At 47.2% G+C, this 133,485-nt stretch overlaps 1 protein-coding gene across 2 annotated transcripts; it reads right to left on the bottom strand.

Annotated features, from left to right (window-relative positions):
• Nucleotides 1-18,101: 18,101 nt before the first annotated feature.
• On the bottom strand, nt 18,102-129,603 carry GALNT16 (polypeptide N-acetylgalactosaminyltransferase 16). Of its 2 annotated transcripts, XM_007184357.3 has the most exons (15): nt 129,405-129,603; nt 49,311-49,468; nt 46,382-46,480; nt 45,352-45,419; nt 44,732-44,797; nt 42,529-42,650; nt 39,599-39,686; nt 37,960-38,044; nt 37,558-37,661; nt 32,884-33,010; nt 31,311-31,403; nt 29,831-29,914; nt 24,494-24,635; nt 23,684-23,806; nt 18,102-20,309 (listed from the first exon to the last, which is right to left on the bottom strand). In XM_007184357.3, the coding sequence occupies exons 1-15, from the start codon at nt 129,579-129,581 to the stop codon at nt 20,172-20,174; spliced, it is 1,674 nt and encodes a 557-aa protein (XP_007184419.1). In that variant the 5' UTR covers nt 129,582-129,603; the 3' UTR covers nt 18,102-20,171. The 2 variants fall into 2 exon arrangements, with proteins under 2 accessions (XP_007184419.1, XP_007184421.2); XM_007184359.2 differs by lacking the exons at nt 18,102-20,309; nt 23,684-23,806; nt 24,494-24,635 and adding an exon at nt 25,263-28,816.
• Nucleotides 129,604-133,485: the final 3,882 nt, after the last annotated feature.

Genomic DNA, 133,485 nt, shown 5'->3' with positions numbered 1-133,485 from the left:
TTTGTACCTACTGTTGATGCAAACATTATGAAGCTCTTTCTGGGGACATAGCTTATCTACAACAGCAGCCAGGTTAATTCCTTAGCTTTGGTGATGTACTTCTTCTGGAAGGTCCTTGTGCCTTCTCATAGCCTTCAGCACTTGAATGCTGAGTACCACCCCTGTATAGAAGCTATGAGGATGAGGGAAAGACCACAGAAAAGTACAAGATAATCTTGGTTTTAGTGTAAAGATTGTGGTCACATTGTGACTTGAACATACACTACATTGTACCTCCAGTCATATATGAGAACATTCCCTGATTCTACTATTATCACACTTCACCAATAGCTAGTAATATCCGAAACTATACAAGCCAAAAGAATGGAATGACATTTTTTTGATGCTAAGAGAAAAAACTGTCAACCTAAAATTGTATATTCATTGGACATATTATTCAAAAATAAAGGCAAAATAAAAGATTCTTCAGACAAACAGAATCTGAGATAATTGGTTGCTAGCATACTTGTACTACAAGAAATGTTAAAGGAAGTTCCTCAGGCAGAAGGAAAATAAAAACAGAAACTTGGATCTACACAACAACATGAGAAGCACCAGAAATGCTAAATATGTGGGCAAATACAATAGACTTTTTTCTCGTTTTTAAATTTTCTAGTAGATAATTTACTGTTTAAAGATGTACTGTGTGTTTATAACATCTAGAATTAAATAACAATTGTGTAAAGGACAGTAGGGTGAAATGGAAATACATGCTTGAGAGATTTTTAACACCGACATGAAGTGGTATAATTGAAGATGTACTGTGAAAAGTGAAAGATACTGTAAACCTGAGTGCAATCACTTAAAAAAAAACCACCCTCAATTCAAAAGAAGGCAGGATAAGGTGGAAGCCTGGAGTTGGAGGGGTTGCCATGGTAAAGCTAACTCCCTCTCACCCACATGCATTTGTTGTGGAGTACCTACTCTGTTCCAGGACCCCCAGAACAAACAACAGGTGGTCAAATAGATAACAAACAGCAAAATGGTAGATTTAGATCCCATCATACTGGTAATTACATTAAATGTAAATGGTTTTAACCCTTAAATTAAAAGATTGGGAATGTCAGACTAGATGAATAAAGCAAGACACAACTATATGCTAAACCCACTTTAAATATAAAAACAGGTTAAAAGTAAAAAGATGGGGAAAAAATATGCCATGCAAACACTAAGCTTAAGAAACTGACAGATATAGTCAGTATCAGACAAAAGCAGACTTCATAATGAGGAATGTTACCAGGGATAAAGAGGGATGTTGTATAATCATAAAAGGGTAAATTTACTAAGAGACATAATCTTAAATATGCCACTCAGTAATGGAACTCAAAATATATGGAGTGAAAAACTTTTCGGGAGATTCTGATGTGCTAGCACTACCTCTCATTCTGAATGTTGCATACCTCTTGCACCTAAATCTGCACCTAAAATGCAGATTTAGGTCAGTGGACTTTGACATTCTGCATTTTTAACAAACTTCCAGGTGCCTACACGTTGAGAGGCAAGATATCCTACACCACACTGCTTTCCAGGAGATAACATAGGAAAGTGCCTGGTGTGTATTAGATGTACAGTAAATAATGAATCTGACCAAACATTGGGAAGTACATAGTTGACTACAAAAATGAACAAAGAATGATCTTAGGCAGTATAAATCTCACCATCTAGTAGAAGGTAGATAAGAGCATAACTTTAGTACAAGAAACAATATAAAATTGTTATGGGAGGGAATTCTAGGGTGGGGGCGGGGAGAGTTAAGGTGACAAGGGATCACAGGTAACAAGCATACTATCAGAAGGCTAACTGGGGATTTCCCTGGTGGTGGGGTGGTTGGGAGTCTGCCTGCCAGTGCAGGGGACACAGGTTCGAGCCCTGGTCCAGGAAGATCCCACATGCCGCGGAGCAGCTAAGCCTGTGCGCCACAACTACTGAGTCTGCACTCTAGAGCCCGTGAGCCACAACTACTGAAGCCCACGTGCCACAACTGCTGAAGCCTGCACGCCTAGAGCCTGTGCGCCACAACAAGAGAAACCACCGCAATGAGAAGCCTGTGCACCGCAACGAAGAGTGTAGCCCCTGCTCACCGCAACTAGAGAAAGCCCGCGTGCAGTAACGAAGACCCAACGCAGCCAAAAATAAATTTAAAAATAAAATAAATTTAAAAAAAAAAGGCTAACTGAGCTCTGGACTAGACACCAAGGCAAGTGGAAGATGGGCTAAGAGATAAGGAGGGGCTGAGAGACTGAAATCAAAAGGACAATTGGGAGATGGAGAAGTTGGAAGAAGCTAGTTGATGGTCTGAGGGGAATTTCAGTGAAAGAAAACATAGAGGATGATAATTTCTTAGTGATTCACTTTCCTGTCTCCTCCACTACATAGTTTGACTTGTAAGCCTGAGCTAAGAAAGATATTTTACCTTTGGAGAAAATAGTAATCCCTTCAGCTACATTAAGAGGTCTTGTGTCAGTTTACCTAGCACACTCCTTTCTGTTTTGTAATTCAGTGCTTCAACAGGATGTTCAATTTAAGGCATATTGTGAAGAGCTTGGTTTTAAAAGCCTCTTCTGTGCCAGAGGTAACTATGCTTTTCAAGAGAGTAGGGAGAAGGCTAATGAGAACTGATTACATCACGTAACTGAGATGGGCCCTGTGTCCTTGTCAACAGATGTTTGAATTTAAGGTCTCTGGACTGTAATTTAAGAGATATGGGGTAGATCATGGTGTCTTCCTCGGAAGCCTGAGGTTGGAGGGGTTGCCCTGGTGATGCTAACTCCTACCTTCACTTACTAGCATTTGTGGTGGAGTATCTACTCTTCCAAGACCCACCCAGGCTTGGTCAACTATATTGCCCCCTAGTCTTTGAGGGAAAGAGTATGTTTGAGTCTTTTAGTACTGCTTCAGGACGAACAGTTTGAAGAGCACCAGACAATGCTGGGCCCCTTCTCTCCAAAGTCCTGGCCATTGATTGCAGAGATTGCTTTGTCCTTGACACTGTCAGTGAACACAGAAGCCTGTTAGAAGCATGGTCACCCGCTTGCTTTCACCTACAAAGCAGTTCCAGAAAGGATTACCATAATGATCTTCCCAATGATTAAGCAAATCCCAGTGGGAGGGACTTGCCTGGTGGTCCAGTGGGTAAGACTCTACACTCCCGATGCAGGGGGCCCAGGTTCAATCCCAGGTTGGGAAGCTAGATCCCACATGCATGCCTCAACTAAGAATTTGCATGCCGCAACAAAAGATCGCGTGTGCCACAACTAAGACCTGGCGCAGCCTAAATTAAATAAATAAATAAATAAATAAAAATTTTAAAAATCCCAATGGGAAGTGGCAGTTGTACTGACAGAAGGGGAGTTAGCCTCATTCTCCCTTCAGAGGAGTGTTACAAAAGGATTTGAAGGTACAGGTACTAATGAGGGGAAATGCTCTTTAGCATGAGGTCTTGATACAACACTAAGGGATTTAAGACAGAAAGCCTTGATACCCCAGTATTTGGTAGCTTCTCTGAGCCAGGCCCTCTGGGTCTATTCAAGTACTTGGATTGAGAAATTACATCTTTCCTTCATGTAAAAGGCTGATGATCACTACTTACACAGCAGAGCATTTGAGGCCTATGTGACCTGTATATGAACAGTGACCATCTCTGTAATATTGCCCAGTAATTCCTGCAACTGACCATCCTAGATAGGGGGATTCTGCAGTTTGTATAAAAGATTCTGTAGCAGTGCTTCAAGGGACCACCCAACATGGAGTCGGTGTTGGTATCAGCATGCAGCATGCTGTCCTGAGAGCCCATGGCTAGGACGGTCACTCAGGCTCCCCACGTGGACAGAGTCTTCGCCCCACTGGGCTCTGACAGCCGCCACCTGGCTACCCTCTGCACAGACATCTCCCCACTTAGCTCTGATTCCCACCTAGGCCACTCATGGAGAGGCCCCTCTCACGCTGCTCTTCCACAAAGATGATTTCTCATGGTAAACACATGACCAGATGCCCTAATAGCTGTCATGCTGTTTACGTCCCATTTTTAGTGCCATTTTTAGTGTTTAACTTAATCCTCAAGATAAATGTAGAGCTCAGTAAGTAATAACTGTTACTACAAAACAAACTCCTAGAGTTTTGTGCACTTTTCTCTATATATGTTATTTCTGGGGAATACATTTTATTGAACTATATTTAATACTGTTATTAAAACAATACTTCCAGAAAGAAGTCTAAAAAATTCACGTTACCATGAAGTTATCCCTGTACCTTAGTAGAGGCCTGGGACCCTATGGCAGCCGATCAGACAAAGAATCTGGTTCACCTCCCAACACTTCTTGGTTCTCTAATGGGCTGTCCTTGCAGCACTGGGAGATGCCAAAAGGTCTGATAAAAATGTGAGGGCTGCGGTTTAACTACTCTTTTAGCGTATTTCAAGAAATGTTTTAAACATACTAGAGTTGCTAAGACGTTGGTGCTGATCCTAGTGTGGGCACAATCTTGCTTTGCTTTGATCTTTTTCCTTTTTTGTTCCTTTGCATTTGACACATTATTCCTTGAGGGATGAAGGGTAAAGGAGATGGGAGTGCAGGAGCCTCCTTTGCTCACTAGTATATGATTCCATCAGTGTTAAGGAGTTGTTGTGAAGTTCCTTAGGTTTGTTAATGGTATTGTGCTTATTTTTTTTTTAATTGTTATCTTTCGGAGCATGTACTGAAATATTTACAGATAAAATGATGTAATATCTATGATTTTTTTCAAAATAATCCAGTGGAATGATGTAGAAGAAATAAGGTTAGTCATAATTTAATAATTGTTGAAACTGGGAGATGGGCATTAATCTCTTTGCTTTTTTATATGCCTGAAATTTCCCATAATGAAAAGCTTAAAAGAAAATCGATAACACAGTCACAATCTTGCCACTGCTGTGCTGGCGGGCTATAGGTAGCTGTAATGCTGATCGTTTGTGAGACAGGCAGTGAGCACTCGTCCCTTAGCCCTGTGTAGTGCTTGGCCATTTACAGCACCTCATGTTCACTACTCCATTCCACCTGCCCAGCTCCCTCCTCGAAACCTGAGCTCAGAAGAGGGCATGCTGAATTCTTAAAGCAGGACATATTTGGGTCACAAAAGAAGGCTTTGCTCTGTACATTTTGGCCACTGTGGCAGGAGGAGCTTACAAGGAAGCCTAGCCAGCTATGCTGTGTCAGGCTGGCGTTCCCGCAAGCCCAGGAGCAGCTTGGGATGTTGGGAGCCACTGAAGCTGCATTTCTGACACGTGTTAATGAGCTTTGCTCAGGGATGTAAACAGAGTCAGCCCTTCAGACTAAATTCTGGTGGAATTTAACAACCTTTGCTTAACCATCTCCCTAGACTGCTTCTGGGTGGACACAGAGTGTCAATCTAAAAGGGGGCATTTCCCACCTCTGACAGCTTTCCAACACCAGTTTTTAAAAAGCTGCCAACTACACCCAGCCTGAGTGTGGGTATTTGCATTTGACACATTGTTCCTGTTAGAGGAAAGCAAATATGTTTTCTGAATACCCAATTTCAAGCTTCTCGACTGCCTCCATAATCTTCCCCAGTCTGGCTGGGAGTAAGCTGTCATACAGGGGACGCTGGAGAATCATGCTGGGAGTCAGAAGGACTCATTAGGCTGACACTTGACAGCTGATTTTTGTCATGCTAATTTTAGACCATTCCTAACCAAGGACCACCAGGTCCCAAGGCAGTTGTGGTCACTGCCTATTTGCCAAATTAGGTCTTTCTCTAGCCGAGTAAATAGACTTTGAGTACGTGTAGCTGCGTCCCTCAGTTACATGGTCAGAGCCAAGGAGGCCAACGACAGAGATGAACTCATGTAGACAGGTTAACATCTCTGTTCCCTAAGACTAGCCGCTCCTCTTGAAAACACATGCCAGTAATTCAAAACCAAACTCATCACCCTTCCCCTTGACCCCATCCAAAGCAGCATTTCCTGTCTTGAATAGGACTGCCAGCCAGCCAGTCATTCAAGCCTGAGACCTGAGTACGATTTATTTCTCCCTCTTTCTCATTTTCTATATCCTATCAGTCAGCAAGTCTTGCTTTTCCTTTGTCTCCCTGCCTTCATTCATCATTTCCACTACTATGTGCCAGACACAGTGTTAACGTCTGGGGATACAATGATGAATAAGGTAGTCCTATGTGATCCCTGCTTTCAGTTCTTAAATGTTCTCCTATTTGGGCCCTAATCACCATTCCCAGTGCCCTAGGTCTGCCCTAAGTCAGCTCTCAGCTGACTCACTCCAAGTTTCCTAACTTGCCGGCCTCAGTGTGACTCTGCATCTGTTAGTCAGTTGTCTTCTTTCTTGTTACAAATGACAAAAACCCACCTGAATTACCTTAGGCAAAACTAGAGGAGGTGTCGTTTACTGACTTGTATAACCTAACTACGGGGATGGCCGGAGCACAAGTGAATCTCAGGGTCAGATTCAACCAGAAACATGGACAATCAGGAAAGCCTACTATTTCCAGTCTCTGCTTCCCTTTCAGTGTCAGCTTCATTCTTCCCACAGACCAGCTTCTACTTGGTGGGGACCATGGCTGTCCACGGTCTTCAAGCTTCACCACTTTAGAAAGATTTCTTCTTTCTGGTTGAGCGCACAAATCCCAAGGAAATGTTCAGGTTGCCCCAGTTTGGGTCACCTAGCCTAAGGAAGAGGCGGGGTCTGTGTGGTAGACAGCCCCTGAGATGGTCCCCCATGATCCCACCTCCTGGTAGTCGTGCCCTTGAGTAAACCCCTACTCTTAAGTGAGGGCTGGACTAATTAATGATGCTCTTCTAATAAAAAGGATACAGCTGAAGTGATGGACTCTCACTTATATTAAGTTATGAAAAGGCTGTGGCTGCCATCTTAGGCACTCTCGCGCTCTCTCTTGGGCTGTTCACTTGGGGAACAGCCAGCTGCCATGTTGTGAGACAGCCCTGTGGAGAAGCCCTCATGAGTGGGCTTGGAAGCAGATCATCAGAGGCCTGCCAGCAGCCATGTGAGTGAGCTTGGAAGTGAATTCTCTAGGCCTGGTTGAGCTTTGAGATGCTTGCAGCCCTGGCTGACACCCTGACTGCAACCTCATGATGTCCCTGAGCCAGAACCGTCAGCTAATCCGTTCCTGGATCCCAGATCTACAGAAACTGTGAGATAATAAATATGAGTTGTTTTCAGTAACTAAATTGTGAGGTAATTTGTTACACAGCGATAGATAACTAGTGCAGTCTCTAACAAAATGGAAGCCTCTATTCAAGCCACAAGAGAAGGCTCATTTCCCAGGAAAAGGAGGGGGCTGTTCTGCTGATAAAAGAGCAGCTTCTACCACTACTCTCTCCTAGTCTATCCTCTTTCTTGCTGTGGAAGAGAGATTTTTCTATAATGAAAATCACTTTCCTGCTTAAGATTCTTAAAGCTGTCTATGACTCTTAAAATAAAATCCAAGTTTTTAGCCTGATGCCCAAGGCTTTTTATGATGAGCACTTTACCACCTGTCAAACTTAGCTCCCACCACCCTCCTCCTGCTCCCACCACACTTCTTACGGTCCCTTGAGTACACCACGTGACCTCTGGCTTGCCTTTGCACAAGCCCTTCCTCTTATGGTCATGTCCACAAGGCCCACACACTCTAACCCCTAATCACAGGTTAAGGCTTGACTCAGTATCACCACCTCCAGGAAGCCTTCCCTGATCACCTGATCCCTCCAGTCCTCTATCTTCTGAGCTCTAGTAGCATCCTCTGTCATGGTTCTTAATCCCACTGTGTGGAATTGTTGGTGTGATTGTCCACCTCCCTCGATATTCTCTGCTCTTTGAAGGAGGAACCAAATCTTTTGTATTGGAATCCCTAGTTCCTTCTAAATAATATCAATAGGTTCTCAAGATGTTTGTTGATTAATTAATCAATTAGCTAATTAATTGAGTTATGGTATCAAGGAGTTACTCTCACCTGCACTTGCCTATTAATCTGGTTCCATTATAAAAGAGTGTGGGCCTCGGGGGTCAACTTCATTTTATTGCCTCAACTAGGGTTCATAAATGAATGAAATAGACATGATCCCAATCCATGATACCTTCATGATGCTTACAGTCAAAAGTAAAAACTAGTGTGGTTACGGCGATTTCCCTGGAGGTCCAGTGGTTAAGATTCCACACTTCCCCTTCAGGGCACAGGCTCGATCCCTGGTCGGGGAACTAACATCCTGTGTGCCGCTTGGCACGGCAAAAAAAAAAAGCAAAACACACACACACACAAACTAACGTGGTTACTATCATGAAGGAAACCATTAGGGTTTTTTTGAGAGAGAATAATCTTTTGAGTTATTTGAGCTTGCAGAGGCAGAAGCCCCAATAAGCCTTGACATTAAGCTGAGATTTGAAAAATGAGAAGGAGCCAGCCAGCCAGAGTGGGGGAGAAGCATGTTACAGGCAGAGGATGTGCTGTGCAAAGGCCCTAAGAGGGGAAGAGGTTGGTACATTTGAGGAATTCAAAGAAGACTGGCTCAGTGACGGCAACGGGGAGCAGAACAAAATGAGGAGGGACAGGTAGGCAGGGGGCGGAGCTCAGGGCTCCAGCTCACCACACGGGAAAGCCCAGTACTACGGAGGCACCCGCCCGGCTACGCGATTCTTTCATTCTGGCCAAGGGCGTGTCCCGCGAGGCCTTGCACTCACTACTGCCTCTGCCCGAATGCTCTTCCCCAGGCAATCCTCTCCTAGCACTCAGGTCTTGCATCAGTGCCAATTCCTGCCCCATCTGAAGTTAGCCCTTACCTTCCTAGTAACTCAGTCACATAGGCACCATTTACTTTCTGCATAATACCTATTAGTATCTCAGAATAATCTGGTACATCTTGTGGGTTACTGTTTTTTCTCTCCCTCTAGAATATATGCTCCATATCAGGACCTTGTAGGTATTGCTCACTGCTATATCCCCTGTGCCTAGAGCACTGCTTGGTATGTAGTAGTAGGTGAGTATTTATTGTTCATTCAGTTAGCCAACAGTTTTTTAATGTCTGTCATGTGCCAGACTTAATGCCTTGTTCCAAGACAAAACAGACATGTTTCCACCAGGAACCCTGACTCAGGGCCGGCTTCTCAGGTGTGCAATGTGTGCAGTTTGTTCAGGGTGTTGTGCTTAGAAGGGCCCCATGCTGCTGTGATTGTTTTGAAATTCTTAATAGTTTATGCATTAGGTGACCCATATTTTCATTTTGCACCAAATCCTGCAAATTATCTAGCCAGCCGTACCCTAAAGATAACTCCAGAAATCTCCTCAGCACATTCAGATTTGAAAACAGCTTAGGGACAAATCAGTAGATTCTGCACATCACTGTTAATAATTTTGACAAGACTGCCTTGTATATTTAAAGCTCTGTAAAGGGTAAGTGATTTACAGAGATAGTGTGGTTCAAGAATATAATTCTGGGAGCCAGACATCCTTGGAGTCCCGGTCCTGCCATTTCCTAGCTGTGTGACTTTGAGCGACTCACGTAACATCTGCTAACCTTGATTTCCTCATTACAGATGGAGATAATGATAATGTCTACCCCCACAGAGCTGGCTTGAGCATTAAATGAAATAATACTTAAAACCCTTAGGTCCGGTTCTGCATGTCCTGAAAAGCAAGTTCAGTGGCCCAGCTGCCCACTCCCTTCTTTGCTTCCCCTCCCTTTGGCTCCTCCCACTCTCCTATATAGTCCCAGGTGGAAAATCTGGGTCAATGTGAGTGACTGCTAAGTGAGAAGAATACTGAGGAGAAAAACCAAGGAATTATAGCCTTCAGGGAAGCAATAATATTTTACTTAAAAATTGCTTGCACGAAGACTTTGTAGATGTTTGCAATTTGTATGCAAATACTAAAGACTCCAACACCCTGAGCCGGGACATGGCCCTGGGCAGAAACTTCAAGAAGACCACGGCTTGGACCACAGAGAAATCTTCATCAGTTTCTCTCTGCTGCCAGTTTAAACTAAAACCTTAGATAATCCCAAAGCTGCCATTTTCACTGCCTTAGAGCCTTTAATATATTCCGTAGTATATAAGGCAATTTTCTAACAAGGTAGGTGCATCCCCGTCTGTATTTACTGCATCATCTCTGCTGTATTATCCTTGTTCTCACATTCATTGTCTGTTTAATCAGGCACTGATTTGGCATTAACTTGCAAATGCTGGGTCTCCTGCGCCCGGTGAAAAAGTATTTTCACTGGTCAAACCTCACCTGATTCCTTGAAAACCCAAATCAATAGCCAGTTTAGAAGAGAAAGCTGAGAAAAACTTGACATGCACCCCAAACCCTGCTTTCTAAGGCTAAAGACTCTCAGAACTGAGAGAACAGAAGCTTTATTGCACTCATTCAGTCATTCAACAAACATTTATTGAACACCTACCATGTGCTAGGTGTTTACCAGGTGCTGTGGATATGTCTTTATCTTCCTGCAGTTTGCATTCTAGTGGGAATGTAGAATACAGCCCTGATTCAAGGTAAAAGGGGGAAATATGGATGCTCAGGGAACCTTTAGGAAGACCCCCTCCCCCAGTGGCTAGGGATGGAGGTGGAGAATCTCAGGGAAGCTCCCAGCATTCTTGCCCACGAATTACATCCATGTGTCCATCTCTCAGATCCAGGCCTGCCAGGACTCCTCTGTCTGCAAAGTCAACAAGCCTGACATGTACCGATCTTGAATTCATGCCCCCTTTTGGAGTCCTGGGGACCCTGGACCAGGGCTGGGGCTAAGGTTGGAGTCAAGGCCTTCCCAAGGAGACTCGTTTGCTTCCCACCGAGCTACACTCATTCATTCGTTCATTCATCCACACTTATTGAGCACATCCTCTGCATCAAGCTCTGGGGGTCCAGCTGCAAACGAGACAGATACTTCCCCCTCACAGAGTTTGGGCACCCCTCTAGGCACCATGCCCCCTTTTCTTTGTTTATTCCTGTCCATTCACAAATGCCACCTCATTCAGCTCTTACTACATCGCTAAGAAGCAGGTAGTGTTTTCCCTGTTTTACCAGGGAGGGGACTGAGGTTCAGTCAGTGAGGTGAGGTGACTTGCTGTAGGTTGTCCAGCTAGTCAGAGAGACAGCCGGGCCACAGCTTTCAGTGTGGCTCGCCAGCCTCTCTGCTTTTTCTGCCCCACCAGGCAGAGCGAACCCTGGGTTGGGAAGGGGCCTCCCAACAATGACACAGGGGCTTTCTCTGTGTCATTGATTAATATCTGTGGGGCCTTCTCAAAGTGTGGCTTTGTCATCCCCCCTCAGGCCTGCTGAGAGTGGCAAGGTCGTGCCTGTGTAGCCTCCAAAGACAGAGGCCGCTGGCCTAGACAGTCATCACAGCCCCCATCTCCTCTGCTCCAGGGGGCGGGCCCAGTGAGCCCTGATCCATGTCAGGCCGGGGATGCAAATGAGGGAGGACCCCAGATGGAACCACGCTTCTGCCTCGTAACCCTCCCTCCTGGCTCCCATCCTGGCCCTCCCCACCAGGCTGAAGCTTTTCAAAGCCTTGTTGGAACATCAAGTCCCCTGCTGAATCAACTTTCTCTGCTTCTCAAAGGTAAAAGCAAGTGCCACCAACAAAGTTTCAGAGCCAGATCAGCAGTCTCTAGCTCAGGAACAAAGTGGACGCCAGGACTCCCCAACTCTTCTTTCCTGGTCGGCTTCCCTCTCCCTCGGGCCCCTATGTCTGAGCTGCGAGGCCTTGTCCTGATGGCTGGAGAATGTCCTTAGCAGCTGGGAAACCCACAGCCTCAGGGTCTGGCAGCTCTGGCCTGCCCCAGGGTCAGAGAAACCCTCCCTGATAGTTTCCGGAAGGCTGCACATGCTTTCCAGTTTCTGACCACAGACGTTTTCTCATTTGACCTTGGCCCACATCACCCTTGTTTTTTAGGACCCTGAGGCTCAGGAAGCCTAAGTGGCTTGCTGGAGATTACCTGGCTCATAAAGGGCTGGGCTAGAGCTGGAGCAATTGTTCTCTTACTGCCAGGCCAGAACTCTCCTCGCCACCCCTGTTGTCACATGATAAAGCAGCCAAGAAATAACTGGGATGGACACATTTGGTTATAAATTTAAAATAAACCCAGGTGCTTGATGAACATACAAAGACCACCTAGGTGCCTGGTGAAAACTGGGTGAATCTCCCAGGCTCCACAAAGAACCCTCAAGTCCCCACCCGAGCTGGACAAAGCCACAGGGGCTAGTGTGCAAAAGGAGATTCCACCTGAACAAGCACAAAACTAGGGTCTGAGGAGAAATAATGCAGAGCAAAGAAACTTATTGCCAGGAAGGTGTGTGGAAAACAATAGCCCTGGCCAGGCTGCAGGACGAAAGCAGACAATGTAGCAAAGAACCTTGGCCTGCGGGGCCGCATCACTGGGGAGGGGGGGAGTGTCTCACCTTCCCACACCTGGCACCAGGTAGAGCCATCAGCAATTGCCTCTGTTACTGCGTCACGGAAGGTTACGTTCTCGGGTCTCCTGGGGCTCCCAATTTCCTGCTCTGTGACTTTGGGCGTCTTGGCCTCCCAGCCTGTTTCTACATCTGTAGAAGATGATAGTAGAGCCAATCCTGGCCCACCCTCCCTCTCAGGCTTCTAAGAATCAGCCATGGAAGAAACTGGGGTGTAGGGGGACAAACCTTGGGCCCTGGAATAAGATGGAGAGCTTTGCACAGGGCCTCAGTTTCCTTAAGTGCAAGATGGGAAATAACAATACGGAAGTGTCAGAGTTAGTATGAGGATATGAACTAACATATGAAAGGCAATGAAGGGCAGTAAGGAGCTTGGACCCTGGGTCAGACTTCATGAATTCAAATTCTGGCTCTACCTCCAGCTTAGCTGGGTGATCTTGGGCAGGTGTGTTAACCTCTCTGGGCTTCAATTTCCTAGTTTGTAAACGGGGTGATAATAAAACACCTACCTGATAGAGTTGTTGTTAGGATTAAAGAAGTTGAAATGTGTGACCGTCAGTGACTGGTGGATAAGTGATAGTACTGGCTATGAATGTCATCAGTTGGATGACCCATAAAAAGGACTTTTAGTCATATAACTCATGGCAAAATGTATGCCCATCCTGTGGGCTTGGGAGGTGCAGCACTGATTCCTCGATTCATGAATCTTCTGGGGTGGAAACTCTTCTATAACCAAGTCAGCCATCTGTGGCTGGTATTGGGGAAGAAACTCATAAATCACACAAAGCAAAGTTGGCATGTGACATCTGGCTCAGCAGCAAACCTTGGCCAAGCCCCCTGCCCGCCCACCCTCTGCCCCGGAGATATCTGGCAGCCTACTGAGCAGAGGCCAGGTCTGCCACACGCAGCGTCAGCTCTCTGAGCCCTCTGTGCCAGGTGGTGACCCACGCCCTCCAGTAGGAGACCAGGACCCATCTCAGTCACCAAACCAGTGAGTGACTCTCAAACTTGAGTGTGCATCAGAATCCCCTGGGGGCTTGTTAAACTCAGGTGGCTGAACGCCACCCCCAGTGTTTCTGATTCAATAGGTCTGGGTGGAGTTCAAGAGTCTGCATTTCTAGTAAGTGCCCACATGATGCTGAGGCTGCCGGTCTGTGGGACCACACTTTGAGAACCACTCACCTGCACCTCTGTGGGACTGAGTTTACACCTTGCTGTTTGTCCTTGGGCAAGTTTCTTCTCCTCACTGAGTCCCCACTCCCTCATGCCTAAGATGGGCACACCAGAACCTGCCTCATGGGGTTGTGGACACCAAATGAGATAAGGCACATGGTAGCCCTCTTCAGTTCTGGGATCCCAGGAAATGCTCAATCCATTAAGCCCTCAACATCACCAGTGCATTGTTGTTGAGGGCTCAGAGACAACTAATAAGTAGGAAGGATGGAGTTTTGAAGATCCTAAGCTTTTAAAGACAAGTGAGAGGGAAAAATGAACAAATAGAGATTGGGTGCTTTCTGAATGCAGTGTACTGATTCCTAAATGCAAAAATGCCTTATCACTCAAAACAAAAACAAACCAATGAAATGCAGCTAGAATCTTTCATTTCATTCATTCGACAAGCCAACACTTATGGTGAGTCTGAGAACTGGGCTGTGTGCTGCAGCTGTGTTGTACGGTGCTGGGAAGTGCTGTACGAAGCTGGAGCAGACATAGGTCCTGTAATCAAGGAGCTGCAGTCCAGCAGAAAAGAGAAAAGTCCACCTCCCAGCATAAGGAGGAAGGTGCTCACTTCAGCTGGAGAGGAACATTCAAGATGAGGAAGAAACAGGCCAGAGAGATGCTTTCAGGCAGGTGGGAGATAGGGCAGGTTTCCTTATGGAAGCAGCATTTGCCTAGAGAATGGGTAGCATTCAACCCTTGGAGATGACAAGTAGAGGGTGGAAGAAACACAAAAGTACCGACAAGAGAAGGCAGACCGCAACTTCCAGAAACAGGACGCAGAGCAGTTTGGCTGGATTGCAGGATGAGGAACAGAGGGTGGGAGCTGAGGTTGGCCTGGCTGCCTGGTGTCCAGGGATGGATGGCCTTGACCGTCGGTGGTTGACACGGCTCCTCCGAGCCTGTTCCATGCCCTCTGCGGGGTCGGCGTTCAGCACATTACGGGCTTGGTGACATTCACGGTGAGGATACCACAGGTGTGAGAGTCTGCATGACCCAGGAGGGGTATCCACAAGGAGCCCAAACCGCTGCCCAGAGCCTGCTTGCCTTCCCAGCATCCGTCAGTCCCCTGCCCTCCCCCTGACAGCCGCAGGACATGAGCCCAGGGCTGAGGTCACGCACACACCCAGGAGAGGGCCCCCAGCACCATTCTGCTGCCCCACCTGCTGTCCCCCACTGCTTACTGTGACCTGACTTAACCTCAGCAATCCCCCACTCTCCCACCCCTGTGGAGAAGAGGCTCTGGAGAGCAGAGTCAAACAGGCAAGGTCTGCCCTTGCCCGTAAGCAGAGGAGCCCGGAGCTAGGCAGCTACCCCAGAGCGCTGGGGCCACGGGCCACCCGGGCTGCAGCCAGCCTCCTGCTGCGCTGCCAGCCGCCTCTCACCTGGACGGTGGCAGAGGTCCCGACGAGGCCCTGGAGACTCTTCCCTCCTGGTTCTGGACCCAGAACCCCAGACTCTCCTGCCAGCCCTGGTTTCCCCTCCCAAAGAGGGTTTCCCAGCTGGGGGCATTTCTCCTTATGGGGGTGCCGTTTCTGGCTCTGCTGTCCGGCTCCCAGATCTGGTCCCCACATTCATCCAGCTCCCCCCTTGGCTTCTCCTTCTCGCAGTGGGGTCGAGGGCCAGTGTACTCAGTGTACACAATCCGGAGCCGGCCTGTGTGCACTGTGTCCTTACTCTACCCTGCGCGGCTTTCTCTCCCTCCTGCTTCAGAGCGCTGTGGACTCAACATGCGTCGTATCAGCTGGGCCACCTGTCATCACGCAGATGAACTGGGAATCAGCAGGTCTGGGTGGGAGCCCGGGCACAAACGCGCTTACAAGCACCTCAAGCGATGCCAGCGGGTTATCTGGACGCACCTTGAGAGACAACTTATTTGAAAGAAGAATTGTTGAAAGACAGGCCTGCTTTTCAGATGGCTTGAGCGGTCAGAGATAACCCAAACCAGGGAGCAAGAAGAAATCGAGTCTTTCTGAACACCTGCTGGTCATTTGTATTCATTCTCTCCAGATAAGAATCACTGAATTTTCCAGGCCATCTCATCCCACCCTTTCTTTTGCCCTCCCCACACTAAGAAAACAGCCCTGGAGGAGTGGTCACTGGCTCAAGGAGCAGAAGACCCATCTGTCTGGGTTTAAATGGCTCCTATATTTTCCATCTATAATTATTCTATGATTACAGCCTGGTCCACATCACCACCATGCTGCAATGCACTGGGGTAGAAAGTCAAGGCCACTCGGCAGTTGCCCACTGAGACTCCAGCTGGGCTAGTATGGCCAGCTGGCCTCACCAGGCCTCATCCAACCCGCCCTTTACCCGGCCCGAGACTGGCATTGCCCAGAATGTCATTTCCAGCTGCCCTGGAAACATCATGACTCCCTGGCCCCCAGGCCACAGTGAGAGGCCCCTCCGTGTTGCTCCCATAGCTCCCGCCTTCCCTGTAGCTTTTCTCTTCTGGTATTACGGTTGCCTATTTATCTGTCCATCTCGCCTGCTGGAACATTAGTTCTAGAACATTTGTCTTGTTTACATTTGTGTCCTCACCCCTAGGAAAGTGCCTGACATGCAGCAGGCACTCAGAAAATGCTTGTTAATAACAGCAATAACACACACTAAGCATTTAGAAAGGGCTGGGCGCTTCGCAGTAGTTAAGTAACCCAGTCCTCACAAAAACTCTCGAGAGCTATGAGTACCCCCATTTCACAGGTGAGGAAACCAAGGCTGAGAGATGAAATGACTTTCCAGCTAGTAAGTGGCAGAGCGGGATGGACCTGGCTGATGGGGTCTCCGGATCCCCACTCCTGCTACACCCTTCCCCACACTCCGTGGGGCTGAGTTCCACAGCAGAGGGCTGTCCTCAGATGGCTCTGGAGCCTCAATCCAGCTTGGTTGCCCACAGCCTGGCTGCCAGGTCAGGAGAGAGTGGCCCACCCTGCTGCATCTCAAGGTCTTTGCTAAGGGCCTGGCAGTGAAGACTTTTAAGATGAAAGAAGCTGCCCTCGTCCCCCTCCCTCGTTCTGGAGGAAACTGACTCAGACTATCAAGGGGGACACACAGAAATACCACAGACATTGAGAACATTGTCGGGAATGAAGTTGTGGACATTGTGAAATCCAGCCCTTCCTCTCCAGGTTTCCTTTCCTGTCCCATGGTGGGAGAGGACCACACCCCTTCAGCGCTGGAAGACATCTTCCCCAGGCCTGGGGGTGCCAGGCCCCCGGGGGGACAGAGATGTTGCCTGGATTATGTTGTCCCAACTGTGAGTGGGGAGACCCATACCGAGGGGCTGGGAGGAGCCTTTGTGAAGGCAAGTCACAGATGCCCAGGGACGGGGGGCCCCCTCCCTGCTGGACACATGGGAGGTTGGCCCCATTCAGACACCCCTTCCGCCCTCCCCTTCCCGTGTGCTCTGGAAGACTCTCTTCTGCCGCATTAGGGTTACGTAAGGCCCAAGGCCATGGTTAATTGCCAGCCCCAGGGCTTTTGCTGATTCCTCCAGGGGCTGGCTAAGGGCAAAGAGTCTTCGTTCCCAGGAAAAAACTGGGGGTGAGAGAGAGAATGGGCCTCTGGAGAGGTAGGCTTGGAGGAGGGCAAGAGAGAGCACGACTCAGGAGAAGCCAGCACCAGAGCCCCTCAGGCTGGGAGTGAAAATAGACGCCAAGTGGAAAGCTGGCTCAGCCTGGCCGGGAAGGAGGCCCGAGAAGGCGGCAGGCAGTGCGCTGTGCTCCTTGAGAGGACGGACGGACAGACCGACTGCAGCCACGTTGTGTGCTCGGAACTGTCACCAGCCAGGGCTTTGCTCCGGGCCCCTCAGGCCTGGTGGTCAGTTCTGGAGAATCCCGTATGAGCAGCCCTGAGGCCAGGCGGGTGCGGGGGTGGGAACGGCCGTGTTCAGGGAGGCTTAGTGGCGCGCTGGCCTGCCCACTGCAGTTCATGTGCGCACCGAGGCAGTGCTTATTTTTACCTGGGTAGGTTCAGCTTCTGATCACAGAAATGGTGGGGGCTTTCCATTGGTTTCCATGGAAACAATAGACAGAGCATCTGCTACCCCATCAAACAAGGCTAGGCCGGTAGGACTCTTTCTGGAATTACTTTGCAGTTTCTACCTAGGAAAATCATCCCACCTGCGTTTTTACCACTGCCGTCTTGTGTGGCAGAGGAAAGGAAGGGCAGTTCAGAGGGACCAGGCTGGTACCTGGGAGCCTGGGCTCTGGTCCCAGCCTGCCCCACCTGATGGCTCCCCCCCAGAGCAGCCAGCCTGTCGTCCAGGAGTGCCTGGGGTTGTATGGGGGGCACATGGGCTGGGGAGCAAGCTACCAGGTGCAGGAGGGGGTGAGAGCTGAGCGTGCTCAGTTCCACTTTTCCAGAATAGAGGGAGGGTGGCACTGAAGGCCTTGGCTCTGGAGTCAGAAAGGAAGGCGCTGGTGCACGTGTGCATGTGAGAAGTAGCTTTATTCCAGGAGTTTTTCATAAAGACGAGGTCCTCAGGGACAGCGAGTGGCACATGCTTTGGTCAGGAAGAGGAAAAGCAAAACAGAATAGGGCTGAGTCCCAAAGGACAGCTGACAAGTGCTGAGCCTGATTTGATCACAGGGAAGGAGGGGGCCCTCTCAAAGGCTCTCTGAGCAGCAGTCCTCTTACATTCATTGAGAGATGCCCATGTTCCCTGTCCCCAAAGGTCCACGCTACCTGCTGGGGTGGACACGCACAAGGGAGATGGCGGTGGATGAAGCATCACACAGAGGATGGGAGAAGTGTTGCCCTGGGGGCCAAGGGCTCCATGCTGGGGAGTGCAGGGGTTCAGGCTAGGGCACAGGAGCACTGCTGAGAGCACGCCAGCAAGAGCCAGGAGGTAAGAGGAAACCACTGAGAGCCCTCCAGGGTGGGTGTGGGGACCACGGCCCCAAGGGCTGAATGGAGGGAGCAGGACCACAGCAGTTGAGGCACAGCAGGGAGGGGGAGGGGCATGGCAGCTCCAGTGACCGGTAGCTCCAATCCAGAGCAGAAGTTCAGACCTTTTGGCGATCAGGGACCTCTGTAAGAAGCTGGGGAAATCCATGGACCCTCTCCCCAGGAAAATGCATATATGCACACAATGCAATATTTGGGGGACCATTTCAGGACATTCCTAGGCCTTCTGGAATCCATGAACTCCCTAGGGGTTCCAGGCTGATTTGCTTTGGGTGAGAGACCCACCAGGGTTCCTGGTACCACCAGTCTTTTCCCTAAGATCACATTGCCTGAGCCAGTGGGGCGGGGGGAAGAGAAATGTGGGAAACAGCAGAGGCAGTTCCAAGACCAGGCCCTGGGGGAGGGGAGAGACTCCCAGTGGTTGTGAGAAGGAACTGGGAGCTCTGCACAAACTGGGGCCTCCAGCCAGCCTCCAGGCCACTGCAGCAGCCGAGCCCCAAGGGCCTCCCTCCTGCACTGGGGAGGGGTGAGGATAAGTACCAGCCTGGATGGCTTAGCCCCCATGACCTAGGGATGCTCCAGAATGGAGGTCCCGTTCTTACCGCCCTGCCCCCGACCCTGTAACGCTGTGTTTACAGAGGCAAGGGCTCTTGAGAAGGCAGGAGTCAAAAACTAGGAGGGAGGATGGGGCTGTTCGGTGGTGTCTGTCCTTATGGGGTCCACGCGGTGCGACCGGGCAGGGCGCCAGGGCACCCGCTGGTCTTTAAGGCCCAAGGGAGAGGTCTTGTCCTGACACGTGTCCACACAGAAGTGGGATCTGTTTAATAAACTGTGTCCTGAGGCTGCCCCTGGAGATCCCCCTTCAGCCCCGTGCTGAGCCGTGGGAGGGAACCAGAGCGCAGGACCGCAGGCACCGGCCCTGGGGCTGGTACGTGTGGGAGGAATTAGGTCCCCGGGGAGAGACCCACTCTTTTCAGTGCTTTGCTGCTCTTCCGTCCTCGTCTTTCTGCAGATCACTCATCCTTTGCCCTGGATCCCCTCCCTCCCGCCCCCAACCCAGCAACCTGCCTGGGACAGGCCACTGAGCTGCTCACCTCTTGCTGTTCTCCACCTGCCCCGCAGGCTGTCCCTTCCTCCGCCTTCAGCCTGCCGCCCGTCCACACTGCCCACAGTCTCCTCTCGTGCCCGATCCCACAGGCAGACCCCCGGCGCAGCGGGACCCGTGTGGGCTGCTGCCCTCGTTCTCCCCAGCCAACAAGGGGAGGCCCCCAACCACTGTCCAGACCTCGGGAGGGTGGAGGGAGGTAACAAAGGGCCAGGGCTCCTGCCCAGTCTCTGCCCAGTAGCAGTCCAGCATCCTGACCTGCTCCTCTCCCCAGGCAAGGCCGGGGTGGCGGCCAGGGCAGCAGGGCATCACCCCTGCGTCCTCCCCGTACAAGCTTTGGAGAATCGTGTGTCGTGGCAGTGGTGTTTGCTGATGATTCCGGCAGAAATGTGAGGAGATGGAAACGGCCCGCTTTACACTCCCCCACCCTAACCCCCTTCCGGTCCCAAAGTCTCATGCAAAAGGTACAGGAGGCCCCAGGCTACGGTCATGTGTGCGGCAACAGCTGCCACTGCTGGGCTGGGACGTCGGCCTGGCACTTGCTGGTCACCAGCTGGGTGGTCTTGGCCTCCAGGCAGAGGCCGCTGACTGAATGCTGGATGAAAGAGGCTTTTCTCCTCCATCTCTGTGGGGAGAGGCAGGAAAGGAGGGGAAAGAGAAAACAATGATTAATAATAATCATAATGTTCATCCCTTCATTACACGTGTATGTAAGTGGCCCTAGGACACACCCCCATTTAAATGGTCTGTGTGTCCCTTACAGAAGAGGTGCCCACACCCCACATGCAAACCTGAAGCCTGTTCCTCCTGAACGCTCTGGCTTCTGTAGGCTGGCATGAAGAAGTCACTGTCTAGGTCAGAGGCCCATGGGCTGAGTCTAGCCCAGAGATGTATGCTGTCTGGCCTGCACGTGCTTATTTAAAATTTGGCTTAGTTGTTGCATAAAAACCTGCATTTCCAACTTCCCTTTAGACATGGGCCTGGTTTCTTTGGTGGCATCAGTTGGTTGTGGCTGGAGACCTGCTCTCTGCTAGTCAGCCTAGTTCCTGTTCGCCATAGTCCCACCTGGGCCCGACTTTTCTCCTCTAGGGCTTCCCCACTTGCACTCTGTAAGCCCTTAAGTTTGAGTCCTGGACTAGGTGAATCTTTTACTCCTTCAAACAAGATTTCTTCTTCCTGCAGCTCTAAGCTTCTGCCCTGGCCTGTAGCTGTGCAGCCGGTTACCTACACCCTTTAATGGGAACTGGTCGCCATCCCTGCAGAGATGAAGAGTGATGGGATGGTGAGGGCGCTTGAGTCCCCCTATCAGAGTCATGAAGGGGCTCCTGAGGCAGTGCCTTCACCTCCTGGTGCCTCCCCTGCCCCAAGCTTGACAAGGGGGACAAGAGTTGTTCCTGTAGACCATTTTGGAAGTGGCTGGATGGAGGATGGAGTGTGGTCTGGAGAAGGGATGAGAGGCTGAGACCCAGGTTTCGAGGCTCAGGGAAGAGTAAACAGGGAGACAGGTCTATTTTTGGTTTCTCTCCTATTTCCCTCCCTTGCATCCATAGCCCCTCTTCCTATATCTACCTCGTCCTCTGTCCTCCGAAGAAGTGGGGAATGCTGGAGCTGCAGGGCTCTGAGGGGGAGGGGCCCTGTTCTCACTGGAGCAAGTGGGAGAAGGGAGATGAGCAGCACCAGCTTGCAGGGCCAGGGCTGGGGCGGCAGGGGAACGTGGGGTGGCCAGAGAAGGGAACCAACTGGGAGGTGCGAACAGGGTGGAAGGCAGTGAGGGGGCATGCTGCAGAGCCCAGATTTCCCTTAGGAATGCGGGGCTGAGAACCAGTCTCTCTGGCCCATGTGGTCCCAGCAGAGAGGGCTTCCTGCCTTAAAGGTCCCCGGCAGTGGGTAGGATAGGGCCTTTGGTCCCTCTGGAGCTCACAGCATCCTACTGCCTTGTGCTCTTCCAGTCTCCGACCTCCCGGGAAGGGTTGGCCACACACTCCCCAGCTGGGCATTGCTGGGCCACACCCTTCTTTCATCCTTATGGCCAATGTGATCTGCACCTTCCTTGACACAAGGTAGGCACCCAATGCAGTTCTGTTTTATGAAGAATGAATGCATGGGTGAATGAATGAATCCCCCAGTCATGAGGAAGTGCTCTGCAAATCACGGGATTCTCACTTCCTACCGGTGCCAGCAGGCACAGTCTCGGGGTCTCCCCGACTCTCCTGGCCATTATGTTCTGGCCTGGCCAGGGAAACAATATCGCCTCACAGCGCGCTCCCATCGCCACAGTCTCGGTTCTTGCAGATTCCTTATAAGGCAGACAGGGAGGGAGGGAGCCCCTCATTTTATAAGTGAGGAGACTGAGGCCCAGAGAGGTGAGGGGGGGTGACGGAGCTAGGACCTGCTGACATCTTCCCAGCAGCTCTATGCACAGGTATCTCTCCCATAACTGATACCCAGGTGGCCTCAGAAACGAGGCCAAAGGGGGACCAGGAAGGGAGGCCTAGATTTGAGAAGGCACCGGCAGTGGGAGAGCTGCTCACCCTTCCTCCTGGAAGAGAGGGCTCAGCTGTTGGGGCCCCTGCAGGATTTGCAGGGGCAGAAGGAATGGGGCCAAAGGAGATTCCTAGGAGCCCTGGGTCAGTGTGAAGGGGAAAATGGATGCTTCAGCTCCAGAGAAGTATTTGAGTGGTGGCTACCCCGGGAGCTACTTCCCTGACTTTGGCCTCCGCAAGGATGGGGCTGGGAGTGGGCTCAAGGCCTGACCCTCAGAGAGGCCGGTACTCCAGGTCAAGGGGAGCCTGGGGACCCACCTAACTGCAGGGCAGGGGCAGAGGGCAGGCAAGGGGGCAGGCAGGACAAGCTGCAGCGTCCCAACCAGGAAGTGCTTCAGATGTGTCCCGCAGGCCCAGCGAGCAGGCCTTGGCACACAAATCTCTCTCTCTCCCTCACTCACACACACACACACACACATACACACACACACGGAGGCTGAAGGGAGAGGAAGGATCCGGCTGCTTTTCCAGAATAAAATAGCAAACTGCCAGTCATCCCTAAAGAAAGAGCCGACCCAGGCAACAGAAAAGGGGTGGGAGGAAAAGCCGGTGGCCGAATCAAAAAGCTAGGCACTCCTCTGCCCCTTGCACTGCCCTGCAGGCTGGCCAGGGTCAGGCACAGTGGGAGCTACCAAGAAGGTGTGGGCAGAGGAAGGACTGGACCAGAACTCTGGCCTTTGTGTCCATTCCCGGGCAGAGGGGCAGCCCTCCCAACCAGGAATGGAGTGGGGCTGACTGTCACTGGCTGCTGTGTGCCCTGAGCGTCCGTTTCTTCCTCAACAGGCAGGCCTGACCTGTCTCCCAGGATTAATGAAAATAGGGCAGGTGAGAGTGTTTGACAAATGGAAAAGGCAGTGCTCACGTGAGGCCGGCGTGACAGCTTGGAAAACACTGTGGCTGGATCTCAGTTTCCCCAATCAGCCAGCAGTCAAGAAATACTTACTGAGCACCTACTATGTGCTGGGGCAAGACTGTGGGCTTAGGAGTCATGCTGACCTGGGTTTGAACCTCAGTTCCACCCCTTCCCAACTATGTGATCTGGTATGTTTCTTAAATTCAGTAAGCCTCAGTTTTCTCACCTCTAAAATGGGGTTAGTACTAGGGCCCACATTGCTGGGTTGCTGGGAGAATTAGATGAGATGACCTATGTAAAACCCCTAGCACAGGTTCTCAGTAAAAGCTCACATTTATTTTGGCTGTGCTGGTTGTCAGGGGCTAGGGATACAGTGTTGACAAGATAAATAGTCCCTGCCCGCACAGAGCCACAGGATGCAGGATGGACACCTAACAACTATTTACCGTACTTCGTCATGAGGAAAACAATAGACTTGACCTGGATACTGGCTTAGGTCCCCCAAAACCTCACTCTGGAGGGCTTATTTGGGTCTGTATGTCAAACCCGCACTGTGTTCCCCGGGGCTGCCGCCATCCCATGCCCATGGGCGAGAAGGCTTACCTGCCTGCCTTCTCTCGGGTTGCACGCCTGCAGTACGACCAGGGACCCGGGGGAGATGGAGGTGGAAGCGGCAGCTAGGCATTTCCCCTGCTGCTGGATGAGATGGTCACTGAACAGCCACGCCTGCAAGACAGGGAGTAGAAAGGCCAAGTCCAAAAGTACAGCAATGGATGGATGGATAGATGGGTAGATAGATGATAAAGCAAATACACTGTGTATTTTGGTAAAATTTTCTACAAATACTAGGGATGGGTGTATGGGTAATCACTGTACAATTCTTTCAACTTTTCTCTGTTTGAAATTTTTCATAATAGAATATTGGGGTGGGGGAGCTTAGCTGGAGCTGGCCAGAGGATGTACGAAGGGATGCTCAGGGGATGGGGGGAGAGACAGGACACGGGAGCAGGGCAGCCAGGGAGCCAGTCCACGCCGGGGTCTCCACGACCTGCTCTACTGCGACATGGTGCATCAACACTCATGTTGCGCACGTGTGTACACAGGAGTCCTGGATGCCCTGTATATACAGGCGGGCCACAGCTGCATCCCAGGAGAGAACCGGGCTCTATTCGGGCAGCATTTCTCCCTCTGCAAGGAGAAAGCAGGTGGTGCCCATAGGGCGACTGTGTGACAGGCTACAAAGGCGACCGAGTATGGCGGGAGCAGACCCAAGGAGCAGAGTGTGAGGGGACAGCTTGCAGGGTCCTTGGGAAAGTGGGTTTGTGGAAGGTGTAGGCAGAGGGAAGATGAGAACGGGCAGAGGGAGGTCCCCACCCGCGCCCGGTCCTGACCCGGGGGCCCTAAGCCACTTACCTGGGCCGCCGGCGGGCTCTTGGCAGACCCTCTGCAGGTCCCCATGCTGAGCAGGAAGTTACCAGCCGTGTCCTGGCCCTGGGATTCTAAGCAATTAGCCCCCTGCTTAACGATGCCAGGGAGCACTTCCTTCACGGGGACGCTGAGAGGAAAGGCAGCGGTCAGGCTTGTCCTCTGCCCTCCCCGGGCGTACCCACCCTTACCCAGAGGGCAGCACCCTGCCAGCTCTCGGGGCACCCACGTGTCCGTGGGGAGGGGAGCCGGGCAGCAGGCCTGGCAGCAGGGGGAGGTGAGCAGGGGATGGGGAGGGAGCAGGGGTGCCTCTGGGAAGACTGGGCCTCGCCCCACTGGGTTCTGGGCAGCTCCGGGAGCCCCAGGGACGGCCCTGGAGGCCAGGCCTGAGAGGGTTCAAACCAGAAACCAGGGTTCCCCAGTCCAGAAAGAGGACAGGCTGGGGAGAGGCTGAGGCCCAAATGTGGGCTCAATAAACAATCTCGAAATGACAGGGAAGGAGTCACTTTGAAGCGGCAAATGTAAAATACACAAATATGAAAATGTGTTCCATCTCACCAATGATTAAAGAAATACATATTAGAGAGGTACCACTGTTTGTTTACCATATGTTTATATATATGTGTGTGTGTGTGTGTTTATATAATTTATTTACATACATAAAATATTTATATATTTAAGTGTATGTATGTATATCTATGTATATATACACACATATACATATATATATATATTTTGTTTTTAAAATATCATTACCTAGTGTTGGCAATAGCTGTGGGATTGGGTGAGAGCATAAAGTGGCCCACCTTTTCTGGAGGGCAGTGTGGTATTATGCATCAAAGGCCTTAAAAATGTGCACACCTTTGTCCCACTTCCAGGAACTTAGTATCCTAGGGCAATAATTAAAGATGTGTGCAGAGATTTAGTTTAAAAGATTTTCATTCAGAGTGACTGCTTATACTGAAAACATTGGAAATTCCTAGATATCCAACAATAGGGGATGGGCTAAGTAAATTCTGATTCATCTGTAGGATGGAAAAAACCTTTAGCCATTAAAACTGACTCTGGTAATGTGGGTAAGTGTTCAAAACATACAGTTAAGTAAAACAGGCATGTTTCAAAATAGTGTATTATTAGAACATTTTATATGCACAGGAAAAATATGCTTAAACACACACACAGATATAAAACACACTGTCTTACCCTGTGGGTAATAAACCTAAGGGGGATGCTGGCCCCAGCTGACGTGGGCTCATATTCCTGGGTTTAGAAGGTTATACACGCACTTGGCTTACGGACCCACAGGGCGTGACGGGGAACCAGGAAGGCTTAGAGTCTGACCACATGCTAATCCTATCTGCCTCTGTTACCTCTGTCAGGAAGAGAACCTGGGTGGGGGGCATGGATCAGAACATTTCCAGCACTCTCTTGTCTCATGTGGACACCCTGCAGGACCTCGACCAAACCAGGTCTTCCTTCCTCAGGGCTGGTTGGAAGCCCCCGGATTCCCAGAACCTACCCGCTCTCACAGAGCCTCAAGGAGAGCCCTTCACTTTCCCTCCACACTACTGGTAGCAGTGCCCCTTCAGAACCCCACACCCCCTTGTAAGAGGTCGTGCAGTTCTAGAACAGAGGCTGCAAACTGTTGGCCCCTAAGCTGAATCTGGCCCTGGACAGGTTTTTTCTGACCTGCACAGTGTGATTATTGGTGCTTTTAATTAGTTGGCAGTATTTTAAGATTTCAAGTTTACACAGAAAAATCCAGCTTTTTTTTTTTTTAACTTTAGAATTTTTTGTTTTGAATTTTATTTATTTTTTTATACAGCAGGTTCTTATTAGTTATCCATTTTATACGTATTAGTGTATATATGTCAATCTCAATCTCCCAATTCATCACACCAAAAATCCAGCTTCTTTGGAAAACATAGGAAGGTCAGGCCACACCGAACTTGCATTCCAGCACGGCACTAACACACTGTCATGAGCAGCAGCTGCCCCTTTATGGGTGGAGCTTGTGCATTTCAGTTTGCCACAGTCCCCTCCACTCCTTATTGTCATCCCCACCCACTAGACTTATTGACATTGCCTGTCTGATCACTGTAGGATCTAAGTTTGCAACCTGCTAGGTGCAAGGCTGTTGGGAGGCAAAAGCTCCACCCCCTCTGCTTCATCCAGGGGCAACGTGTTATACTTCCCCTCTATACAGAGACAAGGTCCTGCGGGAGCCTCTTTGAGAAGCCAAGGTTGTTCCAGACCCTCCTCTTCTCTTCCCCTCCCTACCCGCTGTTGCTTAGGAAGATGTGCAAGATGATCAGTTTTCAGAGGTGAGGCGGATACTGTCCAAGTGTGGCAATGTCACTGACAACAAAGGCCTGCCCACTGATGCTTATGGAGGAAACCCGGGGCTTGGGCAGCAATCTCAAGACCAGATGCAGCTCCTGAGGTGTCTGAGTGGTAGCAGCCCTGCAGCAGCTGGGATGGCCATCACCACCCTTCCTCTGCTCTCTGGCAGAGCCAGGTTAAGCTGTCCTATTTGTTGGTAGCCCTCTTAAATCTGCATCTGCTTTCCTCTCTGTGGACCACCTCGAAGCTGGGCTGCCATTAGCCCTTATGATGCCTTTGTAGAAACAGCAATAGGCATCCCTTTCTTGAGACACTTTACTTCCATCTGTTAGAAAATCATCATAATATAGATGATTTTCTACATTATGAAAAATAAAGACAAAAAAGTCTTTTGTTAGAAGACTTCTACTGTCATTTGCCAGGAATTGTAGTAATAAATGTACAATACTGTGTGACCAGCACCCTTCAAATATGGTGTGCTTGTGCAATGCACAGCCTGCACAACTGTTCCTGAACATCCTAATAAAGGTAATACATTAGCAGTTGCTGAGGCTAGCCACAGAACTCTGATCTGGAAAAGCGGGAGCACTGTAGCAGTACTGCAGGCAGGCCTAGGAAAGCAAAGGCCTCTCCGTTCAGCCTCCTAAGTTTCTCCGCTGACCATCTGCAAGTGTGGCCCAACTATAAGGATCCTATTTGGAGGAACATGGTATCATTTGGGCCTACAGATCTCCTTTCTTTTTTTTTTAAAATTAATTAATTAATTTATTTATTTTTGGTTGTGTTGGGTCTTTGTTTCTGTGCGAGGGCTTTCTCTAGTTGCGGCAAGCAGGGGCCACTCTTCATCGCGGTGCGCGGGCCTCTCACTATCGCGGCCTCTCTTGTTGCGGAGCACAGGCTCCAGACACGTACGCTCAGTAGTTGTGGCTCACAGGCCTAGTTGCTCCGTGGCATGTGGGATCTTCCCAGACCAGCGCTCGAACCCGTGTCCCCTGCATTGGCAGGCAGATTCTCAACCACTGCGCCACCAGGGAAGCCCAGATCTCCTTTCTAATTAATAACCTGATCCACTCCGGGCCCCTCGCCCTGAGAACTGAGGCAGAACATGAAGGAACAGACCAAGGATGAGTAAACTGGATAGGAATGAGCTGCAATTTCTACTTTAACAACAAAAAATCATTTTTAAACGTCCACACAGTGACAAAACAAACGGAAGGTGACTTATGCTCCTCATATCACACGGCTGGTTTCATCCACTCTCCTGCCTTTGTGATAGATCCAGACTTCTGGTAGTTTTAAACTACTTCTTCCTCTTGGTCCTCAGGGGATGACATGGGACACTGCGTGGGGACTGGGGTGTGGGGGGGAGAGGCACATCCCCGATCCTCCCAACTCTTCCCCCAGCTCCCCAGCTCCTGTCTGAGGCCTGGAGTCCATGACTCCAACCAGATAGCATGAACTCTGACAGAACATAAAGAAAGACTATGCTTTTTACCCTCAGAAATGACATGTCTGAATGAAACTGTCCCCTTAAAAGTGGCCACTTGAGGAAGCTGTTCATTTATTACAAGTTTGTAAATTAATGTTCTTCCATGCACAGCCATCATCTGGGGAGCTGGGGTCCTCCAGGTTGCCAACTTCTTCCAAGGATGCTGCCGCCGCTCAGACTCTTCTGGAATTCCTCGAACATTGCTTGCAGAGTCCGTTTATCCTTGTTACTTGTTTCAGTCTTGCCACCCTGTACTTGGGACCCAGGATTGTATTATCTGGGTTAATCAACCAGCTTATTCACTGGACTTGGCTACAACTTAACTACGGCTGTTTTCAAAAAATCAAATCTGCCCTTGAAGAACAAAGATTTGCCTGCTTGAAGGATCTGCAGGCTCTGAGAGATGGAGTGTTCTGGAAAGCCATGATGGCATCCTTGGGAGACAGCAGCGGAAAAACCCGTTCCCCGAGGTGACATTTCTAGAAGAGAGAATGCTAATTTCAAAGTTATTACTGACGCTTATTGACTATGCAATTTATTCAGTTAAAAATATTTATCGAGTGCCCATTTTGTGACAGGCACTGTTCTAAGGGCTGGAGATAAGGCAGTGAGCAAAACAGATAACACCTCTACCCTCACGAAGCTTCCTGTCAAGTGTGGGGAGATGACAATAAAATTAATTGGCCACATATATGCTGAATGACAATAAGGGTGACAGAGGAAAATAAGCAGGGAATGCTGGGGAAGGTGCAGTCGACCAATGCAGAGTTCGGGGGAGCCTCACGCAGTGGGGACAGCTGAGTCAAGACCTGGAGGAGGTGAGGAATGATGTAGCCAGGATGCTGAGAAGCATTTTGAAATGAGGAAAAAAAGAATCAGCTCTGCCCTCCCACCCCTGTCATTACAGCTACTGCCCACCGTCCTGTAGCCCACACACATACACCATTTGCACGCTGCTTCCTCATTTGCTGGAGCAAACATTTCCCCATGTTTTTTCACGGTTTATGATTATAACATTAATTGACACATATTTGTTTAGGTCGACGCATCATGATTCACTAAACCCAGCCCCTATTGTTAGTTATTTCTCGATTTTTTCACAGCAGAGAAGCCTACAGTGGACATTTATTTGTCAACAGGTTTTTTGCTTTGGTTGCTTTATTTCCTTAGGATAAACTCCCAGAAGGGAGAGAAGAGAGTCAAAGGAAATGAGTGTTTCTGCAGCCTTTGCTACATAGTGCACTGTTGCTGTCCTAAGGGGACAATGGCCATTTCTAGCTCTAAGGCCCAGTCTGTTAAACTTTGGTTCCTACCACACCTCACTCTTAACTCCTGGTAACCTCCTCCCGGTTCCTCCAGACCCTTCACATGACAACAAACACCGACAGCTAGAAAGAGCCAGATTGCCTGGGCTGGGGAGAGATCAGGGTGAAGGGTCCCCAAGCTGCCGGCCCCCACCCAGGCCAGATGCACGAGCTGAGGGCTGCACTCACGTGAGCTCTGGGTAGACGTTATCCAGGTACCAGCGGAAGGACTTGCAGTTCATCTTCTTCCTTTGCTCAATCCGCGTGGCCACGCTGGAGGAGAAGGCAATGCTCAGCGGGCGTGAGAAGGCCCGGGAGGCCGGCCCCCTCTTTCCACCTACCCCAGGGAGATAGGGCCAGGAGCTGTCCAAGGCTGCCTTCCAGCCTTGGTCCCTGCCTTAAGTCATTCTCTGACCTGCAAGCTCGTCCCAGGTTTCCTGGCCACGCCTTATTTCTCTCCTCAAATTCCTGCTCACCTTTCAGGATCTGCCCAGCCCACGGGGGCCAGGCTTTAATCTCAGCTTCTTACTCCTTGAGACCTCAAGTGAGGATACCACTATCTGGTCCTTATTTTCACAGACTTAGCAGAGCCTTAGTGAACTAGTTTTCCTTTCCTGCATTCCAGTTGAGCAGCAAGTGTCTACCAACAAGAAAACCACGCTTTAAACATCTTTCCAAAAAGTTGGCAAATAAAAACCATCTGATGTGTCCATGGACACCTTCCTCAGCGCCACTGACCATAATGGCCACTGACAGATGACCCTCACCGCCTCTCTGAGCCTGTTTGTTCTCAGTAAAGTGGGGACACAACCATCTATTTCCAAAGGTTTTTGTGAGAATCAAATGAATAAAGGGGACATAAGTGCCGAGCACAGGGTAGGTCCTCAGCAGATGTTACTTCCCCACTAAAAGAAATAGACATAACTTCTTTTTTTTTAAAACTTTTTTTTTTAAGGGATAAATACAAACAAATAGAGGGAGATTCATTGATGATCGCTAATAATGTTTTCAAACATATCTGACCACAACATTAAGTAAGAAATAAATACATCTTACACTGTGACCAAGTATACCCATGGGCATATATGGCTACAAACATACAACCAAAATAAGAGTTTTCACGAAACAATATCTATCCATAACTGCAATCAACTGTTATTTTCTGTTCTGTTCTGTACTAATCTGTAATATTCTAGTTCTCTATCATTTTAAAAAAAATACTGGTCATGACTCTCTAAATTGATTTTGCAACTAAACCACATTTTGAAAATGCTTAACTAGACTGTAGTCATAACAGTCCAGGGCAGAAAAATAAGCTAACAGATCACCGTCAGATTTTGAACAGCAAGGGGTGGAGCCAAAACCCCGTGTTTTCTACAGAGAGCCATCCTTAAGCACTTCCCCAGATGTCCGTCCTACAGGCAGCTTGTGGACCGGCAGAGCTCTCATAAGCGAGCCCTCCCTGGTTATTTCTCCCTATGAGGCTGCATCCTCCTCAAGGACCCGAACCTCGTCTCTGCGTCGTATACCCTACAGGCCCGGAAGAGCCCAGCGGCCTGGGGCAGCTCAGTTGCTAAGGAGACCCTGAGTGCTTCCCTGGCGTACACACAATTTTTTATTTTACTAAGGTTGTGGAGGGAAGCCAAGGGGGGCTGGGAGAGGGGCCCACCTGCCGAAGGCCTTCCCAATGGCCGAGGGCCGGGCCTCGTAGTAATACTGCTTGTATTCATCCATCCATACCTCTGCAGTGCGCTTGGTATTCCTAAAAGGGTAGGAAGGAGCAAAATAAGGTCACCAGGGCGGTGACAGAGTTAGGGTTGGGATCAAGATCAGCTCTGTGCAGTACAGGGTGCGGAGGCTCTCAGGAGTGCACGTGAAAGAATACTGATTGGGGTGGTGTCAATGAGAACAGTCTTTTTGGAGGACAGTCTGTCAGCATCCATCAACTCTGTGGGTATAGATACTCTTTGACACTCCACTTTGAGGAATCTATTCTACCAAAATACCAGCATGTGGGCAAAGGGACATGTACAAGAATACTTGTGTCATAAAACACTGGTGACAACCTAAATGCCCATCAGTAGGAGAATAATGAACTACGTCCACATGATGGAGTACTAGGCAGCCTCGAAAAAGAACACCAAGGTTAGTACATACTGACGCTGAAGGATGTCTACAATTTAGTGTGGGGTGGCAGAAAAGCATGCTGCAGAAAAATCATGCAGTGCGACCCCATTTATATAAAAAACACAAAAAGAATAGATACATGTATATGTATAACCGAATCACTTTGCTGTACACCTGAAACTAACCCAACATTGTTAATCAACTATACTCCAATATAAAATAAAAAGTTGAAAAATGTAAAAAAAAACACCCCACTAACGCATGCATCTCTATACAGAAACTATATATATATATGAAAATAAATTAAAAGACCTGAAATGATAGGCTAGAAATCTATTAGCAGTAGTTACTTTTGGAGAGACAAGTGGATAGGAGTAAGACTGGGTGAAAGGGACTTTCACTTTTTTCTCTCTATGTGATATGAAGAGTAAAAATTATAATGTATAATATACTATATGTGCAGATATATATATAATATATATGATATAGTTTGAATTTTTACAATAAGCATGTATCACTTTTACAAGTATAAAAACAATTAAAATGGGATAAGGGGAAGCAAAACAAAAAGACAGGCCATTTGCTGAGCTAGACCTGGGGAGCCACCGCTGGCAACAAGGGAGCCTGAGAAGATGAAGACTCATCCCTGGGAGGGGGGCGCTCATGACGCTCCTCCCACCCTCCCCTTGCCACCAGCATCAGGGGGGCGGGTGATGGGGGTGGTCTTCTATGACCCTGCCCACTGCCCCTCAAGATGAAGTGCACGCTGTGACTGGGGACACGGATGGGCAGACGCTGACCAAGTCAGCGTCAGGACGTGGTGTCTATGACCAGTACTTGGGACCCAGTGAGTGGAGGGCAGCTTCCAGTTGGTCATTTGGCTGGTTTTCCAAGACCCTCATGGACAAAGACAGTCAAAACAAGAGAGGGCTGGTGGAGACACTCCCAGCTTCATCCTTTCAGCCTGACAGTACCAGGATCCCAGAATGGGGGGCAAATGGGGAAACCGAGGCCCAGAAAGGTGGGGTAGGTACCCACAGTCCCTTGGGTAACTGACAGGGCTGGGGTCTAGGTGTCCTAGCTCTTGGCGCGGTGCTCTTTGCACTGTGACCTACCTGATGTAGGTGAGGGCGTTGCCCTCAGGAAAGTTGTAGGGGTGCCGTTTCCTGAAGACGTGGCCCACCCGGCTGCAGGGCACGATCTCCAAGCTCCCACCGCACATCCACACCCGGAAGGAGAGCTCTGCAGAGATGGCAGCCATCAGGAGGGGGAGGAGCCACTTGGCAAGTTCCCACGGAGTGAAAGTGGGAAGGAGCTGGCTTCCCTTGCCTTTGGTGTCTCCTTGGAGGCATATGCTGGTGTCAGAGCTCCTGGGCCTGTTTACACGGGGTGCACCCACTCCTTGCACGTGTTCCTGACTGCTCTCTCCATGCGTGTGCACACACACATCCCACACACACACCCCCTCCTCACACACACTCCACACACACACACTCCACACAGACACTACACACCCATTCCACACACGCATACCCTCCACACACATATACCCGCTGGCATCTTTCTGGCTGGCCCAGACCTCCCTCATGGCCCTGGTGGTCTCCATTTACAGCTACCACTGGCCCTACTGAGACACACTTCCTTTGGTGGTGGTGGTGACGCTGAACGAGCTTTCACAGATGACTGTGGTCCCTAGTAGTGCTGGGAGAGGCGAGCAGTGGCCATCCTGCCTCCCAGAAGGGGACGTTACAAGTTGCCCACTCTGTTTTCCACTCAACAATCCTCACTTCCGACAAGGACCCACCTCGGCAGCTGGCTGAACCTCACATAATCTCTTCTGATTTTCTACTTTCTTTCATTTTAACCCTGAAGTTGGACACCCTTTGACATTAAAACACCTCCCTCCTGTCCCAGAAAATCCGTAGCCCTTGTTTTTTTGTTTTTAATTAAAAAAAAACCAAAAAACAAACGGAAAGACCATTTATTTTCATGAGTTCCAGCCTAGGTTCCTCTTCCCACTCCTCAGTTGGCTGTAAGGACACTTGTGGTCCCTGGCCAGGTCTGGGGGCTCTCATCTGGAGCGACTGCTCAGGGCCCTCCCAGGGACGAGCAGAGTGGGCAGCAGAGGTGGCAGGACTAAGGCCCCCCTCCTGGCCAGCCTATGTGCACCAAGTGACTTCCCACTGTGGTCCATGACTGGACGTTAGGCATATCTGGTCCCGCACCTAGGGTTGGCTACATTAATGGGCTTCCCTAGGTCTGCCTGCAAACTGCCAGGCCTCTGTCCCTTCTCCTGGTCAGAGCTCTGCAGCTGGTTCGGCAACTGAGATTTAGAACTGGGGACGGAAGATCTGCATTCTGGTACCATTTCTTCCAGATTAACTTTGTTATGCTAGTTAGGTCATTTCATCCCACATAGTCCATATTGCCCACATTACTATTACTTATTGTCATTTTTATCAACAATGGCAACGACAGGGAATTCCCTGATGGTCCGGTGGTTAGGACGCTGCGCTTTCACTGCCAAGGGCACGGGCAGGTTCGATCCCTGGTCAGGGAACTAAGATCCCACAAGCTGCACGGCTCAGCCAAAAAAAACAACAACAATGGCAACAACAAAAGCGGTAACTATCATCCATTTACTGAGCACTCTGTGCTCTTTATGGCTGATGTCTAATTCTCACAGCTACCATGTGGCATTGGTGTTATGATCCCCACGTTTTTAATAAGGACTGTGAAGCTCAAAGATGTTAAATAACCTCTCCAAGGTCACCTCCACGCTCAGGTGCAGAACTGCAGTGTAAAGTTCACACTTTGTCCAGAAAGTCCCACTGTTTGAAACAGATCATGATCTGTCAGATGCCGCTGTAGAATCCCTTACACTCTAGTGGGGGGAGACAGGAACTCAGTAAAAGAAGAAACCAAAAAAAAAAAAAAAAAAAAGAAGAAACCAAAATACAAGTAGACAAGAAAATGAGGAGTAGGATACTTCATCTGCGAAGCAGGTAGGAGACTGAAGCAGGTGAATAGAGTTGGGGGTGAGGCTGCAGTTTTTTTTTGTTTTGTTTTGTTTTTTTAAACTTTGGATTTATTGATTTATTGATTTATTGATTTTTAGTTATGGCTGTGTTGGGTCTTCGTTTCTGTGCGAGGGCTTTCTCTAGTTGCGGCAAGCAGGGGCCACTCTTCATCGCGGTGTGCGGGCCTCTCTTGTTGCGGAGCACAGGCTCCAGACACGCAGGCTCAGTAATTGTGGCTCATGGGCCTAGTTGCTCCGCGGTATGTGGGATCTTCCCAGACCAGGGCTCGAACCCGTGTCCCCTGCATTAGCAGGCAGACTCTCAACCACTGTGCCACCAGGGAAGCCCGAGGCTGCAGTTTTAATGAGGCTGATTAGGGATGTTCTCGATGAACGGGGATGGGACATTTGAGCTGAGGCCTGAAGGAGGTGAGGAAGAGGCACGTGACTCTCAAGGATGAGCGTTCCGGCCAGAGGGACAAGCAAGGGCACAGAGCTAGAGGTAAGAGCACCATAGGCAGGAGTGGAGCGAGGTGCGGGGAGGGCAGAGGAGCTGAGGGCGGAGCTGGCGGTGTGTGTTTGTGGGGGAAGGGCAGATGGTGTAAGGACTTCAGGTTTTGCTCTGAGTGATGCGGGAGCCCTTGCAGGGTCTTGAGCAGCTGAGTAACATAATCTGACTACCTTTTAAAAGGATCCCTAATGAGAATCCCAAGGTTTTCATGTTGGCCACCCTCAATCAAGGCAGCCTCTGGGTTCCGGCGTTTGGCTCTCTCAGGGGAAACAGGAACGAGTCTCGGTTTGGGCACCTCCCTTCCTTCCACAAATGAACAGTTCTGAAAGGCCCAAACCCATCAGTGACGAGAGTCTCCTGGCTCAAAACTGGTCCCAGCAGCTGAACGTCTGAGCACCACGGCTAGCCTAGGAATTTCTGAGCACCTAATTCCTAGCCTAGGAATTTCTTTGAATTTTTTCGAAGAAACAAAACCCTCCCTAGAACCACTGTGTGGTTCACCTTTCAATTCCGCAATCACTGAGCCCTGGCCTCAGGCAGAGTTTGAAGTTAGCTATTTGACCATTCACTTGTATCTCCATCAGGCCCCAGCCTTAAAAAAAAAGAAGGAAGGAAAAAAGAAAAATGCCTCTGGATGCAGCAGAGACCGTTACTTTCCCAGTCCTCTGAATCTTTACAGGAAACTGGATTTGCCAAAGCTCCCTTCAGGCTGAGATGGAGAACACAAAAGAGGTCACTTAGGCCCAAAATACATAAAAGGAGGTCAGAATGGAAGGGTCACTGCACCCCAGTTCCCAGAATTTACTCCTCTGAATGCCTGCCTGGAAACGGTTTCCAAGAGTAAGTTACAAAGGGGAGAAAATCCCACGCCTGTTTCCACTGCGGCTGGTCCTGAGTCGGAGCCCCACTGCCCATCTGTCCCACTGTCCCAGTCAGAGAGGGAAAAAAGACCTGGTCCTTGCCTCCCAGAAACACAGACTCTGACTTGGATCACACCCCACAACACTTAAGTGGCTCCTGTAAAGGCACTACCTACACCTGTCAGACGTGGAGTTTCCCGGCTGAGATCTGGAAGGCGGCGTCTACCTCAGTTTGCCCATCTGTCCGATGGGTGAGATACCACCAGCCCTATTTACTTTGCAAAAAACCTGGTCAGGTTGAAAAAGGAAGCAGTGGGAAAGGGCTCTGCAAAGGACTGACTGGGTCCACTGCCAGAGTAAGGACAGGCCTTTGTGTTTCACAAGCCTCAAGGTACCTGCCCCCAAAACCCTGCCCCACTCCTGGATCCCTGGGTTCGATCGCCACCCTCCTCCACCACGCTCCTCATCTGGGAGGCTGCCTGTGTGGGCTGCACCCCTGGGCTTCCTTCCTGTGTGAGGAAGTTCAGCCAGCAGGTCGGGGGAGAGTGAGGGCGGGTGTTTATCCCCTGACACCTTCCACCTGGCACAGTGGACTGGCTGCAGGCGCCCCAAGACCACAGCTACTGTCGGGGAGCACTCCCTCCCTGTCTTTCGGACCTGGGGGTGGCTACACCTCCCAGCAGTCACCAGCCCAGCCCTATCCTGGCCCTTGTGGTTCCCTGTAACTTGCCCATGCCGTGTAAATAGGCCCTTTTATAAACCCCCCTTAAATTACCCACATCAGATGTTCCATCTGTACCCAGCCTTTATCTCACCTGAACCTCACCAGCGACCCTGTGGGTTCACTGGCTCTTCCCTTTCCTTGTGGGGCTAAAGGGTTCCTATGACCTCATAATAATAATAATGGCTACCAGCATCTTCACCCCCCTCATCTCACTGAGTGCTTATAGCAGCCTCTTGGGGAAACTGAGGCTCGAGGAGGCTTTCACTTGCCCAGGGCCAAACAACTTATAGGTGGTAGGGCCAGGATTTGCACCCAGGCCATCTGACCCCATTGCTTACGTTTAACCGCCACCCCCTACTGTACACACCACCCCAGCCTTTCTTGTAGGGAAGCAGCCATGTGCTTCCTCCATACACGTGTCTAGCCATGTGGCTACAGGTTCTCCCTGACCACTTAATCTCTTTGTTGACTAGCTGTGTGGCTCTGGACAAATTACTTAACCTCTCTGTGCCTCAGTCTCTTTACCAGTAGAATGGAGATATAATAGTACTTACTTCAGAGATTCATGGTGAGGATTTAAGGAGTCCATATCTGTAACATTCTTAGGGCCTTACATATAGAAAACACTCAATCCGGGTTACCTATTATTATTATTGTGGTTATTTCCCAACTTACCAAAATTCTCTCCTCCCCAGATGTCCATCTGGGCGTCATACTTTCCCAAGTGGTTAAACCAAGACTTGTCAATCACGAAGATTCCTCCAGCTATGACAGGTGTCCTGGGAGCAAGGAGAGGAAAGAGGTAACACATGAGCTGGAAAATCTGAGCCCCTCTAGATGGCCCCAGGGCCCAGGCCATTTACCCTAGCATCCCCCACTTGCAGAGTCACTGGGGTCGGATATCTGTCCCGCTTGTTGGCCTCTGGCCTCTCTCTCTCCCCAGGGCCCAGAACAGAGTTAGCCCTTGGATCGTGCACCCCTAGGAGCCCTGGCGACTGAAATGGCCCTCCCAGGAGCCTCCAAAGCCCCTGACTCAGGGAAGGAAGGGGTCTCTCCAGAGCCCACAGCAGTCCTGACCTTATGGGCTTGGTGGGGTCTGTCCGGGCAATCTTCTGCTCCAGAGGGATCTGCTCCCACTTGAAATGCAGGCTCCAGTCAAATCCTAAGGGACAGACTGGGGTGAGGATGGGGCTCGGGGGCTCTTGTCCCCTCACTCCACCACCCCTGAGAGTGTCCCTTGATCAGAACCCAGCTTGTAGAGGGCCCTGAGCAATTCATGTAGTCATTCCTTCATTCAGAACAAGACAGGCCCCTGTCCTCATGGAGTTTCAATCTACTGGGTAAGACAAAGACTTACAAAGATAAATCAGTAAATGGATAATATGTCAGCTGGGGTTGAAAAGTGCTAAAAAAAAGAAAAAAAAGAAAGAAAAGAAAGGAGGGGTACCCATGCCATTCTAATAAGGGTAGCCAGGAAAGGCTCTCTGAGGAGGTAACATTTGAGTAGAGACCTGAATGAAGAACTGATCCACGCAGACATGTAGGGAAAGGGAATTCCACGTAGGGGAACAGCAAGTGCAAAGGCCCTGAGGTGATTTCTCTAAGGAGAAATGCCTGGCTCCCTTCAGAATCCCACTCAGCCTCAACGTCTAACGACTCTGTCCATTTATTGGAAAACTGAGCCCCAAATAGGAAATCCACTCTGCGCATTAGCTCCTGGCAAAAGATTCTCTGGAGCAGCCTGCCCAATAGAACTTGCTGCAATGACGGAAATGTCCTATATCTGCACTGTCCAACATGGTAGACACTAGTCACATGTGGTTATTGAGCACTTGAAATGCTGCTAGGGCAATTTAGGAACTGAGTATTGAATTTTACTTAATTTTAATTAATTTAAATTTACATAGCCAAAAGTGGCTATTATCTACTGTATTGGACAGCACAGTTCTAAAGCCTAGACCAGAGCTGCCCAAGAGAAATACAATGCAAGCCAGAGACGCAAGCCACACGTGCAATTTAAATTTTTCTAGTAGCCATATCAAAAAGTAAGGAGAACATATGAGATTAATTTGAATAATGTATTTTTAATGCAATATATCCAAAATACTATCATTTCAATCATTATCATTGATGAACATATTCATAATCAATACAAAAAATTATTAATGAGATACTTTATATTCTTTCATACTAAGTCTTCAAAACCTGGTGTGTAGTTTTTCTTACAGCACATCTCAGTTCAGACTGGTCACATTTCAAGAGCTCAATAGCCAAATGTGGCTAATAGCTACCATATTTGGCCAGGTCTAGACCATTTCCAGGCGTACAGGTCAGGAAACCGTGCAAAGTTGAGGGCTCCCCCTTCTTCACCCCCAAGACAGTAGTCATATCATGTTCTTCTGCCAGGACTTGTGGCCATGGTCCCTGGGCTGGCAGTATTTGAGAAGGATGTGTCAAAGTTTGGGGGGAGGGAAAGATCAGAGACTAGCTTGGCTCTGTCCCTGATTGTGCCAGGAGCCTGCAACTGCCAGCTCTGGCCCTTCGTCCCCAACCCCACGGCTCTACACAATCCCCTTTCGTTTTCTAGAGGTAAAGGGGGTGGGGGTGTGAGACGCTCTGGCACAGTTGGGAAGAAGAACACCAAGCCAGGGCTTTTGCCTGCCCTCACCTGCCTCCTTTCAGGTCTAGAGCCCCGCCCCCTGGGAGCCGGACCCACCTCCCCGAAGGTCAGCAGATGCAGCAAGGTAGGCGAAATTATCCAGACTGATGACATCAATGATGGGGCTCACCACACGGGTGTGATCCTAGGAGAGGACACAGGAGATGGCGTGAGGCCAGGGACTCTGTGAATAAAGGCCCAACTGCCTGCTCTGTGAAGAAGTTCTCTTCGAGGCATTGGGCACTCAGCACCTCCTGCAGGACACGTCAGGCTCCCAGGAGCTGTCCTGCATCACCACATCTAGGCTCCCGGAAGGTCCCTCTTGGGTCTCATGGGCATGATGCTCTCCCAGCCTCTTCCTCTCACATCATGTTGAGCCCTGCCAGGATCTCACCTCCTCAGTAAAGCCCTCCCTGATTGCTGCAGGCTGAGGACTTCTTCCTCTTTTAAACTGCTCTCACAATTATAGACCAGACAATTCCTGGGACAGTGAATCAGATGCTGCCTGATGTGGATCTTCTGTTGCTGGTTTGAACTGTTGTTTTACTAATTGTCGTCCATCTTTGTACATGTTGAGGTTGAGTCTTCCCAACTGGACAACCGGCAGCTTAAGGGCAGGGACCCTGCAGTCTCTGTGTAACCTGGGTGGCACTCCTCTCATGCCACATCCACTTCAAAGTCAGACTCACACTCCCTTCATCATCTCCCAGACACAAATCCACCTCCAAAACATTGGTGGGTAATATGCCAACTTTACTAAAGGTTTTTTTCTGGGGGTGAGGGGTGGGGGGATAGTGGCGGTGGTGGTGGATTTTATCATATACCACGTGCAAAACTTAATTGCCCTCCATCAGCAGGATGTCTGTTCTCTTCTTTTCTGCCTCCATGGAGGGACATGGAACAGAATTTCTTCTCCCTCCTCTCTCTGCATTCTGTGCTGACCCTCAAAATCCTCTTGTCTGCAACTTGGAATCCAGCTCTGCCCCTCAGTTCACACTCCGTCTCAGGACGACAAAACTGTGGGACGTGGCAGATCAGGGGAGACCATCCATGGTCTCCCACAGTGTTCTATGGGGGCCTCACCTTATCCTTTTTATAGACTTTTTGTATTGAGATATAATTCACATTTTTATAACACTTTTATTAAATATAATTGATATACCATAAAATTCGCCATTTTAAAGTGTACAATTCAGTGGTTTGTAGTATATTCACAAGGTTGTGTCACCGTCACCACTCTCTAATTCCAAAACATTTTCATCACCCCAATAAGAAACCCTGGACCATTAGCAGTCACTCCCCACACCCGCCTCCCTCCAGCCCCTGACAACTACTAATCCACTTTGTATTTCTACAGATTTATTTATTCTGGACATTTCATATAAATGGAATCATATAATATGCAGTTTTTTGTTACTGGCTTCTTTCACTGAGCATAAGGTTTTCAAAGTTCATCCGTATCGTAACATGTATCATTACTTCATTCTTTTTATGGCTGAACAGTATTCCACTGTATGAATATATCACATTCTGTTTACCCATTCACGGTTGATAGACATTTTGCTGTTTCCATGTTTCAGCTATTCTGAATAACACTGCTCTGAACACTCAGGCACAAGTTTTTGTGTGGGGTATGTTTTCATTTCTCTTGAGTATATACCTAGCAGTGGAATTGCTGGGTCAAATGGTAACTCTACGTTTAAACTTTTGAGGAAGTGCCAGACTGTTTTCCAAAGTGGGAAACAGCACCATTTGACATGCTCCCCAGCAATGTATAAAGACTCCTATTTATCTACATCCTCACCAGCAATTGTACTGTCCATCCTTTTGATTATAACCATCCTGTAGGTATCAAGTGGTACCTCATTGTGGTTTTGACTTGCATTTCCCTAATGACTTAACGTTGAGCATCTTTTCATGTGCTTGTTGACCACTTGTCCATTTTCCATTGCGGTGCGTGGGCTTCTCAATGCGGTGGCTTCTCTTGTTGCGGAGCACGGGCTCTAGGCTTGCGGGCTTCAGTAGTTGTGGCACGCAGGCTCAGTAGTTGTGGCTCGCGAGCTCTAGAGCGCAGGCTCAGAAGTTGTGGCACACGGGCTTAGTTGTTCTGTGGCCTGTGGGATCTTCCCGGACAAGGGCTCAAATCCGTGTCCTCTGCATTGGCAGGCAGATTCTTAACCACTGTGCCACCAGGGAAGCCCCTTTGCTCATTTTTATTTTTAAAAAAAATTATTTATTTATTTATTTATGGCTGTGTTGGGTCTTCGTTTCTGTGCGAGGGCTTTCTCCAGTTGCGGCAAGCGGGAGCCACTCCTCATCGCGGTGCGTGGGCCTCTCACCATCGCGGCCTCTCTTGTTGCGGAGCACAGGCTCCAGACACGCAGGCTCAGTAGTTGTGGCTCACGGGCCTAGTTGCTCCGCGGCATGTGGGATCTTCCCAGACCAGGGCTCGAACCCGTGTCCCCTGCGTTAGCAGGCAGATTCTCAACCACTGTGCCACCAGGGAAGCCTCCTTTGCTCATTTTTAAATTGGGCTATTTGTCTGTTATGGTTGAGTTGAAATCGCCTCATCCTGTGCTCCATATGTCCAAATCCTCCCCATTCTAGAGAACAGCAGACACATGGGAGGGCCCCCTGCTTGAGAATACCATCCTCTCCTCCCTCCTTCTCAGGCTTCCCAGCCTGACTCACCCTCACTCCTCATCACTCTCTCAGGAGGAAAACAACACCACCCATTTGTAGTAGGAGCTTTGTGGCTCACCCAGGCTTTCAGCCAATTTAATTCTCACCACAACCCAGTGGGACAAATATTACAATTATCCCTGTTTTCAGATGAGAAAGCTCAATGAGGTGAAGTTACTCAGGAGAGAGCAGACCATTTAGGCTTCCAACTCTGCCTGCCCAACTCCAGAGACCGTTCATCATCCCCCCTCATGCCAAGGACATGTGGGCATGTCCAGGGCTCCCCCAGGGACAGACAGACTTACCTCCTTCACCCGCTGCAGCATGGGCTGCAGCCACTCGGTGTTCACTTCGCAGTGGCTGTCCAGAAAGGTGAGGACAGCAGCTATGGCCACATCTGCCCCGCGAACTCGGGACCGGATCAGCCCTGCAATGGGAAGGGACAAAGGATGGTGCTGGGACTGAGCCAATTTGCTCAGCCGTCCCCCCAAAGTCTCAGGGCTCTCCGCCCCTTAGGGCTGAGGTTTCCTCTGAGTTATTGTGATTTAACTTTACTTCGTATTTCTTGATTTCTTCCCTCCCTCTTTTTCTTTCTCTCACCCATCCATCAACCATCATTACTCCAAGGTTATTCTCTGAGTGCCCGCTGCATGCCACACACTGGACTCTGGGGACACACTGATGAACAGTCAGAGTTTAGTGAACAGAAGTTGCAATAAGGTGTGGTTTGGTACCAAAGGAGAGCCAGAAACCACCACTTAGGTACCTCAGGGTGGTCCCCTCCAGCTGCACTATCCTCTATGACATGCAGAGAGTCTTCTAGACTAAGACAAGCTGGAGTTAGTATGCCAGCCCCTTCACTAACTGTAGCATATTATTTAACCTCTCTGAGCCTTAGTTTTCTTATCCAGAGGATTCAGAGAGAATAATCCCTGCCTCCTGGGGACAGTGTGTGGTGCCCAGGAAGCCGACATGTGCAGAGATTCTACTCTGCTTCCACCTCATTCCCCAGTCTCGCCGAAGGCTCGTCGACTGTCAAAAAATGGCCTCGCTTTTGGCAGCACCCTGGTCGGAGCTGGGGACTTGCCTCATCAGGAGAGAGGAGACCCAGATGGTCCTGCCCCTGACAGAGCAGCCACTGGTGTGGGGAGATTTCCATGGCCACACACAACTCTGCCCGGCACTCTACTGCCCCATCCTTCTACTCCACAGGGAGCTGTAAAGCACCTAATCATAAATTTACATCTATGTTGGGTAAAACCCCGGGGAACAGCATACTCCCAGGCCTAACGGCACCTGCAACCCAGTGCTTAGGAGAGATTGCTCTCTGGCCTCTTCCATTCCAGTTTGAAGGTCCCCTCGGCCTGACTGGACTTTCTTAAATACACTCATCACATCTCTTTCTTTCCTTCCTTCCTTCCTTCCTTCCTTTCTTTCTTCCCTTCCTCCCTCCCTCCTTCCTTCCTTCCCTTCTTCCTTCCTCTCTCTCTCCCCCTCTTTTTCTCTCTCTCTCCCTCTCTCACCTTCAGTGGCTCCCTATTCTCTGCTTTATCAAGTCTAAATGCCCCCCGTCATCTGTCCTCACCCCACTCATTCCTCATGCTGACCAGGCCCAATTCTCCCAGGAAGGGAGACCAAGTAGAGGGAGGTTAAGAGGCTGGGCTCTGGGTGGGCCCCCTGCCCCGGGGTGCAATCCTGGTTCCTTTATTCATCACTCTAGGCAAATTACTGAACCTTCTTAAACCCCAGTTTCCTTATTTGCAAAACAGAATGATGGTCTGTTATGAGGACTGAACATGAGAATGTGGGCAGAGTGAATGCTACAGGGTGAGAATGCACGAAACGCAGGAAGAGGCTGTTAGTACCTCCTGTACCCAGGCCGGACTGATGCCTTTGCTCGCGGAGTCCCTGGGCCTGGAACGCCCTCCCTTGTGCCCTATTCATCTGTCTCACAGCCCCTTCGCCCAATCCAGGCCCCCTCTCCGGTCATTCCCCTCTCCTTCGGCTCCCTCTCCTCCATCTCCTTTCTACCCCCATATAATTATAACCAGCCTCAGCTCCATAATAAGCTCTCCAAGGGCAGGGACCATATTTATACTTCTTTTGTGTCCCCTAGAGCGCCGTGTACAATCCTATGCTGTAGTCGGTGCTCCAAAACACCTCTTGATTGGAAGTGCGGTCACATCTGCTTTATACCGCCCTGTGGTTGTCTCAAAGCATTTAAGCCTTACAATAACTGTGCAGGACAGAAAGGGTACTATTATTATTCCCATTTCTCAGGAGAGACAACGAAGGCAGCCGGAAGTAGAGCTACTTACTTACAGTCACACTGTGATAGGGGCTGACCCAAGATAGCAAGAGGGTCTTTCCCCAGACCTTGGTCCTGGCCACCAGGAGTGCAGCAGGACCACACTGGCTTGGTATGACATGGCACCAAAAGGGAGTGGGGAGGTGCAGAAGTCTAGATCAAAAGAGGTCTGTGGTGGCACGTAGGGTCCAAGAACTTACCTTCCCGCCGGTCATTGCGCAGGCATTTGACCTTGGGGATCCTGGTCAGGAGAAGGCAGTCTTCAGCTGAGGGTGGAGAGAAGGAAGCAAACTCATTCAGATATTGACATCAGACCACGTGTGGTTCGACCACTACTGGAACTTCCCAGGAGCTTCTCCAGACCAGGCCCAGGGGAAGGCAAGGCATGGAGGATAGCGGTCATCTCCACTGGCCAAAGGATCACCCTGTCCTCCACTCCCAGGCCAGACTGAGGACTGCCTGTACTTGTGGCATTACCCCCCCAGGGGGCACCAGAGAGCACCAGCGCTGTCACCAGTCCAACAGCCTCGGAGCTAGACTGTGGGGACAATACTCTGCACACGGCAGTTGTGATAATGAAGGACGCTGCTGAGGCAGTTTAATTTTTTCTTTAATGTCATCTCACTGGTGTCCCATCAAAGCAACACCACTCCTTTTGCACCAGGGAGCAGAGCCAGGGAGGGCACCTAGAAAAGACTGAAGATCCCCGTGGGGAGCAGAGGTCAGCCTGTGATGGCCAGAACAACCTCAAGAGTGCTTCCCTTGGCATTCTGGGGAAATGGGGTGTGAAGGGGTGCAAAAAAAGAAGGTGCGTACTTACGATCTGAACTGAAGTCATCCACTAGAATGATCTCCTGGATCAGGCTGGCAGGAGTTCTGTTCAGGACGCTGGAGCAGTGACGGGGACAGAGGAGCCCAGATTTAGACGTCACCTTCTACTTCCTTCTTCCTGCCATGGGTTCCCCCACCGCCCACCTCGGAAGCCCGCACACTGGCCACGGGCAGCTGCTAGCAAACCTTCCGGGGCCTGGTCAATGGCTGAGGGGCAGTGTGATCCTCAGGGTCCTCCAAGACCCTGCTGACCCTGCTGCCTGGACCCTCAGGTACTTGGGACCCACCCCAGATGGGGGGTAGGGACTGCCCTAGTTTAGCTGTTGAGGCAGGACCTTAGCTGCTCTGGCTACCTGGGCTTAACAAGCCCACCTGAGGACAACCCCCGCTGGCCCCGAAGCTGTCTGCTTGGAAAGCTAGCGAGGCTCCTTCTGGCCTGATGGGTCCGGAGGGGTGTTCTCAGAAAGCTCCCCCGCCAACTCTTTCCCTCCCACCATCCCTCCTCATCCTTCACTCCCTGGTGAAGGAAACCTAAACTTCTTTAATCCCTGCAATATCACTGGGTACTCCATTCCGAATCCTATTCTTATCTAAGTTCATTAAGAAATGAGGTGAGTAGAAGTCAAACTTGACCACGGGGCCAAGCTTAGGAGAACAGGAGGGGCACCGCTCTCTGAATCGCTGACAGGTGCCTACTGGGCTGGCATCCATCCCCCTGAGGCCTCACGTCCGTCCGCACCGCCCTGGGCTCCTGACCCCTGCATTTCTGCCCGAGCCCTGGGGACCTGACCTTGTGTTTGTGCATCTCGCTAACAGTTGGACTTCTTGGGTCTCCCTGACCCTGATGCACCCGTCTCAGCCTCTCAGAAGGGCAGAACCACCCCTGCCAGTGCCCGCTGGTCTTCACGCCGTCTGGCCACAGCACCCAGTCTCAGTGTCCTCCCTTGCCAGGGCCCAGCAGATCCCTGAGGCCTGGGGGAGCTGCACCACTGAGATGAAAGATCCAAGGCGGGGCTCACCTTTTCACCGTGCGCAGGAGGGTGGAGCGGGCTTCGTTGTGGAAGGTGATGATGACGCTGGTGGCCGGCAAGTCCGAGGAATAGGACACGGAGGGGCAACTGAGAAGAGAGCAGAGAGGTCAGAGGGCAGCTGTGAAAGTGTTCTCAGGGCAGGCTTAAGCTTCTCTTTGTTCTGCCTGCTGCCCCCCTGAAGCCGGGCGTGGGCCCTGGGCCTCCACACCCATGCCCAGCCCACTCAGGCCGCCCAGCCTGGAGTCCTTGGAGGGAAGCACAGGTTGGGGGCCCTTCCCAGGCCTGGGTGCTCTTTACAAAAGACCTAGAGCACTCGGAGCCCCACGGTCACTGAAGTGTTGAGGAGGGATCGACGTGTGTAGGCATCGCACAGGCCCCAGGATCAAGCCCCGGACCAACAGACAGAACTCCCTGCCCGAGGGGGCAGCCAAGAGAGACAAAAGGGCAGAGGGGAGAAGAGGGAAAATGGCCTCTCTTTGTCTCTGACACCCTGTAGCTTCTTCCTTCTCATCTCCTGGCGGCTCCTGACATCTGGTGGGATCTGGAGAGGAACCGTGCCCACCCTGCCCTCCCGTGAACTCCTCCCTCTCGCTGCCACCACTAACAGCCGCCTGGTGATACCGGGCAGGGGCGCAGCCTCACTCTTCCATGGGCCCTGGGACACCTGGGGGAAACCAAGTCTCTGAGGAGACACCAAAGGCAGGTCCCCCTACCTCACTCCCTCCCCCAGCAGCTCTGCGCTCCGCCTTCTCCAGACACCACATTTTGGGCCCATTGGCTTCCCCATGCTCAGAAAAGGGAATCAAAACGATCCATCCCTGCCAGGCTTCATCCTTGTCGGTTCTGCGAATGCTTCTGTGAATGCATTTATTGGTGCTCCTGGGGCCGTGGCGGGAAGGCAGCTGCAGTGCTAGTTTTCATGGCCATCTTCTTTATTACAACTGCTCTCTGACTATTCCAGCGGTGACTGTTTTTTCATTATGGCATTCATTCCACTGACAGCAGCTTACAGCCGAATTCCCAGGCCCATTGCCTGCCCTGCAGAGCAGCCCAGGTCAGACAGGCAGGTTCCACTAGCCTGGGACCCCCACCAGAGAAATCCTGAGAGGCCTTAAAATAATCCTCCTTGAGAGAGGATGTCGGGGAGTGGGAGGGGTAGAGAAATTCACCTCTGCCCTGGGAAGCCAGGCGTCCCAAGTGCCTCTCCTCCCAGAGGCGTGTGGGTTTGGGGGTAGGAGGGGGCTTGGTCTGCTGAGATGGGGAGCCCTGGGGGAAGCAGTCACTTCCTGGGCACCCAGACCCCCTGCACTGACCGCTATGGCCCCAGGTCTCTATCTTTGAAGCTCAACGATCTAGTGCCCAGGAAGGATGCCAAGCCCACTGGACTTCTGGTCTCCGTGAGTGACAAGGAAGGTGCTAGAAGCAGGCCCCCTTCTGCACCTTTATCTCACATACATCCGTTGTGCTGCAGAGTAGCTGCTTCAGAAGGAAAAGCAATCTTTTTTTTTTTAATTTTATTTATTTATTTATTTATTTATTTTTGGCTGTGTTGGGTCTTCGTTTCTGTGCGAGGGCTTTCTCTAGTTGCGGCAAGTGGGGGCCACTCTTCATCGCGGTGCGCGGGCCTCTCACTATCGTGGCCTCTCTTGTTGCGGAGCACAGGCTCCAGACGCGCAGGCTCAGCAATTGTGGCGCATGGGCTTAGTTGCTCCGCAGCATGTGGGATCTTCCCAGACCAGGGCTCGAACCTGTGTCCCCTGCATTGGCAGGCAGATTCTCAACCACTGCGCCACCAGGGAAGCCCAGAAAAAGCAATCTTGACGCAAGTCACCCTCGCCTACCCTCAAACCGAGACCTGCCTGGCGCTGGGCACACAGCCGGCTCCAACGCAGCCCATGTTGGCCATTCAAAGCTGCAGGCGCACGAGTGGGTCAGCTCCAACCCCACCTCGCTGCCTTGATCGATGTCTGCAGAGAGCACAGAGGAGGCCCCCATACCAGCCTGGGTTGGCAAGGAACCTTCCCTGGAGGAGAGGACGCTGAGGAGAGTCGTAAGGGTGTGGCGGGGAGGCGTTCAGGCAGAGGAAACGGCCTGTGTGTGGAAACAAGGAGGGAGGCCAGAGGAGTCCGGGACTGAGGGAGCACCAAGGGCTAGGTGCAAAGGAGCAGAGGCTCGGAGGGGACCAGGTGGCTTGTACTTCAGGGAAAGGAGCTTAGACTGTTCCCATAGGTGAGGGCAGGGAGAGGAGAGGTTGAAGGTGGAGACTCGTATCACCCAGACGGGACACGACAAGGGCCTGAACCAGGGAGGGGGCTGATGACTTGCCCACTCACACTGAGCAGGGCCCAAGCTGGGATCCGCGTGGAAGGTGTCCTAGATCCTGGTCTAGGGCCTCTCCCACCTACCACTGTGGGAGAACAAGGCGCAAGACTGCCAAGCATTCCTGGGAGCTGCTGAGGAAGTGGCGGCAGCGGGGCAGGAGGAGAGGAAGGAGAGGGAGGCCAGTGGGGCGGTGCACAGCACTCTACTGTTGGCACAGTGCAGGCAGGGCTGGCGGCCCCTCTTCCCCTCAGACATCACCAGACGGGCCCCAAGAACGCCAGGCTAGCCCACCCCCTTCAGACCTCCCCGTGGTCCCCTGGCAGGTCACTCTTGCTGGGATTCCAGCCTGAGGTACTTAGGGGCCTCTCTGGCCTCGCTGGGAAGTCTCCTGGGACCTCTCGGTCTCTCAGGAGGTCAGTGAAATAAAGATGAGTCAGGAAAACGACAGATGGTAAGAGTTTCAATGTCTCAATAGCTGGACCGAGTCTGAGGAAATCTTCCTCATTTCTTAAATCCACATGACTGAAAGAAAAGCCAACTGGTGCTGGCCCTTCCCTCCACCTTTCTTTCTCCACCAGCACAACGGAGGCCGCACCTGTAATGGCGGGTGTCCCGGATGGGCCGGTCAGGGCTCAGCTTGTCGCTCTCCAGCTGGTTGAAGGCATGCTGTCTGTAGGGGTCCTCTCCAGGCTTCAGCTGCTTGGCTGCCAGGTACGCCTTCTCATCAAAGCCTTTCGAGGGTGTTCCTGTCACCTGAGACAAAGGTCAGCATCAGAGGGGCCACAGGCAAGAGGATAAAGTAGCCACTGTGTGGTAAGCACTTACGACACGGTAGGACCCAACTGCATTACCTCATTTGTATCTGTGAGCAGGAGATCGTTATTTCCCCCATTGTACAGATGAGGAAACTGAGGCTCGTGACAGTACCCCCATGTGTGGGGGCAGGGAGTACATGGGAACTCTCCGTACTTTCCGCTCAATTTTGTGCAACTAAAACTGCTCTTAAAAAATAAAGCGTATTAATAAAAAAGCTCAAGGTCAGAGCTAGTAAGTCACAGGTTTCTGGAGTCAAAATGGTTGTTCTGACTCTGAAGCCCACACTCTTGACCAGTGCTCTTTGCTGGATATGGAGATGGTGACACCTGGAGGGCACCTGACCCCCAAAATGAGGTGTCCTGAGAGGTCACCAAGCAACCTGCAGATTGACAGTCTCCTAGGGATAAACTTGGGCCTGACACTGGGCTAGGCACGCAGGAGGTGCCTCATCAGTAAAACATCCAGCGCTGGGACAAGCTGCTGCCCAGAGAACCACCTGTGAGGTCCAGCAGACCCTCACAGGCTAATGCCAGAGCTGCTAGGACGCAAATGCACAGGCAGTGATGCATCTTCTCTGGGACTTGTGTTTGCTGCTGAAATAGCTCACGTCAGGCCTCCCGGGCACCCCGGTGCTAAGTGCTGGGGAGTGATGGATGACAGATGCCATGGCCCAGCCTCCCTCCTCTTAGCCACACCCTGCTTTGTGCTCCCAAAGTCCCCCCATGAAAGACACTGGGGAAAGATACATCTGAGATGAATGGATGAGTGGATGGATCCTGACATCTCATTATCTGAACCACACTGCCAGCCGGATGTTGCCTGGAAATATCATCAACGGTGAGCTCATCTTGACTCCGCCCCTTCCACCTGACCAGCAGCCCGGGCAGGAGCTGTGGGCCCACAGGGGCAGCAGGACAGCGGGTGAAAGTTGTCCAGGCACAGAACCCCTGCGTGAGAACTCCATCACAGGCCTAGTCTCTAGAGGGACAGTCCCAAGAAGACAGCTCGACCTGTGGAGAGGAGATGGATGTGCTGGGTGATCCACCAGCAGCCCAGGGCCTCCACATTCCCCTGAGAGCCTAGCTCCCAGCCTCATGGGACAGGAATGCAAAGGTTCCGGGGAGTGCCTGTCTCCTAAGGTCTGCCTCTCTGTAGTGTTCCTGCCTCCTAGGAGCCAGTCCCTGAGCTCCCTGAGGTCAGAGCCAGTGAGGGAGGTTTCCTCATGCGTACTGGGCCCAGCCCTGTGCCACACACATTCTCAGGATGGTGACAACAGCTGCACTGCCGCGCTGTGATATTCTTATTTGGTGCCATGCCAGGGACTGGACAGATGGGTCAGAGTCCCCATAGACTTGCAATCCACTGCAGGAAAGAGAGAACGAGTGGAAGGAGGGGATTGGTTCAAGATGGTGGAGTAGAAGGACGTGCTCTCACTCCCTCTGGCGAGAGCACCAGAATCACAACTAACTGCTGAACAATCACTGACAGGAAGACACTGGAACTCACCAAAACAGATACCCCACATCCAAAGACAAAGGAGAAGCCACAGTGAGATGGTAGAAGGGGCGCAATCACAATAAAATCAAATCCCATAACTGCTGGGTGGGTGACTCACAAACTGGAGAACACTTATACCACAGAAGTCCACCCACTGGAGTGAAGGTTCTGAGCCTCGCATCAGGCTTCCCAACCTGGGGGTCCAGCAGCAGGAGGAGGAATTCCTAGAGAATCAGACTTTGAAGGCTAGCGGGATTTGATTGCAGGACTTCGACAGGACTGGGGGAAACAGAGACCCCACTCTTGGAGGGCACACACATAGCAGTGTGCGCATCAGGACCCAGGGGAAGGAGGAGTGACCGCATAGGAGACTGAACCAGACCTACCTGCTAGTGTTGGAGGGTCTCCTGCAGAGGCGGGGGGTGGCAGTAGCTCACCGAGAGGACAAGGACACTGGCGGCAGAAGTTCCGGGAAGTATTTCGTGGCGTGAGCCCTCCCAGGGTCTGCAATTAGCCCCACCAAAGAGCTGGAGTAGGCTCCAGTGTTGGGTTGCCTCAGGCCAACCAACCAACAGGGAGGAAACCCAGCCCCACCCATCAGCAAACAAGCGGATTAAAGTTTTACTGAGCTCTGTCCACCAGAGCAACACCCAGCTCTACCCACCACCAGTCCCTCCCATCAGGAAGCTTGCACAAGCCTCTTAGATAGCCTCATCCACCAGAGGGCAGACAGCAGAAGCAAGAAGAACTACAATCCTGCAGCCTGTGGAACAAAAACCACATTCACAGAGAGACAGACAAGATGAAAAGGCAGAGGGCTATGTACCAGATGAAGGAACAAGATAAAACCCCAGAAAAACAACTAAATGAAGTGGAGATAGGCAACCTTCCAGAAAAAGAATTCAGAATAATGACAGTGAGGATGATCCAGGACCTCAGAAGAAGGATGGAGGCAAATATCGAGAAGATGCAAGAAATGTTTAACAAAGACCTAGAAGAATTAAAGAAGAAACAAACAGAGATGAACAGTACAATAATTGAAATGAAAAATACACTAGAGGGAATCAATAGCAGAATAACTGAGGCAGAAGAACGGATAAGTGACCTGAAGACAGAATGATGGAATTCACTGCTGTGGAACAGAATAAAGAAAAAAGAATGAAAAGAAATGAAAACAGCCTAAGAGACCTCTGGGACAACATTAAACGGAACAACATTTGCATTATAGGGGTTTCAGAAGGAGAAGAGAGAGAGAAAGGACCAGAGAAAATATTTGAAGAGATTATAGTCGAAAACTTCCCTAACATGGGAAAGGAAATAGCCACCCAAGTCCAGGAAGCACAGAGAGTCCCAGGCAGGATAAACCCAAGGAGAAACATGCCGAGCCACATAGTAATAAAATTGGCAAAAATTAAAGACAAAGAAACATTATTGAAAGCAACAAGGGAAAAATGACAAATAACATGCAAAGGAACTCCCATAAGGTTAACAGCTGATTTCTCAGCAGAAACTCTACAAGCCAGAAGGGAGTGGCATGACATATTTAAAGTGATGAAAGGGAAGAACCTACAACCAAGATTACTCTACTCAGCAAGGATCTCATTCAGATTCGATGGAGAGATCAAAAGCTTTACAGACAAGCGAAAGCTAAGAGAATTCAGCACCACCAAACCAGCTCTACAAAAAATGCTAAAGGAACTTCTCTAAGTGGGAAACACAAGAGAAGAAAAGGACCTACAAAAACTAAACCATAACAATTAAGAAAATGGTAATAGGAACATACATATCAATAATTACCTTAAAAGTGAATGGATTAAGTGCTCCAACCAAAAGACTCAGGCTCGCTGGATGGACACAAAAACAACACCCATATATACGCTGTCTACAGGAGACCCACTTCAGACCTAGGGACATATACAGACTGAAAGTGAGGGGATGGAAAAAGATATTCCATGCAGATGGAAATCAAAAGAAAGCTGGAGTAGTAATACTCATATCAGATAAAATAGACTTTAAAATTAAGAATATTACAAGAGACAAGGAAGGACACTACATAATGATCAAGGGATCAATCCAAAAAGAAGATCTAACAATTGTATGCACCCAACATAGGAGCACGTCAATACATAAGGCAACTGCTAACAGCTATAAAAGAGGAAATCAACAGTAACACAATAATAGTGGGGGACTTTAACACCTCACTTACACCAATGGACATATCATCCAAACAGAAAATTAATAAAGAAACAGAAGCTTTAAATGACACAATAGACCAGATAGATTTCATTGATATTCATAGGACATTCCATCCAAAAACAGCAGATTACACTTTCTTCTCAAGTGCACATGGAACATTCTCCAGGACAGATCACATCTTGGGTCACAAATCAAGCCTCAGTAAATTTAACAAAATTGAAATCATATCAAGCATCTTTTCTGACCATGCTATGAGATTAGAAATCAATTACAGGGAAAAAAACATAATAAACACAAACACATGAAGGCTAAACAATACATTACTAAATAACTAAGAGATCACTAAAGAAATCAAAGAGGAAATTAAAAAATACCTAGAGACAAATGACAATGAAAACACGATGATTCAAAACCTATGGGATGCAGCAAAAGCAGTTCTAAGAGGGAAGTTTATAGCAGTACAAGCCTACCTCAAGAAACAAGAAAAATCTCAAATAAACAATCTAACCTTACACCTAAAGGAACTAGAGAAAGAAGAACAAACAAAACCCAAAGTTAGCAGAAGGAAAGAAATCATAAAGATCAGAGCAGAAATAAATGCAATAGAAACAAAGAAAACAATAGCAAAGATCAATAAAAGTAAAAGCTGGTTCATTGAGAGGATAAACAAAATTGATAAACCATTAGCCAGACTCATCAAGAAAAAGAGGGAGAGGACTCAAATCAATAAAATTAGAAATGAAAAAGGAGAAGTTACAACAGACACCGCAGAAATACAAAGCATCCTAAGAGACTACTACAAGCAACTCTATGCCAATAACATGGACAACCTGGAAGAAATGGACAAATTCTTAGAAAGGTATAACCTTCCAAGACTGAACCAGGAAGAAATAGAAAATACGAACAGACCAATCACAAGTAATGAAAGTGGAACTGTGATTAAAAATCTTCCAACAGGGCTTCCCTGGTGGCGCAGTGGTTGAGAGCCTGCCTGCCGATGCAGGGGATGCGGGTTCGAGCCCTGGTCTGGGAGGATCCCACATGCCACGGAGCAACTAGGCCCGTGAGCCACAGCTACTGAGCCTGCGCATCTGGAGCCTGTGCTCCGCAGCAAGAGAGGCCACGACAGTGAGAGGCCCACGCACCACGATGAAGAGTGGCCCCCGCTTGCCACAACTAGAGAAAGCCCTCGCACAGAAACGAAGACCCAACACAGCCAAGAATGAATAAAAAAAAAAAAAAATCTTCCAACAAACAAAAGTCCAGGACCAGATGGCTTCACAGGTGAATTCTGTCAAGCATTTAGAGAAGAGCTAACACTTATCCTTCTCAAACTCTTCCAGAACATTGCAGAGGAAGGAACACTCCCAAACTCATTCTATGAGGCCACCATCACCCTGATACCAAAACCAGACAAAGATACTACAGAAAAAGACAAGTACAGACCAATATCACTCATGAATAGAGATGCAAAAATCCTCAACAAAATACTAGCAAACAGAATCCAACAACACATTAAAAGGATCATACACCATGATCAAGTGAGATTTATCCCAGGGATGCAAGGATTCTTCTATATATGCAAATCAATCAAAGTGATACACCATATTAACAAATTGAAGAAGAAAAACCATATGATCATCTCAATAGATGCAGAAGAAGCTTTTGACAAAATTCAACACCCAGTTAGGATAAAAACTCTCCAAAAAGTGGGCATAGAGGGAACCTACCTCAACATAATAAAGGCCGTATAAGACAAACCCACAGCAAACATCATTCTCAATGGTGAAAAACTGAAAGCATTTCCTCTAAGATCAGGAACGAGACAAGGATGTCCAGTCTCACCACTATTATTCAACATAGTTTTGGAAATCCTAGCCACGGCAATCAGAGAAGAAAAAGAAATAAAAGGAATACAAATTGGAAAAGAAGAAGTAAAACTGTCACTGTTGGCAGAGGATATGATACTATACATAGAGAATCCTAAAGATGCCACCAGAAAACTACTAGACCTAATCAATGAATTTGGTAAAGTTGCAGGATACAAAATTAATGCACAGAAATCTCTTGCATTCCTATACACTAATGATGAAAAATCTGAAAGAGAAATTAAGGAGACACTCCCATTTACCACTGCAACAAAAAGAATAAAATACCTAGGAATAAACCTACTTAGGGAGACAAAAGACCTGTATGCAGAAAACTATAAGACACTGATGAAAGAAATAAAAATTGATACAAACAGATGGAGAGATATACCATGTTCTTGGATTGGAAGAATCAATATTGTGAAAATGACTATACTACCCAAAACAATCTACAGATTCAATGCAATCCTTATCAAATTACCACTGGCATTTTTTACAGAACTAGAACAAAAAATCTTAAAATTTGTATGGAGACACAAAAGACTCCAAATAGCCAAAGCAGTCCTGAGGGAAAAAAACGGAGCTGGAGGAATCAGACTCCCTGGCTTCAGACTATACTACAAAGCTACAGTAATCAAGACAATATGGTACTGGCACAAAAACAGAAATATAGGTCAATGGAACAGGATAGAAAGCCCAGAGATAAACCCATGCACCTATGGTCAACTAATCTATGACAAAGGAGGCAAGGATATACAATGGAGAAAAGACAGTCTCTTCAATAAGTGGTGCTGGGAAAACTGGACAGCTACATGTAAAAGAATGAAATTAGAACACTCTCTAACACCATACACAAAAATAAACTCAAAATGGATTTGAGACCTAAATGTAAGACCGGACACTATAAAACTCTTAGAGGAAAACATAGGAAGAACACTCTTTGACATAAATCACAGCAAGATCTTTTTTGACCCAGCTCCTAGAGTAATGGAAATAAAAACAAAAATAAACAAATGGGACCTAATGAAACTTAAAAGCTTTTGCAAAACAAAGGAAACTACGAACAAGACAAAAAGTCAACCCTCAGAATGGGAGAAAATATTTGCAATCGAATCAATGGACAAAGGATTAATCTCAAAAATATATAAACAGCTCATGCAGCTCAATATTAAAAAAACAAACAACCCAATCGAAAAATGGGCAGAAGACCTAAATAGACATTTCTCCAAAGAAGACATACAGATGGCCAAGAAGCACATGAAAAGCTGCTCAACATCACTAATTATTAGAGAAATGCAAATCAAAACTACAATGAGGTATCACCTCACACCAGTTAGAATGGGCATCATCAGAAAATCTACAAACAACAAATGCTGGAGAGGGTGTGGAGAAAAGGGAACCCTCTTGCACTGTTGGTGGGAATGTAAATTGATACAGCCACTGTGGAGAACAGTATGGAGGTTCCTTAAAAAACTGAAAATAGAATTACCATATGACCCAGCAATCCCACTACTGGGCATATACCCAGAGAAAACCATAATTCAAAAAGACACATATACCCCAATGTTCATTGCAGCACTATTTACAATATCCGGGCCATGGAAGCAACCTAAATGTCCATCGACAGATGAATGGATAAAGAAGATGTGGTACATATATACAATGGAATATAACTCAGCCATAAAAAGGGACAAAACTGGGTCATTTGTAGAGATGTGGATGGATCTAGAGACTGTCATATAGAGTGAAGTAAGTCAGAAAGAGAACAACAAATATCGTATATTAACGCATATATGTGAAACCTAGAAAAATGGTACAGATGAACCGGTTTGCAGGGCAGAAATTGAGACACAGATGCAGAGAACAGAAGTATGGACACTGAGGGGGGAAAGTGGCAGAGGGTGTTGGTGGTGGGATGAATTGGGAGATTAGGGTTGACATATATATACTAATATGTATAAAATGGATAACTAATAAGAACCTGCTGTATAAAAAAATAAATAAAATAAAATGCAAAAATTCAAAAAAAAAAAAAAGGTGAGGACATCCAAAAAAAAAAAAATAGAGAGAAGGAGTGAAGGAAGGAGGGAGAGGGGAGGAGAGAGAGAGGAAGAAGGTTCTGGCTTGAACCCTGGATTGCTAGAAGGACCCAAGCTGTCAACTGTGAGAGTGAGGATGAGGGCTCCTTTGTGCCCTTCCCACCAGAGAAAAGAGTGGGTGCTAACTCTGCCCCCCACTTCCACCCACCCCGGGATCAGGCAAATGGAAAGCGGCCTCCAGCTGATGGTGGAGGAGCTAAAATAAGAACAAAAATTGCAGAAGCTCCCAAAGGGAGAGTATGCCACTGAATTACCCTGCCAGTCAACTGAGGGAAATAACCATGCTTATTTATTTAGGACTTATGGCCACGCTGTGGGCTCAGGACACACCTCTGAGCTCTCAACCCACACTCACCCATCGCCCAGTAAACATTGATTGAGAGCCACCAGCACCGGGTACTGGGACACCCTTCTGCAAGTTCCAAGGATCACCTGATCATTCATTCATTTGTTTACAGAGGCTTGACTCCACTTGCTCATTCATTCATCCACCCATTCATTCAGCAAAACTCCGCTGAGCACCACCTATGTGCCAGGAAGGGGAAGGCATGGTTCTGACTCTGTCCCCATTCCCAGCCTGCTGCCTTCCTGCGCCTCATTCAAAGCTTCTTCAGGGCCACAGAGAAGGCTGTGCAAGAGCATCTCTAGAGAAGTTCCTCTCAGGACCTCAAAACTGAGCTAGACATCAGCCTCATCAGCCTCTGATGGTCCAACCCTCCTCCGAGGTTAGACCCTTCACCTGTGACACACCTTGTGAAGAAGGGCACAAAGGCCTGCTCCCTCCCAGAGGTCTCAGCTCTGCTTTCACGTTGACCCAGCATCCCCGGGGTTTAGAGCTGAAACATCAGTTGGCCCTGCATCAGCCGAGTGGAGGCGATACTCAGGAAGGGTAGGATGTGACCTCTCTATCCAGTCCCTCTCTGGCCTCACCCCAGTCACTGCCCTGAGCTCTTCTACCTGATATCTATCCACACACCCACACCACAGCTCATTTCCCTCCAGCTCTTGAACTCTCCTTTCCCTTTGGTCCTGGTCTTTGTTTCTGAGACTTCCAGGCCTTTGAGTGTCCCAGTGGCTACCACTAACTCAATGCCTCAAAATGAATTCTTCATCCGTCCCCAAAGCAGCTGCTTCTTCTGTGCTGCCTGTTGCAGAGGTGGGCAGTCCCACCCTCCTGGTCCTCCAGGTGACAAATCCCGGGGTCACCCCTAGTGCCCTCCCCCATGCTCCACAGCCTGATGCAGGCCCCTGCCCTGGGTCTCACAGGCAGTGTCCTATGCACATGCCACTAGTGTTAAATCAACAGATTATTTACTGAAAGTCTAGTTTGTGCAGACACTGTGCAAGAAGCTGGGAGGATGGAAATAAACAAAAAGTATGGCCCCCAGAAGAGAAATCTAGGAATCTAGGTCACTCCCTTTTTCTCCCCCATCCCATGCTAGGCATGGCCATGGAGGATCATAAAGAAACCTCCACTCTCAAACTCAGATCACACGGGTAGCTGGAGAACTGGCCATGGAACCTCGCCCACCCCACCCCAGCTGGGGCAGGAGTCCGGTGATGGCACAGGCACCAGGCACTGGTGGCCAGTGAATGCTGCCTCCCTGCTCCCCTCTTCCAAAGGGGAAGTGTGTTGTGCTATCCTGTTCTCCCAGCCACACTGCTTACTAAGCATATCGGTGAGGGGTAAATACATCCTTTGGCTCTAGGCTGCGGGACCATAAGGGGATATATCTGGATCAGCCTGAGAGACACGAGATCCTGGGCTTGGAGCCAGTCGGAGCCACTGGATAGGAGGACTTGGACTGCTGTCCTTTCTGGAGGGGGTGAGGGCATTCGGGGCTGTCTGTGGAATTCTCATACCACATGGCACTGACATCTGTGCTTCACTTCTCTTTCTTTTCCACTAGATAGTGAGCTCCTAGCACCTGGCACATAGTAGGTATTGAGCGGATGTTTACTGAATAAAGGAATGAATGAGTGAATGAATGAATGAATGGATACCTAGACAGTGTCCCTGCTCTCACCTTACTTATAATCAAGTGGAGAGAAAACCACAGTGGACAAATGGGATCCTCTTACACCACACAAGACCTCCGGTGGCTTTCACTCTCCCTCAGGGCACAAGCCCCAGAGCTCACAGTGGCCCAGGAGCGGAAGCCCTGTCACCTCGCTGGACTCAGCTTCTACTGTTGCCCCCTGCCTAGCTCTGCTCCAGCCACACTGGCCTCCTGATGTTCCTTGAGCCTGCCAGCACCTTCTCCTTAGCCCCTTTGTTCCTTCTGCTTCCTTTCTGGAAGGCTTTTCTCCCAGTTGTCTGCATGGCTCCCTCCTTCACCCCCTGCAGGGCTCTGCTCAAACCTGGCTCCTCCGTGAGCCTTCCCCAACCACCATCTGTGAAACTGTGGGCTCAGCCCCACCCTCGCCTTCCCCATTCTCTCGCCTGCTTTGGTTTTCCTTATAGCACGTAGTATCATTGGATGTTCGATGTGCATTTTTGTTATTAATGTTATCTTTTTGACTCCTTCTTCCCACAAGAATATAAGCTTCACCAAGGCAGGGATTGTCTGTTTTGTTTAATGCTGGATCCCAAAGCCCAGAACAGTGCCCAGTGGGACTGGAAAACAATGGCTAAAGAGTATGTGAGTGATAAGTTGTCATGCCCGCAACATCTCCTGCCCGCCCCCCACCCCGCTCCCCACACTCAGCTAACACACACTTGGAGTTGAAGCGGACCAAGAAGGTGGCAGGGTTGTTTTGCTCGTCTTAGGGACCTCCTCACTCACATGCTCCTGGCAGGGCTGTTAATCACTCTCTTCCCATCCCACCAACACCTCAATCACCACCATGGGGTGGGCACAAGACCCAGGCTAGGGTGATCTTGTCACTGCACTCCCAGACGCAGGGGACTGGTTCAGGAACGGTCATTTGACTCAATCGGGGCCAATCAGAATCCACCCTGAGACTTTTCTATAAACTGAGCTCTTTTTGTCAGCACTGGTCAGCTTGGGAGGTGAGAGTCTTCCTGCCCATCACATGGAGAAATCTTGTCTGGAGAATGAAACCAAGAAGAAAGAACCAGAGCCAAGAGATGGAAAGAAAGAGCTCTAATGATATTGTTTGGGGTCCCTGGAGCCAATTATATCTGATCCAAGTTCACTTTGGGGTTTTTCTATCTCTCTATATCTGTCCATCTAACTACTTACCTACCTATCTGTCCTTTTTTTTTTTCTCTTGAACTAGTTTGAGTTGGCTGTTCTTCTCTCATAGCCAAAAGTTCAGAGATGTCAGTCCTTCGGTCCTTTCAATGAAAAGCAAACCATTCTCCAGAAGTAAGAAACAAAAATCAAAACCAAAAACCAACAAATGAGCCACCAATGGCAATGACACAGTGTGGGTGGAAGCCATCCATTCCAAGATTTCCAGGCTGTTCTCTGGCATCTGGCCCAGGGACTTGAGCCCAGAGCCGGGTGAGGCATTCCTAGCCTTGTCCAGCAGGCAGGGCTGTGGTCAGGCTTTGGGAAGGGCGGGGGGGCAGGAGGGGGTTCCATCTGGACAACGACTTAAGAGGTCCTTGGGTTGCCATGGTGAGGAACAAGTGTTGGGAAGATGGTTTGTGACAGCCGGATGAGGTTCCCACAGCCCTCCAGCCGCCTGCCGAGAGTTCTTGGTGACGTTTAGGCAGCTGCCTCCTAAACGTCACCAGTCTGTCTTTTCAGGAGGTGCCAAATCCAGCACTTCCATGTCCAATAAGGTCAATCACATCTGAAATTGTTTAAGCTGAAATCATGACTCTGCTTTATAAAATGGGAAGAATTATTTCTCATCTTAGAGACTTTTATCTTCAGTCAATCACTTCGATTAAACTTTGAAACCTGCCTGACTTGTATCAGTCTTTTTCCAGCTAGATTTGCTTATTTCTTCTTGACTGCTAAATTTTTGGAAACAAACAGCCAAGGGGAAGGTTGAAAATAAGAAAGGAAAATATTTTCCAAGTCATTTTCATCAAAAACAGTTCAACCCAAATCTCCAAGCCTTATAAACTTTCTTTTAACATATACGCACATGTACCCCTAAATTTCAGATTTAAACAACTCAGACTCCTTTTAAATAACTGCTGCCCAATTTCCTTTTATTGCCAGTAAAACAGGTACCTGCTGGGTTTGCCTTTCACTAAACTCACTGAAACTGCAAATAAAAAGGCTCTGGATATGGGAACATAGGTATATGTATAACTGATTCACTTTGTTATAAAGCAGAAACTAACACACCATTGTAAAGCAATTATACTCCAATAAAGATGTTTAAAAAAAAAAAAAAAAGGTTCTGGTCCTATTTTATGGATGACTCCTGACTTTTTTTTCTGAGTCTGCTTTAAACGCCAAACACCTGGCGAACAAAATGTGATTCCCAACCACTCCTGACTCCCCTAGGACAAAAATTTCATCTGATGCTGTGTCCCAAGTTGAAAGACTGCCATTCATTAGGAGAGCTGGGAAACAGTGCATGAGTCACCATCTCTGAGAGCACAGGCTTGGGTTCCACCCCTCCCAAATGAAAAGGCGGGTCCCCTGGGTCTCCCCGCAAGCTGCTGGGTTCTGGGGAGGCAGCCAACCCCGCCTGGACAGCCAGTGCTCCTGCTTAACCAGACAAGATGCCAGGGGCGGCACCGGGCTGGCAACCTCAGCTTGGGCACAGGCGAAACTCGCCTAGGTTACCAAGGGCCTGCCCCAGATACGTCCCCATCTTCCTTTACACATTGCCTCAAAAGTAGTTGTCATAGGGGTTACCAGCCTGGGCTTTGAAATCCCATGGCCCTGGGATAAAATGTCAGTGCTTATTGCTCTCTGGCCTTGGAAAGTCACCTACCCTTTCTGAGCATGCTTCTCCATCTGGAAAATGGGGATTAGAGTGAGGATTAAAGGAGGTAATGTAGATAATATATTCAGCACGGTAACTGGCACATAAATTATATATTAATTATCATTAGCCTGCCTGTCTTTTTATCAGTGACTCTCAACCCTGGCTGTACATTACAATCATGTGGGAAGATTTTTAACATCCTGATGTCCAGGCCCTACCCAAGACTAATTAAATCAGAATCTCTAGGGGTGGGTCACAAGCATCAGGGGTTCTTAAAGCTCTCCAGGTGGTCCAATGTGCTACCAAGGCTGAGCAGCTGCTTCGTATGGATGCAGGGTGGTGAGCGACTGCTAGTCAAGGGCTGCTAAAATCACAGGACCAAGAACGAGGAGGGACCTAGGCCATCTCCCCTGACCCCTTCCCAGGAGCCTCACTGTGAGTCTGGTTTTCTGGCCTCTGTTTGTACTGACCCAGAGCTTCACCATCAGCAGAGCCAGCTGCAACTCAGCTAGAGCCTCCAAGGCTACTATAGAAATCCCACCTTGCAACACTTACGCTCACAGGCCTGGTAAGTTCTAGTTCAATTTCATACCAAAGAGCACAAGGTAGGGGCTGCCTGGGAAGCCCACCTTGAACTTCCAGTTAGGTTTCCCACCATGACCTGACTTCTCCAGGGTGCTGATGACTGCACAGCTTTATGATACCAATGGTCTCACCAGGAAAGAGTTCTAGTGGTTATGGTGATCTCACCAAGAAAGAGAGGGGGCGCGTTCCCCATTCCCTTAGATATCTGAGCCAACTAGGATCCTCTATTTAAGGCTGGGACAAGGCATCAGGCCCACTGTTCCAGACCACCTGTGCTCAGATCCAGGAAGATTCCAGGCCCAATCAAGCTCTCTGAGTCTCATTTCCCACTCTCTACCCAGCCCAGAGGTCGTCTAGGGATGGAGGGATTCTGAGGGTGGTCCATGCTAGGAATACGTGGTATGATAGCTCAGTTTCCACCTGCTTATCAGTTTACCCAGCTTGAGTAGAGCATTTCTGGGTCTGTGAAGGGTACTAGAACTCTGCCTGACCCTCCCAGCCACAGCTGCCGCAGAACATGAGGAAAGATTAGGCCTCTTCTAATCTGAACCGATAACTGTCTGCTCACTGAGGGCCTACAATAAGCTGGATGCTATACGAGGTGCTTACTTCTATCTTCAAGTAGTCTTGCCAAATAGGTGCTCTTCTTACCCTTATTTTACAGAGGTGGAAACTGAGGCCCAGAGAGGTAAAACAACAAGCCCAAGGTCACACAGCTGCTGAGTGGCTGGGCTGGGACTAGAATTGAGGCGGTCCGTCTGGAAAGCCTAAACACAAAGCTACCTCTGTGTGCCTTCAGACTACTCTGGGCCAGATGTGCTTGGCACCCCGCTTCCAACTCTGAGTCCCTCAGCTCCAAAGCAAGCTTGCCTTCAGTGCCTGGACCACAACCAGGCCTGACAAGTGCAGGCCGGAGGCAGCCCCCCTCCTGGGCGCAGGGTTCAGAGCAACAGTTCATGACTCTGATGGGGACCTGCCCAGTGCTGTCATCTCTTGGCCTGCCATGAGCATGGAAATACTTCTCTGCTTACGGCTAGAAAGAAGACAGAAAAATGAAAAGTATAAGAGTTTGTATTACTCAGACCAAAACAGCACATAACCAGATCTCCTCAGGTCAGCCCAGGCCCTCCTTGGTCTTTCCAGCCAGGGATGCCTTCAGGGTCCTGGTGACCTTGAGCTGCAGTCACATCAAAAGGGGGACAAAGCTGATTCCCCTTCAGGTTCTTGTCTGCTGGATCGTTATTAATCCCCCAAACAACACTGCCACGCTCTGCGGCTGAGAGAAAGGATGCCAGCGGAAAGAACTGCTGTGACAGCTCTCAGGGCTCCCCAGGCCCAACACACATCCTCTTGGCCAACATACGGTGTGGGTCACCACCCCGTTCTGCTCTAGTCACACAAGTGTAATATGTCAATGTTTGTAAGTTATCGTTGCACTTCTGGTGTTCCATATTCAGAATCTATTGAACTTGAACCTGTCAGATATTAACTGAAAAAATAAAAGCAATAATGGGCCATGTAACACATAGAACATAAAGAGTATGATGATTTTGAAGGCGGCAATAGCCTCCTGTCTCAACACTGAGGTTGGGACCAGCTGGGCCAGGATAAAATTCAACCCATTAGCACTCAGCAAGGCCCTGATCATGGGCTGGGCACCTCAGTTTGTAACACTTTTCAGAACAGAGAGCCAAATCTGAGTAGTGGCTGATGCAGTACATTATTGGCATTGTGGGTCACATTCAGAAGTACTTTACTTGTGGTTCATGACAAATGTAATTAAACAATTGGGTTAGACCCATCAGTAGGATAAAGCATGACAGAGGCAGACTTTTTTTTTTTTTCTGGTCACACCGTGTGGCTTGTGGGTTCTTAGTTTCCCAACCAGGGATTGAACCCAGGCCCTCAGCAGTGAAAGTGCAGAGTCCTAGCCACTGGACCGCCAGGGAATTCCCAAAGCAGACTTTTTTTTTTTTACATCTTTATTGGAGTATAATTGCTTTACAATGGTGTGTTAGTTTCTGCTTTATAACAAAGTGAATCAGTTATACATATACATATGTCCCCATATCTCTTCCCTCTTGCCTCTCCCTCCCTCCCACCCTCCCTATCCCACCCCTCTAGGTGGTCACAAAGCACTGAGCTGATCTCCCTGTGCTATGCGGCTGCTTCCCACTAGCTATCTATTTTACATTTGGTTGTGTATATATGTCCATGCCACTCTCTCACTTTGTCCCAGCTTACCCGTCCCCCTCCCTGTATCCTCAAGTCCATTCTCTAGTAGGTCTGTGTCTTTATTCCCATCTTGCCCCTAGGTTCTTCATGAGCATTTTTTTTTTTAAGATTCCATATATATGTGTTAGCATACGGTATTTGTTTTTCTCTTTCTGACTTACTTCACTCTGTATGACAGACTCTAGGTCCATCCACCTCACTACAAATAACTCAATTTCATTTCTTTTTATGGCTGAGTAATATTCCATTGCATATATGTGCCACATCTTCTTTAACAAGGCAGACTTTTAAAATCAGGTTAAACATAAAGAAAAAGGAGGCTGGGAAGGGAAACTGGAAAAAGCAGCCTGCCTCGTGGGCAACTTTCTTCAAGGGCCACCGCTGGGACAGGTACAACTTGTCCCCTCCACAGGACCATGCTCTGGACTGGCACCTCCCCTGCAGCCCAGCATTTTATCTAGGTACAATATACAAAGTGGCCGTAAAAATCTGGAAACAGGGATAATACTAATATTTTTTAACGAATAGAGCCCTTTTGATGACTTCTTCTGGGATACGCTAAAGATGCAGTTTTATTCAATGAGAAATCAGAGACACAGATCATCTGAGCACAGTGTATCACAGATGCATGTGCTGGGATCCATGGAAATGTGATCTTATGTACCGCATTCACTGCAGTTTTGCACAATGCACCCAACCATACATTATTAATGAGCAACAACAAACAACTATGTCATGCGTTGTCATGTAATCTAAATAAGCCACGTATTATATATGCTCATCCGTGTTTTCCTTGATGGCCAGCCTGTAGCTAAACAGAATCTTAAAGGGAAGACATAGCTCGTTCTTGAAAAAGTTTTAGTGATATTAAGGTATGAATCCTCCCTGACTTAATCTACAAACTCAGTGCAATCTGATTAAATAACAAAAAACAACTGTGTTGGCAGTGGGAGGGGCAGTGGTGGGGACAGTAAGGATTCAGCTGGGAGCGCTTAAACATGAGTGAACAATCAGGGAAAATCTGAAAAAACTAAAGATAGAGAAATAGACCTACAGATATTAAGACACAGCAAAGACTGCAGGCTTTATGCAGCAAGATACTACTGGCATAAAACCAAACAGATGAATAGAAGAAAATGGAGAGATCAGAAATAGACCCCACGTAAATATGAAGGGTTGGTATAAGATATAGTTGCAATTCAAATGGCAGGGGGAAGGGAATGATGTGCTCTTCAGTGAATGATGTTAGGAAAAGTGACTAGACAACATGGAAACAAATAAAGCTGAATTCATTTCTTAAACCAAAATTAATTCTAGGTGGCCCCAAAATTTTAATTTAAAAAAGAAACTAAGAAGTATAAAGAAAAAACTGTTTACTTTTTATTCTTGTTTTTTGGCAATCTTGGACATGAAATTCAAATGTTATTTTAAAAACTACATAAAGACTTAAAGATCTTATGACTAAAAACACCAGAAAGTCAAGATACAAATATCACACTGAGAAAAAGCATATTAGCCAAATATATGCCAAACAAAGAACTAACTTCTTTAATATACAAAGAGCTCTTACGAATCAATAAGAACCAAGAATTCAAAAGAAATGTAGACAAACTATAAACAACAAATGCTGGAGAGGGTGTGGAGAAAAGGGAACCCTCCTTAAACTGTTGGTGGGAATGTAAGTTGGTATAGCCATTATGGAGGTTCCTCAGAAAACTAAAAATAGAACTACTGTATGACTCAGTAATATGATCCCACTCCTGGACATATATCCAGACAAACAATAATTCAAAAAGATATATGCACCCCTGGGACTTCCCTGGTGGCACAGTGGTTAAGAATCCACCTGCCAATGCAGGGGACATGGGTTCGAGCCCTGGTCTGGGAAGATCCCACATGCCACGGAGCCACTAAGCCTGTGTGCCACAACTACTGAGCCTGCATGCCTAGTGCCCATGCTCTGCAACAAGAGAAGCCACCGCAATGAGAAGTCTGCTCACCCCAACGAAGAGTAGCCCCTGCTTGCCGCAACTAGAGAAAGCCCGCACACAGCAATGAAGACCCAACACAGCCAAAAAATAAATTTTTAAAAAATTAAAATAAAAAAAGATATATGCACCCCTATGTTCATAACAGCTCTGTTCACAATAGCCAAGACATGGAAACAACCTAAATGTCCATCAACAGATGAATGAATAAAGAAGATGTAGTACATATATGCAGTGGAATATTACTCAGCCATAAAAAAGAACGAAATAATGCCATTTGCACAACGTGGATGGACCTAGAGATTATCCTACTAAGTGAAGTAAGTCAGAAGGAGAAAGACAAATACCACATGATATCACTTATATGTGGAATCTAAAATATGACACAAATGAACCTATCTATGGAACAGAAACAGACTTACAGACATAGAGAACAGATTTGTGGTTGCCAAGGGGTGTGAGTGGGGGAGGGATGAACTGGGAGTTTGGGGTTAGTAGATGCAAGCTATTACATATAGAATGGATGGACAACAAGGTCCTACTGTATAGCACAGGGAACTATCTTCAATGTACTGAGATAAACCATAATAGAAAAGAATATAAAAAAGAATGTATATCTACGTATAACTGAGTTGCTTTGCTGTACAGCAGAAGTTAACACAACATTGTAAATCAACTACACTTCAATTTAAAAAAAAAAGATGCCACCTAATTTCCAGGGCTCAATTTCTTATAAATTAAAAAAAAAGAAAGAAATGTAGCCGTAAAGGATATGAACAAGTAGTTCATAGAAATATGACATACTGTGACTTCCTTGGTGGCACAGTGGTTAGGAATCCGCCTGCCAATGCAGGGCACATGGGTTCGATCCCTGGTCTGGGAAGATCCCACATGCCACGGAGCAACTAAGCCCGTGCACCACAACTACTGAACCTGTGCTCCAGAGCCCATGAGCCACACCTACTGAGCCCGAGTGCCGCAACTACAGAAGTCCACACGCCTAGAGCCCATGCTCCACAACAAGAGAAGCCACCACAATGAGAAGCCCATGCACCGCAATGAAGAGTAGCCCCTGCTCGCCACAACTAGAGAAAGTCCACGTGCAGCAAGGAAGACCCAACGCAGCCAAATAAATAAATAAATATTAAAAAAAAAAGAAATATGACATACAAATGGCCAATAATAAATGACAGGTGTTCAACATCACTGATTATTAAATAAATGCAAGTTAAAACGATACAATTTCTTACTTATTTGGTAAATTCGCAAATAATTATTACTATAATGCTCAGTATTTTGAAAGTTTGAAGAAACAGAAGCCCTTATATGTTGGTGGATTATAATTGGTATGACCAAGCCTGACAACATCAGCATTTTAAATGCTACTTTTTGACTCAGTAGAAGTTTCAATTTTGTATAAACACATACCTGGTTTTCCTGAGACAGTCCCAGTATATACCTGTGCTCTCAGGAGGCCCTCTGAATTAGAATCTGTCTTAGTTTACGTGATAGATTATATGATCACCTTACATTTCTAGATATTAACTCTATAATTAAACTCACATGAGTATTTTAAGTGTACAAGTATCTTAATTAAAGTAGTATTTATTTAAAATGCTGGAAATAATTTAAATGCCCATCAGTAGAGAACTGATTAAATAAATTACAGTTTATCCTTACAGTAGAATTCTAAACAAATGTTAGAAGGAATAAGTTATGTATGAATATTGTGATTCATTTCCTATAAAGAGTTCATAAATACATGCATATCTAAATGCATAGATTTGTTTGCAAAAATACATGGCAAACTGCTAAACAGTGGTCACCTCCAGCAAGCGGCACAGGAGTGGGCTGGAAGACTAAAGAATTTTACCTTTCCCTTTATACAAATCTGAATTTTTTTGTAAATAAGTACTTATTCTTTTACAATCAAATTACTTTCAAAAACCAGATGAAGCTTAATTCTTCTCTACCTAAAAGAGTTGAGCTAATTACTGTCATCATCAACATTAACATCTTCAAAGTGAATCTCAGATATAAATAAATTGATGAAAAGTAAGCCCTTCCTCAGCTGTAACATTTGGGGGCAGAAGTAACAACCAGGGGCAGAAGTACCAGATGGAGAGGACGGGAAGGGAAGTTTAAGGGAGGAAAAATAATTTTCCTTCTGCTCTTCTTAATTCTTAGCTGAGACCCCTGTAATAAAGACAGATAAAGGGTTCTGGGACCCAAATCCAAGGTGTGCTGGGGTTTCCCCCAAACCACCAACAAGCAATTCTTGGACACCAGCTGGGTGTCCGATAATTCAACTCAATCCTGACACTATCTACCTAGAGGTAGTATCAGATTCCGCAGGTTGAGGGCTCAGTCCCACAAGACTGCCTTCCACTTCAGATGCCAATTGCAAGCCCACGTTGTTACCTGTGCTTCTGACTTACTGGCTAAAAATCAGAAGTTCCCACAACCCCCTCACTGGGTTCAATTAATTTGCTAGAGCAGCTCACAGAACTCACTAGGTTACCAGTTTATTACAAAGGATACTGAAGGATACAAATCAAGAGCCAGATGAAGAGAAACTATGTAAGGTGGGGGGAGAGCAGGGATAGGGGTGTTGTTGCAGGTGAATCCATCATTCAGGTAATGCTTGAAACCCAGCTGGGTTTCTCCTGATTTCTCCCCAAAGCGTGAGTCTAACAACTGAAAATGGGGTGCAGGGCAAATCCTGGCCAGGGGCCATTAACCTCACCTCATGTACCGACCAGAGAAGTACACTCTGAAGAGGTTGGTAGGGAGGCTCACAGGCGACTGGTGTCATTTCCTTTTCATTTTGTCCATTTTAAGCTTTTGTAACCTTTCAAAAGTGCCTGGTGTTGAGTGCTTAACTTAGTAACTTGGTTGAAAGGGGCGGGCGGGCCAAGGAGGGCTGCGAAGGGCTGTCGGTGGAGTCCCTCAGGCTAGCTAGCCCACAAGCCATTCTGCAGCGCCTGGGTTAACCTCTGAGCATAGCAGCTTCCTCACCTGCAGAAAGGTGATGATACTTACCACCCAGAGGTGTCAAGCGTATTCAATAAGATACATCACATCCGGGCCATGGGAGGCCCTCACTAAATGATTGTATAAAAGGAGGGGGGTCGAACAAGATGGTCTCTGAGGCCGCTTCCATCTCGAACATTAAATGAACTATAACTACATCCACTCACCTCATCATCGTTCAAGACATATTTATTGCAGATCATGCAGGCCCTCTAAAGAGCCAAGAGCGTCTTCTTATGTGACCTTGATACAGGTAGGTGCTCAGGGGGGGTGTTTGTCACATTAGGAAGGTGTGTACATTGTTCCCCAGAGACCCAGGTTCCGAGGGAGCTGGAGGAATGGTCAGCAGCTCTGATTAAGTGTCACCAAAATGGTATTTGCTCCTTCTGGGGCCTCGGGTTTGGACAGGAAGTAAGACTACAAAGGACCTCTAGAATGGGGGAGCTGCAGGAAGCGGGTGAACCTGAGACCCTCACTGTGGCTTCTGCCAAGTGCATGAGCTAGGCAGATGGGCATGCTAACTTTGGGTCCAGGGGGGACAGAAATGTGTGTTTTATTGTGGTTTGAGAGTCATTGTGGTTTGAGGAAATGACATTACGGTGGGTTAATGGCAGACAGTGCTTTTCTCCCTTGACTAATATCTTTGAGGATTATATTAATTTTTAAGTCAACAGAACGGTTATTAAATTAGTACCCTTTTGGAAAACAGTCTGGCAGTACATTTTTAGTGTTATATCTTTTGGCACATGGCCTTTTCTATTTTATCCTGTCCATTATCTTCCCCTAGTCATGGCAGGGTACCAAATGGGCCCCAAATCTCCCACATACCCAGAAGATTTAAATTTAACCTTTGGAAGAAGGGAGTGACGTGTAAATATGCCTTCTCATCTAGGATTCTTATTTTAATCACATAATTAATTATAGACAAATACTGGCATAAAGATGTCCATGACAGTCTTATGTATAAGAATGAAAATTTGGAAACAATCCAATGTCAACAGCAGAGAAAAGATTAAGTAAATTATGTTCCATCAACTAAAAAGAATATTTGGCAACCATTTACTATGACTGTCATAGGCTGGGGGGAAATAAATACACTCTTTCATGTTATTAGAGGGAGTATAAACTGGTACAAATCTTCTAGAGGTAAACTTACCAGTATGTATCAAGAGTCTGAAAAAGATGTGCACATATGATTTAATTTTAGAAATCTGTCCTAAGGAAATGATTAAAAATGGATTCCATTTACAATAGCAAAAGATGGTGGGGGAAAATCCCATAGACTTCCAGTAACAGGGAATTGGTTCAATAGGTTTTGGTATACCCCCCCACCAACAGTATACATTGCAATTGTCTTAAAAGATGTAGAAATGTATTTTTTTAACATGGGAAGATGTTCGCCATACACAGTTAAGTGAAACAACAACAACAACAACAGGCTACAAATTAATATGTGCACTGTGATTCCATTTTTGTTTATCTAGATGTTCTAATTTGTCTTAATGAATAATTATTACTTGTGAAATCAAGAAAAAATAACATTAGCAATATTAGCTATGAAAGCTGTGTAGCAGCACAGAAAATTACTTGCACAATAATGGGAGGAAAGGGGCTTCCCTGGTGGCGCATTGGTTAAGAATCCACCTACCAATGCAGGGAACACGAGTTCAAGCCCTGGTCTGGGAAGATCCCGCATGCCACGGAGCAACTAAGACCATGTGCCACAGCTACTGAGCCTGCGCTCTAGAGCCCGCGAGCCACAGCTACTGAGCCTGCGTGCTGCAACTACTGAAGCCCGCGCACCTAGAGCCTGTGCTCTGCAACAAGAGAAGCCATCGCAATGAGAAGCCCACGCAACGCAACAAAGAGTAGCCCCCGCTCACTGAAACTAGAGAAAGCCTGTGTGCAGCAAGGAAGACCCAACACAGCCAAAAATAAAAATAAATAAAATAAATAAATTTTAAAAAAATAATGAGAGGAAAGAGCAGGATAAAAATTGTATATACTCTGTAATTGCAGTTATGTAAAAATTATGGAGCTTGACAAGAAAAGCATATCGAAAAATAAAAACAGCTATTTGTTAGGATGGGGAGATTATGAGTGATTTTCCATCCTTTCGGTTATTACTATGTTTATGTAATTTTTATTTTTCAAGTAGAAAAAACTCCTTTGAGACTTTTTCCTCTGTAGCCTTTCCCCTGCTTGGAATGGTTGTCTTTAGGAAACGCAAGGCTACTTACTAAAAATAATGCCTTACAATGGGCCTAGCTCTTTCCAGCTTCCTTTACTTCTGTTGGGTGAAGTCTATCATGGTGACCCCTTCTCCTTTTATAGGCCTGTACATCTCTACCCTATTGCTATCAACTTGGACCCCTGACCCCAAGCACCCAGATGCTATTGAGCTAACCAGCCCCTTTTGGCTATCCCAGAGCCCATGGATCAAATTTGCCAGCTTTGAACCTTAATGTCTCAGGGTTTTGCAGGGGCAGAATGACCACCTAACATACACCACTAATAATGGACTGACGCATGTTTAACCCCTCCTAAAACAGGTGCTTGCATACACAGCCCTTGAGAGTATATTCCTTTGGGGGAAACAACTTGGCAACTGTATGGAAAGACTTTTAAATGTTTACAGCCTTTGGTCTAGTAATTCTGATCCTAAGGTGTTATAAAATAATAAATATATAAAGATATGGGTACAAGATATACCGCTCAATATTTTTTATACTAGTAAAACATTGGAAATAATCTAAATGTCCGACAATGGGATCTTGGTTAGGTAAACTACGGCACATGATAAGCTTGCCATGTAAAATACAGGTTGCCCAGTTAAATAAGAATTTCTAAATTTTTTTTAGTATATCCGAAATATTGCATGGGATATACTTATTCTAAAAAAGTATATTTGTTGTTTATCTGAAATTTAAATTGGAACATAGTTATGCTAAAAAATTATTCATTGTTTATCTGAAATTCCAATTTACCTGGACATCTGGTATTTTTATTTGCTAAATCTGGCCACCCTACACATTCATATAATAGAACACTATGTAGCCATTAAAACTCGTGTTTTTAGAGCAGGGGCTTCAAATTGTGCTTCTTCTCTCCCTATGCTTTAGCTAGAACATGGCATCTTTTATTTATTTTAAATTTTAGCCTTCCGCATAAGATTTGGTTTGAAAATAAGGGTTCCATTGCTAAAAGAAGGTTGAAAAACACTGTTTTAGAAAACTATTTAACAACAGGAGACAGTGCTATAAAATAATAAGTAGAAAAATTCATGTTAAAAATCGGTATGATTCTAGGTTTGCATATACACACGCACATATGTGGAGAGAGAGAATGGCAGAGTGTGAGAGAAAGATACAAACACTCTGGAAGAATCCTTTTTTTGGCTGCGAGGCACACGGGATCGTAGTTCCCTGACCAGGGATAGAACCCATGACCCCTGCAGTGGGAGCACGGAGTCCTAACCACTGGACTGCCGGAGAATTCCCAAGAATCCTTTTTTTTTTTTTTTTTTAAAGTTATTATCTCTGGATGTTGGGATTATAGGTGATTTTTAGAAGATTTCTAGAAGACTTTTTCAGATTTTCTATGATGAACTAAATGCATTTATTTTGAAAATATTACTATTAGAAATATCTAGCCTCTCAGATGACATTAGTACTTTAACATCATTAAGCCTCTATGTCTGAGATTCTTCAATTTGGGAGTTATGAACTCTTTGGGGATCTAATGAAGTCTCTCTGTCCTAGACTCAGAAGGTATTTTCACAGAAAATTCTGCATACAGTCCCCCCTCTCATTCCTTCTTGTTAAGAACCCCTCCTTAGATTCTAGAATGCCATTCTTTTATTCTGCTTGCTCATAAAGCTACTTACTCTGTCCCTGTGGCAGTTGTTCTTAACCTTTTTTGGGGGGTGGGGGGTGGGGCAGTGGTCTCACACCTGCTCTGAGATCCTATTTAAAGCTATGGACTCGCCTAAGAAAAAAAAGCACACATGAACCCAAATGCCGCTGCAGGCGGTTTCTGAGGCTCACAAACTCCCTGAGGTCCATTCTCGGACTCCAGGTCAGAACCTCTGGTGTAATCCCAAGCCTCTGGCACTCACTGGAGCCCTGACTTGGTTAATTCCCTTTAGGGCCAAACTGGTTAAATATAGCCTTTGAAAAACGGAACAGAGCCAGGGATAGAATCTAGCTCAGCATTCCCAGGGCACCATCACACAGCAAGCACTTCTAAAGCTCTGTGTGTGTGTGTGTGTGTGTGTGTGTGTATGAGAGAGAGAGAGAAAGATGCAGAGGAAGAGCTTTTTGCACCCTGAGTGCTGCTGAAAAACATTAGAGTTGAGAGAATTCCTTGGACGGGAAGAAGAACCAGAGGGAGATCCAAAGCTGGTACCTCTTGCTTTGTATGATCTGTGCCTGGGATGGCTGAATGCGGCAGGGAGAGGGTGTGGGAGTGGAATACAGAGTACTGTGTCAACTCCAAGTTGGCCGCCCACTCCTTTTAATAGCTCTTAAGCAGCGACTTAAGTAACATGAACCAACCTCTTTTATGGCCCTGAAAACCTTGACAAGGGTTGACAAGGTGTGGGAGAGGGCTGGGAGCCTGGGAGGACAGCCCCACGGAGGGCGGGGTAATTTGGTAGTAGCTATTGGAATGTTAAACGTGCACACCCTCCTATCTAGCAGCTCTACATCTTGGCATCTCTTAAAAAACAAACAAACAAACAAACAAACTTAACCTACATACCCAAGGAGGAATGAACAAGGTATTTGTTTGGAGCGTGGTAACCGACACAAAGTTATCTCCGATCCATTATACATTTTAAACCAAAACATAATCAGCAAACCCTATGAACATAACACAAATTTAAGTTTCTTTTCCTAGGGAAAAACACAACAATATTCTGCATAGGGCAAGTTCCAAGCTCGGGCTAAAGCTGCCTTTATCTTTTTCACCTCATTCCTATGTACTCAGAGGATCACAAGACCAGCAAGTGCCTACGACAGCCCTGTACAGCGGCAGGAGCCTGGGCTTGGAAGCTCATGTTAAGACTAAAACGGATGTCCTTCCAGTGGGAACACCAGTTGCTTTTTCTCTTTGCTTTCATCTTGACAAAAAGATCTTAAAGTTTATCTGGAAGAACATCTGAAAAGAGCCCTGGGCTCTCTAGAATAGACCTCTCCTCTGCCCCACACCCCTAAAAGAAGGCAAATAACAATGGAAGAGATTTGCCTTGCCGGTTATTAAAACTAACTCTAGGACTTCCCTGGTGATGCAGTGGTTAAGAATCCGCCTGCCAATGCAGGGGACATGGGTTTGAGCCCTGGTCCAGGAAGATCCCACATGCCGCGGAGCAACTAAGCCTGTGCGCCACAGCTACTGAGCCTGCGCTCTAGAGCCCACGAGCCACAACTACTGAAGCCTGCACCCCTGGAGCCCGTGCTCCGCAACAAGAGAAGCCAACGCAATGAGAAGCTCGTGCACTGCAACGAAGTGTAATCCCCGCTAGCCGCAACTAGAGAAAGCCTGCCCGCAGCAACAAAGAACAAACGCAGCCAAAAATAGATAAATAAATAAATAAAAATTAAAAAAAAAAACTAACTCTAAAGCCACTTAATCAAAACAATATGGTAATGGCTGAGGAAAAGACAAAACAGATCAGTGGAACAAAATATGATCTAGAAATAATATATATGAGATCTCAGTATGTGACATATGAGCATTCTAACTCAATAAGGAAGATAGCTTGGCATAAATAGTGTTGACATAACTGGCTACTCATATGGAAGAAAACAAAATTAGGTCCTCACTTCATAACAGGTACTAAAATAAATTCCAGATGAATTTTAAATATAAATATTTTTAAAACAATAAAAATATTATAATAAAATTTAGAGTAACTGAATGTTGAGGAAGATCCTTAAGAAAGGCAGGAAGCCCATAAGCCATTAAGGAAAAAGTAAATAGATTGGACTTTACAAAAATTAAGAATTTTCCTATGGCAGAAATACTATTAAATTCAGAAGACAAATAATATCCTATGATTCAATAACTCATTATTTATTCCACATTTGACAGATAAAAATTAATCTCTGAAATATGAAAAAGACAACCCAAATAACTGGGCAAAGGATACGGACAATTCATTAAAGGGGAAATACAAATTGCCAATGAACATATGAAACAACTGATAGGTAAAAAATCAAAATAAAATAAGATGCCATTTTCATCTATCAGATGGGCAAAAATCAAAAAAGAATAATAAGGGCTTCCCTGGTGGTGCAGTGGTTGAGAATCTGCCTGCCGATGCGGGGGACACGGGTTCGGGCCCTGGTCTGGGAGGATCCCACATGCCACGGAGCGGCTGGGCCCGTGAGCCACAATTACTGAGCCTGCACGTCTGGAGCCTGTGCTCCGCAACAGGAGAGGCCGCGATAGTGAGAGGCCCGCGCACCGTGATGAGGAGTGGCCCCCACTTGCCACAACTGGAGAAGGCCCTCGCACAGAAACGAAGACCCAACACAGCCATAGAATAAAAAATAAATAAATTAAAAAAGAATAATAACACCCAGTGTTGATAAGGCTGCAGGAAACACAGCTAGCGGAGGTATTCATTTCCACCACCTGGGGGAAAATAATTTGGCAAGGTGTGTTTAAATTTAAAATATACAAAACTTTGACCAGTAATCCTAGTTTGGGAACTTTATGCAACAGAAATAAAGGCATGAGTGCAAAGTCCTATGTATAAGAGTGTTTATTATAGCATTGTGTATATTGGCAAAGATTTGAAACACCCTGAATGCCGATTAGTGGGGAATGGGTAAACAATTGTGTTAAGGCCATTCCAAGGAAGAGGTACATCTAAGCACATTGTTCTGAAGAGATGTCCCCAATATTTTAAGAGGAAAAGCAAGCTGAGGAATCATTTATAAGGTTCCATTTTCTGTGTTAAGAGAGAGCAAGGGAGAGAAAGCTAGCTATGTATAATGTGTATATGCATTTCTATAACCATAGAGAAAAGAATAGGAAATTCTATAGTAGGCTGTTAATATTTAGCTCAGGGAGATGGGATTGAAGTGGGGTGGGAAGAAGGGGCATGAAGAGAGAGTTTTAACTTTTTCTTTAGATAGCTCTGTATCACTGCACGTGTTAAAACAGGCATATGTTGCTTCTGTGACTTTTAAAAATCTAATAATCCTTTTTAAAGAAGAAAGAATATGGGTTTTAATTCTTGGTTCCACCCCTCATGAACTGTCTGACCTGACGTTCTTGCTATAAAATGGGCACAATTCCTGCCTCTACCTCAGGCTCCCAGGAGGATTAAATGAAGTCACGTGAGCAAAGAGCTGTCCCCAGAGAAAACAAGGCCCAGAAAATAGAGGTACTTCATCTGAGGCTATGAATGAGATGAGGGACGGAAACGGGACTGTCAGAGTCCCCTGGTTCTCAGGGGGGAGCCCCCCCACCCCCTGTCCTGAGCAGCTCTTATTCCATTGGAGGAGTCTGCCAAGCTCCAGTGCTTCCGGCGTCCTCCAGTTGGACCAGTTAGGGGCACAGCCCACAGCCCTGAAACCAAGCACTGCTAATCGGCCTTCTCAGGGATGGGCCAACCAATGCTCTTGGCCTCTGCCACTGGGCAGTCACTCCTTCCCTCCCCTGTCCCAGGGACTCCACAATGGACCAGCCCCTCCTCCACCTTCAACTCCCACCACCCACCAAGAGCCTAGCCCTCAGCCCTCCTCTCATGGGCCCCAAACTGACGCCCAGGACTTCAAAAGTCAGTGAAATCCGAGGGGTCGCATCTAAAGCCAGCCTACCCCTCTTCCCCTCCAGCCCCACTGTGGATGCTGTGAACATTCTGCAGATGCCTCAATGGCCATCCCCCAAATCTACATGCAAAGTTTCTCCTGCAGGCTTCAAACATCACCCTGGGCTCTGAGTGGGCAAAGGCAAGAATGGTTTTCCGAGAGATCAGAGAATGTCACCTGGATCCCTGGTGACGCCAGGGACAGCAAAGGAGAGAATGGCTTCGCTCTAGTCAGACTCTGGTCAGGGTTTCCATTCTGAGTCCACATGTTTGTATGAGTACATGGGTGCATAAGTCTGTCTGCACGGGTATGCTGGTGGGTGGCACAGGTATGCTTACGTATATACATGGGCACAAGCTTTTGTGAGGACGTGGGCATGCTGTGTGCATCAGGACATACGTGTGTGTGTGCATGCGCAGATGTGGCACATGCACGTCTACTTTAAATGTTTAAATATAAAAGCTCTTTAAGAAGGCAGAGGGGTTCACCCCAAAGATTAGAGATTTGCTTATTTTGGCATTGACTTCTTTTGTGTGCAAATTTCTGAACCATTTGTGACATACGGCAGCACACTAAGAAACGTCCCTCCCTGAAGTTTGCACACGTATGTGCTGAGAGCCACCACCTGGGCAGGTCTTCATCCCTTCATTTTGCTTCTGGGGCTGATAGAATTCTTTCATCAACCGCGAACAGCTCCATCAGACCCTGAAACGTGGCCACCTTGGTGTCTTAGGGACGGAACCCAGGGGAGGCCCCTCTGGCACCACCTCTACCACCGTCACCCTGACAGCCACACAGAGAAGCTGGAGGTTCTCGGCAGCCAGCCCCGGGCAGTGTGAGTCACCGTGACTGATCAGGGAGGAAAGAAAAGAAGGATGGGGGGAGGAGTGTAGTTGCTCCAGGACCGGGTCGGGGGAAGGGAGAATCTGCCCACCTGCCCTCATTCTCAGAGCCCACGTCAATTAAGTAAAGGGGGACGTCAGTGCTTATCAAAGGAAGGCCCATGAACCTCAAGAATATGAGGTAATCCAGCCAAGGATCCACAAAGACATGAGATAATCACAGAGCATCTTCCTTTTGTTCAAAGATCTGGGAGCTAGCTATTTTTCTACTACACAAGAAGTAGGTACAAACTTCTCGTACATCTTTAAACGAAACAGGAGACTCCCACAGCTCTGTGGGCCTCAGGTCCTGCCCCAGAGCCCCGGAGGGATGTGTCCCCTCTCCTCAGGAAGGTGACAGGCTTTGGGAACAGGCCCTGGGAGCCCTGCAGGGGTGCATCCCAGGATGCCAGTGGTGAGGGGAGTAAGTGGCAGGGCTGCAGACTCTGGCAGGACCTCCAAGGGACCTGGCCCAAGAGTTTTACTCAATATGCTTATTTTTTTGTAGTTCTATTTTATTAATTTTTAAAAATATCTTTATTGGAGTATAGTTGATTTACAATGTTGTGTAAGTTTCTGCTGTACAGCAAAGTGGATCAGTTATACATATACATATATCCCCTCTTTTTTAGATTCTTTTCCCATATAGGTCATTACAGAGTATTGAGTAGAGTTCCCTGTGCCGTACAGTAGGTTCAGTATGCTTTTCAGAGGCTCTGTGTAGGGTTCTGAGAGGCAGCAAGACTGGGTCTGAGTCCTAGCTCCTCGTAGGGGGCACGTTGGATAACTTTACCCAGCCTCAACCTCTGCACCTGCAGAATGGGGACACTGACAAAATCTGCTCCACGAGGGCTTTATGAGAATTCACTGAGATAATTCCGCAAAGCACAGTGCCTGGCACTCCCCGGATCCCAGCCCTGTTGGCTAAAGCCTTTGTTGCAACAGAATCACTGTGCAACTTCTCCCTCTGCGCCCCCAGCATCCTTCAGTCCCTCACAGGGGTTCATCCCCAGGCACTCCCAGTAAACCGGCTCCACGCAAATCTCTGTCTCAGAGCCTGTTTCCTGGGAACCTAAGAATCTAGGTGAGATTCCTTAGGGAGCCAGAGAAGACAGAACAAACAAGAGAACCAAGCCCTGAGTCCTGGCCCTCCAAAGTTTAAGGGTCAGGGAGGAGGAAGCCCCAGCACCGAGAGGGGAGGGAATGGCCGGCCGAGTGTGGTCTCTCAGAAGCCGAGAGTGACAGGGAAAAGAGAGAGTGACCAACAGTGTCAAAAGCAGCTGATAGAAAAGAAGGATGAGGACCCAGATTTAATGATGGGATCTAGTCACGTGGAGGTCATTGGTGACCTTGACAAGAGCGTTTCAAAGGAATAGTAGGGACAAAAACCTGATTGAAGTAGATCAAGAAAGAATGGAAGCATAGACTTTCCAGTTTGTTATTTTAATCATAGCACGGAGACCCAGAAACAGCATTCTGCTTCCCCAGGGCCGCTGCACACACCAAGATGGGTCCCTAGGGGTGGACACCTGCCCTGTCCACCTCAGTCTCGACCTCACGCAGAAGGTCTGCACACTCTATCCAGATTTTCCAGTTGTTCCCAGCGGTAGGGCTGCTCTGATACCTCTTAGCTAGAAGCAGCAGTGCAAGGCCTCAGCCGGCCGCTCATGGGTGATGTCTAGAGCTGAGTCTCAGGATCTCTGAGGACACAGGATGTAGTTCTCATCACTGGGCCTACCTCTGCAGGACAAAAGCTTCCAGCCCTCCTCCGACACATGCCCTGCTGCAGCCCCAGTGCCAGAGAAGGCACCCAGTAAAGCCTGTACCAGATCTTCCCACTGGGGCCCCAAATTTAGTTTAATAAATTAAATCTTCTGCCACAGAGACCACTAACTCACAACAGCTGTTGCCATGGCAACCAAGCAGCCAGCCTGCTGTTCGAGCTAACAGCCACAAGCCTCCCGCTGGCTATTTGGCTTGGTGAACCCAGGGGAAGATGCCCCTAAAGTGTCTGCGAGGCTGGAACATGGTGGGGGGATGTGGGAAGTGAGAGGGGGGGACAGGAGGGTGTTTGTGAGGTGCAGCCCTCAGGGCTCTTGCAATTGTTCCACAATTCTCCACCAACAGGTTGGGGTTGGGAGAGCTGTAAAGAACTCGTGCCAGAGGGGTCCCCAGTCTTCTTGTGATGTAGGCCATTTCTCCAGCAATACCCACCTACCCCCTCCACTCCTTTTCTGAAAGGTGAAGGAGGGAGGGGGACTTCAAGGGGCAGAGAGGGGACCACACACAGCCAGGAGAAAAAAGGGCACTGGGCCTGAGACAACCCCACTCCAAACAGAGTGTGTTGGCAGGCCCCATGGTTGCTCTTGACAAGGGCGCTGTAACCCCTGGGTCCTCCTGATTGGTCTCGAGAGAAGCCGTTTGTTTGAACCAATCCTGAAAGTCTTTAATCTGAAGTATAGTTTAGTGACCAGGGGTTTTGAAGTCACACAGATAAGAGTTCAAGCCTCGGCTCCTTCTCTTACTGTTTAATATTAGGCAAATTACTTAACCTCTGAGCCTCAGTTTTTTTCAGATGTAAAATGCAATGAGCATAAGACCAATGTCATAAAATTATTTCCAGGATTAACTGAGATTAAGCCCAAAAAGTATGCAACACACAAGTGCCTGGCACACAGCAATCTCACAGTAAATGGGGAGTACTGTGGTTATTATTGCTATTGTTATTATCATCAATGATAATTATGTTGATTAACAGACCTAGAATGTTGAAGACATAATTGAGAGACAAAAGAACTGAGAAGGATAAAAGCAAACCCCAGCACAGTATATACATTAAGTATCATTTTTGTTTTAAAAAATGTTAGCAATGGAAAACAGCATGGCAGTTCCTCAAAAATCTAAAAATAGAATTGCTGTATGATCCAGCAATCCCACTCCTGGGCATATACCCAGACAAAAGTATAATTCAAAAAGAGACATGCACGCCTATGTTCATAGCAGCACTATTACAATAGCCAAGACAAGAAAACAACCTAAATGTCCATTGACATTTACATATATGTATATATACATTGTCCATTTATATATATATGTATGTAAAATGGAATATTACTCAGCCATTAACAAGAATGAAATAATGCCATCTGCAGCAACATGGGTGGATCTAGAGATTATCATACTAAATGAAGTAAGCCAGAAAGAGAAAGACAAATACCATATGATATCACTTATATGTGGAATCTAAAATATGACACAAATGAACATATCTATGAAACAAAAACAGACTTACAGACATAGAGAACAGACTTGTGGTTGCCGGTGGGGCGCGGGGGTGCTGAGGGAGAGAAGGATTGGGAGTTTGGAATTAGCAGATGTAAACTATTATATATAGGATGGGTAAACAACAAGGTCCTACTGTATAGCACAGGGAACTATATTCAATATCCTGTGATAAACCATAATGGAAAAGAATATGAAAAAGAATATATATGTATAACTGAGTCACTTTGCTGTACAGCAGAAATTAAACACAACATTGTAAATCAACTATACTTCAATAAAATTTAAAAAACTGTTAACAATGGATATCTTTAGGTGATGGCACTATGTTTTCTTTGATTTTTGTCTTTCCAAGTTTTCTGAACGGAACAGGTATTACTTCTGTAATTAGAAAAAAAAACGCTTTTATAAAAGGTCAGAGATGAGCATTAAAAATGAGCTACAGACTGAAAACCATTGAAGGGTATACTTTAAACGGATGAATTGTATGGTGTGTGAATTATATCTTAAAGAACTGTTGCCAAAAAAAGCCTTAAAAAATGACTCAAGGTGGTCAGGCAATAACTCATTCAAAAATTCTTAACATAAAGATGTATAAACTAAAGCAAAATAAGAAGGGCAAGAAAGAAAGAAAATGAGGCAAGAGCTGACAAACAGAACTATTATGTAAGGTTAAAAAACTGGATAGCTCACGCTATTGGCGAGGCAATGCGGAATCAAATCCTTGCATAGATTGCTGGTGGGTATAAAATGGTACAACTGTTAAACAGGACAAACCACTGAAAACCACAAATGCTACAAATGCATACACTGTCTGGCCCAGCAATTCAATTTTAGGAAATGTAGCCTATAGATACTCTGTGTAAGTGAGAATTGATGTATATACAAGTTTATGGACCACAGCATTGCCTATAATAGTAAAAAACTGGGAACAGCCCAAATGTCCACCAGTAGGTGGCTGTTTGACTAAGCTATGGTACATCCATACAATGGAATAGTATAAGCTGTAAAAATAAAGATAAAAGAATAAGGAAACTAACTATGCTCTGATATGGAAAGATTTTTAAGCTATATTATTAAGTTAAAAGCATCAAAGTACAAAACAGTATTATAGTAAACATGCTACCATTTATGTAAAACGCGGGCAAAGATTAGATATTCCTATTTTCTTACATATGCACTCTGGAAGAATACATGAAAATAACAGAAGTTGGAGGGCACTGAGTGAAAACTGAGCAGATGGGGAATAGAACTTTCCAGAATGAAACGTTTCACTGTATACCTTTTTATACTCTTTGATCTTAGAATCTTATGAATATATAACTGATTAAAGTTAAATAAAAGTTTATACACTTAAAGGAAGAAGTTAAGGAGTGCAATGATATGCTGTCTGGGAGGGATCTAGATGAAGCAATGATGGTGGATGTTAACGTTAAACGTTAAAGCTCGCAGATGGGTCTGTGGGGGTACACTGTATGTCTGAGAATTTTTCACAGTAAATTATCAAAAATGTAAAAGGTATTCATGGGACTTCCCTCGTGGTGCAGTGGTTGGGAATCCGCCTGGCAATGCAGGGGACACGGGTTCAAGCCCTGGTCCGGGAAGATCCCACATGTTGCAGAGCAACGAAGCTGGTGCGCCACAACTACTGAGCCTGTGCGCCACAACTACTGAAGCCCACGCGCCTAGAGCCTGTGCTCTGCAACAAGAGAAACCACCACAATAAGAAGCCTGCACACTGCAACAAAGAGTAGCCCCCGCTTTCCGCAATTAGAGAAAGCCGGCATGCAGCAACAAAGACCCAAAGTAGCCAAAAATAAATAAATTAATTAATAAAATAAAATAAAATAAAAGGAGCTCCCCTGGTGGCACAGTGGTTAAGAATCTGCCTGCCAATGCAGGGGACATGGGTTCGAGCCCTGGTCTGGGAAGATCCCACATGCCGCAGAGCAACCAAGCTGGTGCACCACAACTACTGAGCCTGCGCTCTAGAGCTCCCGAGCCACAACTACTGAGCCTGCGTGCCACAACTACTGAAGCCTGTGCACCTAGAGCCTGTGCTCCGCAACAAGAGAAGCCACCGCAATGAGAAGCCTGCACACGGCCAAGAAGAGTAGCCCCTGCTCGCCGCAACTAGAGAAAGCCCTCGCACCGAAACGAAGACCCAACACAGCCAAAAATAAATAAATAAATAAATAAAATTTTTAAATAAATAAATAAATAAATAATTTAAAAATAAATAAAGTAAAAGGTATTCATAATAGTCAAATGTTGGAAATAATCTAAATGTTTATCAACTGGTAAATGGATAAACAAAATGTGGCCTAGCCATACGATGGAATACTAATCATCAATAAAATGCAACAAACTACCAATAAGCAAACCGCAACCTGGATGAACCTCAAAAATATCACGCTAAGTGAAAGAAGCCAGACACATATAGCCAGACGTATATTGTATGATTCCATTTCTGGGAAATGTCCAAATAAGGCAACTCCATAGAGACAGAGAGTAGATGAGTGGTTGCCTAGGGCTGGGACTGGGAAGGGGAAGTGACTGTAAATGGGCAGGGGGGCTCTTTCTGGGATAACAGGAATGCTCTATACTTGCTTATGGTGATGGCTGCACAACTCTATAAATTTAGTAAAAGTCATTGAATTGTGCACTTAAAATGAATGAATCTGGGGAGTTCCCTGGCAGTCCAGTGGTTAGGACTCTGTGCTTTCACTGTCAAGGGTGTGGGTTCAATCCCTGGTTGGGGAAATAAGATCCCACAAGCTACGCAGTGCGGCCGAAAAAAAAAAAAAGAATGTAATTTATGCTGTGTAAATTATACCTCATTAAAGTCACTTTAAAAAGTGAAGGAGAAATAGAGTCACAGATGTAGACAACAAGCTTATGGTTACCAAGGGGGTAAGGGGGACAGATAAATTGGGAGATTGGGATTGACATATACACACTACTATATATAAAATAGATAACTAATAAGGACCTACTGTATAGCACAGGGAACTCTACTCAATACTCTGTAATGACCTATGTGGGAAAAGAATATAAAAAAGAGTGGATGCATATGTATAACTGATTCACTTTGCTGTACATCTGAAACTAACACAACGTTGTAAATCAACTCTACTCCAGTAAAAATTAATTTTTTAAAAAAGTGAAAGAATTGGGGCTACTAAGGAGTGGTAGTGGTTAAGTGCAAGGGTCTTGGCATTAGACTCGTTGGGTTAAAATGTCAGCTCTCATGTACAATGCTTGGTGTCAGTCTATTTATCTCTTGTAAAAATAAAATACAGTGTGTATGTGTGGAAAAAAATGTAAATGTGATATATAGTACAAATATATATATATATATGTTTAGGAAAATATAAATTGTATATATTACATTAAAAAGGCATCAAGTCATTAATTTAAAAAAAAAAAAAAAAGTCAGCTCTCCCAGTTCAGCTGAGCAAGCTACTTCCTTCCAATGTCCACACCGTAAAGTAGGTCTGTAATAACTAATGCTTACTATAATGCCAGGCATTATTCCAAATTCTTTACATATGTTTACCCATTTAATAAGCCTTACACTCTTCCATGGTGATCATTTTAATCATTTCACAAATGAGGAAACTGGGCACAGAGAGGTTAAGTGACTTGCCCATGGTCACACCAGGTCGCACAGCTAGCAAGCAGAAGAGCAGGTAGCCTGATTTTAAGGGCCGAGTGCTGAACCACCTGACTGCAATACCTCACAATGACACCACCTAACTCAGGTTATTATGAGAACTAAATAAAAATAATTAATACAAAGTGCTTGACCTACATTAAGTACTCAGTAAATGCTAGCCAGGGAAGAAACCACCATCTAATTGACTCAAATGGCTTGTGTTTGTCCAATTGTATTTTGAAATGTTCAGAGAATAAAGAGCCAAGCCTCTTTAAGAAACAGTCTGAAAGGAAAGTGCTAAACCCTACAGAGCAGCCGTAAAGAAATCTCTTTTCTATCTGGTTTAGATATTAAGGAATGGAGAGAGTAGGGAGAAGCCAATGCTATTCCTAATATGTACTTAAGTGCCTGGGTTTCTTTATAAGGCGGTGGGACAGTGTGCTGAGTCTGGAGCCCAGTCTTTGGGGCAAAACAGAACCAGTTTAATCCCAGCTCCTCCACAGATTTGGCCATCCAATCAGTGACAAGATACTTAACTTCTATTGAGTCTCAGCTTCCTCATCTGTAAAATGGGTTGAAAAAAAAAGAGGACCAGCTTGGGGGTTGAAAGGATTACATAATATGTATAAAGTGATCAGCACAAGTTCACGACACATACTTAGGGCTTAATAAATGAAGGCGCTTGTCTTCTATCTAATTTTCTTATCACCTACGGGTATATTTCTCATTGTAGATCATTAAGGAAGCATTGCACTTGTAGAGGAAGATTAACCAAATGTCTTGTGGTCCCAACACTGTGATTTGACATTGGGACAAGGCTGCCCAGTGGGCCAACCCTGTCCTCACCCTGGAGGGGAGCCGGGAACTACGGTCACTGTCCCCAGGAGGCATCTGCCAGCCTCTCCACAGGGCCTGCAAACCAGATGGGTGATGGGAAGCCAACCTCACCAGACTAAAAACCAAAGGAAGGATGGGCTTTACTTAGATCTGTGAGTTTGGTAGAAGATTACTGTGGGTAGGATGGAATAATTCTCCATCTCCCCTGAGAGCAGAAGAAGAGCAGCTGGGTCTAGGCTGGGCCAGGAGGCTGGCCAAGTTAGCCACAAAGAAGGACTTCTGCGGCCATAAGACCAATGCAGGGTGTGGAAGGAGACAGGGGACAAGGGACAGCTGAGGGGCAGTCAGTTACGCTCCCCTGGGCTCTGGAATGGTGCTCCCACGCCCTGCCCTGCCTGCCTCAGCTTCGGTCTCCTCTCCCAGGAGGAGCAGGGCCCAGCACGAGCAATACCATCAAGCAGCTGACCCACCTTTTCCCTCCATCCCAGGGCATAGGTCATAATGGTAAACAAAGAGGTGGTCTGGCCAATGGGCTAAGAGCACTAACTGAAGAATGAGACAAGTTATGTGGGGGTCCCAGTTCTGCCCCTGACTAGCTGTGTAGCCTTGGGCAAGTTACTTAACCTCTCTGTGCCCCAGTAACTATCCCACAGGGATGCTGGGAGAAGAAAACAAGATCATGTGTGTAAAATGCTTAGGCCGGTGCTGGGCACAGAGTTACTGCTCCACAAATAGCACTATTATTAAGCTAGCATTGAGGCTGAGATAAAGCCATCCACAGGTCCTCTTTCCCACCCCAGGTTCCTGTCTTAAAGAGGGACACAGCAGGATGCCACCTGGTCTGTGCCCAGGAGGGGCATCCAAACCCCTCTCAAGTTAGCAGTTCCTGGGGGGTCCCACTTACCATACCCACTACAGTGACGACTGTGGTTCCTTATGCTTTTACGGCACTGGACAGTTTGTAAAGCAGTTTCACATGCACTATCTCATCTAAGCCCATGTGTATTATAATTGCGGTTCTACAGATTGGGAAATGGAGAGATTCAAGGGGGGATTGCACAGCTAGTGAAGGGAGACTGAAGCCCTGGGCATTGGGCTTTCTGTTCTATATCATTCTTGCTCATCGTGGCAGAGGTAAGGGTTTGTCCTGCTCCGGCATGTACTCACTTTCCTGCCTGAGCTTCTGTGCCCCGTGGTCTGCGACCACAGGCCTGGCAGGCCAGAGTCAAGGTCAGGGCCTGGCGTATGTCCGTGGGAGGAAAACCCCCTCCCACCGCCCTGACCAAGAGCAGGAGAGGTGGGGACAGGCCCTAATCTCACTGGGTTGTATCCTCACCAACCCATCTGGTCTACCTGGGATCACCCCATGTAGAGACACGGGAAGTCGAGTCAGGTCCTTCCAAGAGATTTTGGGGACCAACTTCAAACGTTTCTATATTAAAAAAATTGTTGACAGAATTTTAGGTGATTTTTATTTTCTTGAATTCATTCTGCATTTTAAAATATTTATAGTGACTATAATTTTTCTATTGAAGTATATTTGATTTACAACATTGTGTTAGTTTCTGGTACAGCAAAGTGATTCAGTTTTATATATACATATATATATTCTTTCTCAGGTTCTTTTCCATTATAGGTTATTACAAGGTATTGATCTATGTAAATTTTTAAAATATTAAGTCTTGTGGAAAAAAAGCAAAGACCAGCCCTTCCAAAAAGAATCTCCCTTATCATTTAACCCTAAGGTAAAGGCCACTAAAGTTGAGAATTTGGGCCTGGAAGCCCCTCTCTCCCTCCCTGTGGGCACAGGGCCCTCCTCCGAGAATCACAGGTGTACCAGGAGCTCCATGGGCCCCGAGAGCTGTGTGTGGAGTGCCTTCCCAGCCGACGTATGCGTCTCTAACACAGTTTAACTGTCATCAATAATGAAACTGGGATGGAGGATTTGTGCATTTAATTCTTTCCAGATAGGGCTGAAATAGCATTTTCATTCTCCGTCCTCATTTCCAAGGGCTGGTAATTTTCTGGGACCATTACCACTGGGGCTGAGATTCTGTTTCCAGACCAGAGGTGAAGTGTGCAGGGAAATTTCCTCCGCAGGTCTGAGTGAAGGAAGGTGCTCTCAGGAGTCACATTCTTAATGTGAATCTTTCAATCACTCTCCACCGCAGCATCTGGGGTCAATGAGAGTCTTACTATTTTTATAACTTATTCATTTGCTTCTGTCATTTTAAAATCATCAACAGTGAAACCAAAGGGTAAAGCCCAGGCCCATGTCTCGGCTCCTCTGGGGAGGCACCAAGGACAGATGATTCTGGGATTCTGCCCCTGCAGAGCTGTTCCCAGTGCAGGCGGCCTGGGTTCAATTCTCATGTCTTGAGACAATTTTCTCTTCCCCCACCTTCTTGTTTGCCTGCAAAGCCATCCAAGATGTTGGTTTCCTGAAGCAAAGGGTCATTCTCCTGGGAGCACTGAATCCGGTAAAACTGCTTCCCAGGGATCTTGCAAAGATCAGACGAGATGGTGTGGGTCAAAGTGCAAACAAGAGTGTCTACAAATATGAGTTCTGAGGACAGAGATGCACATATGGGTACGTAGCAATAAAGCATTGTGTCATTGTCTCTCGCTTTTAAGAATCTTACAGGTTAGATCACTGACAATGACCAACAAACCATATGTTCATATTAAATTAATTAACAAAAATAGCTCAGAACAATTTCTACATTGGGCATGGGAGACAGTCTTTGTTTTGGGAAGCCCAGCATCCATTTCCCCTTCTGAGGAGCACCCTGGTTTCCTTTTAGAGAAATGCCTCTTGTCTCTGAGGGCAACCTCAGTGGGAAGGTAAATCCAAGGGTCTCCTCCCACCCCACCCCCCAACATTACCACGGAAGCCAGAGGGGTCCTTTCAGGCCCCTTTGGAGACATCCAACTTCTTCCCACCAAAGGGCAACCACGGGACTTAAGTGGGCCAACAAGGCCCTCCTGGGCCTTAGGCTTGAGACCAGCAACAGAGAAGTGCAGAGGGTGAGCCTTCTAGCAAAGTAAAGCCTTTGGAGGTTTTGATCACCTGAAGCTGGTTCCCAGCCTCCCAGGTATCCCAGCAGTACATTCGCCTACGACTGAAGTCTGTCATGCTAACTTAAGACCAAAGACTCCAAAATGGCGATCCCATCAAAGTGATGACTTCCACGTGGGCTTAGCCACTAAGCCTCTCCAAGGCCTCCAGCACCCCAGCATTCCTCAGAGGCCCCAGAGGGAAAATAATTAATGACCTCTATCCACTGGCCGAGAAAAAAGCCACGTCGTCGTCAGACCCAAACATGAGCCTGGGTCACGTACACGTACTCCCTCTCTCTCTAGGTGCTGACTTTTCCAGACCTTGGGTTGAGTTTTTGAGTTTCTGAGGCTGTGGAGACTGACTATTTTCCAACCTATAGAGTTCTGGGTTGATGGAAACCTGCTGGAACCTTCTGGTCCTTGCGGATGTACCCCGTGAAAAGCCCATGAATCTCATTATCTCCAAGTGATTCCAGGTGGGAAACTAGTGAGGCCTGGGACCACAATTCACTAGGCCAGGCTAGGTGCTCACTCAATACAGGAAAAAAGTCAATGCCACCAGCCACGCTGGGTCTTGGGGATGCACTGGTGCTGGGGTTACTGGTAGGAGTGCTGTGGTCTCCTGGGCCTGACATGTTGGTGCCGGTCCGATTTGGTAGCATCTCCACTAAATTCATCCACCACCAACTGCATCAGAGGCTTCTTTGAAGTCGGTTGTCAACCCGTTCCAACCGCCTTCTGGTTCACCCTAATGCAGAACAACTGTTCTGTGGCTTTGTGAAGAGGCAGTGTGATATGGTGGGAAGAGTTGTGGCTGGGATGCCTGGAGGCCTGCATCCCAGCCCTCGTCTGCACAAACAAACTGTGTGGCTTTAAACAAGGGATGGTCTCTCCGTCCTTCAATTCTTCCTTGTAAATCAGGTTACCAGGTAGCCTGCCAGGTCCTTTCTTCAGATCTGACTGGCCCTCCCTCCCGGCGCAGCTGGGAAGCAGGGTGTGGGGACCTGATGGAGGCAGTGGCAGACACCTTTGCTAGTTTGCTCTGGACGTGCAGGGTCACTGATTCCAAGAAACGTTTTGGCTTCTTAGCACCACAGTCTTCCAGGACTCAGGAGACTTCAGGGACAATCCAGAGCTCCTGGTGCTATGGAGGGCTTTCTGGGCATCCTGAGAATTAGTCACTCAATACCCAGAGGAGGATCAAGTGGAGAGTTTTCTGCTGGTTTGGACCCTACACAGTTAGGATTTTCAGCTAGTGTATCTCATTTTAGAGGCAGTGGCATCATTTCCAAGCTGTAGTTTCGCCTCCAATCTGAATACAAGAGGCAGTGTGATCCAGGAGAAAGAACTGTGGAAGCAGGAGAGTCTGGATCTGTGTTGGTTCTGCTGTCCAGGAGGCTGCTGTTCACCTTCAGGCAAGTCGCTTAACCTCTCTGAGTTGTTTTCCTCAACAGCAAAATGAAAGAATTGGAGTTGACTTTGTTCATTTATTTATTATGTATTCCCTGTAGCGTTAGACACAGGAAGACAAAAAAATCCAGAGTCGTAAAAGGGAGGGAGTGGGTAGCTTTCCCACTCCTAGTGAGGGACCCCAGGCTACAGGAGCAGCTATAATTGCTATACTGAATTTCTAGCCACACCAAAAGGGAAGCACTGCACGCTGCTTGGTTCTCACTCTTTGCTTAAAGAAAGCCTATCCATTGGTCAAGAGAGAGATGCTTCTTTCCTCCACTGAATTCTGCAATTCACTCAATCTTGCATTTAGCCGGTAAACATTTACTGAGCATCTACGAGAGGCCTACTGAGCTGGGTCTACAGCAGCAACCAGACCTGAGGGGATTTTATCTTGGGGATTCTCACACAGTGGAAATACAACAATGATGCCAGTGTTGATGGTACAAAAGATGCTGAGAGGGGGTCTATAAAAGTGAGGGTGTGACGCAGAGTTGTAATTCTAAAAAGACTTGTCAACAGCAAGCAAAATTGCAAATCAGCACCAGCTATGCCACTTCCTGGGGACCTAGCTTGATGTGGGGACCTGATCTGGAAAACCAGGAGTGGTGAGCGACCCACATATCCTGGAGACTCTCTCAATTACTCATCAACTCATTTCAGCTTTTGACAGGAGTTAGGGGCTGGACAAGAGATGCTCAGCCTTCTGTAGCAGGCCCGGGGTGGTAGTGTCCTGTGTTTCTAACTGGAGGAAGAACAAATTGTGTCAGGCAGCGCCTGCCCACTCACACTCTCTTACTTTTTTATTAAAACTTATACACTTTATTGTAAAAAATTTCAAATGTACTGAAAAGTTGAAGGAATTATACAGTGAATAGTCATGTACCCACCACCTCGATTCCTTAGCATTTTGCTGTGTTTGCTTTATCGTGTATCCATCCCTCCATCCATCCTTTCATCTATCAATCCACCTTAATTTTTTGATGTATTTCAAAGAAAGCTTTGAAATACATCACCCCTCAACACTTCAGCATGCATATCATTAACTAGAGTTCAACACATGTTTAAGGTTTTGTGTGTGGATGTAAAATGCACAAATCTTAAGCGTACCTTTAGATGAATTTTGATAGTGCATACACCTGTGCCATCCAAATCCTTGCCGAGAAATACAACATTATTATCCCTCCAGAGAGTTCCCTTGTCCGCCTCCTTCTTAAGGGACCCACCGCCCACCTCATCCCCATAGCCCTTGCGGCCGTAATCTGTGTGATCTGCGCCCCATGACTCTGGATGCTTTGCCACAGCCATTTGGCCAGGGTAGACACAGACCCAAAGGTGGCCCATCTAGGCCTTGGCTAGTGACATTTAACCTCTGTGGCCGGGCTCGGCGGGAGGAGCTGGGCCGATCAGAGGCTCTCTCAAGAGGTAGTAAGGTAGGAGGTAGATGGGCCCCTGGGCTGCTCAGCTGGTGTTTGTCAAGTGGAGTAAAAGTGAAGCTTTGTTCTCCCCCAGACACTCCAAGGACAAAGCTAGTGGCAGAAGCTGAGCTCTGCTGAAGTAAAGAGATAAGATGACCACTCCTGAGGTCAAGGAAAACGTTCCTGTCTGCACATGCGCAGGAAGGCTCCTTGGGGGTCAAAAAGGGAGGGGCGCCACCCTCTAATAATCTGTGGACATACATACCCCCAGGGGCCTCTGCGGTGGGATCCATCTTAGCAAAAAGTTGCCCACGCATGTTGGTGAGGGCCCTAGGGCAGGTCAGGTGTGAAAAAAGAAACCAGATATTTGGCCAAAGGTAAACAAAGACCCGGCAGGACTGTCCTGTATAAGTGATTTAAATCACCTCTTTCCTGTGCTCGTCCTCAGTAGAGAGGACGCCCATACCCTTTCTCTCCGGGTATGTATTTCTGCCTTGCTTCAGTCTTAGATAAATAAACTGTTTCTCTGTGTGCTCTCCCCCTTGTTGTACTGTGTCTCTAATGATAAACTTTGTACCTGTTTTTACAGTTTTTGCCTCCTTGAAATATTTTTGCTTTCAAAGGGTCGGGGGAGAGCCAGGGGGAACTTTGCTTCTAGCCTGTAGCCCCTGGGGGAATAGTGGCTAGGATTCCTGGTTTTCATCCAGGCTACCCAGGTCCAATTCCTGGGCAGGGAACTGAGATCTCGCTTCAAGCCATGGTTCACTGCTGTCCCTCCGAGATCAGTAGAACACTGAGAGACTGCACTGGCTGGGCAAAGACATGGAGGTGAAGGCCACAAGGCAGATCTGGGGCTGGGTCACCACAATCACGGGCCACATGCCAGCAGAAGGACAGAGAAGCCAGGGCTAGTGAGGAACACGAGTGTGTACCCAGGAGACACAAGCCTCTGTGTGAGGACAACACGGTCCCTGAGGGAGGACGGGAGAGAGGGCCTCAGTTCCCTTCGATTGCAGCTGCAACTCCAGGTGTCCGGTGTCTGCGGAAACCTGGGGGCCTCTCCTTCCTACAAACTACAACAGCCTCCCTAGAATGTAAATGCAGACAATGGTAGGTAGGACGGTTTGTTAGGAAAATGAAAGGATCTTTCTTACATGAGATCCTGCTTCCACGTGGGATGGGCAGTAGGCGTGACCTAAATGTCCCTGGAAAATGATGACAATAATAAACGACACCAGCATAATAAGTGATAATAAAGCCAAGCCCAGTACCACACGTTTTAACACGTAATCTCACCTGATCCTCCACATTGTCCCCATTTTGCAGTTGAGGAAACAGGCGCAGGACAGAGATGTGATCTGCCCAAGTTCACGGTAAGCTGAGGAACCAGAGCTGTGGTACAGAGCCGGGAGTCCCGGCGTTGGCTCACGTGCCTGCTCAGCGGAGGCCAGGTGGTAAGTTTTCTGCCCTGGAGCATTTGTCACAAGTGAGCAGACCACGTGAAAAGAACCTCCTTGCTCTGGCTCCCAACCATCACTTCCTCGGAACACACCGGGCAGGGCGAATTACCTGAAGTGGCAGCCCCAGGAGCTGACCCGGCGCTGAGGGTTCCTCAGTTATACCTATCTGTGTGCCACCATCCCGCCAACCCCACTCCCCGACATTTGCGTTCCTCTGTCCTTGCTGACAGTGATGGGCCAGGGTCCTTGAGGCTAGAAGGTGGCAGGATGGCCCCACTGCCAGCATCAAGGAGGCGGCTTTGCTCCCCGTTCCCTGTGGCTGAAGAGCCGACAGCCTTTCCTGGAGGAACTGAAGCGGGGGTTGGGTGGGAGAGAAGGAAGACATGCAGGTCTGCATGGGCCCTGACAGCTCTGAGAATTCAGAATGAGTCTAGTCCCAGGAGAGGGTCAGAGAGATGTTCAGCAAGGCAGGTGTGAGCGCCCTGAGGCAGGAATCTATTTTTCCAAACCAGGAGGGGGCACGGCTGAGCGGAATCATTCTTTTTTTTTTTTTTAATTTTTGGCTGCTCTGGGTCTTTGTTGCTGCGCGCGGGCTTTCTCTAGTTGCGGTGAGCGGGGGCTACTCTTCGTTACAGTGCGCGGGCTTCTCTTGTTGCAGAGCATGGGCTCTAGGCACGCAGGCTTCAGTAGTTGTGGCTCTCAGGCTTCGTTGCTCCACGGCATGTGGGATCTTTCCAGACCAGGGCTCGAACCTGTGTCCCTTGCATTGGCAGGTGGATTCTAAACCACTGCGCCACCAGGGAAGCCCTGATCATTCTTCTTAGGTCTGTCCTCCCCTGGTATCTATCCACACCTCTGTCATCATGTATTCTCCCGCCTGACTGTAAGCACCTTGAGGACAGGGGCCAGGATGCTGGTTCACCTTTGATTCCCTGGTACACTGCACAGTTCTGGATGCATTGTAGGTGTTTAATGAATGTATCTTATGTGAGTGAAGACACAACACAGGGAAGCAGAGAAAACAGAGGGATAATAATAATAACAAACTTAACATAGCACTTACTTACTAAGTGCCAGGCACCATTCTAAGAGCACTACTTACAGTAAACAGTTAAATCCTCATAACTACCCTGTGATGTAGGTACTGAGACACAGACAGGTTAAGTAACTTGCCCAAGATCACATAGCTAATAACCAGTGAAGCTAGATTTAAACCCAAGGCAGTTAGACTTCAGGGTCCATGGTCTTAACTCCTGTGATGACCATCACCCCATCTTTCCTACCCTGGAAAAGCTTCCTGGAGTATGACACCAAGCTCCTTACTTGCCTGAGCCCAAGAATCAAAACCTGTAAGAGGCCAAGTGTGAATCTGGCAGACACTCCGATGTCCTGGCAACCAAGACACGCGTGATACGGCCCACAAAGGGCCAAGTTGTGAGCAAAGAAACACCAGCCTTACCAATAATGGTCAGCTTCCTGCTGATTCGGTCAACGTTTACTGGTAGGTTACAGGCACTCTCCGGCACAACGAGACAGACGTGCTCTTTGCTCTCAAGGAACTGGAGTGAACGACATTAGCGACTCACCATTTGTGATGTGCCTGTTCTACGCCACCCCCCATGTGTATGGTATATCTCTTTTAATGTAGCCCTCATGACTAATGATGCCCACTGAACAGATGAAGAAACAGAGGCTTAGGGAGCTTAGAGAGGTCAGGTCACTTGCCCCATGGTAACTACACGTATTTACAGGTAGCTGCGTGGCAGGTCTTGCTCTGCTGGTACAGAAGGGAGCTCTCAGGTAAAGGGGGTGAGTTGGAGAGCAGTAAAGAACACATAAACAAGATCATTTGCAGGAGTGATAAGTGTGGGGAAGGCAATAAAGCAAGGTAAAAGGCAGGAGAGATGAGCCAGTTATGGTCAGCTCTGGGGTGGGGGTGGAGGCTCTCGGCAGAGGGGACCGCCTGTGCAAAGGACCTGGGGCAGAACAACTTGACTTCCTGATGTTAAGACAGGAGGGCAGTGTGGCTGGGGCGCAGTGAACAGAGGGAACGTTAAGAGATCAATAAAGTAGGGGATTTGACCCTGGGCCTGGCTGACTTCAGGCCTGTGTGCTCCAACATACAACGTGTCCAAGCTGGTAGTGTGCAAAGGAACGATGCAAGGAATCCCCTCTAGAGGACAAGGGTGGTCCCAGGTTCCAAGCCCCTGTGAGGGGCACTGACCTCACCGTGCAGCTTGAATTGTCTGCATGTAAAGAAAAAAAACGACCAAGTGCAAACATAATCTTTATCAATTCTGATGTCTCTCAGAGGTCCTTTGGGGCAAACCGCCACCACGTAACTTATGGAAGATCAATAGTCCTAACACCTGGTCTTTGACATGCTCTGTGTATGCAAGTACTCACCAGCAGGAAGTAATTTTAGAAGGAATATCATTTCTCTAATGACCATCGTGGTGGCTTGGGGTTTAGATGGGCCCTGGGGACAGGCTCAGCTGCTACCAACACCCCCATGCTGGGGCAGAGGACTGTGTCTGGAGTGATGGGGGACTTAGTGGGGCTCCCCACACCTGTGAAATATCGGGCCTCAGAAATGCCACAGGGGACTTCCCTGGTGGGGCAGTGGTTAAGAATCCGCCTGCCAATGCAGGGGACACAGGTTCGAGCCCTGGTCTGGGAAGATCCCACATGCCGCGGAGCAACTAAGCCTGTGCGCCACAACTACTGAGCCTGCGCTCTAGAGCCCACGAGCCACAACTACTGAGCCCATGTGCCACAACTACTGAAGCCCGCGCACCTAGAGCCTGTGCTCCGCAACAAGAGAAGCCACCACAATGAGAGGCCTGCGCACCACGACAAAGAGTAGCCCCTGCTCACTGCAACTAGAGAAAGCCCGTGCGCAGCAACGAAGACCCAACGCAGCCAAAAATAAATAAATAAAATAAATAAATTTATTAAAAAAAAAAAAAAAAAAGAAATGCCACAGGCCTGCGTCCTGAGAGAAGAGAGTGATGTCAGTGTCTTGAGCAGTCAGGGCTCCCCGGGTCACGGGAGCATGTGGAGCCCAGGAGGATGGAGGGCTGGGCTGGTGTCATGACCACACATGTTCGCAACAAAGGAGAACCTTTCCACCTCCGGAGCTCACAGAACCCTGCAAAGAGGGGAAGGCAGACAAGCAGGGCACAGGGGTCCACCAGGTTTGGAATCACCCCTCTTTTCCTCCCGCCTACTCTCGGGATTCAAGTGGGGGCTTCAAGTGAGACCTCCCAAACCTAACGAGTCTGGGGCTGACATGGATTTCCCCTCTCCTGTATGAGTCTGTGGTGAGCAGCCCCCTGCTGCATATCCCAGCGCTGCAAAGGATTGGCTGGAACAGCAAACAGGTCGCTCGCTCTTTGAGCCATAGTTTCTTCATCTGTCAAATGGAGACACTAACAGTGCCTAGCTCACAGAGTCAAGTCAGAGAACATGGGTAAAGTTCTTCACCCTGGGCCCATGACACAGGAGGCCCTGCAGGTTCAATCATCCCAGAATCAGAGTGTTCACCACATACCAGGCGCCGTGGAGGTCAGGTACAAATGCTAACCCTGTCCGCTGGGTGTGCAGGATCAGCTAAGCAGGAGCAATCTCTAGCTTGACTGGGTTGATGACACAGTAGCAGGTGCCTGGGCCCTCGGGGAGTGGCGTGGGCATGGGGCGAAGGCTCCAAGTTTTTATTAGTCATGAGCAGCCCAAGCTGCTCTTTTTCTCCTGAACGTGGGTGACTGCAGCTGGACCTGCCTGCCCCTTTCTTTTCCTAAGAGTCACAGTTATCACTGGTAACTTTGCAACTAATTGCTGCAAAGGGTTGGGGGGCTCCCTAAGGGCTGTATCCTCAGCTTCTGCCCCAAAAGGAGGGAAGGGAGAAAGGAGGGTGAGACTCCTCCCAGGACTGATGAGAGCCAGGCCCTCTCAGGAAATGGGAATAGCCTGGAGATAAAGAGCCTTTGGCCCCTGGGTTGGCCCCTGGGTTGGAATTTGTTCTGACCTCACTCCCCCACCTCTAGCTGCGGGGCCTTGGGCAAGTTACTCGACCTCCGGGAGACTCATTCAGTCAACCAGCTTCACTACAGGCAGGCAATGTACTGGGTGCCTCAGCTCTCTTATCTAGTAAAAATAATAATAGGAAAACAGTATAACAGCTCCTCAAAATATTCAACATAGAATTACCATATGATCCAGCAATTCCATTGCTGGGTATGTACCTGGAAGAACTGAAATCAGGGTCTCGAAGAAATATCTGTACACCCACGTTCATAGCTGCATCATTCACTGTAGCCAAAAGTTGGAAACAACCCAAGTGTCCATCAACAAATGAATGGATAAGCAAAATGTGGTATATGCATATGATAGAAAATGTTCAGCCTCAAAAAGGAAGGAAATTCTGAGCTCCCCCTTGCGAGAGCACCGGAATCACAACCAACTGCTGAAAAATCATCAACAGGAAGACACTGGAACTCACCAAAAAAGATACCCCACATCCAAAGACAAAGGAGAAGCCACAATGAGACGGTAGGAGGGGCACAATCACAATATAATCATATCCCATAACTGCTGGGTGGGTGACTCACAAACTGGAGAACACTTATACCACAGAAGTCCACCCACTGGAGTGAAGGTTCTGAGCCCCGCGTCAGGCTTCCCAACCTGGGGATCCGGCAACAGGAGGAGGAATTCCTAGAGAATCAGACTTTGAAGGCTAGCGGGATTTGATTTCAGGACTTCGACAGGACTAGGGGAAACAGAGACTCCACTATTGGAGGACACACACAAAGTAGTGTTCACATCAGGACCCAGGGGAAGGAGGAGTGACCTCATAGGAGACTGAACCAGACCTACCTGCTAGTGTTGGGGGTTCTCCTGCAGAGGTGGGGAGCAGAAGTTCTGGGAAGTACTCCTTGGCGTGAGCCCTCCCAGAGTCTGCCATTAGCCCCACCAAAGAGCTGGGTAGGCTCCAGTGTTGGGTGGCCTCAGGCCAAACAACCAACAGGGAGGGAACCAAGCCCCACCCATCAGCAAACAAGTGGATTAAAGTTTTACTGAGCTCTGCCCACCAGAGCAACACCCAGCTCTACCTACCACCAGTCCCTCCCATCAGAAAGCTTGCACAAGCCTCTTAGATAGCCTCATTCACCAGAAGGCAGACAGCAGAAGCAAGAAGAACTACAATCCTGCAGCCTGTGGAACAAAAATCACATTCATAGAAAGATAGACAAGATGAAAAGGCAGAGGGCTATGTGCTAGAGGAAGGAACAAGATAAAACCCCAGAAAAACAACTAAATGAAGTGGAGATAGGCAACCTTCCAGAAAAAGAATTCAGAATAATGACAGTGAGGATGATCCAGGACCTTAGAAGAAGGATGGAGGCAAATATCGAGAAGATGCAAGACATGTTTAACAAATACCTAGAAGAATTAAAAAACAAACAAACAGAGATGAACAATATAATAACTGAAATGAAAAATACACTAGAGGGAATCAATAGCAGAATAACTCAGGCAAAAGAACGGATAAGTGACCTGGAAGACAGAATGGTGGAATTCACTGCTGCGGAACAGAATAAAGAAATGAAGACAGCCTAAGAGACCTCTGGGACAACATTAAATGCAACAACATTCACATTATAGGGGTCCCAGAAGGAGAAGAGAGAGAGAAAGGACCTGAGAAAATATTTGAAGAGATTATAGTCGAAAACTTGCCTAACATGGGAAAGGAAATAGCCACCCAAGTCCAGGAAGCACAGAGAGTCCCAGACAGGATAAACCCAAGGAGAAAAATGCCAAGACACATAGTAATCAAATTGGCAAAAATTAAAGACATCCACGCCTCAACACGTGGATTGTTGAGACGTGGATGGATCTAGAGACTGTCATACAGAGTGAAGTAAGTCAGAAAGAGAAAAACAAATATCCTATATTAACGCATGTATATGGAACCTAGAAAAATGGTACAGATGAGCCGGTTTGCAGGGCAGAAGTTGAGACACAGATGTAGAGAACAGACATACGGACACCAAGGGGGGAAAACTGCAGTGGGGTGGGGATGGTGGTGTGCTGAATTGGGCGATTGGGATTGACATGTATACACTGATGTGTATAAAATTGATGACTAATAAGAACCTGCAATATAAAAAAACAAACAAACAAAACAACTAATACTAAACTTTCATTGGGTTATTTGTATGGAAATATGTTAATATAAGTGTTTCAGACATTAAAAAAAAAATTAAAGACAAAGAAAAATTATTGAAAGCAGCAAGAGAAAAACAACAAATAACATACAAGGGAACTCCCAGAAGGTTAACAGCTAATTTCTCAGCAGAAACTCTACAAGCCAGCAGGGAGTGGCATGACATATTTAAAGTGATGAAAGGGAAGAACCTACCACCAAGATTACTCTAACCGGCAAGGATCTCATTCAGATTCGATGGAGAAATCAAATGCTTTACAGATAAGCAAAAGCTAAGAGAATTCAGCACCACCAAACCAGCTCTAAAACAAATGCTAAAGGAACTTCTCTAAGTGGGAAACACAAGAGAAGAAAAGGACCTACAAAAAGAAACCCATAACAATTAAGAAAATGGTAATAGTAACATACATATCAATAATTACCTTAAATGTGAATGGATTAAATGCTCCAACCAAAAGACACAGGCTGGCTGAATGGATACAAAAACAAGAACCATATATATGCTGTCCACAAGAGACCCACTTCAGACCTAGGAGCACATATAGACTGAAAGTGAGGAGATGGAAAAAGATATTCCATGCAAATGGAAATCAAAGGAAAGCTGGGGTAGCAATACTCATATCAGATAAAATAGACTGTAAAATAAAAAATGTTACAAGAGAAAAGGAAGGACATTACATAATGATCAAGGGATCAATCCAAGAAGAAGCTATAGCAATTATAAATCTATATGCACCCAACATAGGAGAACCTCAATACATAAGGCAACTGCTAACAGCTATAAAAGAGGAAATTGACACTAACACAAAAATAGTGGGGGAGTTTAACACCTCACTTACACCAACAGACAGATCATCCATACAGAAAATTAATAAGGAAACACAAGCTTTAAATGACATAATAGGCCAGATAGATTTCATTGATATTTACAGTACATTCCATCCAAAAACAGCAGATTACACTTCTTCTCGAGTACGCACAGAACATTCTCCAGGATAGATCACATCTTGGGTCACAAATCAAGCCTCAGTAAATTTAACAAAATTGAAATCATATCAAGCATCTTTTCTGACCACAACACTATGAGATTAGAAATCAATTACAGGGGAAAATAACGTAAAAAACACACACACATGGAGGCTAAACAATACGTTATTAAATAACCAAGAGATCACTGAAGAAATCAAAGAGGAAATCAAAAAATACCTAGAGACAAATGACAATGAAAACACGACAACCCAAAACCTATGGGATGCAGCAAAAGCAGTTCTAAGAGGGAAGTTTATAGCTATACAAGCCTACCTCAAGAAACAAGAAAAATCTCAGATAAACAATCTAACCTTACACCTAAAGGAAATAGAGAAAGAACAAACAAAACCCAAAGTTAGCAGAAGGAAAGAAATCATAAAGATCAGAGCAGAAATAAATGAAACAGAAATCAAGAAAACAATGGCAAAGATCAATAAAACTAAAAGCTGGTTCTTTGAGAAGATAAACAAAATTGATAAACCAGTAGCCAGACTCATCAAGAAAAAGAGGGAGAGGACTCAAATCAATAAAATTAGAAATGAAAAAGGAGAAGTTACAACAGACACTGCAGAAATACAAAGCATCCTAAGAGACTACTACAAGCAACTCTATGACAATAAAATGGACAACCTGGAAGTAATGGACAAATTCTTAGAAAGGTATAACCTTCCAAGACTGAACCAGGAAGAAATAGAAAATACGAACAGACCAATCACAAGTAATGAAATTGAAACTGATTAAAAATCTTCCAACAAACAAAAGTGCAGGACCAGATGGCTTCACAGGTGAATTCTATCAAACATTTAGACAAAAGCTAACACCCATCTTCTCAAACTCCTCCAAAAAATTGCAGAGGAAGGAACACTCCCAAACTCATTCTATGAGGCCACCATCACCTTGATACCAAAACCAGACAAAGATACTACAGAAAAAGACAATCACAGACCAATATCACTCATGAATAGAGATGCAAAAATCCTCAACAAAATACTAGCAAACAGAATCCAACAACACATTAAAAGGATTGTACACCATGATCAAGTGGGATTTATCCCAGGGATGCAAGGATCCTTCAATATATGCAAATTAATCAATGTGATACACCATATTAACAAATTGAAGAAGAAAAACCATACGATCATCTCAATAGATGCAGAAGAAGCTTTTGACAAAATTCAACACCCAGTTATGACAAAACCTCTCCAGAAAGTGGGCATAGAGGGAACTTACCTCAACATAATAAAGGCCATATATGACACACCCACAGGAAACATCGTTCTCAATGGTGAAAAACTGAAAGCAGTTCCTCTAAGATCAGGAACAAGACAAGGATGTCCACTCTCACCACTATTATTCAACATAGTTTTGGAAGTCCTAGCCATGGCAATCAGAGAAGAAAAAGAAATAAAAGGAATACAAATTGGAAAAGAAGAAGTAAACCTGTCACTCTTTGCAGATGACATGATACTATACACAGAGAATCCTAAAGATGCCACCAGAAAAGTACTAGAGCTAACCAATGAATCTGTTAAAGTTGCAGGATACAAAATTAATGCACAGAAATCTCTTGCATTCCTATACACTAATGATGAAAAATCTGAAAGAGAAATTAAGGAAACACTCCCATTTACCACTGCAACAAAAGGAATAAAATACCTAGGAATAAATCTACCTAGGGAGACAAAAGACCTGCAGAAAACTATAAGACACTGTTGAAAGGAATAAAAGATGATACAAACAGATGGAGAGATATACCATGTTCTTGGATTGGAAGAATCAACATTGTGAAAATGACTATACTATCCAAAGCAATCTACAGATTCAATGCAATCCCTATCAAGTTACCAATGGCATTTTTTACAGAACTAGAACAAAAAATCTTAAAATTTTTATGGAGACACAGAAGACCCTGAATAGCCAAAGCAGTCTTGAAGGAAAAAAACGGAGCTGGAGGAGTCAGACTCCCTGACTTCAGACTATACTACAAAGCTACAGTAATCAAGACAATATGGTAGTGGCACAAAAACAGAAATATAGATCAATGGAACAGGATAGAAAGCCCAGAGATAAACCCACGCACCTATGGTCAACTAATCTATGACAAAGGAGGCAAGGATATACAATGGAGAAAAGACAGTCTCTTCAATAAGTGGTGCTGGGAAAACTGGACAGCTACATGTAAAAGAATGAAATTAGAACACTCCCTAACACTATACACAAAAATAAACTCAAAATGGATTAGAGACCTAAATGTAAGACCAGACACTATAAAACTCTTAGAGGAAAACATAGGAAGAACACTCTTTGACATAAATCACAGCAAGATCTTTTTTGACCCAGCTCCTAGAGTAATGGAAATAAAAACAAAAATAAACAAATGGGACCTAATGAAACTTAAAAGCTTTTGCAAAGCAAAGGAAACTACAAACAAGACAAAAAGTCAACCCTCAGAATGGGAGAAAATATTTGCCAACAAATCAATGGACAAAGTATTAATCTCGAAAATATATAAACAGCCCATGCAGCTCAATATTAAAAAAACAGACAGTGGAATCCAAAAATGGGCAGAAGACTTAAATAGACATTTCTCCAAAGAAGACATACAGATGGCCAAGGAGCACATGAAAAGCTGCTCAACATCACTAATTATTACAGAAATGCAAATCAAAACTACAGGCAGGAATGCACATGCACAGAGGAAAGGCCATGTGAGGATTCAGCGAGAAGGTGGCCGTCTGCAAGCCAAGGAGAGAGGCCTCAGACAGAAGCAAACTGCTCTCTGTGATCTAGGACTGATTAACCAAGATGGCGGAGTAGAAGGACGTGCTCTCACTCCCTCTTGCGAGAGCACCAGAATCACAACTGGCTGCTGGACAATCATTGACAGGAAGACCCTGGACTTCACCAAGGAGGATACCCCACGTCCAAGGACAGAGGAGAAGCCACAGTGAGACGGTAGGAGGGTCGCAATCAGAGTAAAATCAAATCCCATAACTGCTGGGTGGGTGACTCACAGACTGGCGAACACTTATACCACAGAAGTCCACCCACTGGAGTGAAGGTTCTGAGCCCCATGTCAGGCTTCCCAACCTGGGGGTCCGGCAACGGGAGGAGGAATTCCTAGAGAATCAGACTTTGAAGTCTAGTGGGAATTGATTGCAGGACTGTGACAGGACTGGGGGAAACAGAGACCCCACTCTTGGAGGGCACACACAAAGTAATGTGTGCATCGGGACCCAGGGGAAGGAGCAGTGACCCTGGGGGAGACTGAACCAGACGTACCTGCTGGTGTTGGGGGGTCTCCTGCAGAGACAAGTGGTGGCTCTGTTTCACCGTGGGGATAAGGACACTGGCAGCAGAGGTCCTGGGAAGTTCTCCTTGGCGTGAGCCCTCCCAGAGTCTGCCATTAATCCCACCAAAGAGCACGGGTAGGCTCCAGTGTTGGGTTGCCTCAGGCAAAACAACCAACAGGGAGGGAACCCAGCCCCACCCATCAACAGTCAAGTGGATTAAGGTTTTACTGAGCTCTGACCGCCACAGCAACAGTCAGCTCTACCCACCACCAGAGCCTCCCATCAACCCTCTTAGCCTCAACCACCAGAGGGCAGACAACAGAAGTAAGAAAAACTACAATCCTGCAGCCTGTGGACCAAAAACCACAGTTACAGAAAGACAGAGAAGATGAAAAGGCAGAGGGCTATGTACCAGATGAAGGAACAAGAAAAAACCCCAGAAAAACAACTAAATGAAGTGGAGATAGGCAACCTTCCAGAAAAAGAATTCAGAATAATGATAGTGAAGATGATCCAGGACCTCGGAATAAGAATGGAGGCAAAGATTGAGAAGATGCAAGAAATGATTAACAAAGACCTAGAAGAATTAAAGAACAAACAAACAGAGATGACCAATACAATAACTGAAATGAAAACTACACTAGAAGGAATCAATAGCAGAATAACTGAGGCAGAAGAACGGATAAGTGACCTGGAAGACAGAATGGTGGAATTCACTGCTGCGGAACAGACTAAAGAAAAAAGAATGAAAAGAAATGAAGACAGCCTAAGAGACCTCTGGGACAACATTAAACGCAACAACATTCGCATTATAGGGGTCCCAGAAGGAGAAGAGAGAGAGAAAGGACCAGAGAAAATATTTGAAGAGATTATAGTCGAAAACTTCCCTAACATGGGAAAGGAAATAGCCACCCAAGTCCAGGAAGCGCAGAGAGTCCCATACAGAATAAACCCAAGGAGAAACACGCCGAGACACATAGTAATCAAAGTGGCAAAAATTAAAGACAAAGAAAAATTACTGAAAGCAGCAAGGGAAAAACGACAAATAACATACAAGGGAACCCCCATAAGGTTAACAGCTGATTTCTCAGCAGAAACTCTGCAAGCCAGAAGGGAGTGGCATGATATACTTAAAGTGATGAAAGGGAAGAACCTACAACCAAGATTACTCTACCCAGCAAGGATCTCATTTAGATTTGATGGAGAAATCAAAAGCTTTACAGACAAGCAAAAGCTAAGAGAATTCAGCACCACCAAACCAGCTCTACAACAAATGCTAAAGGAACTTCTCTAAGTGGGAAACACAAGAGAAGAAAAGGACCTACAAAAACAAACCCAAAACAATTAAGAAAATGGTCATAGGAACATACATATCGATAATTACCTTAAACGTGAATGGATTAAATGCCCCAACCAAAAGACATAGACTGGCTGAATGGATACAAAAACAAGACCCATATATATGCTGTCTACAAGAGACCCACTTCAGACCTAGGGACACATACAGACTGAAAGTGAGGGGATGGAAAAAGATATTCCATGCAAATGGAAATCAAAAGAAAGCTGGAGTAGCTATACTCATATCAGATAAAATAGACTTTAAAATAAAGAATGTTACAAGAGACAAGGAAGGACACTACATAATGATCCAGGGATCAATCCAAGAAGAAGATATAACAATTATAAATATATATGCACCCAACATAGGAGCACCTCAATACATAAGGCAACTGCTAACAGCTATAAAAGAGGAAATCGACAGTAACACAATAATAGTGGGGGACTTTAACACCTCACTTACGCCAATGGACAGATCATCCAAAATGAAAATAAATAAGGAAACAGAAGCTTTAAATGACACAATAGACCAGATAGATTTAATTGATATATATAGGACATTCCATCCAAAAACGGCAGATTACACGTTCTTCTCAAGTGCACACGGAACATTCTCCAGGATAGATCACATCTTGGGTCACAAATCAAGCCTCAGTAAATTTAAGAAAATTGAAATCATATCAAGCATCTTTTCTGACCACAACGCTATGAGATTAGAAATGAATTACAGGGAAAAAAACGTAAAAAGGACAAACACATGGAGGCTAAACAATACGTTACTAAATAACCAAGAGATCACTGAAGAAATCAAACAGGAAATAAAAAAATACCTAGAGACAAATGACAATGAAAACACGACGACCCAAAACCTATGGGATGCAGCAAAAGCGGTTCTAAGAGGGAAGTTTATAGCTATACAAGCCTACCTAAAGAAACAAGAAAAATCTCAAGTAAACAATCTAACCTTACACCTAAAGAAACTAGAGAAAGAAGAACAAACAAAACCCAAAGTTAGCAGAAGGAAAGAAATCATAAAGATCAGAGCAGAAATAAATGAAATAGAAACAAAGAAAACAATAGCAAAGATCAATAAAACTAAAAGTTGGTTCTTTGAGAAGATAAACAAAATTGATAAGCCATTAGCCAGACTCATCAAGAAAAAGAGGGAGAGGACTCAAATCAATAAAATCAGAAATGAAAAAGGAGAAGTTACAACAGACACCGCAGAAATACAAAACATCCTAAGAGACTACTACAAGCAACTTTATGCCAATAAAATGGACAACCTGGAAGAAATGGACAAATTCTTAGAAAGGTATAACCTTCCAAGACTGAATCAGGAAGAAACAGAAAATATCAACAGACCAATCACAAGTAATGAAATTGAAACTGTGATTAAAAATCTTCCAACAAACAAAAGTCCAGGACCAGATGGCTTCACAGGTGAATTCTATCAAACATTTAGAGAAGAGCTAACACCCATCCTTCTCAAACTCTTCCAAAAAATTGCAGAGGAAGGAACTCTCCCAAACTCATTCTATGAGGCCACCATCACCCTGATACCAAAACCAGACAAAGACACTACAAAAAAAGAAAATTACAGACCAATATCACTGATGAATATAGATGCAAAAATCCTCAACAAAATACTAGCAAACAGAATCCAACAACACATTAAAAGGATCATACACCACGATCAAGTGGGATTTATCCCAGGGATGCAAGGATTCTTCAATATACGCAAATCAATCAATGTGATACACCATATTAACAAATTGAAGAAGAAAAACCATATGATCATCTCAATAGATGCAGAAAAAGCTTTTGACAAAATTCAACACCCATTTCTGATAAAAACTCTCCAGAAAGTGGGCATAGAGGGAACCTACCTCAACATAATAAAGGCCATATATGACAAACCCACAGCAAACATCATTCTCAATGGTGAAAAACTGAAAGCATTTCCTCTAAGATCAGGAACGAGACAAGGATGTCCACTCTCACCACTATTATTCAACATAGTTCTGGAAGTCCTAGCCACGGCAATCAGAGAAGAAAAAGAAATAAAAGGAATACAAATTGGAAAAGAAGAAGTAAAACTGTCACTGTTTGCGGATGACATGATACTATACATAGAGAATCCTAAAACTGCCACCAGAAAACTGCTAGAGCTAATTAATGAATATGGTAAAGTTGCAGGTTACAAAATTAATGCACAGAAATCTCTTGCATTCCTATACACTAATGATGAAAAATCTGAAAGAGAAATTATGGAAACACTCCCATTTACCATTGCAACAAAAAGAATAAAATACCTAGGAATAAACCTACCTAGGGAGACAAAAGACCTGTATGCAGAAAACTATAAGACACTGATGAAAGAAATTAAAGATGATACCAACAGATGGAGAGATATACCATGTTCTTGGATTGGAAGAATCAACATTGTGAAAATGAGTATACTACCCAAAGCAATCTACAGATTCAATGCAATCCCTATCAAATTACCAATGGCATTTTTTACGGAGCTAGAACAAATCATCTTAAAATTTGTATGGAGACACAAAAGACCCCGAATAGCCAAAGCAGTCTTGAGGCAAAAAAATGGAGCTGGAGGAATCAGACTCCCTGACTTCAGACTATACTACAAAGCTACAGTAATCAAGACAATATGGTACTGGCACAAAAACAGAAACATAGATCAATGGAACAAGATAGAAAGCCCAGAGATTAACCCACGCACCTATGGTCAACTAATCTATGACAAAGGAGGCAAAGATATACAATGGAGAAAAGACAGTCTCTTCAATAAGTGGTGCTGGGAAAACTGGACAGCCACATGTAAAAGAATGAAATTAGAATACTCCCTAACACCATACACAAAAATAAACTCAAAATGGATTAGAGACCTAAATGTAAGACTGGACACTATAAAACTCTTAGAGGAAAACATAGGAAGAACACTCTTTGACATAAATCACAGCAAGATCTTTTTCGATCCACCTCCTAGAGTAATGGAAATAAAAACAGAAATAAACAAGTGGGACCTAATGAAACTTCAAAGCTTTTGCACAGCAAAGGAAACCATAAACAAGACGAAAAGACAACCCTCAGAATGGGAGAAAATATTTGCAAATGAATCAACGGACAAAGGATTAATCTCCAAAATATATAAACAGCTCATTCAGCTCAATATCAAAGAAACAAACACCCCAATCCAAAAATGGGCAGAAGACCTAAATAGACATTTCTCCAAAGAAGACATACAGACGGCCACGAAGCACATGAAAAGATGCTCAACATCACTAATTATTAGAGAAATGCAAATCAAAACTACAATGAGGTATCACCTCACTCCTGTTAGAATGGGCATCATCAGAAAATCTACAAACAACAAATGCTGGAGAGGGTGTGGAGAAAAGGGAACCCTCTTGCACTGTTGGTGGGAATGTAAATTGATACAGCCACTATGGAGAACAATATGGAGGTTCCTTAAAAAACTAAAAATAGAATTACCATATGACCCAGCAATCCCACTACTGGGCATATACCCAGAGAAAACCGTAATTCAAAAAGACACGTGCACCCGAATGTTCATTGCAGCACTATTTACAATAGCCAGGTCATGGAAGCAACCTAAATGCCCATCAACAGACGAATGGCTAAAGAAGATGTGGTACATATATACAATGGAATATTACTCAGCCATAAAAAGGAACGAAATTGAGCCATTTGTTGAGAAGTGGATGGATCTAGAGACTGTCATACAGAGTGAAGTAAGTCAGAAAGAGAAAAACAAATATCGTATATTAATGCATGTATGTGGAACCTAGAAAAATGGTACAGATGAGCCAGATTGCAGGGCAGAAGTTGAGACACAGATGTAGAGAATGGACATATGGACACCAAGGGGGGAAAACTGCGATGAGGTGGGGATGGTGGTGTGCTGAATTGGGCGATTGGGATTGACATGTATACACTGATGTGTATAAAACTGATGCCTAATAAGAACCTGCAGTATAAAAAAACAAACAAAACAACTAATACTAAACTATCATTGGGTTATTTGTATGGAAATATGTTAATATAAATGTTTCAGACATTACATGAAATTTCTAAAAATCTTATATTTGTATTTGTATGGAAATATGTATGGAAATATGTTAATATAAATGTTTCAGACATTACATGAAATTTCTAAAAATCTTATATTTGTATTTGTATGGAAATATGTATGGAAATATGTTAATATAAATGTTTCAGACATTACATGAAATTTCTAAAAATCTTATATTTGTATTTGTATGGAAATATGTATGGAAATATGTTAATATAAATGTTTCAGACATTACATGAAATTTCTAAAAATCTTATATTTGTATTTGTATGGAAATATGTATGGAAATATGTTGATATAAATGTTTCAGACATTACATGAAATTTCTAAAAATCTTATATTTGTATTTGTATGGAAATATGTAGGGAAATATGTTAATATAAATGTTTCAGACATTACAGGAAACGTCTAAAAATCTTATATGTTCTGGTATAATGTTATAAGTAATAATCCTAGTTATTACTTTAAAATGTATATCTCAGAAATAACTAATTTTCTTGTCAACTGCATTATTATGAACTTTCATCAAATCTTTAACCATGGTCATTTTTAAGTCTTTTGTCATTTACAGACAGTTCTGGGTGTACTCTGATGATTTTGCAAATATGTTCCTATAAAAGGGTTTCATCTTCAAGAAATTCATGGAAAAGACTCTGACAAGTACAGGTTTCTGGTAACTGACTGTACTGCTGAACTGAATGAATAAGCATTTTCAGAACTCTAATGAAAAACTGATGAACTCATAAAAGTGCTAACAAAAGATCAAGATGAAAAAAAAAAGAAATTAATTACATGGGACTGAGTGAACTGATGAGGATGAGTATAATTTTTGTGACTTTCTGTCTGAATTTAAAAAAAAAAAAATCCCACAAGGACTCAGAGGAAAAGAATATACAAATCAATTTTCACTGCAAAGTAAAGGAGCTGTTACAGTGGAGGATTACTGGACTGAATGTCAATATTATGACATAGTATAACTGTGTTTCATGTTTGGTAATTGCAATCATTGTTGCTTTTGTTGTGGTCATCCATGTACAATGCTTGGTGTCAGTCTATTTATCTCTTGTAAAAATAAAATACAGTGTGTGTGTGTGGGAAAAAAAAAAAAAATCAAAACTACACTGAGGTATCACCTCACACCAGTTAGAATGGGCATCATCAGACAATATACAAACAACAAATGCTGGAGAGGGTGTGGAGAAAAGGGAACCCTCTTGCACTGTTGGTGGGAATGTAAACTGATACAGCCACTACAGAGAACAGTATGGAGGTTCCTTAAAAAACTGAAAATAGAATTACCATATGACCCAGCAATCCCACTACTGGGCATATACCCAGAGAAAACCATAATTCAAAAAGACACATGCACCCCAGTGTTCACTGCAGCACTATTTCCGATAGCCAGGTCATGGAAGCAACCTAAATGCCCATTGACAGATGAATGGATAAAGAAGATGTGGTACATATATACAATGGAATATTACTCAGCCATAAAAAGGGACGAAATTTGGTCGTTTGTAGAGATGTGGATGAATCTAGAGACTGTCATACAGAGTGAAATAAGTCAGAAAGAGAAAAACAAATATTGTATATTAACACATATATGTGGAACCTAGAAAAATGGTACAGATGAACTGGTTTGCAGGGCAGAAATTGTGACACAGATGTAGAGAACAAATGTATGGACACCAAGGGGGGAAAGTGGCGGGGGTGGGGGTGGTGGTGTGATGAACGGGGAGATTGGGATTGACATATATACACTAATAGGCATAAAATGGATAACTAATAAGAACCTGCTGTATAAAAAAATAAATAAAATTAAATTAAAAGTTAAAAAAACAAAAACAAAAACAAAACAAAAAAAAGGAAGGAAATTCTGACATATGCTCTAAAATGGAGGAAACTTGAGAACACTATGCAAAGTGAAATAAGCCAGTCACAAAAAGACAAATACTGTATGATTCCACTTACAGGAGGTACCTAGAGGAGGCACATTCTTTGAGACAGAAAGTAGAATGGTGCTTTCCAAGGGCTGGCAGGAATGGAGAGTTAGTGTTTAATGGGTGCAGAGTCTGAGTTTACGATGATGAAAGTGTTCTGGAGATGGATGGTGGTGACACTTGCACAACAGTGTGAATGTACTTAATGCCACTGTGTACATTTTTAAATGGTTTATATGGTAAAGTTTATGTTATGTGTATTTTACTGCAATTAAACATAGGAAAATAAGAAGAAGAAATCAATATTAGGCATCAGTATTGCCATTTCTGTTACCCAGGGGAAGCGGCACCCCTGGGAGTAGGAGTGGACCATTCTAGGCTGAGCTCTCCTGTAGTCAGTGTGACTTGGGAACAGAACGAATGCTCGGCTCAGGGTGGAATCCCAGGGTCTTCCCCCACCCACCCAGTCTCATTCTTGACCTACCCCCCACCCCCCATTCCAGGCTACAACCTTAGAAAATGACCTGCAATTGGGCATAGCATACCATGCCTTTGCTCAGGCCACACCTCCTGCCTGATATTCCTTTCTCTCCATGTTCAGCCAGCATATGCTCATCTTTAAAGTCTCGGCCACCAGAAGCCCTAAATAGACATTTCCCCAAAGAAGACATACAGATGGTCAACAGGCACATGAAAAGATGCTCAACACTGCTAATTATTAGAGACATGCAAATCAAAACTACAGTGAGAATGGCCATCATTAAAAAGTCTACAAATAACAAACACTGGAGAGGGTGTGGAGAAAAGGGAACCCTCCAACACTGTTGGTGGGAACGTAAGTTGGTGCAGCCACTATGGAAAACAGTATGGAGGTGCCTCAGAAAACTAAAAATAGAGTTGCCATATGATTCAGCAATCCCACTCCTGGGCATATATCCGGACCAAACTATAATTCAAATAGATACATGCACTCCTATGCTCATAGCAGCACTATTCATAACAGCCAAGACATGGAAACAACCTAAGTGTCCATCGACAGATGAATGGATAAAGAAAATGTGGTGTATATATACAATGGAATATTACTCAGCCATAAAAAGATTGAAATAATGCCATTTGCAGCAACATGGATAGACCTAAAGATTATCATACTGAGTGAAGTAAGTCAGAAAGAAAAAGGCAAATATCGTATGATATCACTTATATGTGAAATCTAAAACATGACGCAAATGAACCTATCTACGAAACAGAAACACACTCACAGATGTAGACTTGTGGTTGTCAAGGGGTGGGTGGGGGGGAGGAGGGATGGATTGGGAATTTGGGATTAGCAGATGCAAATTATTATATATAGAATGGATAAACAACAAGGTCCTACTGTATAGCACAGGGAACTTTATTCAATATCCTGATATAACATAATGGAAAAGAATATAAAAAGGAATGTATATGTACGTAATAAAAATTTTAAATGGAAGTTGTCTTGTGAAATAAATAAATAAATAAAGTCTCAGCCACATCATCACCCTCTCAGTGAGGGTGGCAAAGACTTTGCTCTGCTCAGCACATGCCCTGTGATGGCACCCACAGACTTCCCCACCCTCATCAGCTCCCCTCCAAGCCCAAGCAACTCGAGAGCAGGAGCCGGGGCTCATTCACCCTTGCACTCCAACTTCTAGTTCAGTGCTTGTCACGCACTAGAAAACAAATGCTTTCTGAGTGGAAATGCACACAACATTTATTGTGCTCACCGTGGACGCTGTTTTGAGAGGTTTACACACGAGTCACTCATCATAACAATTCAAAAAGGTAAATACTACTGTTATCTAGGGCTGGGATTAGTGTGAGGGAAGTGAGGAACTCAGGTGCCAAATGTAAAGGGGCACCAAAAAGACTCAGGAATCAACATAGATTTTATATATATAGATAGATAGATAGATAGATAGATAGATAGATAGATTTTTTTTTTTTTGGCTGCATTGGGTCTTCATCGCTGTGCGCGGGCTTTCTCTAGCTGCGGCGAGTGGGGGCCGCTCCTCGTTGTGGTGCGCGGGCCTCTCACTATCGCGGCCTCTCTTGTTGTGGAGCACAGGCTCCAAGCGCACGGGCTCAGTAGTTGTGGCTCACGGGCCCAGCCGCTCCACGGCATGTGGGTTCCTCCCGGACCAGGGCTCGAACCCATGTCCCCTGCATTGGCAGGCAGATTCCAAACCACTGAGCCACCAGGGAAGTCCCCATAGATTATATTTTACTGAAATATTTTCTTAAATCAAATATTAAAATTTTAAAGACAGGATCCAGCCCTGCACTTACAGCGCCCACCTCACTCACCTCACCCTAATCCCAGCCCTATCAGATTATGTCTTTATTTTTTGATATTTTATTCAACAACTCCATTTCCAGGTATTTATTCAACAACTCCATTTCCAGGTACTTATCTAAGGAATTAATCAAGGCTATGTGTAAAGATTTACCTGCAAGGATATTCATTATTGTGTTGTTCACGAAAATAAAAAACAGGAGAACATTCGGTTGAACCATATGAAACTGCCAACATTTGACTATTTTTGACCTAAAAATAACAGTTTCATATTGTTCAGTCTAATGTAAATATCTATCATTTATGAACTGTGATTATATAATCTATGGAACATTCGCCCACTGAAATTCTAGGCAGCCATTAAAAAATATTTGGAAGAAAACAATGACATAGAAAGGTGACATAGAAAGATAAAGTGTTATATGAAAAGAACCAGGTACAAAGCAGGATAAAATGTATGATTTCACTACGAAAAATCCACCAAAAAAGATCTGAATTGATTATTCACCAAAATGTTAATAGTGGTAAGCCTGAACGGTGGGTTTTAGGGTGATTTTCAGGTCCTTCTTGATTTCCCATCTCTTGTATATTAAACATGTACCATGTCCAAAGGGAGAAAAAAGAACAATAAAGAAAAACCTGCTTGTCTTTGATCTCATACCTTTCTCCCGAAAGACTTCCTCATCCCCTTACCCTGAGAGGGGTGTAGACACACCCATTTTTACTATTCCTGCCTTTTCACAGATGGGACTCCCAGTCTCTGGCCCTCAGTTCTCTTCACCTGACCCTTTCTTCCTTTGCTGACCCTTCTTTTCCTCCACGCCCTGCACCCCAACGCTTAGACCTTGCTGAAGGAAGCGCTTCCTCTACCACCACTGCTACCACGCCAGCGCCACCTCCTTGCCCCCCACCCTCTGGATCCCCATGCCTGCCCCGAGGCTGGTCTTCAGGTGAAGATCACAGGAACACACACACCCAAGCACCAAGCACAGAGGATGGAGAATCGCTCTGCTGTCCCCCAGGCAGGTGAAACGGTGCTGCGTGGGTGACAGGCTTTATGGGGAGGGGGCGATGGGGGACGCAGGAATCTTGCCTTCAGTCGTCCACTACCCTCATTCTCCATCTTCATGCAGTTGAGACCCAGCAACACTGGGGCACCAACTCTTTCTTTTCCTTTTAATATGTTTTTTGAGTTGAGGGTTTTTTTTTTTAATTCCAAGAAGTACAAAGACTAAGAATCACCTGCATTGCACCCCCCACCCCTGAATTAACAACTCAATATTTTATCAGATTGGCTTTAAGTCTCTGTCTCTTATTTAAAAAAAAAAAAAACAACCTGAAATGACATGTTGCAAAGACAGTCAAAACTCCCTGTTGGTCCCCTCCCCCATCTCCTCCAGGAACAGTCACTGTCCTGAATGTGCTGTGTATCTTCTTTGGTCCATTGTTATACTTCGAGATATATAGGCACACACATCCAGGAACCATAGACAATGGTTTTCTATTACTCTAATTTGCATAAATGTATCATACTACATCATCTGCCATCGGATTCTCTTTCCCCCTCTAACGTCATGTTTTTAAGTCTTATTCGTGCTGAGAGGTATTGATCAAGTTCATTTATTCTACTACCGCAAGTAGTAGCCCATCCCAGGTGGGTGGGCCTGATGCCTTGGCATGGTACTCTCTGGGGCACAGGTGACACCAAGGCTTCCCCTGACCTCAGAGGTTCTGCTAATCTGGAAAACCTAAGCCAACCAGAGGGACTCTCCCCAGCCTTCATCCTTCTAGTCCATAAAACCTTCCAAACCAGCCCCAGCCCCTCATCTCTCCCCCAGCTCCGACAGGTGCCAGAATCACCTGGTCCCTACCCCACTCCTTTGTCTAACCTGTGAATATCTCTTAGCCTTCTTAGGTTTCCCATCCTGATTTCAATAAATAAGGGAATTAAGATCCTTCACAAAGTCTGCTTTCCCCTTGTAAGCCACACCATCAGGTGCTGGGCATCCTGAGAAGTCAGTGTTTCCTCAGGCTTTGTTGCCAGGCTAACCCGGTCACATCCTGGCTCTGTTGGCAGGTAACCGGCCCTCTCTGAGTCAGGTTCCTTATCTGTAAAATGGGGATAGTAATACTCAGCTCACAAGCCTGCTATGACAGTTAAGGGGAAAATATATGAAACACAATTGGCAGGCTCTGGGTACACAGCAGCCAGTCAAAAAATGCTTCTGCCCTTGCCCTTATTCTGTCTCTTCTCAAACCAGCAACCACAGTGGTCTCTCAAAATGTAAGTCAGACCTCATTACTCCCCTGCTCATGTGAATTCCCAGGTTAGGTCAAGAAAGCTTTGCAATATGCCTCTTGGGCTCCTGGTTTGCTTGCTCTGGGGGAAGCCAGCCACCACACCGTGCAAACTCTCAAGCAGGCCTGTGAAGAGGCCCATGTGGGGAAGAACCGAGGCCTCCCACCAACAGCCAGCACCAAACTGCCAGCCATGTGAGAGAGCCACCCTCCATCCTTCGATGACTGTATCCCAGCTGACATCTGAGTGCAACCTCACGGAGAAACTCTGAGCCAGAACCACCTGGCCAAGCCCCTCCCAGATACCTGACCCACAGAAACAACAAGAGACAATAAATGAGTATTGTTGTTTTAAGCTATTACTTTTTAGGGTAATTTATTATGCAGCATTAAATAAATAATACTCAAGTGAACAAATAATGACAACTTGTTATCATTAACTTGTATGTTAACACTAGTATAGCACTTAGTATGTGCTCGGCACTATTCTAAACACTTTATGTCTCTGAAATCCAGTGTGTATTTTACACTTACAGCACATTTCATAGCAACCATCTGAAATCGGGACGACTCGTATCCCCACTTTACAGATAAGGAAACTAAGGCACAGAATGCTTAAATAACTTGCTAGTGAGCAGCAGGGCTGGAACATGCACCCTGACACTGGCTCCAGTGGCTGGGCCCATAACCGCTACCTCATGATGCATCCTGAACAAAGCCATAACCAAAAATGTGGCACCAAGAAGCGGGAAATGTTCTCAAATTCACAGAGCCTGCTTTCAAGGGATGGAAGAGGAAGGAGAGAAAAAAGGAAAGAGCCAACCCTCTTCTCTTCCCCCAGACCCTCCAGGCTTTACCCTTCTCCTTGGGTTTCAGCTCTAACCATCTCCTATGCCGCCTGTACAGTGGTCTCGGACCACAGCCAACTCACCTCCACTGAATAAGTGGAAAATGTTACTAAAACTTTGCACAATGTTTTAAAGCTCTTGTCACATCTTCTTAGTTAGGCTTCTCATCCCTGGAGATGACCAGTTTTTCCTCTGCACATCTGACTCAATACAAGCCTCATCCTTGCTTCTTCAAAGTGGTCTATGTCTTAAAGCATATCTTTCTTTGTATTTACTTATTTAGGCTGCGCCGGGTCTTAGTTGTGGCATGCGGGATCTTTTTAGTTGCAGCATGCAGACTTCTTAGTTACAGCATGCATGTGGGATCTAGTTCCCCGACCAGGAATTGAACCCAGTCCCCCTGCATTGGGAGTGCGGAGTCTTACCCATTGGACCACCAGGGAAGTCCCAAAGCATGTGTTTTGTTTTGTTTTTTTGTATGATATCATTTATATGTGGAATCTAAAACATAAAACAAACTAGTGAATATAACAAAAAAAAGGAGCAGACTCACAGATCCAAAGCATGTGTTTTAAGTGGAGAAAAATCGCTCAGATAAGGCAGCTTCATCAATGCAGGATCAGTAAATATAACGTACATGTTCTACAGTCCCCTTCCTTGCCCTTTACAGACATGGCTAATCAACTGCCTCTTTCCCACCCAGTCTGGATGTAGTTTCAGAATCCTTCTCACCACAGTGCTCCAGGACACCACTTCCACAGGTTCTGAGTTGGCAGTAGAGCTGAGACCTATTTGTCATTCTGGCTCTAACAGGACAAAGACAAAACACCAAAAGCAACAGACTGGAACTAATCCCTCTAGTTTCCAAGGGAGTAAAAAGGCTCCCTGCCTCCACTGCTCTTACCTCTCCTCCCAAACAGATTTTCATCACAGCAAGAGATTAGAAGGGACTTTTATTTTTTTCAATTATACCTCAATTTTATCTTTTTTTGAATTTTTGAATTTATTTTATTGTTTTTTACAGCAGGTTTTTTATTAATTATCTATTTTATACATATTAGTGTATATATATATCAATCCCAATCTCCCAATTAATCCCACCACCACCACCCCGCCCCGCTACTTTCCCCCCTTGGTGTCCATACGTTTGTTCTCTACATCTGTATCTCTGTTTCTGCCTTGCAAACCGGTTCATCTGTACCATTTTTCTAGATCCACATATATGTGTTAATATATGATATTTGTTTTTCTCTTTCTGACTTACTTCACTCTGTGTGACAGTCTCTAGATCCATCCACGTCTCAACAAATGACCCAGTTTTGTCCCTTTTTATGGCTGAGCAATATTCCATTGTATATATGTACCACATCTTCTTTATCCATTCATCTGTCGATGGGCATTTAGATTGCTACCATGTCCTGGCTATTGTAAATAATGCTGCAATGAACATTGGGGTGCATGTGTCTTTTTGAATTATGGTTTTCTCTGGGTATGTGTCCAGTAGTGGGATTGCTGGGTCATATGGTAATTCTATTTTTAGTTTTTTAAGGAACCTCCATATTGTTCTCCATAGTGGCTGTATCAATTTACATTCCCACCAACAGTGCAAGAGGGTTCCCTTTTCTCCACACCCTCTCCAGCATTTGTTGTTTGTAGATTTTCTGATGATGCCCATTCTAACTGGTGTGAGGTGATACCTCATTGTAGTTTTGATGTGCATTTCTCTAATAATTAGTGACGTTGAGCAGCTTTTCATGTGCTTCTTGGCCATCTGTATGTCTAGAAGGGACTTTATTTATTTATTTATTTATTTAAATTTATTTATTTATTTTTTTTGCTGCTTTTGGTTCTTTGTTGCTGTGCACGGCTTTCTCTAGTTGTGGCGAGCAGGGGCTACTCTTTGTTGCAGTGTGCGGGCTTCTCACTGCAGTGGCTTCTCTTGTTGTGGAGCATGGGCTCTAGGTGTGGGGGCTCAGTAGTTGTGGCTCACGGGCTCTAGAGCACAGGCTCAGTAGTTGTGGCACATGGGCTTAGTTGCTCCACGGCATGTGGGATCTTCCCAGACCAGGGCCCAAACCCGTGTCCCCTGCATTGGCAGGTGGATTCTTAACCACTGCGCCACCAGGAAAGCCCTAGAAGGGACTTTAAAAAGAGAAGACACTGAAAGAAAACATTGACCTTGGTTTTAATGTTGGTATAAGGATGAGGGCCCAGACTGGGAGGTATCTGTGCCCATAGATGATGGTGAATTAGGAACTAAAGACTCAGCAGCAGCTGGACCAGAAAGGACTCATCCTGAAGTCAAGGTAAACTAGGAACATAGCCACATTCTTTACATTATATATACCCTTCTGCTGACAACCTCCTAGCGCTTTAGAAAGGGGTCATGAACACATGAAAGGACGAGCGATGTCCGAAGAAACAGGTACAAGCCACATATATAATTTTAAAATTTCTAGTGGCCACATTTAAAAAAGGAAAAATAACAGGTAAAATTAATTCTAATAATATATTTTATTTAGCCCAATATATCCAAATATTATTTCAACACAGAATATAAAAAATATTAGTAAAGTATTTTAATTCTTTTTTTGTACTAAGTCTCTGAAATCCAGTGTGTACTTTACACTCACAGCACATTTCTTTCCTTCTTTCTTTTTTAAATTATTTTTTGGCTGCTTTGGGTCTTCATTGCCGCGCGCAGGCTTTCTCTAGTTGAGGAGAGAGGGGGTTACTCTTCACTGCGGTGCACAAGCTTCTCATTGTGGTGGCTTCTCTTGCTGCGGAGTACAGGCTCTAGGCGCGTGGGCTTCAGTAGTTGCAGCACTTGGGCTCAGCAGTTGTGTCTTGCGGGCCCTAGAGCACAGGCTCAGTAGTTGTGGAGCACGGGCTTAGTTGCTCCGCAGCATGGGGGATCCCCCCGGAACCAGGGATTGAACCCGTTTCCCCTGCATTGGCAGGTGGACTCCCAACCAGTGCGCCACCAGGGAAGTCTGCACATCTCAATTAAGATACTAAATTTTCGGGACTTCCCTGGTGACACAGTGGGTAAGACTCTGCGCTCCCAATGCAGGAGGCCGGGTTCGATCTCTGGTCAGGGAACTAGATCCCACATGCATGCCGCAAGTAAGAGTTCGCATGCCACAACTAAGGAGCCCATGAAGCCGCAACTAAGGAGCCCACGAAGCTGCAACTAAGGAGCCCACCTATTGCAACTAAGACCCAGTGCAACCAAATAAATTAAACAAATAAATAAATATTTTTAAAAATCAAATTTAAAAAAAGATACTAAATTTTCACCAGAAATATTTTATCTATATTGAGATTTCATAAAATTTACAGCTGAAAATGTAGATTCCATATACTGAAGTTCTTCTAAACACTCCTAGAAGTTTTCCAATAACTGAAATGAGCGTCTGCTTTTAAAGTTAAATCAATTAAAATTAAATAAAATTAAACATTCAGTTTCTTCTTTTGCACTAGCCACGTTTCAAGCACCCAATAGCCACATGTGGCTGGTGGCTGCTGACCTTGGTCAGTGCAGGTCTGGACCCTGCAGGGCTCTCTCTACCTGTGGGCAGCTGCCATCTCCCATCAGAGCCCCTGTGACTATGCTCAGGGAACCCATGGCCTGGCTCTTCTGAACACTCTTGCTCACGTGTGGGACTCACAACCGGTTTCATTCTCTGACCAGGCCCTTTCTTACTCTCTCAGCTTGGCTTGCCCTCAGCTTTGTCCCAGCACAGCTGTTCAGATCTCCCAGGCTCCATGCTCTGCAGTTCTTGGGCTAGTCCACCCCAACCTGGCTCTGTGCCCCTGCCCAGGTGTGGTTCAGGGGCCCTGCTTGGCTGGAAGGGTTGTCTAGGTGATGCTGTGTTTCTGCTTTGCAAAACACCAGGGGTGGGCAATTTGGGGGTGCATCCAGGGGCAAGTCATTTCCTTTTGGTGTTTTGGAAGAAGGCCCTTGCCATTTTCATGCCCATACAAGTGGCACCAAGATGGTACTAAAACATTACTATGGGCACCTCTGCTCCTATCTGGAATCCCTCTTGGCCTATGGCTCCAAAAGGTCCTCCATCGCCTTCCCTGATCCCTGTAGGGTGTGCTCCGTCCCTTGGTTTCCTTTCTTCCTCTGGCCTCTTGGGTTGGTGAACTATCTGGGGGCTGTGACTCAGTCCTACCACTTTACTCCTTCAAGCCACCAGCACCACAGCAGACATCACTAATCAATCACAGTTTCTTTCTCCTTGAGCCTCAGGCTGGGCTCTACCCCAAACTTTGGGATGATGCCTCCAGCCTCCCATACCCCCCGCCAGCTGTCCCCCAGCACCCAGTAAGGGATTTCACAGGAAGGGGAAAAGATGGCTTCCAAGCAAAGAATCTGGTCGCAGACTTATGAGGCAGCAGAAGCTAAGCCCCCTGGAACTGACTTGGCCACTTTGGAAGGCAACGTGGGTTCCCTCTGGCTGTGGCATCAAGGCCAGACCCCCTTGAAATGAAAGACCTTGAAATGTCAGAAGCCCTCCCCAACAGTTAGTTTAAAGAAGCTAAAAGCCAGAGCTGCTGTAAGAAGATAAAGGGATGGAAATCTGAAGTCTGAAAAGCAGTGTCTAAAAGGGCATGACTGACAGGGCTCTGGGACTGAGGGTGTGTGACCTGAACCACAAAAATAGAGCGCCTGCAGCTTGCCGGGCACATGAAGCCCCATCATACCAGTCTCCTGGGCACTGGGAAATCCACTAAACATCAGTGCACACGGCCTCAGACAGGCCCAGGCAGAGCCCACGTCCAGAAAGCAGCCCCTCTCACCCACCTCCTGCCTGAAAAAAAAGCTGTGTGGGGTCGTTGATTCTGCCAGGCCTCAGGTGTCCACCCAGGCACAGGTGCCCAACTCCCTGTCTGCGGGAAGGCCCTGGATACTTCAGCCTCCAGGGTCTGTTTGTACAGAAGAGGGCAGGAAAGGGCAAGAATTCCAAGTTCCTGCATTGCCCGAAAACATCCTTTCCGGAGTCCCGAATGCACCTGAAGAGAACACAACGAACCAGACGAAGAAACAAAGGGGTGCTTGATCAGGTACCAGCGCACAGAGGAATTCTCCTTCCTGCACAAAACTCTCCCCCAGAGCAGTCTCCCATCCTGCCCTACTCCAATATTTCAACAAGGGCTCCATTATCTTTTGTCTTTTAAATCTCTTCAGGCACTAGCACCCTCTGTTCCCCCTCACCAGCCTCCTCACACACACACACACACACACACACAGGACACACAAGTACCTCACTGATCTCACATTGTGGGGAAATGAAGTGTTCCAGCCATAGAACATTTTTCAAAGAACCTAGTTACCTCTTTAAGAACCAACACTTACTAATATATCTGACGACACTGCTGGAAATCTTTCTGAACTGAATGACATAAGCTCCCTGACATCCCAAGCCAGTACACTGAATGTAATTGATCACTTCCTGATGACTCAGGAACATGTTTCTGAGCCCATCTTTGCCATGGTCTACAAGGCCTAATGATCTGGACTTTCACCTTGGGCCACTTTTACCCTTACTTACCCTGTAGAGATAGTGCCCTGGGCTTTGGCTGTCTGGAACACTCTCTCCCTAGATGTCTGCATGGCTCACTCTTTCCATTCATGCTGCAGTTCAAACACCATCTTAACCAACAGGCCTTTCCTGGCCATCCTTCTCTCATCTTTCTGTCCCCTTTTGCTGCTTTATTTTATTTTCATAGTGTTTGCCATCACCTAACACATTGTATATCTATTTATGGTCTGTCTCCCCCACTAGGATATGAGCTCTTTGAGAGCAGGGATGTTGCCTGTTTTGTTATCCCCAGAGCCTATAACAGTCCTGGCACACAGTAGGTACTCAGTAAATAATCGTCAAGTGAAGGAACAAACGATGCCTTCAGCACTCTGACCAGTGTGTACCTGTGGGAGGGGGGCTGCTCCAACCTCACATGGCTGGTTGGTCCTTTGCTGTCACCTGTCACTTCTCAGTGTATCAGCAGCTCCTAGCTATGCCCTCATCTTGCTTCTTTTAATCTGCTGTATATGTAACCTACGAAAACCTGAAGGTTACCAGGAGATGGACAACCTTCTGAACTCATTAAACTGATTTTTACAAAAAATGTGGACTTCAGGGACTTCCCTGGCAGTCCAGTGGTTAAGGCTGTGCGCTTCTACTGCAGAGGGCGCGGGTTCGATGTCTGGTCGAGAAACTAAGATCCCACATGCCTCGCGATGAGGCCAAAAAAAAAAAAAAAAGTGGATTTCTAGGCTGTGGCCTAATTCCATGCCTGTCTTCTGAATAAAGTCCAAGAGCTTGAGACTATGAATTCTCTACTCAGGGGTCTTTTCAGCCTCCTTCTGGTCTTCCCGGATTGTTGAGAGTCTGAAGTCCACCCAGAGACACTCCTGCATATGTGTCTGCATGCCTCCCAGACACGCACGAATACATTGGGCTTCTCATCCAGCAGAAGGTGAGCTGCATCACTCCATCAGACAGTGTTTCAAGAGAAGAGAACGGGGTGGGTTTGGTACAGTTTATTCCTTATGAGAACTGGTTTCATGCTCTTCTGAACACAAGTGGTCTGGTCCTTGTACACCTCACCCCCGGCCTTATTCTCCTTAATCCAAGCACCATCAGACCACGAGCCCTGGCTTGGGGCCACCTCACTTTTGCAGGAATGGGTCAAAAAGGTCAAAGATGGTTTGAGCTGGGAGGGACCTTGGAGATCCTCTAGTTCAACCCTCATCTGACAGATGAGGAAACTAAGACCCCGAGAGTGGAAGTGACTCACTTAAGGAAACACAGCCCCTTGGGAGCAGGGCTGAGCCTAGAAGGGGGATCACTTGGCCTTCATTCTGCATCCTCTTTCTATCCCCTCACCTCCTCATCCCTGGCAGCCAACATCTGTTTCCATCCTGAGCCGTTTCCTTCTGCGTGCACCTGGCCTAGCCAGGGCCTGGGGGAATCGCACAACGTCAGGGCTCACAATTCGGAGCATGTTAAGAGATGTGGTCACCCCCCCTCCCCCCCCAACCCCCGTGCTCTGAGACGATGTTGTCCTTATCTCCACAGAGCCACACCTCATTTCATGGAATGGCAAGGAAGTGGCACTGGTGCCCTTGAGCTAAACTTGCAGCTCTTCCTAATAGGTCCAGAAAAGTGGAAAGGCCATACCTGGGGCAGACTTGCCTCGGTGTCTCCCCAGGTGTTGCCTGAGCCTTATCTTGCCTACAGAGTATAACGATGGCCCCCTCTGTCCCCAAACACCCCTTGTCTGCCACTCCTACCGGTTCTGAAATGTTCACAGAAGTCCTCCGGTGGCCTTACTGTCTCTAACCAGATACTGGCAAAGGGCGTGGCTGAAATTCAGGGTGTTGGGGAGCCAGGCAGGCCTGGGCTTCAGCCTCCTCCATGAACACAGCTCAGGGGCACTGCCAGCCGGCGCCGCCCTGGAAAGCAATGGGCAGGGCCCCGGGACACAGGACAGGCCACCTGGAAACTCTCCCCAGGCTGGATGAGGGAAATAGAAGTGGTATATGGGAAGGTCAGACTCAAGGGGCCTCAGGTGGGTGGAAAACCTTTGTGGGCCTCGTTCTGGGGAGCAGGAAAGAGCCTGAAGACCAGCACTTCTGGCTTTGCAGCCTTGCCTCTGACCAGCCTTGGCCCCCTCTCCTTCCCTGCTTGGCAGCTCCAAAGGAACAGGGAGGGGACAGCACTGTGGCAGTTATGGGTTTCTTTTTCATCACCCTCCTCCCTGGCCTCAGTGTGTTCAGCCAGCCTTGCTTCCCAGGGTGCCAGGTCTCTTGCAGTATCATAATTGGGCCCTATTTCAGACTCGGTTACAGAGCTGCCTAACATCTTCCGAGACAGTCAGGACCATGAGCCTTTTTCTCCTCCTCCCACTGCTGCTGGAAGAAAGCGCTGACCTGGCCACAGGGAGTGTGAAGAGAAACCCTGGTCAGCCTTCGGACTATTCCAGTGACAGTCAGCTCAGTGAGAAAGTGTTGCTTTCTGGTAAAAACAAATCTCTCTCCCTGCAACTTTTACCCGCTAGCCCCAGTTCCATTCCTTGGAACCCTACAGAGTAATTCAGTGATGGGAAATCAAGCCCTTTCAGTTCAAACATTTTGGCAAAGGGAACTGGGGGTGTTTGTGGGGCAAAGGGAACTGGGCACCTACACAAATTAAATATAATTTAATTTATATTTATTTTAATTGAAGCCTCTGCTCTCAGAGAACAGTGCTGGAAAAGCCATCTTCTTTGTTCCCTTCTGCTAGGTAAGTGGGGATCCCTGTGCGGCCTCAGGGGTTACTACAGGACCAACTCCGGACAGGGGTATCCCTCAACTAGCCATAACTCTCACAGCACCATTCAAAAGAACTCTCTTAAAGCCATTTATTTGCTTCTAGAAAGGAAGTTATCATCAGCTTATCCAAGGATCAACACACCTAACAAATCATTTCACCCAAATTTATTTATTTATTTGGCCACACCGTGAGGCTTGTGGGATCTTAGTTCCCCAACCAGGGATCGAACCCGTGCCCTGGGCAGTGAAAGCACAGAGTCCTAACCACTGGACCACCAGGGAATTTCCCTCACCCAAATTTAACATATAAAATACCCAAGGTCCAGAGATGTAAGTTTTTGTCCATGCTCACTCAGCAGTATCCCAACTGTAGGATAAAAAAACTCCAGTTTAGGAAAACTCTTGCCTAAAACTTTCATGGTTTCAAATAGGAGACATTGCAAATGAGTACACCTATCCTGAAAATACCCACAATGGATAGTCTTTTAAAAATATGTCTGTAAAGTGAAATTCCATGTAACACCTTAGCATCCCACCCATGCCTATTAGCATATGGAAAACCAAACCAATCACAAATGTTCTTCCCGACTGTGAGTCCTAAAGACTGAAGGCCAGCTGTGTCTGCTCCGCCTCCTGCTTTGGCTGCTGTCCAGAGCCAGCAAGCATCAATGTAGATTCAAGTGGATATCCCCAAATCCACTGCCTTGCCCATAAAGTACAGCATGGAAAAATCACAAACCCTGCCACATCGTAAGCAGCCATTTATGGATGAAGTCAGTATCTCCCTTTAGTTTTACAGATTCTATAACCAACTTTTCACATCAAAATTTAGGACACATGGGCAGACAACAGGACAGAATATTAAAAATTAGGACCTCCCTGAGATATCTGGGCCATATGGTTGTCATGCCGACACCCCGCAATGCCAAACAATTGCCTCCAAGGTCCAGAAACAACTTGGCTGGCTTGGAATCACCCAGACATTGTGAAGACGGAGCTGCCTCCTGGCCCAGGCTGTTATGCAGACCCTCCCTTTTCCAGCTCAGCTCTCTGATTCCCCAGGGGAGTGATGATGACGCTTGTCTGAATTTTCTCAGCCTCTGTCAGCCGGACTAGCCACATCATTCCCTAAGAATCTGAAAATCCACATGCAGCACGTTCTGGCCCAACTAGACAGAGACGTGTTTTGGAATGGCCAGAAGACCAGTGAGAGGTCAACCACAGATTTCAAAGAGAAATTAAATCTTCAGCTGCACCTGCCCCTTTTAAGTTGAACAAAGGGTTTACCTCCCGGAGAAGCTGAGCACACATTCCCCTGGCTCTCTAGTTATAGTCTGCTGGAGCTGGAATAAAGTATTAGTGGGATATGAAACTTGGATCATTGCTCCCAGAGATGGGCAGAAATCCTACTTCACTCATGTAACAGTACTTATTAAGTCTTGCTGTGCTCATCAAGGTGGGGATGCAAGAAGCTTCCTGCATTGTCCCTGCATGATAGCTTCCATTCAATGAGGAGACAGGCCGATGGCTGAAAGTCCCACTGAAGCGAAATACCCGGAATATGGGAATACAATGCAAGGCTGTGTCAAAGACAGGGTGTGACTGGGGATCAATGCCTATGGAACAGACATCCAGGGCTTAAAGCCTAAGAACAAGGAGGGAGCTGGCTATGCCCGGAGTGGCCAGAGAAGGCTCGCGGCTCACTCCCAGGAACTTCCACTCTCCCTCTCTTCCTGCACCTCCATTCTTGGCTCCCTGATACTCCTTCACACTTTAAACTCGGCTTCCAGTTCACAGCCCTCTTCTAATCTGCAGCAAGTCAAACCCCATGGGAACAGGGAGAGGGCCGAGAGGATGTTCACTGCAGCCCCCACGACCTCCCATTGCCACTCCTCAAAACGAGTGCCGCCCACCTCCAGCAATGCCCCCCCAAGCCCCCAGCACCATTCCCAGGCTCTCAGTCTGAGTGGCTTTCCCGGATTCTGAAGCAGAGGCACCTGTGATGAGACCAGCCTCAGGCTCTGAGCAGCAGTTAGTATCTCTGTGCTCTTCCCTTCCATTCCCCCTCCTCTCTCGCTTCCTCCTCCTCTTCCAGCTCAGACCCTCCTTCCATCACGTCACCACAGAGGAGGACAGAACATCTGGGCAGCCTGCCTCTCCCCTGCCACTCCAGGCCCGCCTACCCTGGACCAGATCTGGCCCTCTCAGAGTGTAAGAACAGGGCAGCTCGGATGAGTCCCCGCTGTGGAAGCTCCCTGGGGGTATGGGGCCACTCGTGGTTTGCCCAGTTCCGACTTGAATCCGTCCACCCAGATCCCAACATTCTGGGATCTTTACACAGGAGGCTTTCCCTGATCAGCCTTTCTGTCCAAACATCCACAAGTGCTTTGGAAACAGTGTCTTAGTGGCAGGGACCCTCAGCCCAGAAGGGAACACTCCACCTAATCAGGCTCACCCCCAGAGAGCTCAACCAGACGGTGATCTGGGAATGGGGGAGTGGGGCTGGGGAAAACCCACAAACCCCAAGGTCTCCTCAGGCAAAGCCTGGAAATATGGTTCTTTTGCAGGGGATTTTCACTTCTTTCCGGGTAGGTAACAAGAAAGGGAATCTGGGGCAGGATGGGAATATGAGAGCACTTCCACACCTACAACCACCACTACAAACAACACACCATATTCCTGGGGCTCAGCTGCCTTGGCACAAAGATCTCAGAGTCTACTCCACACAATCCTTCGCCCTCCTGACCCTGCGCCTCTCCAGGAGCTCCTCACCCCTGCCTCCCCAGACCCAGATCTTTCAGAATGGCCACCCTGCTCCACTTCCCCACCTTCAGCCCCTCACTCTGCTTTCCTTCTTTCCGGCCCCCGCCGGCCAGGCTGCCCCCGGCCCAGCAGTCGGTCCTGAGAGTCGGGTCGCCCAAGAGTCTCGCCCACCATCCGCCCCCATCGGAAGACTGCGGCCCGCCTGAGCGCGCCTCTCGCGGGTTCCAGAGCCTCCCGTCTCAACAGGTGCCCCTGCCACACAGAGCCGGCTCCCGGGGCCAGGGCGGAGGCGGCGACAGGCACGCCCCAGCCCAGGTCCCCGGAGCGCCTGGGGGGCTCCCCCGCCCCTCCGCCGAGGCCCCAGCCGTGGCCCGCCGCCTTGGTTTCCCCGCTCGCATTGAGATCGCGGGGCTGACCTCGTGAGAGGCAATTTCCGAGTCTCGGCGCAGACACTGCTAGTTCGCGCGTCGTGATGGACTGGTGTTGGGGCGTGGGACGCCTTCAGGACGAGACCTTTCCCTGACCCGGAGAACCCTCGGGGTGATAGTGGGGAGTCCTCCGTGCCCCCCAAAAAAGCAGGTTCAAGTTGACCCGGGCTGAGAAGGGAGCTCAAAGTCCAGCAAGCCCCTAGCGACCCTGCCTCACCCAGCGCTCCCACCCCACGTCCTTTGCCCCAGAGAGGCTGAAGGGGGGTGCGCACGACCACCTACGCGCTTAGCAGCGAGTGGTTCCCACTGCCGGCTCGCCGCGCGCAACGTCCAGCCGCCTTCGGGGGCGGGTGAGGCGCGGGCAACCCCTAGCCCTCGGCCCCCGGCCCTCGGCCCCCGGCCCAGGCTGCGCAGCGCCCAGAGAGCCGCCACGTTCCCAGTCGCGCGTGCACACCGGGCCCACCAAACTTGCAGTACTTTCTCCCAGCCCCCACCCGCTGTCACCCTCCCTCCATTCGTGCGCCCTGGCCCCGCTAGCCCGACAGAGGTTGCCATAACAACGGACAGGAATGCTCCAACGTATACAAAGCCGGCGGGGCGCGGCGGGCACGCAGCCCCCGGCCCGGCCCCTCGCCCTCTGCTGCCGCGCGGGGCTAGGACGCGCGCCGCGGCTCCCCGGCCGGCAGCCCGGCTCGCAACGCGTACTCACAATAAGCGGGATGGTGCGGTCCTCCCGGAGCTGTTCCGGCCTCCCGCCGGCCCTCTGCGCGCCCCGGCCGCCGGAGGATGCTGCGTGGGCTCGGTTGTCCTGCCATAAGTAGTAGAAAGTGCCCAGGATCCAGGCTACGGTCAGAATGGCGATGGCATTGGCGCGGATCTTCCTCATGGTGGGCGGCTGGGCGCCCGGAGTAGGGCTCGCAGCCCCAGCTGTTTGTTTTCGCTCGCGCCGGGCTGCTCAGTCCCGCAGAGCAGAAAAAGAAGAGAGGTGGGGGGTGGGGGGGTGATAGGGAGAGACAGGAGCACGGAGCGATCCTCACGGTCCTAATGCCCTTCAGCCCGAGGCGCGCGCCTCCCGCGGGCGCCCATTCATTCGCGCGCAGAGCCCGCCCCCCGCTCCAGCCCCGGCCGGCTGCGGGGCCGCTGCGCCCCGGGAGAGGAGCGTAGCGGGTGCAAAGCGACGCCGGAGGAAGGCCCGGCGAGGCAGACGCCCGCGGCGGAATGGCGACGGGCCAGAGCCAGTCTCGGCTCCAACGGCTCGGCGACCGAGCTCCTGGCGGCTGCCCCCGCCCGGCCCTGGTCTGTCCCGCCTACTTCCACCCACCCCCGGACCGAGCGGCCCTGAGTCACCGGTTGGAGATGCGCGACCCCGGCCCGGGCCCGCGCTGCGGAGCTGCCTTTCTGGACTGCGCTCTGAACTGCGCTCTGGAACACGGTTTAAGGTGTGTTCGGCGAGTCTTTGGAAAGGGGCGGCTGGGCGGGAGGAGAGTCTGGAGTTTGTACCGGAATCCTCCGCAGCCTAGGATTCTGACCGCCGGAGGTCCCGCCCCGAGGAGGGATTGGAAGCTGGTGCACTTGACATTCGAAGAGAGCGAAGGGGAAGAGACGCTGCTTCATAGCCAGTGAAAGGAGAATGGGGGTACAACCACCCCACCTCTTCCGTTGGCCTGGGGCTCCCAGCTTTCGTGATACTTCCTTCCACCCCGCCTCGTTGTCCCCTGGACAACCCTGGAGTATTATCATCACCATTTCATCAGGAAGAAGGGAGGCGGCCAGAGAGGCTGGAAGATTCGCCGGAGACCACACGACTAATTAGTGGGCAGAGCCCAGTCTAGAAACCACCTCTCCATCTGACATTTTGAACAAAGTGCAAAACACGGTGTTGAGAGACACGGACACAGAAATTATTGAGATTGTGCCCCAGCCCTGGTGGCATTGAGAATCTGATGTGAACTACTCTCACTCCGGGCAGAAGGCAAGGTGGGCTAAATTAGTTCTAGGAGATCAGCACAGTATCAGCAGGCCCCACTCCCCCATTCCCAAGCAGGGATCACAGAGGAAAAATATTGTATTGCAAGGTGGTCTTAGGGGAAGGCTTCTCACAGAAGGTAGATAAATCCTTTGAATAAATTCTTAAGAGGCAGGAAAGGGAGGACAGGGCAGGATGTGCTGCATGAACAGCATGAGCAAAGGTCCAGAGGATGAAAGTACTTGATGTTTTCAAGGAAGAGATCTACCTGGCGGTGCCAGGGCCCAGGATGCTGGGAAGTTATTGGTGGGAGTTGAGGTTGGCCAGGCTGGGCGAGTCTGGACTCAGGAGGCCCTTTCATGTGAGAGACAGGGTTGTCAGGGAGCTTGCATCCTGCTGGGGCTCCTGGACACTGGCTCATCTGAAGGGCCACATTGGGTCCTGGCCTCTAAGTGAAGCTACGTCGGGAATCAGGCAGATGGCGAGGTCACAGTTCATGCTTTCCCCCAACCACCCCATCAGCATTTCCCTGTTTCTCTAGCACTCAGGACTAAAGCACTTTTGTAATAGATGCTCAGTACACTTCGGTTGGAGTGAAGTGAATTGAAGGAAGAAAACCTGAATGGGTTTTTTGCTGCAGAAAAGTCATTGTTTTAACTGCAATATCCTGTCCTCACTCAGAAGACTAACCATGAGGACAAGTCCAAAAATGGCCCTACCAAGAATGTGACCCTAGAAAGAAGGGGACACATAAAAGAGGGCCTCACAAAGAGATCTGTAAGAATAGCGGGGAATCTGAGGCATGAGCTGTGTGGCAGTCAGGAGCAATAGGAGATGGTGTGGAGATGCAGGCCAGCCTTGCTCTCCCAGGTCTCCCTTGCCTGGGGAGTTTAATTAGACTGCAGTAGGGACCAGGATTCACTTCCATAGACCAAGATAACCACTGTCAAGCCACTGCCTTGTTTCTGCAGCAATCATGGGGCAGACCCAGTGGTCATGTCCTCTGTGGGAAGCTAGGGAGACTTGCTCCTTAGGAATCAGGCCCCACAGGCATCTCTAGATGATGAGAAAATGTAAGGGCACTGTCCTTCTGGTGTCCCTACCCCCATACAGGCTCTCAGGTCAGCCAGATGGGAAGACCTGGGGAATGACCCTCTGTTGATATAGGCTGCTCCTCTCATCCCAGCCTGGTCTGTTATGTCTAGCTGCCTTTGGTCTTGAAAGAACCAGGTCAGAGGATGTGGGATCCAAAGACATCACATCAACCCATAGTGAGAAGCTCCAAAGTCACCCCTAGGCATGGAGGATGAAGCTGGACCATGCCAAACCGAAATCAGGCTGATGGGTTACTGATGGCTCCAGAAGGAGGGCTCCATGAGGAGAGGAAGCGAAGGAGGAGCTGGAACTTGGTAGATTTCTACAAGTTTTACCCCTTATTCCTCAGGGCTCAGTGGTGAGGATGCTATACATCTGCACCAAATTGTCACTGCCTGGTAGCTCCGTCTCAGAGAGAAGGCTTCTCCACTCACCCCCCACCACCAAAAAAACCCCCAAAAACCCCTAGGAGTGTAGCCTTTCTGGAAGGTGTTACACTTCATAGCTAGCCCTTCCTTAAATGAGCACAATAAACTTCCCTGGGGGTGGGTGGTGGAGGTAAGGGGGCAGGTGATTACCTCGCTCACTGGACTCACAGAAATTTGATATAGACAGAGGTTGCGTGATGGATCTCAAGCCACAGGCACACTGGAAGAGCTGGGAACTTGCAGCTGCCACCTCGGCTACAGCCCATGGTCATTCTTCCAGATTCTAATCCCAAAGAGGCACAGAGCTGAGCCTTAGCCCTCCCTGAGATGGATTTCAGTGTTCAGAGGTGACTGTGAGCATTGTTCCCTCTCTGGGCCTAGCTAGCAGAACCACAGAATCAAAGCAACACCTAAGAGACGTAGTGTTGCCTAACATCACTGAACTCCGAAACCGACAAGAGTGATAATAATAGCTACAGTTCACTGAGTACCTAGCAGTTGCCAGCTGCTGTGCTGGCATCTCACACACATTATCTCTAAAGCCCCCGCAACCTGCAGGAGAGGACGCTGAGGCTCAGTGAAGCCCTCGATTGCTGAGAGTCACACAACAGGTGGGTGGAGGGACTGGGTTCAAAGCCATTTTCCATGCCAGTGTTTGGGCACCAGTGCCGGGCTTCTGAGGCCACTGGGCAGTCTGCAGGGTGGTAGAAGTTCTGCATGTAGGGACCTCACTTCCCTCTCTGAACCTCCGTTTTCTTTTTGGTAAAAGAAGGGTTGCCAAGAGATGACCTCCAAGGTCCCTCCAGCTGTGCCATTTTGGACTTCCAGTTGTCTCCCTTGTCACAGTGCTCTCAGGCACGGTCCCCTTCTCTTTAAAGCTGCTGAAGCCAGCACTCAGGTAAGCTGGGCAAAGTGCCCTGTGGCCCTGGCGCTCCCAGAGGTCCCAGGGAACTGTCTGCCCCTGTGAATTTGATGTGCAGATTGGGGATTGGGGTTGGTAACAGAGGGCAGAAAGGGTATAGGTCAGTGTGAAGCCCGAGCTCTGGAGCTGGACAGCCGTAATTCACATGCTGGTTCCGTCACATGTTAGAGTGGCTTGGGCAAATTCTTACTCCCTCTCTTAGCCTCGGTTTCCTCAACTGTAAAATGGGGCAGTGACAGCCCTTAACTTGCAGCATTGTTGGGAAAGGTAGGATGAAATGAAGCAAGTAAAATCCAGTGCTTGGTAACCACCGGCGTCCCCTGGAGGCCCTCTCTCACAGGCAGTGCTGCTGGCTGCCGGGGTGACGGGGACTCCCGAA

The sequence above is a fragment of the Balaenoptera acutorostrata genome, chromosome 3 (genome assembly GCF_949987535.1).
Source record: "Balaenoptera acutorostrata chromosome 3, mBalAcu1.1, whole genome shotgun sequence".
Classification (NCBI taxonomy): Eukaryota; Metazoa; Chordata; class Mammalia; order Artiodactyla; family Balaenopteridae; genus Balaenoptera; species Balaenoptera acutorostrata.
Note: the sequence above shows the minus strand (reverse complement) of the source record. Positions and strands in the feature narration are given on the sequence as shown.

What these genes read in the sequence shown, in the direction of transcription:
- GALNT16 (XM_007184357.3), bottom strand. Translation starts at nt 129,581, where the DNA reads ATGAGGAAGATCCGCGCCAATGCCATCGCCATTCTGACCGTAGCCTGG. An exon ending in GGATGACTTCAGTTCAGATC is followed by an intron (nt 44,798 to 45,351) that starts GTAAGTACGCAC and finishes CTCCACCCTCAG; the next exon opens with CTGAAGACTGCCTTCTCCTG. An exon ending in AGAGCCCGCCGGCGGCCCAG is followed by an intron (nt 23,807 to 24,493) that starts GTAAGTGGCTTA and finishes CCTGTCTTGCAG; the next exon opens with GCGTGGCTGTTCAGTGACCA.